Source organism: Bufo bufo, chromosome 8, assembly GCF_905171765.1.
Source record: "Bufo bufo chromosome 8, aBufBuf1.1, whole genome shotgun sequence".
In the NCBI taxonomy this organism is placed as follows: Eukaryota; Metazoa; Chordata; class Amphibia; order Anura; family Bufonidae; genus Bufo; species Bufo bufo.
Genome location: NC_053396.1, coordinates 25,887,211 through 26,031,389, shown reverse-complemented (window position 1 = coordinate 26,031,389; position 144,179 = coordinate 25,887,211). Strand labels below are relative to the sequence as shown.

The following is a 144,179-nucleotide window of genomic DNA, read 5'->3' as shown; positions in this document are numbered from 1 at the left end:
GGGTCTGAAAGCTAGAAAACAATAAATTTAAATACAAGTGTTGTTTTTTTTCTTTTTTCCTAACTTTTCCCTTCTATCCCTGCCTAACGGTGCCTCTCCCTCACTGACCCTAACCTACCTGGAGGGTGATGGGTGCCGATGGGGGGATCGCAGGAGCCTGGTGAGGACGGTGCTGGACAGTGCAGGTGCTGAACAGGAAGAGGAGGGGAGAGAGGAGCGCTGGAAGTTTGAATCTCGCGCCTCTCTCCCCGCACTAATCAGCACCCTGGACAGCGGCATTCAGCACCACCTCTCCCAAATGGTCGGACTGTGATTGGTGGTGTGTAATCACACCACTGATCACAGTCCTTTTCCGGTTCATCGGGTCACCGGAGACCCGAATGGACCGGAAACGCAGCAAACCGCAGGTCTGAATTGACCTGCGGTTTGCTGCGATCACCGATGCGGGGGGTCACATGATGATCCCCCCCCGGCGTTGTGACAGGATGCCCGCTGAATGATTTCCGGTACGTCCTGAGTCCTTAAGGACTCGGGAAATAGGGCGTACCGGTACGTCCTAAGTCCTTAAGGGGTTAAAAATCACTAATGCGCACTGTTTGACAAAGGCTCCATTGAGATGAGCTGAAACGTTGCATTGGGTGTATTAAAGATTCACGTTTTTTCGCTAAGACCGGACTGTGCCTTTCTTAAATTTTTATTTTACATTGTGGGTACCTATCCAGAACCTCTGAAGGACTTTGCACCTGGCAACTTTGAGTGCTGCTATTTTTTATCATATATATACAATCACCTAAAGAATTATTAGGAATACCTGTTCTATTTCTCATTAATGCAATTATCTAGTCAACCAATCACATGGCAGTTGTTTTAATGCATTTAGGGGTGTGATCCTGGTCAAGACAATCTCCTGAACTCCAAACTGAATGTCAGAATGGTAAAGAAAGGTGATTTAAGCAGTTTTGAGCGTGGCATGGTTGTTGGTGCCAGACGGGCCGGTCTGAGTATTTCACAATCTGCTAAGTTAGGCCTTATGCACACGACCGTATTTTTTCACGGTCCGCAAAACGGGGTTCCGTTGGTCCGTGACCGTTTTTTCGTCCGTGGGTCTTCCTTGATTTTTGGAGGATCCACGGACATGAAAAAAAAGTCATTTTGGTGTCCGCCTGGCCGTGCGGAGCCAAACGGATCCGTCCTGAATTACAATGCAAGTCAATGGGGACGGATCCGTTTGACGTTGACACAATATGGTCCAATTTCAAACTGATCCGTCCCCCATTGACTTTCAATGTAAAGTCAGGAGTTAATATACCATTGGATCGGAGTTTTCTCCAATCCGATGGTATATTTTAACTTGAAGTGTCCCCATCACCATGGGAACGCCTCTATGTTAGAATATACCGTCGGATTTGAGTTGCATCGTGGAACTCAGATCCGACAGAATATTCTAACACAGAGGCTTTCCCATGGTGATGGGGACGCTTCTAGTTAGAATATACTACAAACTGTGTACATGACTGCCCCCTGCTGCCAGGCAGCACCCGATCTTTTACAGGGGGCTGTGATCAGCACAATTAACCCTTCAGGTGCCGCACCTGAAGGGGTTAATTGTGCGTATCATAGCCCCCTGTAAGAGATCAGGGGCTGCCAGGCAGCAAGGGGCAGACCCCCCTCCCTCCCCAGTTTGAATATCATTGGTGGCCAGTGCGCCCCCCCCCCTCTTTTGTAATATCATTGGTGGCCAGTGTGCGGCCTCCGTCGGCCCCCCCTCCCTCTCTTTATTGTAATATCATTGGTGGCCAGTGTGCGGCCTCCGTCGGCCCCCCTCCCTCCCTTTATTGTAATATCATTGGTGCCAGTGTGCGGCCTCCGTCGCCCCCCCCTCCCTTTATTGTAATATCATTGGTGCCAGTGTGCGGCCTCCGTCGGCCCCCCTCTATTGTAATATCATTGGTGGCCAGTGTGCGGCCTCCCCTCTCCCCCGCCCGATCATTGGTGGCAGCGGAGCGTTCCGATCGGAGTCCCAGTTTATTCGCTCGGACTCCGATCGGTAACCATGGCAACCAGGACGTTACTGCAGGCCTGGTTGCCATGGTTACTTAGCAATATTACAATATTAGAAGCATCATACTTACCTGCTGCGCTATCTGTGTCCGGCCGGGAGCTCCTCCTACTGGTAAGTGACAGGTCGCATTGCTTAATGATCTGTCACTTACCAGTAGGAGGAGCTCCCGGCCGGTCACAGACAGCACAGCAGGTAAGTATGATGCTTCTAATATTGTAATATTCTAACACAGAGACAGTATATTCTAACACAGAGGCGTTCCCATAGTGATGGGGACGCTTCTAGTTAGAATATACTACAAACTGTGTACATGACTGCCGCCTGCTGCCTGGCAGCACCCGATCTCTTATAGGGGGCTATAATATGCACAATTAACCCCTCAGGTGCAGCACCTGAGGGGTTAATTGTGCGGATCACAGCCCCCTGTAAGAGATCGGGTGCTGCCAGGCAGCAGGCGGCAGTCATGTACACAGTTTGTAGTATATTCTAACTAGAAGCGTCCCCATCACTATGGGAACGCCTCTGTGTTAGAATATACTGTCGGATATGAGTTTTCACGAAGTGAAAACTCATCCCTGAAAAAGCTTTTATGCAGACGGATCTTCGGATCCGTCTGTATGAAAGTAACCTACGGCCACAGATCACGGATGCCAATCTTGTGTGCATCCGTGTTCTTTTACGGACCCATTGACTTGAATGGGTCCGTGAACCGTTGTCCGTCAAAAAAATAGGACAGGTCATATTTTTTTGACGGACAGGAAACACGGATCACGGATGCGGCTGCAAAACGGTGCATTTTCCGATTTTTCCACGGACCCATTGAAAGTCAATGGGTCCGCGAAAAAAAACAGTCGCGTGCATGAGGACTTACTGGGATTTTCACGCACAACCATTTCTAGGGTTTACAAAGAATGGTGTGAAAAGGGAAAAACATCCAGTATGCGGCAGTCCTGTGGGCAAAAATGCCTTGTGGATGCTAGAGGTCAGAGGAGAATGGGCCGACTGATTCAAGCTGATAGAAGAGCAACGTTGACTGAAATAACCACTCGTTACAACCGAGGTCTGCAGCAAAGCATTTATGAAGCCACAACACGCACAACCTTGAGGCGGATGGGCTACAACAGCAGAAGACCCCACTGGGTACCACTCATCTCCACTACAAAAAGGAAAAAGAGGCTACAATTTGCACGAGCTCACCAAAATTGGACTGTTGAAGACTGGAAAAATGTTGCCTGGTCTGATGAGTCTCGATTTCTGTTGAGACATTCAAATGGTAGAGTCCGAATTTGGCGTAAACAGAATGAGAACATGTATCCATCCTCTGATGGCTATTTCCAGCAGGATAATGCACCATGTCACAAAGCTCGAATCATTTCAAATTGGTTTCTTGAACATGACAATGAGTTCACTGTACTAAAATGGCCCCACAGTCACCAGATCTCAACCCAATAAAGCATCTTTGGGATGTGGTGGAACGGGAGCTTCGTGCCCTGGATGTGCATCCCTCAAATCTCCATCAACTGCAAGATGCTATCCTATCAATATGGGCCAACATTTCTAAAGAATGCTATCAGCACCTTGTGGAATCAATGCCACATAGAATTAAGGCAGTTCTGAAGGCAAAAGGGGGTCCAACACCGTATTAGTATGGTGTTCGTAATAATTCTTTAGGTGAGTGTATATATAAGATTAGTGGGCAGTCCTTAAAGGGATTGTCCTGAGTGTTAAGGATAGTTCATCAGTATCTGATCAGTGGGGGGCAGACTCCCAGCAGCCCTGCCGATCAGCTGTTTGAAGAGACCCCTCTTCCTAGGCCATGTGACATCACGTTCACTCAACTGAATGGGGCTGAGCTGCAATACAAATCGCAGCCACTATACAATGGATGGCGCTGCACCTGGTAAGCTGCTAGAAGGCCATGGTGTTCACCAGAGCTGACTGACAGGTGCGCCGGTCACATACTGATGAAAAATCCAGTTGTCCAGTATTAAACAATCAGACAACTCCTTTGACTAAAAAAGAACTGCAGGATCTGCACACAGCAGAGGCATGATAGCATTGAAACATGAGAGCACAGAATAGAAACTATCAGGCAGGTTAAGAATATGTACTGATTTTAAGCTAATGTGAGACTCTGAAACTAAATCATTATCGAATTCATACAATAGAAGGCAATTAGGCAGGTCTATCAAGGGCTAAAATATTTTCTGTATGTGATGTGAAAAATGGCCTCTGGCATGTGGAACTAGTTGAAGAATCGAGTTTATTTTATTCTCTATTTGGACGCTATAAATGAATGCCCATGGGATTAAAGGGAACCTGTCACCGGGATTTTGGGTATAGAGCTGAGGACATGGGTTGCTAGATGGCCGCTAGCACATCCGCAATACCCAGTCCCCATAGCTCTGTGTGCTTTTATTGTGTAAAAAAAAAAAAAATGATTTGATAGATATGCAAATTAACCTGAGATGAGTCAGAGCTTGAAAATATGACTCTTCTCTGGTCACACAAGTAAGATATGACTCTTTTATGTTAATTTGCATATGTATCAAATCGTTTTTTTTTTACACAATAAAAGCACACAGAGCTATGGGGACTGGGTATTGCGGATGTGCTAGTGGCCATCTAGCAACCCATGTCCTCATCTCTATACCCCAAATCCCGGTGACAGGTTCCCTTTAAGCCCTGCTCCGGAGGTGATCCAGCAGATGCAAATCTTTGGAAGACTCTGTGTTAAAACAATAGCAGATGACAGTCTTTTGGGGAAGGTAAAGAAGATCTGGAATCTGCAACACTGGATCACGATCGGAAGATGATGTCGTTCATGGGCAATTAAACTGAACTGTTGAAAAATGTAAGCGGAAAATGACAGGTTTCATATATTGGACATCTTCTAACCTCAGAAGGTGTGAAAGTGGGTCCTGTAAAAGTGAGGGCAATACAAGACATGCCTGTCCTACTGATGTATATGGAATACATCCTGGCCATGGGAAATTATCTTTCCAAATGTTTCAAGCATCTATCAGATGTGTCACCTACTGAAACTCTCAAAGATGTAGCCTAAGGGATGGCCAAAAACATCGGGGACTTCTTTCCAGTTAGTGAAGAATCAGCAATCTGAAAATTTACTGATGCAGATCAACCAGTAGTAGCACAATGCTATGCCTCAGAAACACACTAAGGCCCCTTTCACACGAGCGAGTTTTCCCCGAGGGTGCAATACGTGACGTGAACGCATCGCACCCGCACTGAATCCTGACCCATTCATTTCAATGGGTCTGTGTACATTTTTTTCACGCATCAGTTCTGCGTTGTGTGAAAAACACAGCATGTTCTATATTCTTTTTTCACGCAGCCCTGGCCTCCTAGAAGTGAAGGGGCTTCAGTGAAAAACACATTGTATCCGGAAGCAAGTGCGGGTGCGATGCGTTTTTCACTGATGGTTGCTAAGAGATGTTGTTTGTAAACCTTCAGTATTTATCACGCATGTGAAAAACACATCAAAACGCATTGTACCCGCGCGGAAAAAACTGAACGCAATCGCAGACAAAACTGACTGAACTTGCTTCCAAAATGGTGCGAGTTTCACCGAACGCACCCTGAACACATCCGGAGCCAATCCGCCACGCTCGTGTGAAAGAGACCTAAGGCTACTTTCACACCAGTGTTTTTGCTGGATCCGTCAAGGATCAGCAAAAACGCTTCCATCATGATAATACAACTGTCTGCATCCGCTACGAACTGATAACGGATCTGGTTGTATTATCTCTAAAATAGCCAAGACGGATCAGTCTCTAAAACCATTGTAAGTCAATGGGGGACGGATCAATTTTCTTTTGTGTCTCCATTTCGTTCAGTTCAGTTTTGTCCCCATTGACAATGAATGGGGACAAAACGTAAGTGTTTTCCTCCGCTATTGAGATCTTATGATGGATCTCAATAGCGGAAAGAAAAAGCTCAGATGTGAAAGTAGGTTAATTCAGGATGCACGTCTTCTAGCATAGTTCTAAGGGTATGTCCAGGAGGGAACTAAAATACAGGTTAAATCCAAGTTACATCAGGATTTTGTTGAAAGATTTAATCTTTAGCATTGCAAACTGAGAAATCTGCAGTGGAAATCCATAGCATAAACTTACATGCTTGACCTCCGCACTGAAGGTCAATTTACACAACATATTTTCTTTTTTCACAGCGTGTCAATGAGATTTCTTAAAATGTCATCCACATTGCTGGTTCTGCAAATCCACAATTTTTCAGAACCATGCGGACCTACCCTCACATTAACTTGTCAGGGATAAAAACAAATGAAGAAGGAACTACCGTATCACCCTATAAGACGCACCGGCCCATAAGACGCACCTAGGTTTTTGAGAAGGAAAATAAGAAAAAAAATAATTTTAACCAAAAGGTGTGCTTTTGGTGGGTTTTGAACTAATGGTGGTCTGTGGATGACACTATTATGGGGGATCTGTGGATGGCACTGTTATGAGGGCATCTGTGGATGGCACTGTTATGGGGCATCTGTGGATGGCACTGTTATGGGGGCATATGTGGATGGCACTGTTATGGGGGATCATTGTGGGGGCATCTGTGGATTGCACTGTTATGGATGACACATATATAGCATCTTATCTTATGTGTCATCCACAGATCCCCCATAACAGTGTCCCTGTGTAGTAAATGGGGGCCGGCGTCTGGTTTTGTAATGGCAGCGGGGCCCTGTGCAGTCACTGTATTCTACTACACCGGGCCCCGCTCACTGTAGTAATAATCATATCTAACTTGTGGGTATTGTTAAACTATTCAAATCATCTGAAATCTAGCGCTTGTACTACTTACTACTAACTTTGTAGTAGACAGGAGGCCGGGTGGGCGCTGGCAGCGTGACTCACTACATCATGCACCTGCGCCGCCTGCTTCATTCATAAAGTGGGCGGAGCAGGAGCGTGACGTAGTTAGCTACGCTGCGAGCGCCCACCCGGCCTCCTGACTGCCAAGTCTGACTAAGTTTACCTTAGTTCCCTAGTTAATACTTTTGTATAGGTATTGAATCACCTAGTAATTGCAGCATGTTCTTTCCTCCCCCAGGCATTTCAGTGGTGCAGCTAAAACAGAGTTGCTAGCTGTCCTCCATCTCCTATCTTCTATATACGGAGGACGTGGTAGTGGGCAGTCCTGAACGCTGCGTGTGCGCTCCCCATCGGACCGGGATAGTGCAGATATTCGCAATAAAATTCGCAATCAACAAATCAGGAGGAAGAGGGCATGTTTAAGTCTAGAGAAAGCCGATTGGTTGGGGTAAGGCTGCGCGTTCCCGAGATGAGCCAAATGAATTCTGAGTAGTTAGGGAGGGGAGGTCTTAGCCTCAGGATAAGGGCATCAGCGGCCATCTTGAGAAGATAGTCAGAAAGAAGTCTTATGAGGAGCGGTCGCTATGGACAGAATCTTATTAAACAAGTGGTATTTGAACACAATAATTAGTGATTATGGATTTTCACCACAGCAGCAACAACATACACTGCCTGTCCAAAAAAAAGTCGCCACCAAAAATATTTTCCGCCTTTAGCTTTGATTACGGCCTGCATTCGCTGTGGCATTGTTTCGAGAAGCTTCTGCAATGTCACAAGATTCATTTCCATCCAGTGTTGCATAAATTTTTCACTAAGATCTTGCATTGATGATGGTAGAGTCTGACCGCTGCGCAAAGCCTTCTCCAGCACATGCCAAAGATTCTCAATGGGGTTAAGGTCTGGACTCTGTGGTGGCCAATCCATGTGTGACAATGATGTCTCATGCTCCCTGAACCACTCTTTCACAATTTGAGCCTGATGAATCCTGGCATTGTCATCTTGGAATATGCCCGTGCCATCAGAGAAGAAAAAATCCATTGATGGAATAACCTGTTCATTCAGTTTGTTCAGGTAGTCGCTGACCTCATTCTTGGAGCACATACTGTTGCTGAACCTAGACCTGACCAACTGCAGCAACCCCAGATCATAGCACTGCCCCCGGAGGTTTGTACAGTAGGTACTAGGCATGATGGGTGCATCACTTCATCTGCCTCTCTTCTTACCCTGATGCGCCCATCACTCTGGAACAGGGTAAATCTGGACTCATCAGAACACATGACCTTCTTCCATTGCTCCAGAGTCCAATCTTTATGCTCCCTAGCAAATTGAAGCCTTTTTTTCTGGTTCCCCTCACTGATTAGTGGTTTTCTTACGGCTACACAGCTGTTCAGTCCCAATCCCTTGAGTTCCCTTCGCATTGTGCGTGTGGAAATGCTCTTACTTTCACTATTAAACATAGCCCTGAGTTCTACTGTTGTTTTATTTCGATTTGATTTCACCAAACGTTTAAGTAATCGCCGATCACGATCATTCAGGATTTTTTTCCCCACCACATTTCTTCCTCGAATACGATGGGTCCCCACTATCCTTCCAGTTTTTAATAATGCGTTGGACAGTTCTTAACCCAATTTTAGTAGTCTCTGCAATCTCCTTATATGTTTTCTCTGCTTGATGCATGCCAATGATTTGACCCTTCTCAAACAGACTAACATCTTTTCCACGACCACGAGATGTGTCTTTCGACATGGTTGTTTAAGAAATGAGAAGCAACTTATTGTACCAGTTGGGGTTAAATAACTTGTTGCCAGCTGAAAGATAATCGCCCGGCAGTAATTATCCGATAGGAGGCTCATAACTTTTTACTTAGTTAAATCCAGGTGGCTTTTTTTTTTTTTTTGGGCAGGCAGTGTATATGAAAATTGAATTTTGAGTGAAAATATGACAGTTATCCTTTAAAATCTATCCATGGTTTACCTGCTCACCGTCCCAACTGCAGCGGCAAGCAGTGTAATTACAATTATGGCGTTCCCATTCACTTCTATGGGACGGATCCATCCTATTCACTTAAACAGAGATCGAAATACCCATTTAAATTGCCATTTTTGAAAGACCAGGCCCATATCTCTATCTCACATAGAGCCCAAGATAATAAGGCTTAAATCAGCCCTCCTATTCAGCAGGATGTGATCAGACAGCCTAGAGGAGTAGGGGTAGTAGGGAAGCGGACAGCATGAAGCATAGGAGAGAAGAAACATCCTCTCACATGATGAGGATTATCACTAAAGAGGAATCTAATATATTAGCCCTCACAGTTATGTCATCATAAAAAATACAAATGTTTTGGGTCTTGGAATGCAGTGACACAAAACCTGATTATTTTGTAAAAACAAATGTTTTGTTACGAAAGTGAATAGATTGAGTGGACAGTGGCTCAACCCACCTGGATATTAATGGTTCGGTGCACCATAGCGGTATGCAATTCTTGGCGTCCTCAATAAATTAAATTTTTTTGCACACTTACTCAGTTTCCTTGATTATAGGCTGTCCATGTGGCACTGAATAGGTGAGTGCCCCCCAATTGTCCCCCCTTTTCATTACGAAAGTATTAGCATAAGCCTTCGCGGGCAGGGTCCTCTCTCTTTCTGTACCAGTTTGCTTATTACAATTGTCTGTATTATGTATGTGCCTCCCTTATCATATGTACATCGCCATGGAATGAATGGAGCTTTAATAATAAACAATAATAACAAAAACTATATAAATTTGGCATCATCATAATTGTACTGATCCACAGAATAAAGTTATCATGTTATATATTCCACACAGTGAATGCCATAAAAATAAATTTCACCCAAAAAATGTAATGTTATTTAATACACTAAAATAGTTTTAAAAAAACTACGACAAGTCCTGCAAATTTCAAGGAACACATTGGGGGAAAAAAATGTTACTGGTCCTTAAAGGGGTTCTCTAGGGATTAATAAAATAAATGAAAATACCTAAATATTACTTTATTATAAATATATTCCCAAATAACTTGTATTTATAATAGTTTATTTTCTTCTAGGGAGCAACCATCAGGGGAAATAAAATGGCCACTGTCCTATTAGCACACACAAAACCTGTCCTAATAATACAGCTGGATGGGTTACTTCAAAGCAATTACCTAAAGAATGTCGTAGCTCTCCTCACTACTCTTGCTGTCCTGAATTACGATCTTACATACAGCTGATAAGACAGCAGCATTGCCTGGGCTGTAAGACCCCCCCCCCCCCCCCCCCCCCCAGCTGTTTAAGGCGCTCTCCATAAGCAGATATTGTATTTCCCAAAAATCTGCTGTGTGTAGTAACGAAGCGAAATGAAAGAACAGAGAGAGAGAGACCAGTGGGGGGGATGTAGCTAATGAGAAGCAGTGCTAGTATGCTACTCTTCATTACCACAGCCACACAGCAGTCTGTCTTGTCTGTCCTCTCTGTACTTTCACTTCGCTCCCTTACTACACACAGCTGATATGCAAGTACAGAGAGCACAGACTACTGTGAGGAAGACCCCTAATGGTGAACAATAAAGTTTTTTTCCCTGGGTTTAATATTGATTGCCTACCCTCGCGATAGGTCATCAACATCAGAATGGTGAGGGCTGTGGCCTCTTTCTTAGGTCAGTGAAGTCATGTTCATCAGTCACACGGCCTGCAATACCAAGCACAGTTACTATACAATCAATGGCATTGTGCTCGGTATGTTTTGAATAGGCTAGAGCAGGTGTCGGAACCCCACTAATCAGATATTGATGACCTATCCTGAGGACAGATCATCAATATTGTCCTTCTAGAAAACTCTCTTCTTTCAGGGCTAGATAAATACAAGCCTCTTCACTGTTCGAATCCTATAAATGTACAATCATTTTAGGTCATGAATAAATGATATATCGAATTTTTCAGACTATAAGACGAAACTAGGATTTGGAGAAGGAAAAAAAGAAAATATATTTTTCATCAGACCTCAGATCAGCCCCCCAATCCTCATCAGACTGCCATTCTTTATCAGACCTCAGTTCAGACCCTCAAGCTCCAGCAGCCTCAGATCAGGCCCCAATCAGCCTCAAATCAATGCCCCATCAGCCTCAGAACAGAACCCCATCAGGCTCAGATCAGACATTAAAAAAATAATAATAATTGACCCTGCTTGCTCTGGATGGCACTGCCACTCACCGCTCCCTAGTCTTCTTCTGGCCTGCGCTGCACTGTGACCTGATGTCGCACAGTGTCATGTCCTGACGCTGTACGTTGTCAGGACAGTACAGAGTTGGGCCCGGAAAAAGACCAGGGAGGGTGAGAACAACTGCGCAGCGCATACTGATGACCACTTCCATAGTGGAAGCGGTCATTAGCATTCAGACTATAAGACACACTGTCACTTTTTTCTCACTGTCGTCTTATAGTCCGATAAATACGGTACCTATTATGCATCTACCTATGTCAATAAAACTGTTAGGATCTCTCAAAGACAAATGAATTGTATGAAATACTGCTACATGTAATCATAGCTTCAGCGGAACTGCCTGCTCCCGGAGACCGCATTTCATTTCAGACCGGCTCACGCACAGGCACAGGTAAGGACTTACCTGTTGCCTCACCGGACTTGTCAGTTAAGATGGCAGATCACATGTGTTCGCTGGCACTTACTATTTTTTTCTGGGCGCCGCTTCGTTCGCCTGCTGTGGCCCCCGTTGTATTCTCCCGCCTGGTATGCTAATTTTAGCATTGGAGCAATGAGGAGGAGACTGAGTCTTTCTCCGTTGGCGCTTCCTTCTCCCTGGCTGTAGCGCTGTCCAATCGCAGCAGAGAGTGTCACAGCCAGGGAGAGCTGTGGTTTGCCCTCCGGTATGGGAACGCAACCAAATGGAACGGACTGCATTTTGGAGCATTCGGTTCTGTTCAGTTACTTTTTGTCCCCATTGACAATGAATGGGAACAAAATGGAAGCGTTTTTTTCCGGTATTGAGACCCTATGACAGATCTCAATACCGGAAAATAGAAACACTAGTGTGAAAGTAGCCTAAAGCAATGCTTGTAGCTATTTTTCAGCTGAAACCGGATTCTATGTAAAATGCACAAATTTAAAGGGAACCTGTCACCGGGATTTGATGTATAGAGCTGAGGACATGGGTTGCTGGATGGCCGCTAGCACATCCGCAATACCCAGTCCCCATAGCTCTGTGTGCTTTTATTGTGTAAAAAAAACGATTTGATCCATATGGAAATTACCCTGAGATGTGTCCTTTTCCTGAGATGAGTCCAGCGTGAAGGAGCCCAGCACCGCCCCGCATCCTCAGAATCTCCTCATTGCTCCCCGACGTCAGAAAGCCAGAGCGCCATAATCTCGCGATGCGTGAGCTAGCGCATGCGTAGTGTCGTCATAGTGTTCCTTCCCTGTGCTGGCATCGGCCTCAAACTAAGATTGCGGCGCTCTGGCTTTCTGACGTCGGGGAGCAAGGAGGAGATTCTGAGGATGCGGGGCGGTGCTGGGCTCCTTCACGCTGGACTCATCTAACGTACAGGACACATCTCAGGGTAATTTCCATATGGATCAAATAGTTTTTTTTACACAATAAAAGCACACAGAGCTATGGAGACTGGGTATTGCGGATGTGCTAGCGACCATCCAGCAACCCATGTCCTCAGCTCTATACATCAAATCTCGGTGACAGGTTCCCTTTAAAAGGATCAGCATATGTAAAGGAGACTTATTTCCTATAAAACCACAATATGATTCCATAACAAAGGCAGTGCATTGCTGTATATATCAGCTGAACTTTTTTACATGTTTTTTTTAGCACACAGTACAGAAAAGCTTTGTTTATCCCATGTGTGTATATACACATCTCTAACTATATAATACAATTAATAAAGTTGAGGTGCGACCTCCAAATTTATACTTGCTTGATCTGAAGATCCATGTAAAGAACACTGCGTGTCATGCACCACCTGGGAATCTGTACAGGAAGCAGCAGGGTAGAAAATGGGTAAGTATTGGTTGTTTTAGCAAATTTACAGGGACTGTCCAAGTTTTTATTTCACTCTGATAACCGCTTTAACACTGTCAGGGATGGATTGGCCATAGACCTTACAGGGAAATTTCCCGGCGGGCCGATGCCCAGGGGGGCCGCTTGAGCCCTACTCACAGCTGGCCAGTGGAAGTTTTTGGGGATGTATTTTGTGCTGCTGGGGCAGTAATTTGTGATGGACTGTGGAGTTTGGCTCTGTTGGGGTGCTATAATGTGCCACAATATGGTCTTGTTGTCCCCGCCTACTTGTGTTGGCCATGCCTTCCATCAATTTGGACCAGACTACAAAACGGGGGCACTTTAAGTTCCCAGTCCACCCCTGAACACTGTGCATGCAGGCTTTCCACGTGGAACATGGGAACCACTGCATGGGATATGAGTGGAGTAACAAGTTGAAGACATGACCTGCTAGAAAGCCCCAGATCTCTGGATGAAATAAATATGACCTTAGACGTGGGTGACTCCTTTTCAGCTTTCAGGGAAGGCTGGCACTCTTAGGGGGGGGAATGAAGGCAGATTTATAAAGCCTCATTGAGTAAGGCCTCATGCACACGACCGTTGTTGTGTTCCGTTCCGCAAAATGTTCCGTGATCCGTTTTTGTGTCCGTGAGTCTTCCTTTATTTTTGGAGGACCACCAGACTTAAAGGAATGTAAAAAAAAGTCTAAGACAGGTTTGCCATGCAAATGATAGGAAAAAAACAGACGCGGACGACAATCTTGTGTGCCTCCGCGTTTTTTCACGGTCCCATTGACTTGAATGGGTCCGCGAACCGTTTTCTGCGAAAATAATAAGGCAGGTTATATTTTTTTGACGGACTGGAACCACGGATCACGGACGCGGATGGCAAACGGTGCATTAGCCGAGTTATCAATGGGTCTGCAGAAAATCATAAAAAACGGCGCAACGGACACGGAAAAAAAAACGGTCGTGTGCATAAGGCCTAAAGGTGTATTTAGATCTAGCAGTTGGGATCTGATTATATATATATATTTATACACATACTCACCTAAAGAATTATTAGGAACACCTGTTCTATTTCTCATTAATGCAATTATCTAGTCAACCAATCACATGGCAGTTGCTTCAATGCATTTAGGGGGGTGGTCCTGGTCAAGACAATCTCCTGAACTCCAAACTGAATGTCAGAATGGGAAAGAAAGGTGATTTAAGCAATTTTGAGCGTGGCATGGTTGTTGGTGCCAGACGGGCCGGTCTGAGTATTTCACAATCTGCTCAGTTACTGGGATTTTCACGCACAACCATTTCTAGGGTTTACAAAGAATGGTGTGAAAAGGGAAAAACATCCAGTATGCGGCAGTCCTGTGGGCAAAATTGCCTTGTGGATGCTAGAGGTCAGAGGGGAATGGGCCGACTGATTCAAGCTGATAGAAGAGCAACGTTGACTGAAATAACCACTCGTTACAACCGAGGTATGCAGCAAAGCATTTGTGAAGCCACAACACGCACAACCTTGAGGCGGATGGGCTACAACAGCAGAAGACCCCACCGGGTACCACTCATCTCCACTACAAATAGGAAAAAGAGGCTACAGTTTGCACAAGCTCACCAAAATTGGACTGTTGAAGACTGGAAAAATGTTGCCTGGTCTGATGAGTCTCGATTTCTGTTGAGACATTCAAATGGTAGAGTCCGAATTTGGCGTAAACAGAATGAGAACATGTATCCATCCTCTGATGGCTACTTCCAGCAGGATAATGCACCATGTCACAAAGCTCGAATCATTTCAAATTGGTTTCTTGAACATGACAATGAGTTCACTGTACTAAAATGGCCCCCACAGTCACCAGATCTCAACCCAATAGAGCATCTTTGGGATGTGGTGGAACGGGAGCTTCGTGCCCTGGATGTGCATCCCTCAAATCTCCATCAACTGCAAGATGCTATCCCATCAATATGGGCCAACATTTCTAAAGAATGCTATCAGCACCTTGTGGAATCAATGCCACGTAGAATTAAGGCAGTTCTGAACGCAAAAGGGGGTCCAACACCATATTAGTATGGTGTTCCTAATAATTCTTTATGTGCATGAGGCCTTAGACTACAGGCAAGAGTATATATACACTCACCTAACCATATACGTATTTTGGGCTGCATACCACGGATCCAAAAAATATGAGTACCTTCCTTGTCAATAGAAATAACAATTCTCATGGGCACTGTGAACCAGAATAGGCTACGTTCTATAATTTGTAGGCATACAGATGCGGAAAACACACGGATAAAATGAGCTTTTTTCTTTTTTTGTGGCCGCACAGAAATGAATAGATCTGTGTGCTATGTGCGAAAAATGCAGACAGCACATGGATGGAAATTAGGTAGTGTGCATGCGGCCTAAGGCTATGTTCACACAGGGGATTTTGACACCTGCTCATGGTTTAGACACTAAACCACAAGCAGACTCTTACCACAGTTTCCTGTGGTGAATGTGTGGAACTCAATGGATAAATAATAAATAGAGTAAGCGAGCATGTGTGGAACTCACATCAAAAATGGACATGTCCATTCCAGGTCCTGTCTGGAAAACCACATGTAAGTAATCGAGGACTGCATGAACAGACTCCCATAGGAAACAACGAGCTTTAAAAATGGATGGCGCACGCTTTTCGTTGCAGTAAGGCTACATTCACACGTCAGTATTTTTCTATAATCCGATTTTCTGTCCGTTTTTTGCTGATCCGTTGTTCCTGAAAATGTTTCCGTATGTCATCCGTATGTCATCCGTTTTTTGCGGATCCGCAAAAAAAGGAAACATGTATAAATTTCAAAAAGCAAATAAAGTTGTTTGGATTTCTTTCAAAAAAAAAAAAAGAAAAAAAAAATTAAAATGTAATTTCCAGGAACGGATTCCGTATAAAACGGATGACATACGTAATGACATCCGAATGTCTTCCGTTTTTTGCGGATCCATTGACTTTGTATTGTACCAGGATCCGATTTTTCAGGAAAAGAATAGGACATGTTTTATATTTAAACGGACATGCGGAACGGAACAACGGAAACGGACAGCACACATTGTGCTGTCCGTTTTTTTCCAGGACCCATTGAAAATGAATGGGTCCAGATCTGGTCCAGATCTGTTCCAGAAAAAACGGAACAGATCAGGAAAGAAAAAACGGACGTGTGAATGGACCCTAACAGTGCTGATATCCGTGGTAAAGATCTGCTGTGTAAACATAGCGTAAGGGTAATGAGATGCAGTAGTCACGTCAAAAATGGTTCTTACCATGACTACTGCAAAATCCCACTGTAAAATTGGGCTACATTAGCATAGTTTTGAAGTAGCCAAAAAAGTTTAAAAAAAATAAATAAAATAAGGGACATAAACATTATGTCTGAATATGTCCTCAGGAAGGAAGCATAAAATTGAATAGAACTACTAAAATTATAACGATCCTAAATTAACATTAATCCTAAAGATCTACTTAGAGGTGTATTGGTGGACTATATAAGAGACTTACGGAAATGTGTAGCTGCTTAAAAGCTTGCAAATTAAAGCTGGCCGTATAAGGCCATGTGCACACGCAGCAGTATGACCTGAAACTTTCAGCTTCATCATTGATCTCCATGATAAAATTGCAGCGACCGGGTTTGAGGTGGCCCCAACACTACGCTGAATCACCCCCCCCCCCCCCCCCCCCCTCGACACCATCGAGAGGGGACGGAAAGCACTGTTCCCCATCTGCAGACAACTAGGGGCTCTGACTGATCTACTTTTATAGGGCAGTTTTTAGCTGATCCAGAACCTTCTAGTAGAATGGGTGAAGCTGAAGAAGCACAGCCTAACAGAAACAATGCTGCAGTTCACGGCTGCCATAGACTTTTATAGGCTGTCAATGGGAATGACTAAGCAGTTTCCAGATGTAAACAGGGGCGGACTGGGAATTTAAAGTGGCCTGATTTTGTAGGCAGGTCCAAATTAACACAAGGCGGGGCAACACAAGTAGGCAGGGTCAACATTACCGTAGTGTAATATACCATCCCAGCAGAACCAAATAACACAGTGTAGCACAATATACTGTCCCAAAAGCTCTGTGGTGGCCATCAATAACCATCATCTTTTGTTCTCCTCCTCCACTTGTCTATGGAGCAGGAGGCTTAGGAGGTGAGATGTGGGCCACAGCAGTTGAATTCAAAAGGGCACGTGCAGCCGCTGGCTGGGTACATGAGTACCTGATTCTCACAGTGTTAATTACTAAGAGCTCATTATGCACCCGGTCAGAGGCAAAGAGGAGGGCTTGGGTGGCTCCCTGGGAAATTTCCCTGTAGGGTCTATGGCCAATCCACCCCTGGAACAACCATCTGACATAGCTTAGGCTACTTTCACACTAGCGTTCGGGGCTCCGCTTGTGAGTTCCGTTTGAAGGGGCTCACAAGCGGCCCCGAACGGATCCGTACTGCCCTAATGCATTCTGAATGGATGCGGATCCGCTCAGAATGCATCAGTCTGGCTCCGTTTGTCCTCCGCTCCGCTCAGCAGGCGGACACCTGAACGCAGCTTGCAGCGTTCAGGTGTCCGCCTGGCCGTGCGGAGGCAAACGGATCCGTCCAGACTTACAATGTAAGTCAATGGGGACGGATCCGTTTGAAGTTGACACAGTATGGCTCAATTTTCAAACGGATCCGTCTCCCATTGACTTTCAATGTAAAGTCAAAACGGATCCGTTTGCATTATCATGAACAAAAAAAAAAATATATATATATATATATATATATATATTTTTGTTCATGGTAATGCAAACGGATCCGTTCTGAACGGATCTAAGCGTTTGCATTATAGGTGCGGATCCGTCTGGGCACATACCAGACGGATCCGACCTAAACGCAGGTGTGAAAGTAGCCTAAACCAGACGGTCAAAGGTTTACAGTCTAAGATGTATAAAAGTATATATATAGGAGTTATTTTTCTGGTGGTTTATGTCACATTATTTTTTTGCTATGATTTCTTATCAAGGTGTTGTCCAGGAGTTTTCTATCCTCAGGACACCCCCACCTATCAGCAGTTTGAAGACACCTATCTGCAGCTCAGTTTCATGCAAAAAAATGGACCAGGGTTGCAACATCAAGCACAGCCACTATTTCCATTCTACAGCTTTTCTAAGTCCACCTCAGTAAATAGGTTGGGGTGGACACACATACTGTCTTGCCTTTACGGCGGGTTCAGACCTGAACGTACGCTCAGTACGCGCGATTGTACGGGCGTTTACAATCGCGCGTCGGACAGAAGCGAACGCCCATTGTCGCACGTTCCCGGAAGTCTATGTACGGGAACGCGCGACACTACGCCCCAAAGAAGCTCCTGAACTTCTTGGGGCGTCGGGCGTTTTACATCGCGATCGTACGCGCTGTAAAACGCCCAGGTGAGAACCATGCCGATAGGGAGGCATTGGTTTCTCCTTGTTGAGCGTTTTACAGCGCGTAGGAACGCGCTGTAAAACGCTCAGGTCTTAACCGGCTGTCAGAAGTGCACAGGAATGGCTGCTTCTGATGCTGTAGGGCCTCTTCGCTTCTTGGAGTTGATAGTGAGCAGTTGATACGAGTGTCAGACATCGACACTGTTATGGCGCCCGCTCAGTATGTCCTCCGAGAAGCAGAGAAGAAGATGGTGCAGCCAGAGAGGCTAGACTGAGCATGTGCGTCCACCTCAGCACATTTACAGTTGTGAACACAGAAAGGCTATACTACAATACAAACAGCAGGGGAGGTGCTATACTAAATTATTCTTAGAATATTTCAGGATAGGCATTTTTTAAATGCACGATAGGTCACCAATTTCAGATCGGTGTAGGTCTTACTCTCGACAACACTGTCAATCAGCAGTGAACGGGAGAGGAAGCTATAATTACACTGTAGATGAGACGGCGTGCGGGTAAACATTGAAAAGAACAAAACTCTTAGGCCCCTTTCACACATGCGAGTATTCCGCGCGGGTGCAATGCGTGATGCGAACGCAATGCGACCGGCGCGGAATCTGGACCCATTTATTTCAATGGGGCTGTGTACATGTGCATTGGTTTTCACGCATCACTTGTGCGTTGAGTGAAAATCGCAGCATGTTCTATATTCTGCGATTTTCACGCAACGCTGGCCCCAAAGAAGTGAATGGAGCTGGGTGAAAATCGCATCGCATCCGCAAGCAAGTGCGGATGCGTTGTGTTTTTCATGGATGGTTGCTAAGAGATGTTGTTTGTATACATTCCGTTTTTTAATCACACGCAATAAATCGCATTGCGCCCGCGCGATAAAAACTGAAGGTATGTTTTTTTTTGTTTTTAATTCATTTACGCTATGTCCGGCCTAAGGAAATTATTTTCCACTCTCGGACATCCCCCTTAACGATGAACAATGGGGTCATTTACGAACATTATTATGCCAGTTTGTGGCGTAAAAATGTTGCATGACGACTTTTTTTGAATGACTGACACAATATTTAGTCGCATGGGCGTTTTACAGCTCGTGTTCTACATACAGGAGTATAGGGGGAGTGCCGGGACATCAGCCCTGCCAATTTTAACATTTAAACCTGAAAACAGGCAAAAACGTTAGCGAAAAACGACTCATGGGGCTGGCCTATTTTTTCCACCAGCTGCACTGACTGCTGAAGGTGCGCCAAAGCCAGCGCAAAAGGCCGCTTAGCGTAAACGACCCCCAATATTAATTATGGGACATCCCCTTTAAGATTTCCTCACGCGTTATTCGCTGTCATTTTGCAGTTTCTTTTAAGTTACAGCATAAGGGTCCATTCACATGACCGTATTTTTCTTTCCACAACCGTTACGCATTTTTACGGATCAGATGCAGACCCATTCCTTTCTATGGGCCCGCAAAATCCACGGACAGCACACTGTTTGATATCCGCATACAAGATAGAACATATCCTATACTTGTTCGCAAAAAAAATGCGGTCTGTGGCCCCATTCAAGTTTATGGTTCCGCAAAATGTATTCCGTGCAATCCAAATTTTGCGGATCTGTGTCTACAAACTTTAATGCCCCGTCATCTTTATTAAAAATTATACTTTCCGTTTTTTTGCGGACAGGCTGAATGGATGTGGAAGTATCACAGAATAGACTTTCGAGATTTTTGCGGAACAACGGATCCACATTTTGTGGACTGCAAACAACATATGGGCCCTAATTCTGCAGTTTTGCTAAAAATTGTGGTGAAAAAGCGCAATACGACTGCAACGCTATTCGAGGACATTAACATGCCACCAATTTCAGAATAATAAAAATAAAATTAGCATCAATCTTCTTTATCTACTTTCTCCATGATGTAATTGTGTCTCTTCCCTGTCATGTATGTACAGCCGCTGTGTACGCCTCAATACTAGTCCATACCTTGCCTAATTTGACAGAAAATGGGCTGACTGACAGAAACCTGCCCTATAAGGCTGATAGTCCAAAGCTGTAGGGAAATAAAACTGCACCACAACTTGTGTACATATCCTCAATAGGAAACCTGAGCCTAATCTCCATTTCCAGCACTTCTAATAATCCTAGCTGCAGAGACTTCACATAGAAATTCGCGTTTTATGCTAATGAAGCCGCCATGTTTCCCGCCTCGCCAAGAACAGAAGGGGGAGGTGAGGGAGACGTAGCAAAATGGCGGCGTCCTCTACCTCGTGCCAGTTAAGCCTTGACGACCGTTGCTAGGCACCGCGTCTAAGATGGCGGCCGCGCCTGCCGAGAAGGCGCCATGACAGTTACTGGGATAAAGGACGGCGCGCAAACACTGGGAAGTCACCCCGCCGTCCTAACAAGCCGGCTGGTGGCTTCATACACTCGGCGGATACGGGGAGGAAATATCTGCATTCTGCACTGTTTTGTACAATAAAAATGCCTTTTTGACGTCGCTGCCCTTTTTGTATTTTTACCAACATCCGGGCGGACAGGAAGAAGCCGCCGCCGCCGCCATTAGAGTGTCTGCCTCTTCCTCCCTCATCGACAGGGAGGAGTGGTTAACAAGATGGCGTCTGCTGCAGACGTGAACGTCAGATAATATAAAGACGAGAATGACTGTGAATGTGGCATGGTCCCGCGGGGATAGATTAATGAGCGGCGGTGCCGCCATGGCTCTGGTACAGCTCCGGCTGAGGGGCTGAACGTGTCACGTCTGAGGTAAACCACGGCCCGTCGCGCACGGGCTATGGAGTCGTCCCACGGCTTGTGTTTGTGTTCCAGACGTGGAGGGTGCGGCTACGTCCAAAGATGGCGGCTCCCTGAGAGGCATGAAAGCTTCCTGAGCGTCTCCCTGCCAACGTCCTGTCAGAAAGCCTCCGCTCCCGGCGCCGATGGCTGCGCAGACTCGTCTTTTTTTATATCGCAGATTATGATGTGCTTGATAATAAAAGCTTTACACACGGAGCTCGTCTGCTGTGCTTCAGTTTTCAAAATGGTGTTCGTTTTTTTAACATAAACATTTTCAAGGGGCTTTCCATAAAAATACATGACATAAAAGCATTCTTGATTGACATGACTGAAGTGACATTGAGTACAGCAGCCATTGGATGATGTGACACAAACGCGTCAGCGCCAAATGACATATTCGGGAAGGCTGTGCGTTTTCTTAAAAAAACAAAACAACTTGTGGCACTTTAGGATGGCAATATCGCATGCCGAGGATGTAACCCTATTCCTTAACATCGGTGAAGGCCTCACGCGCACGACCGTATCTGTTTTGCGCTCCGCGAAAACATGGATACTGGCCGCATGGCCCCCGTTGTAGAAGCGCCTATTCTTGTCCGCAAAACGGACAATAATAAGACGCACCCATCGTTCGCAGCACGGACGCAGAAGGGACATGTCCGCATTTTTTGCTTCCCCATAGAAAAGAATAGGTCTGCATATGATCCACGGGAAAAAAAAGCGTATCGGACGCAGACCAAAAATATGGTCACACGCTCGAGGCCTTAATGGAAATGCTATGCCGTAAGTCGGTATTTTGATTGTTTTCTAGAGATGAGCGAACTTCTGTTTTAAGTTCGGCGTCTAAAGTTCGGCTTCCGGTTAGCGGAGGATCCCGAATTCCGTTGTGGTCCGTGGTAGCGGAATCAATAATGGCCATTATTGATTCCGCTACCACGGACCACAACGGAATTCGGAATCCATATCGGGATCCTCCGCTAACCGGAAGCCGAACTTTAGACGCCGAACTTAAAACAGAAGTTCGCTCATCTCTATTGTTTTCATCACTTGGTTGAAATTTCCTAAAATCCTATTCTTAAAGGGAACCTGTCACTGAGGGCAGCATAAATTAGTGAGAGAAATGCTGATTTCAGCTGTATGTCACTCATGAGCCAAAATTTAGGCTAGTTTCCCACTAGCGGCAGGCGAGTCCGGCGGGTGAACAGCCTGTCAGATCCGTCCTGCTACTAGTGACCGTGTGCCCCCGGACTGCCGCTCCGTCCCCATTGACTATAATGGGGGCGGAGTTCCAGCAGCGCACGGCGAGAGGCAGCCGGACTAAAAGTACTGCATGTGGTACTTTATTGTCCATGCTGCCACCGGAACTCTGCCCCCGCTATAGTCAATGGGGACGGAGCGGCAGTCCGGGGGCACACGTGAACTAGTGGCAGGATGTTCACCCGCCGGAACAGCCTGCCGCTAATGTGAAAGTACCCTAAGTGGTTGCCGGGAACCAACATCATAATTATTGCAGCCCGGGCCTTGAAAAGAGTCAAATCTACCTGAGAAGAGTCCGGCTTATTATTATCTCCTGCTCTCTCCCCGTCCATCTGCTAATGGTCGGCAGTTCTCTCCTAGAGAGAAAGCGAGAAAACTGGGTAGAAGACTGTCAGTCATCAGCAGGAGATTAGGAATAACCAGGACTCTTCTCAGGTGGCCGGGACTCTTTTCCAGGCCCAGTTTGCAATAATTATGATTTTGGTTCTCGGCAGCCACTTACTTTTAACTTAAAAATGACAGAGCGCTGAAATCATCTCACCGGTCTCTACTTTATTCTGCCGTTAGTATAGGCAGCATAAACCTGATGACACGTTCCCTTTAAAGGGGGTATTCCGGTTGAGCAGTAGGACCTCCACCAATAAAGAGAACGGGGACCTTGTTGCCTGCTGCTCCATTCATTCACCGAAAATATCTCCTGAACCCCCCCCCCCCAGATAAATTTATGCTGCAGTGCACATTGAGAGGGGGCTCCGAGGGTTACAGGATCATCGTTCTCGTGATTGGTGGGTGTCCCAGCAGTAGGACCCCCACTGATCTAATAGCTATTCCTCTATCCTTTGGATAGGGGATAACTTGTGGCAACCAAAATACCCCTTTAAATCAGCGATGGCACATCAGCATCGTTTTAGTTGCCTCCAGCCGTACCCTCAGAGTCTCTTCGGGTTCAATCTGTCATTTTTACCCTGCGGCCGGTGCACCCCCTTCTCTTCTGTGTGTTACATGGCGGCTTGTACCGTTCACCGGTATTGAAAAATTGTGCCATTTTGCGTAGCATTTCTCCTCACAGCCATAGGTTATATTCACAACCTATCAGTCGACTGCCACAACAACAACAAAAAAAATCCCATACTTTTTTTGGGGCTAAATTAAGGTTTCACGAGGTAGAAAAACGCACCCCCTCCATGAACTTTACTCATTTTGGTTGCAAAACACGCTATATATATATATGGAGCGGATTTTGCCTCACGGAAAAACGCTGCATCGTCTGAATACACCCTGATGGCGAACGGGAGCGTGGAACTGGCACACCCATGCTGCGCGCCATGTTTTGGAACGTCCATCACCGAAAACAGCGTACATACAGCGTTAGGCGCCAAATCCAAAATTTGGACAAAGTTGTTATTCGCGAAAAAACGTCCTAAGAGCGTAAAAGTGTCGGAAATGGATACATTTTGTCAGAAAATTAGGAAGCCGTTTTTTATTATATAGGAGGATAATAAGTTACCACAGACTATGGCGGCTTGACTGTAATGACCGGTCACTGAGGGGTTAATGGCGCAGACATGGCGCCCGCAGAGCCTGTGCCTCCAGTTGCTATATTCCCCCTATCAATTCTAAGGTGATCGCACATAGGCCGCACCAAGCGTCCCTCACCACCACCACCCCAGCATCGCACAATCCCCGCCTCCATCTTATTGTCTCCGGAGGAGGAGGAAGAAGGGAGGCGGGCGCTGACAAGATGGCGGCTCCCAGGGAGGCGTGAAAAGAGGCTCCGGTGCCCTGTAACGTGTTTGCACACCGATAATCACGGTTGCCGACGTTTTTTAAGCTCCTTTCGTTCGGGCAGTTCATTGCTCCCGTCAGTTTGGCTCCGTTTCTCCTCACATCTCCCGAGTTGCACTAGATAAGCGGTGGCGGCGGGGGTGGAGCCTTCACTTTCAGCCTCCATTTACACACCGCCGTATTGTCAGGGCTGATTTCCTTCCCCCCCAGTCTCCGTGTCCTGACGTTACTTTCATTTTTAAAACCGGAGGAAGAAAGAAGACAGCGGCGGCTGCGGGTTTTTTCCCCCCAGTGTGTGTGTTGTCGCCCCGCTCGCGGCCATCTTTGGTTTTCCCCTACCAGCTCTTTATTGGTTTGTTTGGACGGCACAAGATGGCGGCTCCCATGGACTCCCTCAGCTTCGCCGCTCCCGGGCGACTTTAAAGAAAACAGCGAGGCCAGGGAAGGGGGGCGACCGGCGGAGGACGCGCTGCCAGTCCACGGCCTACGGACGAGAGCAGAATTCGGACAAGCTGGTGGAAGAGGCGGCGAGAGGCGCGGGAATCAGTTTGTTTTCTCTCCGGCCGCCGTCATAAAATGGCGGCTCCCATGGACTCCACAGCGCCATAGTGAGAACCGGCTCGGAGAAGGCCTCAACCCCGGCTTTTCTTATTTTACCTGTCAAGCTTTTTATACCCGGCCGCCAGGGCCTGACAGGAGTGGCGAGCCGCCTCCTTCCGTCATATTTTATCTCCCGTTTTTTGCTTTCTATACTCGTTTAACCGGCGACCGTGACAGGAAAGCAGCCCCCGCTGTGTCAGTGTGAGCCGCCACCGCCATGGCTTCCACACCGGCGGTGACCGGTTCATCCTCCGCCCTGCAGCCCCGTTGGAAACGAGTGGTCGGTTGGTCGGGCCCAGTCCCTAGGCCCCGGCACGGACACAGGGCCGTGGCCATCAAGGAGTTAATCGTGGTTTTCGGCGGAGGAAACGAAGGGATCGTGGACGAGTTACACGTCTATAATACGGGTGAGTGAGGTCCGTAATACGGACGGGCTGATTTTATTTGGTTCTCAGGGCTGATGGAACGGACGCTGGGGACATTAGAGCCGGGTAATAACAGATGTCAGCTGTGTGTGTATACTGTGGCAAGGCCTTGGAGCGCAGGGGGTGGCACTGGCAGCATTGGCATCCCCCCCACTCTTCCTGCTGCTGCCCCCCGGCCTGCCTGCCCGCCCCGTAGGTTGTCTGCGCTTTTTTAAAATCCACAAAGAAAAATGGCGGGTTCCCCCAGCAGGAGGATCGGCGACAGACAGGAGGCGGGGCCAGGGGCGGGGCTTCCCGGGCAGCGGCTGCTTCAGGCTGTGCTCGGTATTGTCTTCCTGTAGAGGACTCGCTCGTAGGGATGTCATCGGGGTGTTCTCCCTTATGGTGCATGTGCCCATAGACAGAAGATACATGTTGGCTGGTCATCAAGATATTCTGCTTGTTTCTGATGTCTGACAGCTGCCTGCCTGAAATGTGGTGTCAGGGGGGGCTTTTTAGTCGTTTTTGATAATGGTAGAAGTTTTATAGAGTAATCAGCTGGTGGTGTTACTGAGGGGCTTCCCTGACTACACTAAGGATCAACCATCAATGTGACAAAGCTAGCCGACCAACAGGACAGACTAAAGTAGTCTACTGATTTGACAATCAATGTGCTAAACTAGCCTGCAGATTTGACTGTCAGATTAACCTGACCGACTGATCTGGCAGTCCAGCGTGCCAGACTAAGCTAGCCGACGGACTGATCTGGCAGTCCAGCGTGCCAGACTAAGCTAGCCGACGGACTGATCTGGCAGTCCAGCGTGCCAGACTAAGCCAGCCGACGGACTGATCTGGCAGTCCAGCGTGCCAGACTAAGCTAGCCGACGGACTGATCTGGCAGTCTAGCGTGCCAGACTAAGCTAGCCGACGGACTGATCTGGCAGTCTAGCGTGCCAGACTAAGCTAGCCGACGGACTGATCTGGCAGTCCAGCGTGCCAGACTAAGCTAGCCGACGGACTGATCTGGCAGTCCAGCGTGCCAGACTAAGCTAGCCGACGGACTGATCTGGCAGTCCAGCGTGCCAGACTAAGCTAGCCGACGGACTGATCTGGCAGTCCAGCGTGCCAGACTAAGCTAGCCGACGGACTGATCTGGCAGTCCAGCGTGCCAGACTAAGCTAGCCGATGTGTCTGACAGCTGATTGACTGGCTGCTTCCTGACTTACCAGGTTTGTCCCATCTGTACATGTATGGTATATGCACAAGATACCCTAATAGCGTCCATTTAGGTGCAGGTCCCACTTTCGGGACCCTCTCCTGTCTCTAGAGAATGGGGCCCCATCGCCACTTGGAATGAAGTGGCCGCACATGGGTGGCCCCATCCAGTCTCTGAGACTGGGTCCCAGAAGTGGGAACCTGTACCTGTTGGACGTTTTATTATCCTGTATGTTCAGATGGGGCAGCACCTTTTAGAATCTATGAAGTAGTACACATGGGGTTTATGGCTTATTGATAGGTTGTGCTATTAAGATTTGATCAGTAGGGGGCAGCATTGTGCTAATCTATAAAATAAAGGGGGAGGGGGGTCACCTTTTAGTCATCAGTCCTAGAGTTAAACAGTTTCCCTGATTTCTGTATTGACAAACTTTCCTCAGGATAGGCCATTAGGATCTGATTGGCAGATGTCAGGGACAGCTCCACAGCGCCATTCATTGTGTAGTGGCCAGGGCTGGTAACTGCACTTCTCCTGCCATTGACCATCAGACATAAGTTATCTACTGGTAACCTGATCACAAATGAGACTTGCACTTGCTTTTTTTTTTAAGGAGGCATCAACATGTTGGTGCATTCCTTAAAGGCTCTATTAGACCGCACAAATGATTGGGAACAAGTTTTCGTAGGAATGCTCGTTCCCAATAACTAGCTTGTATCGTCAGGCCAGTGCAAATGAACACCAAAGGATTTTTTTTTTCCATATATATCGGGCAGTGTAATACCACCTTTTAGGCCTCATGCACACAACCGTATTTTGGGTCCGTGTCCAATCCACGATCCCATTCATTTCTGTGGGTTCACAAAAAAACGCAGACCGCACACACCTCATCAGCTGCTTTGCACATTATAGAACCTGCCTGATTCTTGTCAGTTTTGCGGACAAGAATAGACCTTTTTAAAGATGGGAGTGAGAAAATTGCAAAATTCACGCGGCCGGTATCCATATTTTGTGCGTTCCCGCTTTGTACGCCGTAAAATGGAAACGGTCGTGTGTATGAGGCCTTAGTCTCCACAGTCTATCCCATTAGAAGTAGGAAAACCATCACGTTGGGCAGGTTTCTGATGGGATCTGCTGTTGGCAGGTGATGGACATGAGCAGTGGTGTCACCGTAGTCCTCATCAGGATAAGAACGTCCTGTTAGATGGACTCGGATGATCTGTCATTATCCCCGGCCTCGGTCCTGTGGGGAGTCTGATGCATTCTTACCTGTAGATCAAGCGCATTCCTATGTCACGCTTTAGCAGCAGTCTCTCCAGCTGTCACTCTCTAGTACGCAGGGCCGGCTCCACCCTGTAGCATATAGCTCGGCCTGATGAATATTTTATGACTGTTCTCAGCTGACTCTTTTGCCGCCAAGTTCAGCTTTGAACAATCCGCCTGTGCCGTGTCCATGTGCGCTCTGCTGTCCAGCATATAGGGATGTGGGTGCTGAGGGCGGATGGGTGCTACAGATAACAGGGCGCCTTCTGTCTTCTCAACTTCAATGGTTTTGCATTTCAATGGTGATATTACTATGTAACGTCACAGCTCGTGTAGAGGAGCGTTCACACACTGGTAGATAGGGCTGAAATGATTACTCGAATTAAACGATTAACTCAACAAAAAAAATCATCGAATCGATGATTAGTTTGTGCCATGTGATAAGAGTGTGAGTGAAGAGCTTGCTATTACTCGCGCTCCGTGGTCATCCGCCTGCTCGCACATCGCTGCACTGGATCCTGACGTACACACATCGTCAGGACATTTTAGTTCACTGGCGCTGCGGCTGGGCACTGATAGCAAGGAGGGGGAGTAGGAGAACTGGTGGCAATGAGGGAGGAGCTGAAGGCACTGGGGTGGCGGAGCGGAGCTGAAGGCACTGGGGTGGGGGGAGCGGAGCGGAAGGCACTGGGGTGGGGGGAGCGGAGCTGAAGGCACTGGGGTGGGGGGAGCGTAGCGGAAGGCACTGGGGTGGGGGGAGCGTAGCGGAAGGCACTGGGGTGGGGGGAGCGTAGCGGAAGGCACTGGGGTAAGGGGAGCGTAGAGGAAGGCACTGGGGTGGGGGGAGCGTAGCGGAAGGCACTGGGGTGGGGGGAGCGTAGCGGAAGGCACTTTGGCTGATCGCACAGTGGGGAACGAAGGGTGTTGGGGACTGATGGTAGGGGGTCTGAGTTTTTATAAAGGAAAAAAGTCTTAATTTTTTTCTTATTAGAGTACTCGATTAATTGTAAAAATAATCGGTAGAATGCTCAATTACTAAAATAATAGTTTACTGCAGCCCTACTGGTAGACATGCTAAATAACTCCACCTGGCTTCAGTGTGCATGTTGGATCCAGACGCCGGGGAGGCGTTTATTAAGTATTGTTCGCATTCCGCTCCGCAATAATTTCCTCTCTTCATACGATGAAGTTTCAGGGAAGTTGCTAAATGTCGTACGGAGCTGTGATGAAATCTGTGATAAGATGGTCAATGGTTCATCCATGTTTGAGCCGCGTGTCAGTTTTTTGCTCTCTGTATGTCACCCATGTTCCACAGATGGGGCACAGCTGAAAATTACATTTTCAGAGCATATCCTAGAAATGGTCTGTGAAACACTGACGTCCGTGTTTTTCACAGGTGTATAGACTATAATGCAGGCATCCTCAAACTGCGGCCCTCCAGCTGTTGTAAACCTACAACTCCCATCATGCCCTGCTGTAGGCTGTTCGGGCATGCTGGGAGTTGTAGTTTTGCAACAGCTGGAGGGCTGCAGTTTGAGGATGCCTGCTATAATGGGTGTCATGGATCTGTAAACACGGGCCGCGCTAAAACACGGATTTCTGAATACAGACATTAAAATGAATGGGTACGTGTGCAGTCTGTCTGCCAGGGTGGGTAGCCTTGCCAAACATCTGCACAAATTTCCATGCAGATTTCTGCACCAAATCCACGTGTTAATTGCGACTTTCCTCATGGAAGAAAAAAAGCAAAGTTTGAGATTTGACTAATCTCATACTCTTTGCTGGTACTGTATTGCGCTGCGGTTTTCCCGCATGTAATGCGCATCGTGTGCAGGTAGCCTAAAAGCTTTTCAGTTTCTCTAGTAAGGTGCCAGCTCTGTCTTTTTTTTTTTTTTCCTCTGGCTGCAGCTGTGATGTCCCGTATACTGCTGCAGCCAGTAGTGTATGGAGGGAGACCACTGGAGCTAGTTAATGGGACATTACAGCTGCTGAAAAAGCAATCCGTCATGGCTGCGGGGGGAGGATGGAGCTGAGGTGCTGGATCAGAGGGGGCTCCAGAAGGAACCTTTTTTTTTATTTTTCAGATCGGCACTTTGCTAGAATAAAAAAAAACGTAATAACCCCTTTTGATACGGCACCTGTAGATCAAACATCTGTATGTACCTCTATATGCCCCAAATTTTATACAGCAGTATACATAGGGGTGTATTCATATGACAGGCTTCATAAATTAGTTGCAGCTTACACCAATGAACCTTTACTAAGAGACTAGTGCCTCCTAATAAATTTGGCGCACCTGTGGCCTATGCATGCATACACTGATAAATCCCAAGCCCTTCCACTAATCTCAGCCCATTTCTTGAAAAGTAGCGTGTCTGGCGTAAAATATCAAAGTTGGAAATGTTAAAGGGGTTTTCCAAGGACATCCGTATCTGATCGGTGGGGTCCGACACTTGGGACCCCTGCAGAACAGTTGTGCATGCCACGGCCGCCTTGCAGCTTACCAAGCACAGCGCCGTACATTTTATAATGGCTGTGCTTGGTATTGCACCCCAGCTGATTGTGGGTGGATCCCGGGATGTCGGACCCCCACCGATCAGATACTGATGACCTATCCAGAGGGTTGTCTGAGGTTTTGATATAGATGACCCATCCTCAGAATAAGTCATCAATATCAGATCAGTGGGGGTCTGACTCCCTGCACCTTCAGGTGAATGTAATATGAAGCATAACCACTATATAATGCTGTACTCGGTAAGCTGTGAGGTTGTCGCAGTGCCCACCGGAGCATCGCAGCCTTCTCAAATGATCTGCAGGAGTCGGACCCCCGCCTATCAGAGATTGATGATCTATCCTGAGGAAAACACCTTTAATGAAAAGGAGATGTGCACCTAAATTTGTCCCTTGCAGGATAACAGACCGAACTGGATGCACGGATGTCTTTTTACAAACTGGTTCACGTGACATGATAAATAATTCCATTGCTTCGAGGGGAGAATAAGGGCCCATTCACATGACCATAAGTGTCCTCTGCCCGTATTGCAGACCGCAATACCCATTGACTTGCCTGGGTCCTCGATCCGCAAGATAAGGAAACTGATAGGATATGTCCTATGTTTTGTGGAGTACCACAAATCGCTTCTGTGGGCTTTCGGGTCTGTGTCTCCGCACCGCAAAAGATAGGACTTGCCAAATCTTATGGATCACGGACCCATTCAAGTCAACAAGTCTGCACCACAGAGTGCACACGACTGGTACCCCTGCATTGCGGACTATTTACGGTACGGAGCCCTTACGTTCATCTGAATGAGCACTATCCCTGTGATAGGCAACCATTGGGAATCCATATGTCCATTGGAATCTCGCTGAGACCACCACCCACTCCCAGAGGACCTTGGGTGTGAGAACTGGTTGCCATCAACTGCTCCCAAATGCATCTGCGCTAGTTTTACTAAACCTCACCCACTTTCAGTCTTCATCTCCAGTTGCTGCGGATCTTCATCAGTTGTCTGTTATTCCATGTAGTGTAACTTCAAGCTATAATAGTGGTAGAGTTAAGCTACATGCACACGAACGGTATTATTTAAAAAAAATAATAATAATTTTTGCGGATAGGATGCGGACCCATTCATTTCAATGGGTCTGCAAAAAAATTTGTGTTGTCCACATCAGTATGTCCATTCCCAGTGTTCGCCGACGAGCGCATGTGATCTGCCATCTTTATTCCCAAGTCCGGCGATGCAGAGTCAAGTCCTTATCTGTGCCTGCGCCGCGAGCCGCTCTGAAACACATGCGGTCACCGGGAGCAGGCAGTTCCGAGAACAGCCCGATGAAGGCTGTTCTCGGAACTGCCTGCTCCCGGTGACCGCATGCGTTTCAGAGCGGCGCTGGCACAGGTAAGGACTTGCCTCTGCATCGCCGGACTTGGGAATAAAGATGGTAGATCCCATGTGTTCGTCGGCGAACACTGCGAACTGGCAATCACTGCTTCTCACAGGTTACCAAGCAGAGCGCCGTCCATTGGATAGTGGCTGAGATTGGTATCGTGCTCAGCCCCTATTCACTTGAATGGGACTGAGCTGCGCCTATACAATGGGACCAATGTACGTGATGGCCCAGGAAGAGGCCTAATCAGTCACGGAGCACCTTGGTCTCTTCGTACAGCTGGTCTGCAGGGGTCCCGGGATTTGGAAGATGCTGAGGATAGGCCATCAATATGTATGTGCGATTTTATCGGGTGTTTACATACGCGGGGGGGGGGGGGGGGGGAACAAGCAAACGCCCATTGTCGCGCGTTCCCGGAAGTCTATGTGCGGGAATGCGCGACCATACGCCCCAAAGAAGCTCCTGTACTTCTTGGGGCGTAGGGCGTTTTACAGCGCGTTCGTACGTGCTGTAAAACACTCAGGTGAGAACCATGCCCATAGGGGATCATTGTTTTTTGCCTGTTGAGCGTTTTACAGCGCGTAGGAACGCTCAGGTGTGAACCCAGCCTTAGAGAGCATTTCGTGGCGACAGGTTTTCGGGAAGGAGGAGCGGAGCAGGTTAATGTATAGTTTTGTTGGAAAAGTCAGTCAGTGCTGATCAGCGGAGTATTGGATCCCTGCCCACCATCCTAGGGATAGGTCATCAATTCTTAAAGGGAACCTGTCACCGGGATTTTGTGTATAGAGCTGAGGACATGGGCTGCTAGATGGCCGCTAGCAGATCCGCAATATCCAGTCCCCATAGCTCTGTGTGCTTTTATTGTGTAAAAAATACTATTTGATACATATGCAAATTAACATAAAAGAGTCATATCTTACTTGTGTGACCAGAGAAGTCATATTTTCAAGCTCTGACTCATCTCGGGTTAATTTGCATATCTATCAAATCTGTTTTTATACACAATAAAAGCACACAGAGCTATGGGGACTGGATGTGCTAGCGGTGATCTAGCAACCCATGTCCTCAGCTCTATACCCAAAATCCTGGTGACAGGTTCCCTTGAAATCCTGGAGAACCCTTTTAATCACCATAGTCCTGAGAAAATGGTCTTTAAATAGAGGTGGACCCTCAGGTGCAGTGCTTCAGGCTTCAGACCCCGCTGATTTTAAATTGATGGCTTATACCAGTGATGGCGAACCTTTTACAGACAGAGTGCCCAAACTGCAACATAAACCCACTTATTTATCGCAAAGTGCCAACACAGCAATTTACCTTGAATACTACAGTCCAATACAGTATATCTTCCATGTACTTTATAATTTATTTACAATATCCTGCCTACATTCAGTGCGCTGCCTGTGATGTTCATAGTGCGCCCTGCGCTGATGAATGGCAGGAAAAGTCTAAGACATATTGGTACACTGTAGACTTTTTCCAGGGTGTGGGTGCCAACAGAGAGGGCTCTGAGTGCCGCCTCTGGCACCCGTGCCATAGGTTCGCCATCACTGGCCTATACTATGAATTGGCCATTATTATTTGTATAACTTAAGTGAACCAGTCAAGTGGGAACATATCCGTGAATGGGTTTTCTGAGACTATATGTGATCTGGGGGGGGGGGTGTCTGGCACAGATCAGCTGTCTGAAGGAGCCTTGGCACAGCGCTCCTATATTTTGTAGCAGGTGTGCTGCAATGCTAGGCACTACCGCAAGTATGTAGCTGTGCTGTAATCGGTGAAGGGACCTTCAATCAGCTGTTCGGTGGTTATGCTGGTAGTCTGACCCACATCAATTTGACCCCCATCAGTATCAAGTCGGGGGGGGGGAGACCTTCTATGGACGGTGCACACAGCCATAATATGGCTCCTTGCAGAGCCAAATATTAAAGGGATTATCTGATAAATTTTATTGATATCCTCTGGATAGGCTGTTAATATCAGAATGCTGTGGGGTCTGACACCCAGGACACCTGCCAATCTGCCGGTGCTCAGCCTCTTCCTGGGCAATGTGACATCGCTGTACGTTGTCACATGGCCTAGTTGCAGCTCAGATACATTGAAGTGAAATGGGCTGATCTGCAATACCGAGCACAGCCACTATACTATGTATGGTTCTGTACTTGGAAAGCTGCTGCCAGGTGCTCACCGGTGCTCTGGTGAGTGTGGTGGCTTCCTATAACATCTGATCGGCGGGGGTACAGGGACTTGGACCCCCGCTGATGTGATAATGATGACCTATCCTGAAGACAGGTCATCATTATATTTACCTGGATAACCCCTTTAAAGGGGTTGTCTCATCATGGACAAATATGCCCCCATTGTCTTATAGGTGCGGGTCCCACAGCTGGGACCCGCACCTATATCGAGAACAGAGCCCCACAAGGTGGTGGCTGGACCAGAGTCGGCTCCCCATAGAAGTTAATGGGAGCGTATCGCGCATGCGCGGCCCCCACTCCCCATTCATTTCTATGGGGCTGACGGAAATGGCCAAGCCAGCGCTCTATTTTCGCCGGCCCCAAAGAAAATGAATGGAGGACGGCTGCGCACGAGCAGTGCACCCTCCTTTACTTGAGGGTCTCCGTTCTGAATATAGGTGCGTGTCCTAGCAGTGGGACCTGCATCTATAAAACAATGGGGGCGTATCCTAGCGATATGCCCCCGTTGTCTGCGATCAGACAACCCCTTTAAGAGGGGGGGGGGTGGGCACAGCGGGCGAACGGAGCGGCGCAGTTAGATCCCTGCACTATGCCCTACGTATTCTGATACTTAGTTTATAATGTTTGGACCCATGAAAGGTCCTCTTTGTTAGTGGTCTAGTGCAGGTTCAGTTTGTCTAGCTGAGCTTTGTGTGCTGTGTTGATAAAATTAGATTTTTGTTAAATGAATGTTCACACGTTAAAATGCATCCTGGGTACACAAGTTTTAAAGTGGTTAATAGTGGAGTGCAAATTAAAACCTCATTTGCCTTTTTTTTTTTTTCTCTTAGCAACCAACCAGTGGTTCATTCCTGCAGTGAGAGGCGATATTCCTCCGGGTTGTGCCGCCTATGGATTTGTCTGTGATGGCACTCGTCTTCTTGTCTTCGGAGGAATGGTGGAGTATGGAAAATACAGCAATGACTTGTATGAGCTGCAGGTAATTCTGTTTTAAAACTTTCCAGGACTTTCTTATTTTTAGGGAATGCTTGTTCAGTTCACTTGCAATACCATTTTCACCTCTGCGTTGCTGTGCAAGGGGAATAAAAGAGGGCCCCCAGCATTAAAGCAGCGCCGTAGCCCTTCAGTCTCAGAAGTTGGAACCTTTCCAATTAGAGAGTGCTCTCCCATCTTGGCGATGCCCATCACTTTCTGCAATGGGAATTGCTTTTTACCTGAACATCTGATATTGTGTATTATGGAGAAATTAGATGTCTTGTAAATGCCATGAACTTCTTACTAAAAAGCTTTTTTTTATATTTTTTTTAATTATTTTTATTATACACCTTTACAGGCAAGCAGATGGGAATGGAAGAGATTAAAAGCAAAAACACCAAAAAATGGCCCCCCTCCATGTCCTCGCCTTGGACACAGCTTTTCATTGGTGGGGAGTAAATGTTATCTGTTTGGTGGATTGGCAAATGATAGTGAAGACCCAAAGAACAACATTCCCAGGTATCTACATCTAGTTTTACTTTTCTCCCCTCTGTAGACTTTTTTTCTATGTAGATATCCTATGCACCTTCATGTAACTTATCGTGCTTGATTTTATCTAAAGGGGTTTTTCTGTCTGTCGAGACCGATCTTCAGAATGGGTCCATATCCGATTGGTGGGGTCCAACACCTGGCACCACAATTGATCAGCTGATTCCAGCCAGCACAAAAAGGTGGACGATACTGGAAGTAAAAAGTTTCATCCACTATTTTAGTGGCTGGCACACTGTATTTATGCTCCCATTCAAGTAAATGGGAGCTGAGCTGTAGTAAGTCAGCACGGTCACTACACGTTGCATGGAGCCTCCTCTTTCTGACGGCTCCTGCAATTAACTGATCGGCAAGGGTGTCAGACCTCCACCAGGACCTGTATCCTGAGAATAGGTCATCAATACAGAGAATCTGAAAAACCCCTTTGACTTGTACATAATTATTTTAAAATAAAATTATTTTTTCCTCTCTCTAAAGGTACCTGAATGATCTCTATATATTGGAGCTCCGTCCTGGCTCTGGGGTTGTAGCTTGGGACATTCCCATCACATATGGCATTCTCCCACCTCCTCGAGAATCACATACTGCAGTTGTATATACAGAAAAAGACAGCAAAAAATCCCGCCTGGTGATCTATGGTGGTATGAGTGGATGCCGGCTTGGCGATCTCTGGATATTGGACATAGGTTTGTTTATGTATTTACTTCATTTTGTACAGTAAGGTTATGTGTTTCATATTATATAGTCCCTCACTGTAATGTATGTTTATGTTCTTAGACACGCTGACGTGGAATAAACCCAATCTAAATGGCGTTGCTCCTCTTCCTCGAAGTCTTCATTCTGCCACAACTATAAGCAACAAGTAAGCTAAAACTGTTGGGTGCCCCCTTTTCTGTTACTGATGCATTCGTCTGCAGTTTACTTTTTATTAAAATGAAAAAACTCAAAAGTTTGCCTTTTTTAATTTCAGGATGTATGTTTTTGGGGGCTGGGTGCCTTTAGTAATGGATGATGTCAAAGTAGCCACTCATGAGAAGGAATGGAAATGTACGAACACCCTCGCCTGTCTCAACCTTGGTATGTATTCTTGGGGTGTTTTCAAGGGAATGATCTGTGTACCCAAGAAAGACTTTGACGCGTTATTTAATCGTAGACTCCATGGCATGGGAACACATTGTCATGGACACCTTGGAGGACAACATTCCACGGGCTCGCGCCGGCCATTGTGCCGTGGCAATTAATACGCGTTTGTATATATGGAGTGGTCGGGATGGATACCGAAAGGCCTGGAATAACCAAGTGTGTTGTAAAGACCTCTGGTACCTTGAAACAGGTAATAAATAATTCTATATACTTGCAGAAGAAGTTTACCATAATTGGGAAATAATTGATTTCTTATTCAAACTTTAACTTTTTTTTGTGTATTATCATAAATTAATACAGGGGGGAAAAAAACTAAATGGTAGAAGTCTTTTAAATGATGGTTTTAAGGCTTCTATGTTCACAGTTTTATCAATCGCATGGAATAATCAAATGCAGAATCCCCTGGATAATATCTGCTGCAGATGTATTTACATGATTCACTGGGTAGACTCCTTGCGGTAACCTTGCTGAATTTTCCATGTGGAAGAATCTGTTTCTGAATGAACGACGACACAGATTCCCATTAACACTTGGCCATAATTTATGAAACTGAATATTCATTGAATTTGTGTGGCAATTTTTTTTTTTTTTTTTTTTTACCATTTCTGTTTAGTATTAAAAAGAAGCTACTATCTTAGGTACTGTAGGTTACTGCCTGTGCATCCAAGAGTTTGCTTTGTGGTCATCATTGTGCTGAAAACTAAAATGTCACCACATCTTTCTCCTACAGAAAAACCCCCAGCACCTGCTCGTGTTCAGTTAGTTAGAGCAAATACTAACTCTCTAGAGGTAAGCTGGGGCGCTGTATCAACAGCAGACAGTTATTTGCTGCAACTTCAGAAGTACGACATACCAGCTGCTGCAGCAGCAATGTCGCCGGCCAATCCAGTTCCGTCTGTGCCAGTGAATCCGCCCAAGAGTCCAGCTCCTGCTGCCGCTGCGCCAACAGTGCAACCTGTAGCACACACTGGCATTACCCTGGTACCTCAGCCTGCCTCTATGCCTCCTACGACAGCCACCATACAGGTCTTGCCTGCAATTCCTGGGAACCCAATTGCCGTTTCTGCTGCTCCCCGTCCTCAAGGTAAACTCCTTAATATCATTGGTTGTAAGTAGTCAAACACCACAACAATGAACAGAGCTTTAAATAATGATAATCTCCTCTTGTAGCTGTTCTGAAGGTTGGCGGACCTCAGTCCACAGTGGGCACCCCGCTCGTTACTGTTCGGCCAGCTACTCAAGTTGGGAAAGCGCCTCTGACAGTCACATCTCTTCCTCCTGGTGTGCGAATGGTGGTACCTGCCCAGAGTGCACAAGGGACTGTAAGTATTTTTCTTTACCTTTTGCAAAATATTGCAGTTTTAGGCATCCCAGCCATTTGGTACAATTACTTTAAACCTGTTTTGGGAATGTTTTGTCTTTATCACGTAGACTATTGGTGGCAGTCAGCCCATGAGTGGCATGGCAGCTCTTGCTGCAGCAGCTGCTGCTACACAGAAGATCCCTCCCTCCTCTGCGCCAACAATGTTGAGTATGCCTGCTGGAACTGCCATGGTAAAATCTGTCGCCATGTCATCTGCTACCACAACACTCCCAACATCTGTGAAAATGGCATCATCTCCAATTATGGCAAGTAGTTGTGGAAGTAGATTTCATGTCTTATACTGCTTGCTTTCATCCTGTGTGGAAAGCAGCGTTACCTGATTGTAATATATGATGGATGTAGGGGTTGTGACAAATCTCTCCTCCATCGGCAGGAAAGGGGGATAACTATTAGATCACTGGGGGTGCTACCGCTGGGACACCCACCTGTCACGAGAATAGGGGCCCCCTGAAATGAATAGAGCAGCAGGTTCCATTCATCTTTTCACGAGTTCCAGAGGCAGCAGTCCCAGCTATCTCTAGGACTCCCATAGAACTGAATGGAGCAGCAGTGTGCATGCCTGACCTGCTGTTCTGTCTTTCGAGGTGCACCAAGGGGTATGGGGGTCACATCAGTAGGACCGCTATTGAACTAATAATTATCCCTATCCTGTGGATATGGGATAACTTATCACAACTGGAATACCCTTTTAAAGCTCATATTGACATTCAATAAGCCCATAATGGCCCTTTCTTTGTTAGAATTTTTGCATAGGTGACTATTTTGAGATGATCAACCACCAAGTCTAGGTTACAGTTTATATGTGGATAAGAAAAAAAAAACATCACTTTTCTCATTTGACAGGTTGACTATTAGATGTAGGTGATGATTTCAGTGGCTTAAACTTTTCCTCACAGGTCAGTAATCCAGCCACACGAATGCTGAAAACTGCCGCAGCTCAAGTGGGCACTTCGGTTTCTTCTGCAGCCAATACACAGACTCGTCCAATCATTACAGTGCATAAGTCAGGAACTGTCACAGTTGCACAGCAAGCCCAAGTTGTAACTACAGTAGTCGGTGGTGTCACAAAGACTATCACTCTTGTTAAAAGTCCAATTTCTGTGCCTGGTGGCAGCACCCTGGTAAGTTTTGCTGATCCCCTTCTTTTTTTTTTTTTTTTTTTTAAATAGGTTTAAAGGGGTTCTCTGGGAATTACTTTAAATGGCCACCAGCAACCTGTCCTAGATTGTGAGCAGGACTCAAGTTGTCTAGGGGGGTAAGTGGGTTGGGGACTCATTACACATTATACTTCTGCATTTGCATATATTGCGCATTGGGAAGTGTTCCTGTCAGACTACTCAGCCATGATGGCATACTGTAGGCAGGATTGTATCATTACCATATATTGTAGAGCAATGTAGTGAGACCTTGTCCCTTCACCCCTCCTTCCCCGGCAGCTCTTCAAGTGGTGGCAACCAGTCCTCAGATTCTAGGAGGATAGCTTCCTGGCAGCCATTTTAAAAACGTTCCCGGAGAACCCCTTTAAAGAAGGACTGAAACGTATTGAAAATGTGTCATCACCTAATCTCTGCATTTCTCCTTTAGATTTCAAATCTTGGTAAAATGATGTCTGTAGTTCAGACCAAACCAGTCCAAACCTCTGCTATAACAGGACAGGCGTCTTCTGGGCCCTTAACCCAGATTATTCAGGTAATTTTTATTTTTTGAAGTGATTTGATTAATAATAAACAAATATCTCATTGCCTGAGTGGGGAGGGATGAAACTTCTCACTGGGCAGGACTGTTGCCCACACGTTTGTTGGGCACCTGATGGGCATTGTGCACAGATTCCATTAATTTAGAATCTGACCTGTACCCTATACTTGTGTGTCAGGCACTTATGTCCGCAACTGTTATGTCATTTGTGCAATTGTATCTCCATGCATGATGGTTAGTTGGATAAGCCCTTCAATTTTTTGCAGAATTAACCCTCCGCAACAAACTGACTTTCCTGTCCCTTTTTATAGATTTGCTTATGTATTTATTTATTTTTATTTTATTTTTTCTCTTCAGACAAAGGGACCTCTCCCTGCAGGAACCATTCTGAAGTTGGTGACATCAGCAGATGGCAAACCAACAACAATTATCACGACCACACAGGCTGGAGGAACAGGCACCAAACCCACCATCCTAGGCATCAGCAGCGTATCACCCAACACATCAAAGCCTGGTACCACAACTATCATTAAGACTATCCCTATGTCTGCTATTATCACGCAAGCAGGAGCAACAGGTGGGTAAAATGAATTCCTGATTAGTTTGGTTAGCTTGTATCCACAACTTGAGAAGAGGATTACAGAGGCTCTACTGACAACAAATCACGGGTTGGTGCTCTCTCCAATATGGCAGTACCTATTGCCAAGGTATTGGGTATATTATAGAGATTCACAAAGTGGAGGGCACTCAGATGGCTGGATATATATATATATAATTAATTATAATAGTGTCGGATTGCAAATATGGTATATAACCAGTTGTTTATTAATTGCATATAGAATTTTCCATATAAAATTACACCACTCAATCTATCGATCGTAGTGATGTCTTAGCCAGTCTTAGTGAGTAGATAGAGATATATATATATATATATATATATATATATATATATATAGTTATATATAGTATACCTATCTGGTGATATCCTGCATATATACCTCTATATATAGGATTAAGGATGAAAGATAAGGGATAAAAGATATTGACCTACCTATGCAGGTGATCAGTCTGCATATAGGTCCTGTTTAAAATGAGTGGGTGTGCACAATATGTATAAAAAGACCAAATGAAGTGGTCTGCATAAAATGAAATTAAACTTGCGCTGATGTTGGTCCGCTTGTATCCTGGAAAAACAGTCACCTAACAAAAGAGAACAGTCTTGCCCCATAGATCTGGATCCCAGGGAGCTGTTGTAGAGGAGTGTCTGTGTTAGCGATAGTCCGGTCCTGAATGGCGTTGGTGCGCACATGGTCCTCAGCGTCCTCCTCTGCTGCGGCTTCCTGAGTCTTTGCTGTGTTCCCCGTAATGCAGGAAATGACGTTTTTATATGTTCCGGTCACATAGAAACGTCATTTCCTGCATTACGGGGAACACAGCAAAGACTCAGGAAGCCGCAGCAGAGGAGGACGCCGAGGACCACGTGCGCACCAACGCCATTCAGGGACCGGACTATCGCTAACACAGACACTCCTCTACAACAGCTCCCTGGGATCCAGATCTATGGGGTAAGACTGTTCTCTTTTGTTAGGTGACTGTTTTTCCAGGATACAAGCGGACCAACATCAGCGCAAGTTTAATTTCATTTTATGCAGACCACTACATTTGGTCTTTTTATACATATTGTGCACACCCACTAATTTTAAAAAGGACCTATATGCAGACTGATCACCTGCATAAGTAGGTCAATATCTTTTATCCTTAATCCTATATATAGAGGTATATATGCAGGATATCACCAGCTATATAGGGATATATACACTCACCTAAAGAATTATTAGGAACACCATACTATTACGGTGTTGGACCCCCTTTTGCCTTCAGAACTGCCTTAATTCTACGTGGCATTGATTCCACAAGGTGCTGATAGCATTCTTTAGAAATGTTGGCCCATATTGATAGGATAGCATCTTGCAGTTGATGGAGATTTGAGGGATGCACATCCAGGGCACGAAGCTCCCGTTCCACAACATCCCAAAGATGCTCTATTGGGTTGAGATCTGGTGACTGTGGGGGCCATTTTAGTACAGTGAACTCATTGTCATGTTCAAGAAACCAATTTGAAATGATTTGAGCTTTGTGACATGGTGCATTATCCTGCTGGAAGTAGCCATCAGAGGATGGATACATGTTCTCATTCTGTTTATGCCAAATTCGGACTCTACCATTTGAATGTCTCAACAGAATTCGATACTCATCAGACCAGGCAACATTTTTCCAGTCTTCAACAGTCCAATTTTGGTGAGCTCGTGCAAATTGTAGCCTTTTTTTCCTATTTGTAGTGGAGATGAGTGGTACCCGGTGGTGTCTTCTGCTGTTGTAGCCCATCCGCCTCAAGGTTGTGCGTGTTGTGGCTTCACAAATGCTTTGCTGCATACCTCGGTTGTAACGAGTGGTTATTTCAGTCAACGTTGCTCTTCTATCAGCTTGAATCAGTCGGCCCATTCTCCTCTGACCTCTAGCATCCACAAGGCATTTCTGCCCACAGGACTGCCGCATACTGGATGTTTTTCCCTTTTCACACCATTCTTTGTAAACCCTAGAAATGGTTGTGCGTGAAAATCCCAGTAACTGAGCAGATTGTGAAATACTCAGACCGGCCCGTCTGGCACCAACAACCATGCCACGCTCAAAATTGCTTAAATCACCTTTCTTTCCCATTCTGACATTCAGTTTGGAGTTCAGGAGAATGTCTTGACCAGGACCACCCCCCTAAATGCATTGAAGCAACTGCCATGTGATTGGTTGACTAGATAATTGCATTAATGAGAAATAGAACAGGTGTTCCTAATAATTCTTTAGGTGAGTGTATATTGTATACCTATCTACTCACCTTGTGGCTAAGACATCACTACGATCGATAGATTGAGTGGTGTAATTTTATATGGAAAATTCTTTATGCAATTAATAAACAACTGGTTATATACCATATTTGCAACATACCCAGCCATCTGAGTGCCCTCCACTTTGTGAATCTCTATAATGTATCCACAACTTGTTTGCCATTTTCCTTAGTTGTAATAAGTAGAACTTTTGAGTGCCAATCTCAAAAACGTCTGGATTTCGCAGCTCCTGCAGTCCTCCTTGGTGGAGAGTTGCTGACTTTCAAGGCTTTACATTAATTTATGTTCATCATTTTCAAAAGAAAAAATATTAGGGGTCAAAGATGATTATTTTAAATATCAACCCAATTCATTTTAATGCTAGCACCAGAGCAGTCATATTTTATTACTACCTTGTAACTGCATGCTTTTTATAACAGGTGTTACAAACACTGCTGGGATGAAGTCACCAATCACCATCCTGACAACTAAGATGGTAACATCAGGCACTGGAACTCCTGCTAAAATAATTACCGCTGTTCCCAAGCTTACAAGTCATGGTCAGCAGGGATTAACCCAGGTCTGTGTACAAACATGAGCGGGTTCATTTTCATTCTAAAATACTATTCCACATTCTAAATACGTTTTTTCGTTTACATTAACAGGTTGTTTTAAAGGGGGCACATGGCCAGCCTGGCACTATCCTCCGAACCGTTCCAATGGGTGGCGTCAGACTAGTCACACCTGTAACTGTATCGGCTGTCAAACCTACCGTAACAACCCTAGTTGTTAAGGGTACCACAGGTAATATTCTTAAAATGTTTGCACACATTGTAGAGGTGAAATCTGCTGTAGAGGTGAAACTTGTTGACACCCACACACCCTATCAAATCCAGTTGAACTTGCACTGGACACTCAAACACATGTGAACAAGGCTTTAGACTCTGTTCACATCTCCATTAAGAGATCCAACAGGCACAGAGCAGCCTTATAGATCTCGCAGGATCTGGCGCTGCCGGATCCACTACTTCACCACCGAAGCCTTATTGACTGTGATGAGGGCTGCTGCTGATCCGGCCGCGTTCCTGCATAAATGCTGGGTTTCAGACGGATAAAAACAGTTGCATGCAATGGTTCTTTTGGCCGGCTGGCATTTGCACTGGTTCTCCTTAAGGCCCCTTGCGCGATTTCGCAAACAGTCATTCAGTTTTGTCTGCGATTGCTTTCAGTTGTTCAGTTTTTATAGTGCGGGCACAATACGATTTAATAAGTTTTTCACGCGTGTGATAAAAAAGTACATCTCTTAGCAAACCATCCGTGAAAAAAAACGCATCGCATCCACGCTTGCGGATGCGATTTTCACGCATCCCCATTCAGTTTTATGGGGCCAGCGTTGCATGAAAATCGCTGAATATAGAACATGCTGTGATTTTTCACGCAACGCACAAGTGATTCGTTAAAACCAACGCACATGTACACAGCCCCATTGAAATGAATGAGTCCGGATTCTGTGCGGGTGCAATGCGTTCGTATCACGCATTGCACCGGCGCGGAATACTTGCTCGTGTGAAAGGGGCCTAACAGAGTTGTGAACATGGCCTAAGAGTACTGTGTAAGGATTGGAAAGGAAAATGTGATCCGGCCCATGACAAAAATGGCTCTGCTACAGTATGTGAGACCGTGTTATGTATGGTGCTAAACCCTTGTAGCTGTAACTTTTTCTGTGGGCCTTTTTGGGGGATAAGTATTTTTAATGGCACAATTTAATTTACCATATTTGTGTGTTGAAAAAGGTAACCGACATGTTGCGTTTATTCTACTGTTCAATGCACCAACAGCGATATTACATTTAGTTTTTCTCTTTGTAACCAGGGATGACCAGTTTAGGCACTGTCACAGGGACAGTTTCTTCAAGCCTGGCAGGAGCTGGGGTGCATAACACTGCTTCCCTTGCAACTCCAATAAATACTTTGGGAACCATTGCAACCCTTTCTAGTCAAGTGATTAATCCTGGAGCCATTACAATGTCTGCAGCACAAACTTCTCTGACTGCGGCCTCTGGTCTGAGCACACCAACCATCACTATGCAGGTATGTAGCACGACATTTTATTACATTTCATTTGAAACTGTACCCACACTTATGTCATATAGACAGATCAAAAGGTTTGTACAATTTTTGTTCTGAGTTCAGAGACCCCCCCCCCCCCCCCCCCCCCGTGTTTACTAGAATGAGGAGAGGGAATCGCACATAGCATGTGCTACGAGAGACAAAGTGTTATTGACTCATTAGAAAACCTATGGGGTCATCTCACTGGTGGGGTCTCTGCACTCTAACTCCCACTGATGAAAACTTGACATATCCAAAAATTATTTTTTTTTCAAAGTGCTGTCACACTTTGATTTATATAAGCTGGAGAAGTCATGCACAAATGTACAATTCTATTACAATATGCTGACACTACATTTTGCTTTCTGTTGAATGTTCTCCCTCTGAACAGCTATGCAGTTGGTAGAGAGTAATACTTTAAGGGCAAAGTTACAGCCAGTGCTAATGCTTCCTCATACCCCTTACATATGCGCTGCACCAGTCCTTTTATAGTTTTCGCAATCTATCCCACCTATCCCTTGGTTGAACTTGATGGACTTGTCTTTTTTCAACTGTAGTAACTATGTAATTTTTACTATTATTTTTTATTTTATTTTTTTTCCTTCAGCCAATATCACAACCAACCCAAGTAACGTTAATCACCACTCCTAGTGGGGTTGAAGCACAACCCGTGCATGACCTTCCTGTCTCCATCTTGGCTTCACCAACCAGTGATCAACCCACTGCAACTGTAACTATAGCAGATTCAGGTCAAGGAGACCAGCCGCCGGGCACTGTTACACTTGTGTGTTCCAATCCTCCCTGTGAGACCCATGAAACAGGAACTACAAATACTGCAACCACCACCCTTGTCAACCTCAACAGCCTTGTTCAACAACCAGGTGGCACCTTGCAGTTTGTTTGTGAAGGCCAGGAACCAGGAACATTTGTAGCAACAGCTCTAGGTCAGGCAAATGGCAACATTGTCAGGGTCTGTTCCAATCCTCCTTGTGAAACTCACGAAACCGGAACCACACAAACGTCATCCACAGCAATGGCAAATATCACCAGTGGACAACCAGGGACTGTAGTAAGAATATGTTCTAATCCCCCTTGTGAGACCCACGATACTGGAACCACCCAGACATCAACTACAGCAACGGCAAACATTGGCAGCGGACAGCCAGAAACGGCAGGTAATGTGTGTTCTAATCCACCATGTGAAATTCATGATACCGGCACAACTCCAACTCCCACAACTGCAAGGTCAAATATTGGCACTGAACAGAACGAGCTCTTGCAGAGACAGGCGCATACTCAACCATGTGAGACTTTCCAGACTGTATCTACCTGTACTGTCATGACTGCGCATGCCAATGTTCAGTCGGAAAAGGTACCGCAAGTTTGCTCCAACCCACCTTGTGAAACCCATGAGACGAATGCAACCGACACTGATACTACGGCTTCGTCTAACTTGGAATCAGAGCAGCCAAGTGATGTTGCTAGGGTGTGTATAAATCGACCATCTGAAAATCATGAAACGGGCACTACTCACACGCCAACCACAGCAAGATCAAATATAGGCACAGGACTTTCAGAGAACCAAAATAGAACCCTAAACAACCCACCATGTGAGACTCATCAAACCATTTCCACAAAAACGACCATGTCGGTGCAGGCAAAGTACAGTTCTGGGTCATCTAACCTTATAGAGGTGGAAAATGGTGGTGCGGCATCTACCAAAGATGGTGAAAAGTCAAATCCTGCCAAAACCCAGTCACTCTCCTCGAAACATCCTTGTGAGACTCTGATGACTGGCACTACTCCAACGGCAACCACGGCCAAATCCTGCATGAACTCTGGAACACCTGAAAGTAACCAGCCGCGTTCTGACAGTGATCCTTGTGAGACCCATCAAGCAAATTCCACAAGTACAACTATGAGTTTGTCTGCCGACAAAGCAAGTGATGATGATCAGAGTGCAAAACCAGTATGTTCTAACCCACCTTGTGAGACTCATGAAACTGGTACTACAAACACCCCAAGTACAGCAAGGTCTGGTAATGGCACAGAACAAAACACTGGTGAGACTCATCAGACCACTTCTACAGGGACTGTTATGATGGCGTCTGAATCGCAGCCCAACACTTTAGAACAACGGGTATGCTCCAACCCGCCATGTGAGACCCACGAAACAAACACCACCAACACTGCAACTACATCTTCGTCCAGCATGGGAAGCAATCCACCCCCTGCAGCTCCTACGCAACAGGTCTGCTCAAACCCACCTTGTGAAACGCATGAGACAGGAACAACCCATACTGCCACAACAGTCACCTCCAACATGGGGACGAATCAAGGTAAATTTAAAGCACAGGCACTCAAAGCTATACACTTTTCATAGCTTTAGGCTTTGTGCCTAATTCCTGTTTGGACAGTTATTTAATAGTGTTTTTATTGGGCATGTGCATTGTGCAGATCAGTCCTGAGGATATTATACGTTGTCTTGCTGCATTTGCACAGTGCGTATATCATCAGAACCATGTGCGTGCGCCTGATTCTGCTGGGGAAGAATCCCAGACTCCTCTCTGGTAAGATGTAAGTTGTCTGACTACACAATGCCAGGACCGTCGGTATTAATATAGGCAGTTTGAGCCCAAGCCTATAGACACACTCTCCTGTACAAAAATCTAAAATTCTGTCCAGGAAAGGTGCTCCTGACAGTTGCAGGGTGTGTTAGGCTTGTTTCACACTTACATATGCCATCCGGCCCTAATAATCATGATGGGGTCTGGCAGTGAAACGTCCGGACAAATCTTGCTGCATGCAGCGTTTTTTGTCTGGTTTGTTCCTGTTATTCTATGCTGGACCAACCTACTGGCAGTGTGAAATAGGCCTTAAAAGAAGGCTCTGATGCACAAGAATAATCTCTTCCCCCCATATCAGAGCTTCTTTCTAATGTCCATGTGTGAAGAGCACACGACCAGGACGCATTTTGGATGCAAATATAAAATGCTTCTGCTTGCAAACAAATAGATCTTGAAAATAATATGAGTAATGGAAACAGTGTATTAGAAAGTTGCATGAGACCAGGTTCCGGGTGTTTGTATGTTTTCTGTATCTGAAACATGTATGCTACCACATCTACATTCTCTCCAGTGAAGAAAGCACAGTTCGAAGGATTCATATTTGGATGTTTCATCTGCTACTGTAGTAGTCTAAAAGTTGAAAATGAATGGCAAGCAGGTCAAACGTCCAAAGACGAAGTCTTTTAACTCAGTTTGCTTCACAACACACGTGAACTCGGGCAGGTGCAGATGATATTTAGGGTGTATTCACACGAGCGGATTTGTGGAAATTTGTGCAACTGTCCCATTCCTCTGAATGGGGCTTTTAGAAATTCATGTGCTTCCAAACAAACCTGTTCAAGTGAATGAAACCGACCTTCCGACTTGAAAATTTCTGCCACAATCTGCAGCATGTCAATATACCCAAATTCTGTATGTTTTATAGAACATTTTGGTTTAAAAAAAAAAAAAAAAAAAACTTGCCCTGTTTTATGTTACTGCCTGAGATCGCCTATTTGGAAGTCTCAGTCTACATACAACTGGATTGTGTTGTGTGCAGATAAAAGGGATTGGTCAATTTATGGGAATATTACCTACATGGCAAAACTGTGCATGCTGTTAAGAAGGCCCCGAGCCTTAGCTGTCTAAGGCTGGACTGGTTCAGGTACTGTTCAGCACCGAGCAGAAGAGGATGGCTAAGACAGTGGTCACGTAAGTACCCTTGGATGGCGGCCGCTGTGTTCTAAAGAAGTTTTATGTTCTGACAAAATAGTGAGGTTAAAATGGTTATCAGAGTAGTAATCCTAGATTAAAGGGGCTCTGCAGTTTTTTTAAACTGATCTATCCTCTGGATAGATCATCAGCATCTGATCAGCGGGGTTCCGACCCCCCAGGACCCCCGCCGATCAGCTGTTTGAGAAGGCATTGGCCCTGGCAGTAGTGACGTGGCCTTCTCGCTGTTTACCGCAGGACCAGTGACGTCACGACTAGTATCACTGGCCTGGGCACGACTAAGCTCCATTCAAGTGAACAGAGCTTAGCCGCGCCCAGGCCAGTGATACTAGTCGTGACGTCACTGGGCCTGCGGTAAACAGCGAGAAGGCACTACTGCCAGTGCCGCCGCCTTCTCAAGCAGAGGATAGATCATCAGTTTAAAAAAAACTGCAGAACCCCTTTTAAGTACGGTACTGTATGGTTTTTAAAGCCTGCCCAGTTTGCGGAAGAGACCTGCCCCTCATATTTAAAGTGAACCTGTCAGGTGTTTTCTGCTACCCTGTCTTGAGAGCACAGGGTATGATGGCGGGAGAGAAGCTGAGCTCGGTGATCTATATAGGATTATTTTGTGCAGGATTTGAGTAAAAAGCACAGGACTCCTAGAAGAGACGGTGAGGGTCCTGATTACCCCAGCATCACACAGGGATAGCCTACTGTTGTAAAAACACTCATATCGGGGATGTCTGTCAGGATTTTCTGATGGGATTTAGGTCTTTTGTTTTCTTGAAACTGTCCAGTTTCACACGAGTGTATTTAGTGTGAGAAATGTGCTCCATGTGTTAGAAGTATCTCCCGTCCTGAATGCTGCTCCTGTGATACGGACTTGCGCCATTATAATGATTTATAGTGCTGTGTGTTCCTGCTGACCCTAAACTCTTAATTATTTGTACTGACTGCATACTGAGAGTGTTAATTCATTACGCTAAATGCACACGATCAGGATTGCGTGCGGTCACGTACATTGTATTCTATGAGAATTTGAAATTCTCAATGCACACGATGCGGATTTTGATCTGCGGTGTGGATTTTAAAATCTGCATCATGTTCAAAATCTGCATCAATTTATTTTTCCTGACCGGATTTTCTTCATTCACTTAGTAAAATCCGCACCTAATCTGCACCAATTGATGTGGATTGACCGCACAGATTTGCCTGCGAACACCTGCAGATTTTAGTGCGGATTCTCCGCACAATGGCGTGCGTCCAGATCATAGGAGCAGCATTCAGGACGAGAAATACCTTTGACGCACTGAATGTACTTGTGTGAAATCAACCTTTTTGTATGAATTTTTGTATTCCATGGATCAATGAAAAACAGACCACTCATGGATGGCATGGGTTTTCACTTACCCAATGGCTCACAGACATCTGAAAAAACATGCAGAATTCAATGAACCGCTGTGCTGTCCATTGGGAACATGGACGTGAATCACGCTCATTTTGCTGCCAGATAGGACACGCGATAGGGTCACTTAAAGAGGACATTTAATCTAAACTAAGTATACACACATGGGATCTCCCTGCACTTACTATTATCCCTGGGCGCCACTCCGTTCTCCCAGTATAGGCTCCGGTATCTTCCGATTTTCCGCTCAATCGGGAAGAGCCTGCTCTTGTTCTCCTGGGCGTCTCCTTCTCCGAGGCTGCAGCGCTCAGCTCATAGCCTGAGAGGTGTTTTTTCTCGCAGAAAATTCCAGAGAACCCCTTCAAATTACTGCAGAATGTACATGCACCTGTACTTGTGATCAAAATATTCTTAAAGGTACTATTACACCAGCAGATGTTATACAGATCACAATAAACGATTGAAGATGTAGCAGCTCATTAGCAATGAAAATTTTGCTTATGCACATAATCGTTCATACTTGCGGTCATTACTAGTTTGCTTTTAAATCGTTTATTACATGTAAAGATGGTGGACGAGCGTGGCCTGTCGCGGCATGTGTGAGACACACATGTAAAGCGTTCCTGCCAGTATCCTGACAAACCTGTACACGGTACCTGTAATTCGCATCCTGGAGCGACAAGAGAGTGGGGAGACCTGCAAGACAATAGTAAGGAGTCCTTTGGAGCAAAGAATAATGCCCAGGAAGGCCAAATCGGCACCCAGAACAAAGTGGGAGATACAGCCACAACATGGCGTCGGTGAGGAAGAAGGGGAGTCGTGATATAGCTGTGCGGCTCAGCAGTTATGCCCGCGCTTCTGATGAGGGAAAGGAGAGGCACAGAGACTAGGTGGTGGCGGATTTCTCGTCAGATGAAGGGGAGAGATCTTCAGCAGAAGAAAGCAGAGATGATGGGGCCCGGGCATGTACAACGCCTGGTAAGCAAACACGGGCAGCCATCGAAGGATATGTTTCTTCTGAAAAGGACCCGACTCTGAAAGATGTTATGTCGGCAGTGGCACATTGTAACACCACTCTAAGTGGGGGGGCTTAAGAGAGGACTTATCACTCATAAGGAATGATTTACATAAAATTGCAGAGAGAACCACTGAAGTGGAAACACGGGCGTCTGGCCTGGAAGATGAAACCGGCCCTCTCAAAATGGCGGCCAAGACGACCGCTCGTGATATTGCTGCTCTGTTCGCCAAAACAGACGACCTGGAGAATAGGTCTCGGCGCAACAACATCAGAATTGTGGGTGTCGCAAAAGTTCATATCGTCTCTTTATGCTGTGAAATGGGCACACGGGGTGCCCACGAGACCGTCTCCCCAGGGAGACCACCATGTCCGATTCTAGCGAAAATACTTTATTTCAAAGACAGGGACACTATATTGAGACAAGCACGAGATCATCCAGATTTAGTTATTGGTGGAGTACAGATTTCATTCTTTCAAGACTATTCCACTGAAGTCCAGAAAAAAAGGGTGCGTTTCCTGGATATCATGTGGCTTCTTCAAATTCCATACTCCATGATGTTCCCGGCGGAATTGAGGGTGGCGGCCATGGGTACCACGCAATTCTTTGATCCGGAGGAGGCGCTGAAATGGCTAGATCTACACGAGAACCAAGTGAAGACGAAGGACGCTGGCACATGAAGATAAGGAGATCCTGTGGAGGAGTCGCTTTACTATCTTCAGCTTTTTTTATTTTTTCCTTGTTGGGGGTGTCCACCTCTGTTTATATGGTTTGTCTCCTTCCCTTTTCCCTTTATCCGATACAGTGGGAAAAGGAGATGACTGTTCCAGAGGTGCAGACCTGAATGGGACTTGTACTTGAAAGGTACCAACAGGAGCGAGAGTGTCATGTGTGACTTTATCAAGAGACTAGTCCGTGTGACTCTAGGCACAGGGCTGGGCTATGCTGCACATTATGTTGGGCATGTTCGGGAGAGTTTGCTCAGGTTGGGGGAGGTTATATGGTCCATTACAAGCCACTTGGCCTGATGTTTTCTAATTGGGGGGTTAAAAGGGCCGGGAGGGAGGGTTTACCACACTTCAGCATGGATTGGTTACCAGGGGTAGGGCACGGATTGATGTGCCAGTGGATTTATGCTATGAGACATAACTACTGGAAAATATTAAGAAATAACTCGCACGACTAAGATAATTAGCTGGAATGTGAGGGGAATGGCCGATGCAACGAAACACCAGAGTATATTTACTTGATGCGGTTTCGTCCAGCTATATACTGTCTAAAAGAGACCCACTTGACCAAGCAGTCGTTACATACTGTAAAGAAGGCATGGGTGGGCTTCTCATCGCATGCGATGTTCTCCTCGTATTCTAGGGGGGTAAGCATCTTAATTCATAAGTGTTCGTTTTGAATGTTTGCGGGAACATGTCGACTCTGAAGGGAAGCTCATATGTTTATTTTGCACTGTGGATGCAGTGCGAATGATTTTGGTGGTATATATTCCCCCTACATTCTCGGTGGTTCCCTTGAGACTTTTATATTGGATATCTTAGCTCAATATGCAGGGATTCCTTGGTTGATCGTCTATTTTAATAATGTGCCGGACAAGGGGGTGGATAGATGTAGAGCGCTTAGTATTGGTAGACTTCCAGGACCATCTCCTATTTACAATATTATGACAGAGATAGGTTTGTTAGATATTTGGAGACTACAGCACCCTGCGGAACGCAGTTATTCATGTAATTTGTCTACTTATGCCTCTCTATCGACAATTGATTTGGCTCTAGTTAACAATGCCATGTTTCCATTAATACACTCCACGGAATACCTCCCTAGATTCCTTTCGGATCACTCCCCTTTATAGGTGAAATTATCCTTGTCTATTGGTACTAGGTCAGGACCCAAGATGTGGAGGTGTATTGCTTTCTGGCAGCAAGTTCTGGGCGATATGAAGGACGTTGAGGGTGCATTGAGGGAATACTTTTCCTTTTTAATGCAGATACAGCATCAATACACACTATATGGGAATGCTATGAAAGGCTTTTTAAGAGGGATATTGATCCAATCTATCTGCAGGCATAAATCTCATTCTAGGAAAGTAGATGTCCGCATGCATGAAAGGGTAAAGGAATCTGAATCGACATTTGTTTCAGCTCCCTCATTGACCTCTAGTATACACTTAACCCCTTAGGGACCCATGACGTATCGGTACGGCATGGTTCCCGAGTCCTTAAGGGCCCATGACCTACCGGTACGTCATGTGGTGGTCCGATCACCGCCGCCCGGCAGGTGGTGATCGGAACAAGGTGCCTGCTCAAATCTGCAAATCAATGCAGGAAGCACTCATTGTGGTGATACCTAAGCCGGGGAAGGATCCCAAACTACTGGACTCATATAGGCATATTTCGTTGCTTGCAGCGGACGTTAAGATACTGGCCAAGACTCGCGTTGAGACTATCCAAAGTGATATTGTCCATAATCCACTGATATCAGACTGGATTTATGCCCCAAAAATCTACTGCTATCAACATACGTAGAGTCTTCACCAGTCCACAGTTTCGGGCGGAGATGGGGCAATCCTATCACTTGACGCCGCTAAGGCATTCGATAGTGTGGAATGGGGATATTTGTGTTGTATGCTTCGCGCAATGGGCTTTGGTCAGATGCAAGAGCACGCATTAGATCAAATGGGGGGGGGGGGGGGGAGTGAGAGAATCTTCATTCTTTAAGCTAGCTAGAAGGACCAGTCAGGGGTGTCCACTGTCCCCTTTATTGTTTACAGTAGGGATTGAACCACTTGCAGCAGCAGTATTTGGCTCCCCAGTGATAAAGGGCTTCCAATATGGATCAGTCCACAACAAAATGGATATGTATGCAGATGACACTCCGCTGTTTTTGGGGGATACGTCCACATCTGTCAGAGACAATGTCGCTGATTGGCCGATTCGGGGAGCTGTCTGGTTTGACTATAAACTGTCATAAGTCGGCACTTTTGTTTCTGGATGGTCAGATCTCCTCGACAGCTGATCTAGAGAGCAATATTCCCTGTTAAAACGATTAAATATTTGGGGATAAACATTTCACCTCGTCTGGAGGACTTTGAGGAGCTGAATCTAACACCAATGGTTGCAAAGTTTAGACTCGAGTCCCAGACATGGTGTAAATTGTTCCTGTCAGTGGTGGGGAGAGTTAACCTTCTAAAAATGATGCCCCGGTCTGGATATCACTAGATGGAGTTCATTTTCTGGAACCTATTTTCAGGGAGTTGGTATGGAGAAGAGGTCACCCTAGAATTAAATTGGAAACCTTACAGCATGCGAAAGCAGCGGGTGGTCTGGCGTTGCCCAATCCCTGGATATATTACTTGGCAGCACAATGTCAGCACTTGGACATATCTGGGTAACATGGACATGACGGGCCAAATACTTTGTCACAAAATGGGTGGAAGGGAGCTCCTGTTGGGTGTTAGAAGGGTCGGGAATACCGCTAGTGGATAAACGTACTCTGCTTGTTCGGCTGATGAGGAAAGCATGGGAGAAATCCAAACAATTGAGGGGAGTTACAGAATTTACTCCCTTATGGAACAACCACATGCTTCCTGAATTCCTCCCTTTTAAAGTGTTTTCGACATTGGCAGATCAAAGGAGTGATTGGGCGACCTGCTAGACAAGGGGGTGCTTAGAACATTCACCAACCTACAGGAGACCTATAATCTACCAAGGAACAGCTTCTATCAATACTTGCAAATATGGCACGCATTTAACGAAATGTTTAAAAACCATAGTGATATGATGCATAGGGATACCTCCTTACAGTTTATGGTAGGGAGGGGCGATAAAAGGGGACTAATATCCATAATTTATCAAATGCTCTTGGATAAATTCCTGGAGGCACATCCACTATCCAGAATGAGAGGGTGGGCGAGATACCCAAAGAACAATGGGATGACATCCTAGAGGCCATTCCAAAAGTGTCATTGAGTGAAAGTGGGAAATTGTCGCAACTATTTATCATACATAGGGTTTACAAAACTCCAGAGTTTTTACATCGTATTTGCATCCGTTCTGATGCCAAGATGTTAGATGGAACCAGCAGATTTATTACACATGCTATGGCAGTGCTCGAGACTGGATAGTTTCAAGACGGGTGTACTAGAGTTAATAAGAAAAAAAAAAACTTCAGGAGTTCCTCAGGAGCCTAAAATATATGTATTCTGGGATATATGACGAAGATTGGAGTGGATGAGACAGATAGGATAGCGCTGGGACGGCTATTATATGTAGCCAGGATCCAAGCATGTTTCCCCGGGATTGGAAGAGTTCAGAAATAAAAGTAAACACGATGCTGACGTATGAGAAAATGGTTTTCTTGAAGCGGGGTTGTCCTCAAAAACTTGAAAAGCTCTGGAATCGATGGCTGAGCAATATTGGTTAACCCTTAAATGGTCGGTCAATGCTGAAGGGTGGGGGAGGGCGTTTGGGGTATGTTGGGAGTTGTGCTTAAGGGCACTGTTTATAATAGAAAATGTTTCCAATATCTGAAGGAAATTATTCTCTGTAATCATATGAACACAATATGTAGCTACATTTTGTACTTGATTGTATAAAGGGGCTTTAATGGTAAATTTCAAAAAGCTATTTACAAAAATGATCTGATAAAAAAAAAAAAAAGATTGTGGACAGATGCCTTGTCAAGAGGGTGCTATGAGATCTTTAGCGAGAAACGCAGAGAAAAGGAGCTCATAGTACCAAAAGAATAATACATTTTATTAAAGCATGATTAAAAATGACATAAATAGAGAAAGCAAATAAGTGATGCCGTTAAACATGGTAACACAAAAGCGCCACCCCGGGAGGGAAGCACACGGATCAAAAAATAGATGCAATATGTCTATAAAGCATGAGAATCAATGCTGGGTACAGTACCCAACCCATGCGAGAATAATAAGACCAATGAGTGCCAGGTGAGACAGTGGTCGACACAAACACTCCCAATGGCAGTGAAAGGTGTGCAGATGCTAATAACGATGGAAATATGCTGCAGACAAAGCATGAAAGACCTGGTGTAAATAAACAACAAGGTCAAGTGGCCTAAGGAGAGTAGCGGAGGACCAGAGCTCACCTGAAGTAGACCGTGTGCAACGAGACCCAGGGTGGCGCTACCCCATCTTTAGCGAGTAGATGACTCCATACGAACGGATCTATTAATGGAGCGATAATACATTTTTTTTTTTTTTTTTAGCTGTAAGATCAGTGGACAAGAAATGAGCGATTTTTGTCACTCGTCTTTGAATTGTTCATACTTAAATCACATGATTCTCGTTAATTTTCGCTTGCATGCACAAGAACTATATTCTCACTCCGTGTAATAGGACCTTTAGTTATTTACAGTGTTATAAAATTGACACCTTTTTTAAATTGGTTTATGACCCTTTTTATCTTTTTAGACCAGACCCCAGCTGCAAATGGGCAAGGAGAGGAGGAGACTGTACCCACTGAGGAATCTGCTTCAAGTAGCACCCCCAGTGACTCCGCTGCAACGTCCTCTGTGACTATTGTAGCAGTGGAAGCCTCTTCTTCTCCAGTACATTCAGCAGTTCCAGTTGTCTCCAGGGCAGTGACAACTGTAACACAGTCAACACCAATACCTGGTCCTTCTGTACCAGTAAGTTTATGGGAGTGTATACTTCATGTCTTTTAAAGCCTTTTTACTTTTCTTAATTTTTAGTCTGAGATTAATCATTCACCTTTTCCTCTCCTCCTAGAATATTGGATCTTTGACTGACCCACCCACGGAAGACAGCGTGCAGGGTTCAGAATCGGTCCCTTGCGCTGAACAGAGTGAAGCTCCCATCTCTGCTGACATCCTCCAGCCTCCTGAAGATGTTCAGGCAGAGCCAGAGGCACAGCCTATGGACACTGCGGTGCCGGAGCATACCGAAGCAGAGCTACAAGCTGCAATGGAAGCAGAACATGCTCAGGAGGCTGCTGCAGCCGCCGAGCAGCAGGCTGTAGAACAGTTGTCCCTCCCTCAGGAACTTATGGCAGAGGGGCAGACAACCACGCTCATGGTCACAGGGTTAACACCAGAAGAACTGGCAGTTACAGCTGCAGCTGAAGCTGCTGCCCAAGCTGCTGCCACAGAAGAGGCTCAAGCCCTGGCTATTCAGGCCGTGCTGCAGGCTGCACAGCAAGCAGTGATGGGTAAGTCCTATAGCGTGTGTTATTGATGAAATCAGAACCATCTAGTTTGCAGTGTGTAGCTAATATTGGACAAACCCATAAATCGTATTGTAATATCAATAGAGGCGCTTAATGGTAATTATAAATGCATAAGGAAGAAAACTTGACAAGTGTATATATTGAGCTGTGGTAGAATATCTGAATAGATTTTTGTCTCGGTCTTCTGCAACTCGTATCTGTTTTTGTCCCTATGGGTTTCCAAGCAGCAGCTGGAGAGCCAATGGACACCTCTGACGTGGCTCATGCGGAGCTGCGTCATCTGACGTCTGAAGGACCCACCACCACGATACCCATAGTTCTAACGCAGCAAGAACTTGCAGCATTGGTTCATCAGCAGCAACAGCTACAAGAAGCCCAACATCAGCAACAGTTACAGCAGCAGCTTCAACAGCAACAGTTGCAGCAGCAGCAACAGTTGCAGCAACAATTGCAGCAGCAACAACAGTTGCAGCAACAGCAGCAGATACAGCAACAGCAGTTACAGCAGCAGCAGCTACAGCAGCAGCAATTACAGCAGCAGCAGCTACAGCAACAGCAGTTACAGCAGCAGCTACAGCAACAACAGTTACAGCAGCAGCAGCTACAGCAACAGCAGTTACAGCAACTTCAGATCCAGCAATTGCACCATGTTCCTACGGAGGCCTTGGCACCAGCAGACAGCCTCAATGACCCTGCCAGTGAAAGCAATGGACTTAATGAGCTTACTAGTGCAGTGACCAGTGCTGTGTCGCTTCTGCCATCTACTGCTACAGACAGTAAGTCTTATTATAATCTCTAATAAAGTAGCAGAGCACACTTAATTTTATAGGCTAGTAAATTGTAGGTAAATGACTTGTGTTTAACAGATTCTGACCCTAACATTTCCTTTAAAGGTTTGGCTCCTACGAACACATTCACTGCACCTCAACCTGTGGTGATCGCTAGTCCTGCCAAAATGCAGGCGGCAGCAGCACTTACCGAAGTGGCAAACGGCATTGAGTCAGTAAGTAAAACTAGTATTGGAATGCTCATTGTGCCAAAAGGTGCTTCAGAGAAGATATATTTTGTTTTATATTTCTTTTAATAGAAGCAAGACTCTCAACCACAGCAGCCGAAAGCTCCGTTAAAAAAAGAGAACCAGTGGTTTGACGTAGGCGTTATCAAAGCTACTAATATGATGGTCACACATTACTACTTACCTGCTGATGATTCTACTAATGATGTGAGTAGCAGAGTATTTTCTTATGTAATGCTAACTTAATAGGATGAGTATTGTGGATGACTGACAATGATTTCAGTGTTGAGGTATGATCACACAGCAGGTTTTTCACGTGCGTTCTGTTCCTGATATTTGCATGGAATCTGCTTAAAATCCATCCTCCTACTCCCACCCATTGTTAATGGATTTTCTCGTGCATGGCATTGGGGGACACAGCACCATGGTATATGCCCAGCTGCCACTAGGAGGCTGACACTAGAAACAAAAAAGTGTTGGCTCCGCCCAGGTGGGCTATACCCCTCTGCAAGAGCCGAGATACACCAGTCTAGTTCTAGTGTCCGTAGGAGGCACACATGACCTGTTTTTCGCAGGTCATCCTGCTAATTTTTATTTTTTATTTTACTCTTTTTTTCTCTTTTTATCTGCAGGTTTCTTCCTGATGCAGGGGTGGCTCCATCGTGTTCCACTTTAGTTGCCCCCATGCGGGCGCGTACTCAGGTACCCTGCAGCCACCCAGTCCCCACCTTATCTGCTTCCGCAGTGGAATTCCGGCGGACCCACGGCTCCCGTGTTGAGTCCGCCGAGGGGGTGGTCATTGCTGCGCCCGAAAACGTCGGAAGGTGAGTATGGCAGTATCCCCTACTTCCTCCCGGATCCCCCCCTCCCCCCGTCTCCTTGTGGCCTGACCCCTAGCTAGGGAGCACTGCATGCTCTTTTTCCTCCCCTGGCGTCATTTTTGCGCGGGGACTTCTCTTGGGGGCACCTTTTTGTTTCTAGGGCCTGGCCCTTTAAGACGGCCGTTTAGTCTCCTTCCCGCTCTGTCGGGTTTCGGACGCGCTTCTGTGGGACTCCTGCTCTTACCTGGCCTTCCTGAGTGGCTAACGGCCCCCCCCCCCCCCATCGGCGCTGTGTCCCCGTTTCTGCTGCTGCCTCCGGACGTCACCGCGGACGTCCGTTTCTGGCAGTTTTTTTCTACTACAGGCCCCGGCTTTACTGCCACCTAGGCCGCAGGTCACGTGGGGCGGAGCTCCGCCTTCTGCCTTCCCGGGCTTTTCTCCTTCTCCCTCCCCTCTCTGGGTGGTGCCCTGGGAGGCGCTTTTTTCTTGCCAATCCAGCACCAGTGCGGGCTGCTGGGTGGGCGTGTCTTACTACATCTACCGGCTCCTGTCCTGCCTGCAGCTGTCGCCATCTTGCAGCTTCTCCTGAGATTCGGCTTTCTGGACGCGCTTCTGTGGGACACAGCACCTTGGGTCTGGTAGGCAGCCTCTGGCTGACTCCTTTTTTGCTTTGCAGGCTCCACCACCCGCCCTCATGTCTTCTTCTGGTCGGGCCCCCACTCCCCCTGCCCGCATTTCCACTCATTACGCTTGTTCCATGTGTAATAGAAAGTTCCCATGCGGCCAGTCTACCTCTCTCTGCGTGCAGTGCCTCCCCCCCCAGGCCCACCCAGTCCGCCCCTGCGGCCCCCTCTTTGACTGTCCTTCCGGAATGGGCTGCTACTCTATCCCAGGCCATAGGTAATCTTGCCAGCCTCTCCCAATCCCTAGCGCAGTCCTTGGACCGCTTGCCCGCTCAGATTGCGGCCGCCTCGGGCAGGGACCCTCCCGCTGGGGATGTCCGTTCTCACTCTGGTACGCGGTCCCGCAAGCGACCTCGTACAGTCTCGGCCGGGTCCCACTCTTCCTCAGCTACCCCAGATCACTCCCCGGTTAGGTCTGAGTCGGGCGAAATTTCTTCTTCAGCCGCTTCCGATCTTCCGCCGGGACGGTTCTTCCTGACGTCGCCCCCCAGGTCCCCCCCTGGGGCAGAAGATTTTTTTCAAGCCATTCGTTCCCTTCGCTCTCTAGGGGTCATCGTTCCGGTTCCAGAGTCAGAACGCTTTCGGGGGTTCTATTCGAATCTGTTCACGGTTCCCAAGAAGGACGGGTCCGTCACTTTCGTATGGAATCCCTCCGGTCGGTGATCGCCTCCTTGGAGTCGGACGAGTTCCTGTCGTCCATTGACATTCAGGACGCCTTTCTCCACGTCCCCATTGCCCTCTCCCACCAAAGGTTCCTTCGCTTCGTGGTAGGTTCTCTTCATTTCCAATTCGTAGCCCTGGCCTCCGCTCCGAGGGTCTTCACAAGGTGTTGGCGCCTCTCATGGCCCTTCTACGTGCCAGGGGGGTCGCCTTGGTACCTTACCTGGACGACCCTCTGATTCGGGCCCCGTCGTTGGAGGACAACCTGTCCAGCCTGCACATCACCCTCTCTGCTCTTGCCCAGTTCGGGTGGCTCGTCAACCACTCCAAGTACTCCCTCGTCCCATGCCAGAGGATGCCCTTCCTGGGCATGATCTTCGACACTCGCCTCGGGCGGGTGTTTCTCCCCCCAGAGAAGATTGCCTCCCTTCAGGCGGGGGTGACGCTTCTCCGCGGCCCGTCCACCCTGACTATCAGGACGTGTATGCGCGTCCTGGGGAGGATGGTGGCTTCCTTCGAAGCCATTCCCAATTCCACTCCCGGGACCTTCAGTTGTTCATCCTATCCAGGTGGGACAAGTCCCAGGCAGGTCTCGATCGCCTGGTTCGTCTCCCTCTCTAGCTTCGCCAGGACCTTTCCTGGTGGCTGCTTCCTCGCACGGTGTCCCTGGGCCGTTCCTTCCTTCCCCCCAGTTGGCGGGTGATCACGACGGACGCCAGCCTCTCGGGTTGGGGAGCGGTCCTCGACTCTCTCACAGTCCAGGGTCTTTGGTCTGCTCAGGAGTCCTCCCTGCAGATAAATGTGCTCGAGCTCAGGGCGATTTTCCTGGCACTGTCTCACTGGACCCCACGTCTTCCCGGTCCGGGTTCAAACGGACAATTCCACCGCCGTGGCTTATCTGAACCACCAAGGGGGCACCAGGAGCGTGATGGCCTTGCAGGAAGCCTCCCATATCCTGCGCTGGGCGGAGATCCGCGTTCCCGTCCTCTCCGCGGTACACATTCCCGGGGTCGACAATTGGGCGGCAAACTTCCTCAGTCGTCAGCTAGTCGACCCGGGCGAATGGTCTCTACACCCAGAGGTGTTCCTCCAACTTTGTCACCGATGGGGAACTCCGGCCGTGGATCTTTTCGCGTCACGTCTCAACCACAGGATCCCGCGCTATGTCGCGCGGTCCAGAGACCCTCAGGCTTTCGCGGTAGACGCCCTAGTTCTGCCTTGGTCTCAGTTCAACCTTCTGTACCTGTTCCCCCCCCCATTCCTCTCCTGCCCCGAGTGCTCAAGCGTCTCAAGGCAGCCCGGGTTCCGGCAATCCTGGTGGCCCCGAATTGGCCCCGCAGGGCGTGGTACGCAGATCTAGTGTTTCTGCTCGCCGACGTCCCGTGGCGACTTCCTCTGCGCCACGATCTCCTTTCACAGGGCCCTCTGTCCCACCCGAATTTACCTCAGCTTCGTTTGACGGCGTGGCTGTTGAGACCGCGGTCTTGAAGTCCCGTGGCCTCTCGGATTCTGTCATTCAGACGATGCTTCACGCTCGCAAACCCCAGTTAGCCCGTATTTACTACCGGACCTGGAGAGCGTATTTTGCCTGGTGCGAGTCTGGGCGTTTCCGCCCTCTCCGTTTCTCCGTCCCTAACGTTCTGGCCTTCCTTCAGGCCGGTTTTGAGAAGGGTCTTCGCCTGGCTTCCCTCAGAGGACAGATTTCGGCCCTCTCAGTCCTTTTCCAGCGTCCCGTGGCCTCGCGGGCTCAGGTTAGGACTTTTCTACAGGGTGTCGCTCGCCGAGCCCCTCCCTTTTGTTTTCCAGTGGAGCCGTGGGACCTGAATCTCGTCCTTGACGCCCTTCAGTCTTCTCCCTTCGAGCCTTTGACAGAGATATCTCTGTCGTTTGTCTCGCTCAAGGTGGCCTTCTTAGTGGCAGTCACCTCCATCCGCCGGGTTTCCGAACTGGCGGCGCTTTCTTGCCGTTCGCCTTTCCTGGTTTTCCATTAGGACAAGGTGGTGTTGCGTCCCGTTCCCTCTTTTCTTCCAAAGGTGGTTTCCTCGTTTCATATCAATGAAGAGATCGTCCTTCCCTCTTTCTGCCCTAATCCTTCTCACCCTAGGGAGAAATCCCTCCATTGCCTTGATGTTGTTCGGGCCCTTCGCCTCACGGAACCCTTCCGTCGTTCAGATTCCCTTTTCGTGGTCCCGGCGGGTCCTCGTAAGGGTTTGCCTGCCTCCAAGGCCACCATCTCTCGCTGGGTTCGGTCGGCTGTCAAGGAGGCCTATATCGCAAAGGGCCGTGCTCCCCATTCCAGGTTGACCGCTCATTCGACTAGGGCAGTTGGGGCTTCCTGGGTGGTGCGTCATCAGGCATCTGCTTCCCAGGTCTGCCGGGCCGCCACCTGGGCGTCAGTTCACACTTTCTCTAAGTTTTACCATATTCATTCCCTGGCTTCCGCTGACGCTAGCCTGGGGCGCAAGGTTCTGCAAGCAGCTGTGCTTTAGATTGGCGACATGGCGTTCTTCTTCCCTCCCTCAGGGACTGCTTTGGGACGTCCCATGGTGCTGTGTCCCCCAATGCCATGCACGAGAAAAATGGATTTTTTGTACTCACCGTAAAATCCTTTTCTCGTAGTAGGCATTGGGGGACACAGATCCCGCCCATTTTCTTTTTGAGTTTCTTCTTGTTTGTGGTCGTTGGGTTTCCCCAGTTGAAGACTTGTTGGCGTTCAGTTTCTGTTTGTTCAGGTGTGGCGTTCCTACTGCTTTTGTACCGACTGGTGTATCTCGGCTCTTGCAGAGGGGTATAGCCCACCTGGGCGGAGCCAACACTTTTTTGTTTCTAGTGTCAGCCTCCTAGTGGCAGCTGGGCATATACCATGGTGCTGTGTCCCCCAATGCCTACTACGAGAAAAGGATTTTACGGTGAGTACAAAAAATCAATTTTCTCTGCTTGGTGAGAAATTCGCATGACACTTCAGGGTGCAGATAGATACCGGGGCATCTGGCATCATGTAAATTGGCCCCATTGAATGCATATGGACCTGCAGCATGTACAACTGCAGTTATACAGCAGAAAACAAAGGGTCAAGGATTTTTCCCACGGATGGATATAACTTTAAAGCAAACCTCTGCATCATGCAAAAACAATTCACATTGGGGAGCAAACAGAACACTTACATCGTGCCCATCTTTTTAGCTGCAGATCAATCCGTTTCCGGGCTCCTGTTTGGCCATCCAAGATGGCCACGCCACTTCTCAGATTTTCTGATGCTTTCTGTGTGTTCGGTACCCCAAGACACTTCCTGCTGCCAGCACTGCTCACATAAGCAGTTTAGGCCAATCCAACAACAGGGTTGGGCATGTAGGAAATGTCTTGAGCTGCCAATGCACAGTGTAAATTAAATGGTCTAAGAAGTGGTGCCGCCATCTTGGATGGACATGAGCCTGAGAATTAGCGGATCTGCAGCTGGAAGGGAGGTCACCTGGTAAGTGTTCTGTTCGTTCTCCAGTTAAAGGGGTTGTCCTGTCGTATATATTGATGACCTATCGTTGGGATAGGTCATCAATATCTGATTGGTGGGGATCTGACACCCGGCACCACTGCTGATCAGCTGTTTGAAGAAGAGACGGTGCTCCATGCAAGTGCTGCTGCTTGTTAATTACACTGCCCATCATCTCGGAAGTACTCTCTCCGTTCACTTGAATGGAGTTAGTACTCGCAATTGCACTACGCCACCACTCCAGAGGAGACAACACGTAATGACAAGGAGACAGCGCTCGCATGGAGTGCAGCCTCCTCTTCAAACAGCTGACCCTGGCCGACCAGATATTGCTGACCTGTTCTGACAATAGGTCATCCTTTTATATGGGCGGACAAAACCCCTTTAATGTAAATTTAAATAAAAATAAAGGCCCCACTTCAGAAAATGGCCACACTTGCACACTATAGGAAAAAGTGCCAGCCTTTCTAGTGCCCGGGAGCGCGTTGAGACAATTGCGTTTTTCCTATAGTCTGCAAACACGGTCTCCACTGCTGGATTGCAGGGTGGTCGTAACTCCTCGATATGAACAGTGTATGATGTAATGGAAAAAGAAGCAATATGGACGCTCACAATATATTAGTAAGCCCCTTTGTAATAACTTCCTCTAAATGATAAATGCCATTTGCTGAAGTGAGACAACCCCTTTAAAGGGGTTTTCCTGGATTTTAATAATAATGACCTATCCGGCACCCCCACCAATCAGCTGTTTGAAGGGATGGCTGCACTCGTTCCAGCGCAGCCTTCCCATCATCGTTTGCCTGCTTGCTGTCGACATCGCAGCCGCGAGCAGGTGTAATTACAATAAGCCTCCTTATTCACTTCCAAAGGACAGCTCCCTTCTATTCAAGTGTATACTACAGAGCCGTCCCCTAGAAGTGAATAGGACGGTGAGCAGTTAAACCGTAAAAGGAAGGCAGCGCTGGCACGAGCGCAGCCCCTTCTTCAAACAGCTGATTGGCGGGGGGTGCCGTAGAGGTCATCAATATTAAAACCCCTTTAAGCTATTGTTGGACGAACCTGCTGTTTTTACTGGGACTAGCTGGCATTCTAATGTTGAGAAACAGAAGGATCAGGTGCGTTGAATTTCAATGACAGTTTCATTCTCTTGGAAGAAAAATCGCTGCTATAAGTGTCTGCATATATGTTCGAGCGTATATTCGAGAGTTTGTGAGGAGGAAGAGCATTTGAATGACAGATATTTAAAGCGTGTGGGCACCTTTAGGGTACTGACAGATCCAAATACAGTAACCTGCTTGTAGGTCTGTATTAAAGAGGATCTTTTAGCATTAGTAAATACTTTTCTTAGGACTCTACCTTGTGAAGTTCCTCTGCTATTCTTCTTGGTAATGTGTGAATAAATCTGTGTACGATCTTTTAACTTTTCAGTTAGAGTATATTCCATGTCATACTGAATGTACTGCATGAACAATGACTCCTCGCGATGCGCACTTAGGGTCCATTTACACGTCCGCAACGTGTTTTGCGGATCCGCAAAACACGGACAGCAGCAATGTGCGTTCCTCATTTTGCGGACCGCACGTTGCCGGCACTAATAGAATATGCCTATTCTTGTACGCAATTGTGACAAGAATAGGACATGTTCTATTTTTTTTCGGGAACGGAATTGCGGCCACGAAGTGCAGGTCCGCAATTCCGTGTCCGGGCAGCACATCGTGCTGCCCCATAGAAATGAATGGGTCCGCAATTCCGTTCCGCAAAATGCGGAACTAAATTATGGACGTGTGAATGGACCCTTAATGTGCAAATTCCATTTGCAGTATTTTTATAGTTGCATATAAGCTTATGCTCTTTCTTGAATATTTCAGGATGACTCCGGTGCTCTCCCAGATTACACTCAGTTAAAGAAGCAGGAACTTCAGCCAGGCACTGCCTACAAGTTCCGTGTTGCTGGCATAAATGCCTGTGGTCGCGGACCGTTCAGTGAAATCTCGGCCTTTAAGACCTGCCTGCCTGGTTTCCCAGGTGCTCCTTGTGCCATAAAGATCAGCAAGGTAAATGCTTGGTTGGATAGTTGCCATATAGGCAGCTTAACCATTGTAAAAATGAAGTAAAATGTTAGCTATAGTAATCTTTTAAATTTTTTACTTTCACTCAGTTCAGCAGTGTGATGAACTTATTTTCTTTTTCCTTCTATGTTACTGGTGGCCATTATATGGACCAAAAAAAAAATCAAAAGTAAAAACTAAAGTTTAACATGTAGTAATGAATTCATTTTCTCACTTGCAGAGCCCAGATGGTGCTCACCTGACGTGGGAACCTCCTTCTGTCACTTCTGGGAAGATCATAGAGTACTCTGTCTATCTTGCAATTCAGAGCAGTCAGAGCAGTGGAGAACAGAAAACAACACCAGCTCAGTTGGCATTCATGCGAGTATACTGTGGCCCTAATCCCTCCTGCCTGGTGCAGTCCTCGAGCCTTTCAAATGCTCATATAGACTATACCACAAAACCTGCCATCATCTTCCGTATTGCAGCACGCAATGAGAAGGGGTATGGACCTGCCACCCAAGTTAGGTGGTTGCAAGGTATGTTGGACTTGAAGTCTGTGTTTTTTAAATATATAAATCAGATCATTTTTATTCTTTTAACACAGTACACAAGTACAAAACATACAGCAATAAACCCCTCCCTCCCTATGGAGGATGTTCTTTAATCTGCTTTTAAACTTTGCCTCTAGAATCCAGCAAGGATGGTGCAGCCGGAAAACCAGGAAATAAGCGTCCAGTGTCTTCTCCAGACATGTATGTATACCATTAATAATTAATTTCTAGCTTTGTATGTGATGTATGATGCAGTGTTCCATTTTACTGCCTTATTAATATCCCTCTAAATTGCTCTTACTCTAATATTTAATAGGGTAGGAATGCTTACTGCTTCATTTTGTGCAATGCAGTCCAAACCACTTTACAACTTTTACTATAGGCCTGCGGTGCACAACCTGCGACAGGTGCCATTCTTTTCGGCTTCCAATCATTAGTCTAAGACTAGGTTCACACAGTTTTTTGTTTTTTTTTGTTTGTTTTTAGGAGCTTTTCAGGCAGATTTTTTTCCTTTCATCCTCCATGACGGAATACCATGAGAGATAACCCGCCTCCAACCAGGTAGGGACAGGAAGTATAAATTTGACCCTCCTCAGTGTCTTCCTGTCCCTCCAGGCGGAGACGGATTATCCTCATGGCACTTTCTATGAGGCAGCTTCTGTGTAAGGCAGGCAGAGGTGGGATAAGAAGATGGATTGCCTTTCCACATGAGGGAAGCAGGCAGCACCCGTGTCCTAGTTTGGTATTTGAGGTGCTGGTAAGCGTTGGGATCCCTGCTCCTTATCTCCCGCACTGCGCGTCGGTTGTGGAGGTCCATGTGCGGACCGGACACTCGGAGTCCCTCCGGTCCTGTTCAAGCTCCTCATCGCAGCCCGATACCTTTCGGCGCTTGTGATGACGTCACCGGAAGTCGGGTGCGTTCCAGGAGGTACTTCCGGTCTGTGGAACGCGTGCTAAGGGGGAGCTAAAATTTGCACGCAGGATCAAGGCAGATGTCTGCTGATCTGAGGTCTGCAGGTAAGAGTATTTAAAGGCATCAGAGGTCGAAATGGCCAAACATGTCTGAGCCTGGTACAGTCCAAATGGAGACCTCCCAGGGGCTGACTATTGTAAGTTACTGAAAGTCTCTTGGGGAAATGCTGTATATTTTTACTTCTGCTAAACCCCTTGTACCGCTGTCTTTCTCTCTTCCTGTATGCATGTAGAGTGATGAGGATGGGGCTCAGAGAGCTAAGCCTAGTCCAAAAACTAAGAAATGTGTTATGTTCAGTAAAGTTACCAGATTCATATACTAAAAAAAAACTCTGCAAAAAATGTTACTACTAATCTGGCAAAGGATCTTGTTCCTTCTATTAGAGATGAATTAAGGGACGTAATCAGGGAAGAGATGCGAGCAGCCCTTTCTGAAAATCCTGTGCCTACCCCTAGTACATCTGCGTCAAAACATGGGGAACCTAAATTAGGTTACTCCAGTTCATCATCCTCCGAGTCAGACAGGACTCGGATACAGAATTTAAAAGTTTTCTCTTCTCCTCTGAGAATACAAAGGAGTTAATCAAAGCTGTCAGGACGACCATGGATCTCTCAGATGGAAAGGTCCAGAGGCCCGTCCAAGATCAGATGTTTCGTGGACTAGAACAAAGGAAAAAGTTTTCCCAGTCCACAAAAATATGCAGGAATTAATGAAAAGGGATTGGAAGACTCCGGATAGGAAGTTATTTATTCCAAAAACGATGATGTCGCCTTCCATTTAGTGATAAAGATGAGGCATTGTTTACGTCCTGTGCTAAAGTAGATGTATCCCTATCAAAATTAGTCATGGGGGCAAATGCCTTTCCATTTGAGGACATTGGGTCCCTAAAAGACCCCATGGATAAGAAGCAGATTCAAGTCTGAAGACCTGGGAGGCCGCCGCTGCTTTACTCAAACCAAATCTAGCCGCTACATCAGTTTCTCGATCCCTAAAAAGATTATCATGTCGGAATCATGGCAGCAAGAACCTCGGTACTAGTGGTAGTGGCCAGAAGGACGCTTTTAGTTAAAATATTGGACGGGTGACATCAGTTCCAAGATGAAACCTATGTAGTTTGCCCTTTAATGGGAATTTCATGTTTGGCCAGCATTGGGAAAGCTTCGCACTCTAAAAAATAATTTGAGGGATACAAATAAAAGAAAATTTCCCTTTCGGAAGGTCAAAAACCTCCCATGGATGTTTTTAGGTAGTTCCTTCCAGGCCAAAAGATCCAATAAGGCAGCCAGTGGTCCAGAGGAAAAAATCAAGACTGGAAACAGAGGCTTCTTTATTTCCAAAAATGCAGAATCTTCCAAGCAATAACGCCAAGCTTCAGGAGGAGGGAGATTAAAGTTATTCACACAAAAATGGAAGAGATTAACGTAAATCCTTGGGTTCTAAATATTGTATCAAAGGGTTATGATATTTCCTTTAGTCTTCCTCCTCCCATGGATGTTTTTTAGAGTAACCCCAATTCAAAGATTGGCGGTTTTACAAGAAAAATTGGTAGAAGGGATTCAGAATCTGTTGGCTGAAAAGACTATTGTCTCGGTTCCTCTCTTACAAAAAAAAGGTTATTACTCAACAGTTTTTTTTTTTTAGTAACCATCTGATAATAAACTTGAAGAACCATAATTCATAAAATATGACAAATTCAAAATGGAAACCATAAGATCCACCATAAATATATTAAAAGGAGATTTCTTGACACCAATAGATTTAAAAGATGCGTATTACCATATTCCGGTATGTGAAAAAGCTCAAATTCCTCCGCCTAGCCGTCTTTCTAAGAAAAAAACTGCTTTATTTCCAGTTTCAAGTACTGCTCCGAAACTCAAAATCAAACCCCTGTCCATCTCAGAGTTTAACATTTTTAGGGGTCCGGCTAGACTCAACTCTTCAGAAGACCTTTTCTTCCATCCCAGAAAGTGATGGGGATAAGCGAAAGTCTAAAAAAGTCAGTCAGTATGCACAGTCAGAGAGGCTATGAAGCTATTAGGCTGTAACCTCATGCATCCCAGCAGTAAGATGGGCCCACTTCCACACTCAATTCTCCAGCACTGATTACTAGGGTGTTGAAATAGAAGTCAGGACATCGTTAAAGGAGACGATTCAAATTCCCTTATGAGTAAATCAGTCCTTAGGCTGCGTTCACACGGGCGAGATTTCCGCGCGGGTGCAATGCGGTAGGTGAACGCATTGCACCCGCACTGAATCTGGACCCATTCATTTCAATGGGGCTGTTCAGATGAGCGATGATTTTCACGCATCACTTATGCGTTGCGTGAAAATCGCAGCATGCTCTATATTCTGCGTTTTTCACGCAACGCAGGCCCCATAGAAGTGAATGGGGTTGCGTGAAAATCGCATGCATCCGCAAGCAAGTGCGGATGCGGTGCGATTTTCACGCACGGTTGCTAGGTGACTGTCTATACACTGTATTATTTTCCCTTATAACATGGTTATAAGGGAAAATAATAGCATTCTGATTACAGAATGCATAGTAGGTGATCAGTTGAGGGTTAAAAAAAATAAAAAAATTAACTCACCTTCTCCGTTTGTTCGCGTAAGTCCCGGTCTCTTCTTTACTTCTCAAAAGATGAACTATGGGCTAAAGGACCTTTGATGACGTAAGATCACATGCTCCAATCACATGGTCCATCACCGTGGTGATGGACCCTGTGATTGGAGCATGTGATCTGACGTCACCAAAGGTCCTTTAGCCCATAGTTCATCTTTTTAAAGAACTGAAGACCGGGAGAACTACGCGAACAAGAGGAGAAGGTGAGTTAATTTTTTTTATTTTTTAACCCTCAATTGATCACCTACTATGCATTCTGTAATCAGAATGCTATTATTTTCCCTTATAACCATGTTATAAGGGAAAATAATAACATCTACACAACACCGAACCCAAACCTGAACTTCTGTGAAGAAGTTCGGGTCTGGGTACCACAGTCGGTTTTTTATCACGCGCGTGCAAAACACATTGCACACGCGCGATAAAAACTGAACATCGGAACGCAATCGCAGTCAAAACTGACTGCAATTGCATTCCTACTCGCGCGGGTTTGCCGCAACACACCGGGACGCATCCGGAACTAATCCGGACACGCTCGTGTGAACCCAGCCTTACAGTGGTAGCAAAATTCCATACCATCTGATGAGGGGGGGGGGTTTACTTGGAATCCCGAACATCTGCAGGGTATTGCCACAGACTCGAGCCCTTGGGCATGGGGAGCGCATTGCTCTCATCTCTTTCCAATGATCAGAGGTCTTTCTTCAAATCAGAGGGAATTGTCCGCAGTCTGGGAAGCTATAAAGGCTTTGTCCCATTACATCGAAGGGAAAGACATTGACGGACGGACAACACGACCGTATCTAAACCATCAAGGGGGAACAAGAAGTATAGGTCTATGTCTGTTAACAGAAAAAATATTTTTCCGGGTAGAAGTTCACTCAAGATCACTACCGCCGGTACACAAAAAAGGATCCCTAAATACAAAGGCGGACTTCTTAAGCAGAAATTCACTGAGAATGGAGCCTATAAAAGGAAGTTTTTCTCCAGATTACAGAATTATGGGGTACTCACATAGTGGATTTGTTTGCCTCAGCAGAAAACACAAAAAGCTAAAGATTCTTTTCCCTAAACCCCTTTGACGGGAACATAGGAGTAGATGCGGTATGAAAAAAGTGGGACTTTAGCTGGCGTACGCATTTCCTCCTCTTCTTCAGTTCCCAGGGTGCAAAAAAATTTGACTTTAATAGCCCCTCTGTGGCCGAAAAAGCCGTGGTTCCCTCTTCTGAAGCTTCTGTCAATTCGGAGGCCATGGATTCTTCCCTGGAGACAAGATCTGTTGTCGCAGGGTCCAGTCTATCACCTCAAAGTGGAAAGGTTACATCTGGCAGCTTGGAACCAGATCTGGAGAAGGTTCTGTAGTTGGTGTACTCAATTGGGGAACTCTTCTCAGAGATTTTCAATCCAGGCAATTTTGGGATTCTTACAAACAGGTTTTGAGAGAGTTGGGTCCAAATACCTTAAATGGGTCCAGATGGATTAAGACCTACAGCTCCTCCCTGGGATCTTGATTTCGTTCTATCAGGTCTGACAAATCTCCCTTTTGAACCCCTTTCTCCACCTAAGTCTTTCATAGCTCACTCCTACCACATCCGTCGCAACATCCTGGGCTGAAAAAGCAAGTGCTTCATTAGAGCAGATCTGTAGGGCAGCGACGTGGTCAAGCCCTCACACGTTTACTAAACATTACAGGGTAGATACTAGGGCTAGTCAAGAGCTTTCCTTGGTAGGAAGGTATTGCAGGCCATAGTCCCTCCCTAAATAAAAATTAATCTGTTATCTCATGGTATGCCGTCATGGAGGATGAAAGGGAAAAACCATATTACTTACCAGTAATTTCCTTTTCATGAATCCTCCATGAATGCATGGGTGTCATGGAGGATTCATGAAAAGGAAATTACCGATAAGTAATATGGTTTTCCTGCAAGTTTCTCAGCCACAGCCAGAAGTAAATTTGAAATATAAGGACTTGTACGTCTCCTTCCTGCTGGATCCACTTCTAGCTCTGGCTGAAAAGCCTGTAGGAACATCTGCATGAAAGCCTCCTCCAAAAAACCCCCCATGTGAACCTACATGCAGTTTGGGCTGTATTGGTTGGATTTGGTCTGCAGCTTAAAAGCACCATCAGGCAAAACTGTTACTGTGTCATGCCTAGTGTGGGCTATGACTGGTGTCCTTTTGAATCCCTGTGTCTTATTGCAACCTCAGACTCTGTGCTAGACATAAGACAGTGCTTAGGTTTTTCCAAATTGGCCTTTTCAGGGGGTTTTGCCATAGAAACATTTATGGCCTATCTAGAAGATGTGATTGTGACTCACAGTTGTAATTAATTGGATGCTAGGGAGGCTCGTCCCTGTTATTGGCTGCCAGACACCGGATGTTTTCCTCCGGGCACGGGGAGAAGCAGCAGCGGTGGTGGGGGGCCCGGCATATGGGGAGGGGGGTTATTTATTTATTTGATAACCCCTTTAAGTGACACAATCTTTAAAAAAAAAAAATGTTTTTGTTCCCATTGTTCTATTTGGATTCTGTTACATATATGTATTTAATAAAGCTATACATTGTAGTTCATCTTGTATTCTGCCATTGTATTTCTATTGTAATTGTTTTCTTTTCTTTTGCATTTCATTACACAGGAAATCAACTCCAAAGAAAGCAAAGCCTGATCACCCGTGATCCTTTTTGAAGCACCGAACCCAACCTAAAATTGATGCTTAAACATCTTGACTCCATGCAGTTCCTCAGTGTACATCCTTTTAACTGTTTCGCCTTCCTCCTTGTTGCTAAGAATCAGTAGAAAGGATTGATACTCTGCTTCCTCCGCCTCCTCATTTCCGTGTTAATGAGAACATTGGGAAAAGCACATTTTTACTTTTTTTTTTTTTTTTTTTTTTTTCCCCCTCCATTTAGTTTCCCCTTGCAAAGATTGGATTTTTTTTTCTTCTGTATTTGTATGGAGAGGAATTGCAGGAGCCACGGGACTTAGAACTGTGCAAACCTTCAGATTTTGCCAGCTTTGCACAAGCAGACAGGCCTAGTAATGCAGCTTCTTACTGAAACGCTCAAGAAGAATTATTATTCAGGTCTTTTTGCTTGTTTGGCTTTTGATTTTTCTTTTGTGAAATGTCAGAGGGGATTTGGGGGAAAATACACAACTTTGTCAACAGAAGCACTTGGACTTTTCACCTCAATGTAGCTGATATAGTTTTTTTTTTTTTTAAAGACATGTGCAAAGGGGTGCCCTGTAAAAACTGCCTGATAGGCCCATCTGAATGCTATTTTTTAAGTATCTCGCCTGGACGGCAATGCTGCGTGAAGCAAAGAAAAGTTGGCATTCCGGACATCTTGACGTGATTCCTGGAACTTAATTGCCAGAGAACCCCCCCCCCCCCCCCTACCCTTAGCTTGGTTGAATGGTGCAGCCATGTACACACTGTTACAAAAGCAAACCCGACTTGCCAGCTAGTAACACAATGGAGTTTCACTTTAGAGCGCATTGTCTGCCTGGTTTCATCTGAGCTCTGCTGGGGTGAATTCATTCATGAGCTCTTGGAAATGGCGAACTGGTTGTAAGGAAGTTACGAAGAAAGTTGAAACGCACCGTCAGAATTTCAATAAATTTTATATATATATTGCAATTTTGTTTTGAAATGAAGGTGTTTTTTGTTTGTTTTTTTTGTTTTGTTTTTTCCCAATTTGTATTACCTTTTCCCCCTCATTTTGTGCAGTCTTTATTTTCTTATTCTTTGTCCCGCTGTTTCGAGATAAATTTCAAGTGGGATTGACTACCTACGAACATTTCCTGTTGCAAAAACACCACAGCCAGCGTCCTCATGCTAAACGAGAGTAATTTTTATTTGGTTTGATATGACTACCTTACTAATTGATCGGATTTGCATTAGCCCCCTTGTTTTTGGGAGGCCTAGGCATATTGCATGACAGACCTGGCACTGAAATTGTAATTGCTTTTGTAACCTAGATAACATTTAAACCACCTGTTCCTTTTTTTTTTTTATCTTTTTTTTTTTTTTTTTTCCCAAGTCTATTTTCTGATTACGCTTTCCTTTTAGTTCTTGCATAAAGTAATATTTGTGATTCAGTTATGCATGGTCTGGCCCTTCTTACTCTTACAAAGCAATATAAAAAATATATATATATATATATATATATATATATATATATATATATATATATATATATATTTACACACTTCAGTGGCTTTCGGCCCTTTCTTTGCAGTTTTCTTTGGTCCTAAATGGCTGCGGGCCTGCAGTCGAGTTTCAAAGGTTTGCCTCATCCTGGTTGTGAATGACCTTGCGCCAGTCACTCCGGCCACTGAATCCTGTACAATTGAGCACCACATTGCTTTCATTTCCCTGCCAGCAGTAACCAGCACCCAGACCGCTGGTGCCGCCGGAAGGCCAAGCAAATCCCCGCGTTGGCAGTTTCTTTTCATATACATAATTATAAATATATATAAATATATACAAACAGTTGTAGCTGTTTCAAAACAGATTTCAAACTGGTTTTTTTTTTTTTGTAAAAAAAATTTATAAGAAAAAAGGAAAAAGCAAAAAAATAACTAAAATAAAAAAAATCTGAAGTAGCTTAAAAGCATGAGGATTTTTGTACAAAAGCAAAACCAGTAAAAACTTGTCTAAATGGCTTAGGATTTACATTATCTTCGTAATTTTAATGCAACCCATCCTCGTGTTGAGTTGTCGGGGTATATATATATATATATATATATATATATATATATACTTTTTTTTTTTTCCTTTGCTCTATTTTTAATCTCTCTAGCTGGTCCCAAATGCTTAATTCTTCTTCTGGTTCTTCACTCATGGCACAAGATTGGCTTCTTGAACAGAGGTGCACAAGGGGGAGACGGCCCCACCCCCTTGATTTGTAACAGAATCATAAATGATATTTTTCTTTTGCCTATTGTGACTTTTATTACTTGTTAAATAGCTGGAGGCTAATAAAAAATAAATAAATTCCTATCTTGAGAAAGTGGGTTGCCTGAACGTAATAGGGGAGCTGCATGGTTGGGGGCTTTAATGGAGGTAAGTGTGCAGTTATGAAAGGTTTCTGACAATTCTATGAATTGTCAGCTTAAATGTTCCCAGACTTTTTTTTTCTTCCCCCTCTTCAGTAAATGTGTCCTGCATCTTTCAGTGTAGGCAACGAGGCAGCAACAAAATCTGATGTGAGATCTATTTTTATGATGGGAGAAAAGATATTCAGTATGTGGTATAGTTTTTCTTACTAATGCCCCCCGCCCCTTTTAAACATTACTATCTTATCTTAGTTTTTCAACCTCCTTAAGCAATTTAAGCTTCGTTTAAAGAAAAATTAAAAAGTAAAAAAACAAAAAAAAAACTTTCTGCCAGCTTGACGGAAGCGATGGCGGCAAGAGTGGAGACTAAATCCACAGCTCCCAAGTAAAATGACCACCGCTGTCCCTTCTCGTTTTTGTATTATAGTGTTAGTGTGTTGCCACCTAGAATCTCTTGCTTTAAAAAAAAAAAAAACCCTCACCTGCCTTTTTCTTTGAGAAGAAAAACTATTACTTCCATTGTAGAGGAGTTCTCAAAGTTGATCCAATATTACTATAGTGCTATCTGTCGTTTTTGTGCTATTTTGAACAATTAAATACCTTTTTTGAAGAGTTGTGTCTGTTTATTTTGTTCAGTTTTTATTCAGAAAGAAAATTCTTGCCTTTTTTAAACTGGACAACTACCCATCAGCACTGTCGGTTTCAAATTTAACAATTTGCACAAAACACATAAATCAGCACTATTTATCATGGTTTCTCATCTGTATCATTGGGGGACACAGGCTTGCCCATAGGTATAGCTGCTGCCACTAGGAGGCGACACTAAGCACAAAAGGGTGCTCTTCCTTGTCTTCTGGAGAGCAAGAATGAGCAGCAGGCTTGGGGACCCCCCTGGACTCCCCTGCTGCCTGTAACCCAAGAAAAAGGAAAAAATCTAAAAAGATCAGCAGACCTGCAAAGCAAGGAGGTCAGGTCTGCCTCCTACGGACACAAAGCTAAAACTGTTTTAGCTTTGTCCCTATAGGAAGGGGTATAAGTGAAGGGAGGAGCTCACACTTTTGTGCCTCCTAGTGGCAGCAGCTATAACCATGGTCAAGCCTGTGTTCCCCTAATGATACGGATGAGAAACAGATTTTACGGTAAGTAGAAAATCAAATATTTTTTTTGTGTGTGGATTTGATAGTTTTGTTACAGGTCTCACCCTTCCATTAAAAAGAGTGGAATCTGCTCTTTGTTGGTACTGTATTATGCTGTGGTTTTTCTGCATGAAATCTGTGGAAAAAAACGCACATAATCTGCACCATGTGCTGGCACCCTTAAAGGATCAAATGCAATTTCTTGCCCATTTTCATTGGGGGCCAAAGGAACCTTGGGTATCGCTATGTCCTCTAGGAGGCGTTGACACTAGTAAAAGCTGTTAGCTCCTCCCCTGGCAGCTATACCTCCTCCAGCCTGGAGAGAGAGCGCTTCAGTTTTTCCTAGTGTCAATAGTTGGCAAGACCTCCCTGAAGATTTTTTATTTTAGTTTTTTTATTTTCCTTTTCAGGTGTCGCCTAGCCTCCCTGTTCTCCCGGGGAGCACGCCAGCGTTGGTCCGCCAGGCTGCCTCCTCCCCCCACAAGAAGACAAGGTGGACCAGGGCAGCCTCACTCCCCTGCATCCCACCAGCAGAAGGGTCACCTAGGTCCGCCAAAGAAAGATCCTCCTGCCATACCAGACTCCTGCCACTCCGGTGCCAGCTGCTGAGGAGGTGACCTTGCGGGTCCACTTATGGAGGGTGAAGAGGAGGGGAGTACACGGGATTAGGTAAGTATGGAACCCTCTTCCCCCTCCCTTTTTGGCATATCAAGGGTTAACAGTCACGACTGCGCAGGGACTTTATTAATCCTAGAAACAAGACCCCTAAGGCAGAAAGGGTTAATTCCGCCACCAACGATATCGCTCCCTCTCTAGGCCGACTGCTATTCCGGCTCAGGGGGTTAATGAAAAGAGAGGAGAGCCTCTGGGGAATCGCTGTTCTCTCAGCGAAAAAGAGGAGCGCAGGCGACTCCCACTCCCTGCTATTCACCACCATATTCTGCCCCTTTTTGGGAGCCAGTGCCTAGCGCTCCGCTCCGAAAGGGTTAATGCCGCCACCAACGATATCGCGGACGCCTCGTGTGCCGCGGTGCATTTTTAATAACATGGTGGTGGCTACCTCTGCTGGGCTCCAGAGGCAGTGTGTTTTTTGCTCCGGGGGGCAGGCACCTCTGGCCGGTGGGGTCAATTTGCGCTCCGCTACCAGGTCTCTTTCCCCCCCAGTTGGCCGTGTATGAAGCTCAGGCCCCGGCTCTGCAGCATACTAGGCCGCAACTTCATCCCAGGAGGGGGGCAGTGAGCTAGCGCAAATTCTTCCCGCCTAGGTGTTCCCCTCCCCCAGAAGCCAGCTGAGCACCGCCCCTGGTCTTCTAGGCACTTAACCCTTCCTGGCCAGCCACTTCTTTTAGGCCGGTGCCGAGTTAGAAGGCAGTGCAGTTGTTGATATTCAAAAATCACTGATTCAGACCCTGACTTTTTATTCAGAAGCAATCTTCCAAGATTACGTCCACGGTGGCCAGCAGTACTTGTCGTATGCATTGCCCCTTCCATAGGTGGAGTAATTGCAATACAGTACTTACCTTATACATTGTCCCCTGCCATAGGTAGACTAAGTACAATAACACTGTTTTCAGTGCCGGGCGTATACATTCCCTATTCCGTAGGTGGTGGAATTGCATCTCCACTGGGTTCAGTACCTGCCGTACGCATTAGCCCCTTCCATAGGTGGCGGGATGACTTTATCACTGATTACAATGTGTGCTGTATGCATTACCCCCTTAATTAGGTGCAATAATTGCACTCCCACGGGGTACAGGACTCGCCATATGCACTAGTTCCCGCCGTGGGCATTAACCCCCCTTTATAGGGGAGTATTTCCCTACCACTGGCTTAAATACTTGCCGTAAGCATTCCACCTTCCATAGGTAGGGTAATTGCACATGGTCCCAACTGTTGTGCTATCCCTCTCCATAGGCGGACTGTTGCACTTCATCGTGCTTCCAGCTACTTTACCCCCTTCCACAAGTGATCCACTAGCGGGGAATACCTAAACACCTCGTGATGCTGCAATTCAACTACGCCACGGCTCTACGTGCCTTTGCTTATTTCACAAGAGGGCATGGCAACAGTTGGTACCCGCGGGTGCCTGGTACTTTTACTCTAGTGGTATATGGGTGCCGCCAGTGGGTACGGTGGCTATTCCTTTTCCTTTAGTGCTGGTTTTGGACATGCTTATAACATCCTCTGTCTTCTCAAGGGGTTGCCTAGCATTACTTGTGTCCTAGAGACCCCCCCCCATCTCCATGGGCCTCCACCGTTCCAGTCGGTCATGATATTGTCTGCATCAATGCGGAGTGCGCACACCATTGCACATATATGGTGAGTACGTTCCAGCGAGTCGAGTGTTCACTGACTATTCTCTATCCACCACTCCTCCTTCTCTGAGGAAGTGGTTATGCTGGCACTCTGGTTTAGCTACTACAGCATGTTCCCCCACACAGGTGCAGCTTTTTCGCTAATGCTCGAGTTCCTAGTCGCTGCAGTGGGACATCCCCCTCAGCTAGGGGTCCTACCCTGGCGCTAGCTTTGGCAGTTGCTCCTGTTCAGCGCCCTTCCAGGTAGAGTTTTTACGATAGCTCTACTTCACTGGAGCAGTATAGTACGTGGCTTATACACAGTCTCAGGCCACCCCCTCACTTTGCGCTGATGGGGCAAGCGCTGGCTACTACTGTGGGAGTGGTATTTGTGTTACCAGTACATACTTCGGTTTTTACTGCACAGCTCATTCGTCAGGTGGTGGACTCTTCTAGCACTGAATTCAGTGGCCTCTGCGGGTGGCCCCCTCCTCTGCTGCGGTATGGGGCTAGCAATACAGTGTGACTCCTCTTGCCTGGCTTCCTCCTCAGGCAGAGTTTTTTTGCGCAGCCACTTAAACCTTGGCTACTTCTGTATAGCGCCGGTCTCAGATGGGGAATGGGCTTCAGTCCTAGCCTATTCCTCTCCTGTCTTTTTTTCCTCCTCTGGCTCATGGTTAATAGCCACCATCTGCTTTTGCACGGGGTATTCGTTTTGTGGCACTCTGGTCCCGACTGGTGGGCTGTGGCGCCCACCACATCCCTCCTTCTCCAGGGAATCCTTCCATTGGTCCTGGGTGTGCTAACGGTATTTACATGACAGATTCCCACCTTTCTCTCCCGAGCAAGAGATCCAGAAGCATGCAGCGTAGACGCCCTGATGTCTCCTTGACAGGAGTTCTCCCTCCTTACGTGTTTTCCCCTTCCCCCTCCTACCCAGAGTTCTACGGAAGATCAGGATGGAGGGCATTCCAACAATCCTATTCGATCCGGATTGGCCCTGTCACGCATGGTACGCTGACCTTGTTCTCCTTCTAGGAGATGTCCCTTGGTCATTGACACTCAGACGACCTTCTTTCTCAGGGACCGATCTTCCATCAGCATTTAAGGTCTCTTCGTTTGAAAGCGTGGCCATTGAAACCACCATTCTAATGTGCAGAGGGTTTTCGGCGGATGTCATCCGCACTATGATTCAGGCCAGAAAGCCTGCATTGTCCAGGATCTATTACAGGACCTGGAGGTCCTTCCTGGGTTCTGTAAAATCCAAAATATTCCACCATTTCGTTTTTCTCTCCCCACGGTCCTGTCCTCCAATCAGGGTTGGACCTTGGTCTGGCCCTTAGTTCTTTGAAGGGTCTGGTGTCGGCACATCTATTCTTTTCCAGCTCCCTTGGGGCCTGTAAGGATTTTTTTTTTCAGGGAGTGGCACATATGGTTCCTCTGTACCGTCCTCCTTTTACTGCATTGGGATTTGAATTTAGTCTTCTCAGCGCTCCAGGCTCCCCCCCCGCCCTGGAGCCCATGTGGGAGATTTCTCTCCGACTCCTGTCCTGGAAGGTAGTTTTTCTGGTCTCTATCGCTTCCATCAGACTGGTGTCAGAGTTGGCGGCGCTCTCTTGCAGAGAACCCTTTCTGGTTATTCATCGTGACAAGGTGGTTCGGCCGGCCTGTCCCTTCTTTTCTTCCGAAGGTGGTCTCTGACTTCCATATTCACGAGGAAATTGTCCTTCCCTCACTGTGCCCATCTCCTTCATGCCCTAAGGAAAAGGAGTTACACCATTTGGACGTTGTCAGAGCTCTGAAAATCTATTTAGCAGCCTCCGGTCCCTTCCGCCGTACGGATCCCCTTTTTGTCATTCCGGAGGTTGTCATTCCGGAGGGTCCTCTGAAAGGGGTTGGCGGCTTCCAAGGTGGCAATGGCACGCTAAATTCGGTCTACAATTGCTGAAGCATACCGCGCACGAGGCAGCGTTCTGCCCTTAAGTGTCAAGGCTCACTCCACCAGAGCGGTGGGCGCATCTTCGGCTCGGAGGTATCGCGCTTCAGTTGCACAGTTGTGTAAAGCGGCTACTTGGCCCTCCTTACACACATTCACAAAATTTTACCAGGTGCATACTTGCATCGGCGGCTGCTTCCTTAGGCTGCATGGTCTTGCAGGTGGCAGTTTCTTAGATGCCTGCAGGGACGATTGCTTCCATGGGTCTGTGTTTTTACCCTCCGTGTGGACTGCTTTTGGACATCCCACGGTCCCTGTGTCCCCCAATGAATATGGGCGAGAAAAGGAGATTTTTGTATAACTTACCAGTAAAATCTCTTTCTCTGTCTTCATTGGGGGACACGGCACCCACCCAGTATTGTTGTTCGACCACAGTTGTGGCAGTTGCTGGTTTGAACCCCGTTGGGTCCTTTTGGCATGGTTGGTGTTCCATGTTTTTTCTGTGGTTGGCTTGTTTCTCCTACTGCTTGTGCACAAACTGAAGCTCTCTCTCGAGGCTGGAGGGGGTATAGCTTCCAGGGGAGGAGCTAACAGCTTTATCTAGTGTCAGCGCCTCCTAGAGGTCATACAGTTGCAAGAAAAAGTATGTGAACCCTTTGGAATAATATGGATTTCTGCACAAATTGGTCATAAAATGTGATCTGATCTTCATCTAAGTCACAACAATAGACAATCACAGTCTGCTTAAACTAATAACACACACACAGAATTAAATGTTACCGTGTTTTTATTGAACACACCATGTAAACATTCACAGTGCAGGTGGAAAAAGTATGTGAACCCCTAGACCAGGCATGGCCAACCTGTGGCTCTCCAGCTGTTGTAAAACTACAACTCCCACCATGCCCTGCTGTAGGCTGATAGCTGTAGACCAGGGGTGGGGAACCTTTTTTCTGCCAAGGGCCATTTGGATTTTTGTAACATCATTCGGGGGCCATACAAAATGATCAACTTAAAAATTAGCCTGTTATTATTTGGTCAAACATTTTTTTTGTATAATCTTTATTTATATACTCAATTTTTACAAATAAAGAACAGCACCCTGCATCACTGGACCCCTTTACATTACACAGTACCCTGCATCACTGGACCCCTTTATATTACACAGCACCCTGCATCACTGGACCCCTTTACATTACACAGCACCCTGTACCTCTGGACCCCTTTACATTACACAGCGCCCTGCATCACTGGACCCTTTACAATACACAGCACCCTGCATCACTGGACCCCTTTACATTACACAGCACCCTGCACTGTGCAGGACATTAATACATGAGTTACCATGACCATTGACCGGTGCAGGACATTTACCTAGGGTTGCCACCTGTACGGGATTGACCCGGACTGTACAGGGTTTGAATCATGTGTCCGGGTCTCCTTCCGCCTTCAACCCGGACACATGATTCAAACTGTACTGTGGCTTAGCTGGTGGAGGAACACTAGTAGTTAAAGTTGGTAGGGGAAAGTTCTTATCCTTATACAGCAGTTCGGACAATTTAATCTGAGCCCCAATGTCCTCTTCTATACAAATACACTGAGTAATGTAATTGCCGGGATCAGCAGCACAAGGATTACTCTGCAGGGACTATTTGATGGTTTTCGGGCTCAGGCGGAGTAATCCTTGTGCAGAGGTTCTCAGTAATTACATTACTCAGCCAGGGTATCTGTATAGAAGAGGACGTGGGGAGATTAGATTGTCGGGACTCAGAACTGCTGAATAAAGATAAGAACTTTCCCCTAATGACATTGTGATTTTTTTTTAATATGCAGCATGGGGGGAGGGGGTAAATGTCCTGCACTGGTCATGGTAACTTATGTATTAATGTCCTGTGCACTGTGCAGGACATTTACCCCCCTCCCCCCGCCGCTATGCTGCATATTAAAAAAATTTGCTGTATTTCATGATGCTGTCTGGCTGCCTTACTCTCTGCTGGAAATGGTTCCTCGTCGGTGGCGCTGGCTCGTCCTTTCTATGCTCCTCCCATCAGTGTCATCCCAGCCAGCATGAATGGTGATCCCCGCCCGGCGGCGTGACGTCACTCACGGCGGGCGGGGCTGTAAACCTAGGGAAGCATCTTAGCTGCAGTGCAATAGCTGGAGGCTGGCGCCGGCTAACAGGGGGGGGCCGCAGGAGCAGAGTAAATGCTATTGGCTGGCGCCGGCTAACAGGGGCGGGCCGCAGGAGCGGAGTAAATGTATTGCTAAACACACGGACAATGAATGAATGATCGCCATGATCATCCATTCATTGTCAGTGTGTTTAGCAATACATTTACTCCGCTCCATAGTGACAATCGGCGGCGGTGTTTTACAATCGCATGGGGGGCCGGATTGAATGATCTCGCGGGCCGCAAGTTCCCCACCCCTGCTGTAGACTGTCCGGGCATGATGGGAGTTGTAGTTTAGTAACAGCTGGAGAGCCTCTGGTTGGCCATCCCTGCCCTAGACTAATTACATCTCCAAGAGCGAATTGGAGAGAGGTGTCAGCCAACTGGAGTCCATTCAATGATATGAGATTAGAGGTGTTGGTTACTGCTGCCCTGCCCTATAAAAAACACACCAGTTCTGGGTTTGCTTTTCACAAGAAGCAGTGCCTGATGTGAATGATGCCTCGCACAAAAGAGCTCTCTCCCTACAATTAAGAACTGTTGTCTTGCATAAAGCTGGAAAGGGTTATAAAAGTATCTCCAAAAGCCTTGCTGTTCATCAGTCCACGGTAAGACAAATTGTCTATAAATGGATAAAGCTCAGCACTGCTGCTACTCTCCCTAGGAATGGCCGTCCTGTAAAGATGACTGCAAGAGCACAGCGCAGACTGCTCAACGAGGTGAAGAAGAATCCTAGAGTGTCAGCTAAAGACTTACAAAAGTCTCTGGCATATGCTAACATCCCTGTTAGCGAATCTACGATATATAAAACACTAAACAAGAATGGATTTCATGGGAGGATACCACAGAGGAAGCCACTGCTGTCCAAAAAAAACATTGCTGCACGCTTACAGTTTGCACAAGAGCACCTGGACGTTCCACAGCAGTACTGGCAAAATATTCTGTGGACAGATGAAACCAATATTGAGTTGTTTGGAGGAAACACACAACACTATGTGTGGAGAAAAAGAGGCACAGCACACCAACATCAAAACCTCATCCCAACTGTGAAGTATGGTGGTGGGGGCATCATGGTTTGGGGCTGCTTTGCTGCGTCAGGGCCTGGATGGATTGCTATCATCGAAGAAAAAATTTATTCCCAAGTTTATTAAGACATTTTGCAGGAGAACTTAAGGCCATCTGTCCACCAGCTGAAGCTCAACAGAAGATGGGTGTTGCAACAGGACAACGAACCAAAGCATAGAAGTAAATCAACAATAGAATGGCTTAAACAGAAGAAAATACGACTTCTGGAGTGGCCCAGTCAGAGTCCTGACCTCAACCTGATTGATATGCTGTGGCATGACCTCAAGAAAGCGATTCAAACCAGACATCCCAAGAATATTGCTGAACTGAAACAATTCTGTAAAGAGGAATGGTCAAGAATTACTCCTGACCATTGTGCACGTCTGATCTGCAACTACAGGAAACGTTTGGTTGAAGTTATTGCTGCCAAAGGAGGTTCAACCAGTTATTAAATCCAAGGGTTCACATACTTTTTCCACCTGCACTGTGAATGTTTACATGGTGTGTTCAATAAAAACATGGTAACATTTAATTCTTTGTGTATTATTAGTTTAAGCAGACTGTGATTGTCTATTGTTGTGACTTAGATGAAGATCAGATCACCTTTTATGACAAATTTGTGCAGAAATCCATATCATTCCAAAGGATTCACATACTTTTTCTTGCAACTGTAGCTATACCCACGGTTCCTGTGTCCCCCAATGAAGAGCGAGAAAGATTTTACTGGTAAGTTATACAAAAATCTGCTTTTCTGGGAAAACACGATGTAGAGAAAAAGAGTTGAGATCAGGCACAACCCCTATGATGGTGGTCCAGAATCAATGCCACTACTAGTGTTCAGCAAAGTGAGCTTCGCATGCTTCATCCGAAGTCTCTTCGTTCAAAACTTCGGGAATAATACTGTACATAGATTTTTTTTCTCCGTACAGTATTAGAATGTATTGGCTCCAATGAGCTGAAGTAAGTTAGGCTATTTTCACACACGCATTTTGGAGAGATATGTCATGGAACTGTAAAAACAGATTTGTTACAATATTACAACCGCATGCATCCATCATGGACTGATCAGTTTGTGTTATTTGTAACATAGCTAAGACGGATCCATTATGAACTCCATTAAAAGTCAATGGGAGATGGATCTGTTTTCTATTGTGTCAGAGAAAATGGATCCGGCTCAGTTTTGGTGTCCGCCTCCTGAGCGGAATGGTGACTGACCGGAGGCAAACTGATGCATTCTGAGCGCATCCTTTTCCATTCAGGCAAAACTGATCTGTTTTGGACCGCTTGTGAGAGCCCAATGATGGATCTCACAAACGGAAAGCCAAAACGGGAGTGTGAAAGTAGCCTTATTTGCGAAGTCATGCACATAGTTGATTTTAAAACTTGAAACCAAACTCTGCTTCGGTTCTAACTGGTACCTCGGAACTGAAGTTGAGTTCGGTTTCAAGTTGATAGCGAAGAAAGCTGCTGCCAGACACTTCTGGCGGTAGCTTATCTTCCAGGAAAACAAAAAGATTGGGTGAAAATATTCATTTTACCTAATTCCTTTCTGCCTGGACATCGCTTGGGGGGCTTCCCACACACATTAGTGTTGGCCGAACCTCCCACTAATGTATGTATGGGGGGCCTTTTAGGTTGGTTTTACACATGAAATCTGGTGGCTGACTGCTCTCTCTGCAGATCCCACAAGCAGTTTCCCTGCAAACATCTGAATGGGAGAGTGGAGAAAGCCACTGCCAGACCCCTGAGAACAATAGTACTGAGCCCCTGATACTTCTGCAGTCAATGGCTACCATATCTAATGTGTATGGCCAGCTTTATATGTGGAATGTGCCCGATCTACACTCCTTTTCTATTCATCTACTGTAATATCTTACTACATCTGCATAGCAGTTGGAGGTTTATTTTTAAACTCCTGAACAGAAACCGGACCCCATCATAGTCGTCAGTGGGGGTATATCTGGCTCTGGTTCATGTTCTGAATTCTGCACCAAGGAGCAGAACAACAAAATTAATGGAAGAGCTGAACAATGGACATAACTCTGGTGTGAACATGCCCTAAAAGAGTGTGCGGTGTTCCTGTGATTATTTTCACCCTTCTCCTCCAAATATAAAACAATCTACAAATATAAGGTTTCTATATCTAGGAAATTGATTATATGCAATTTCCTTTTGTTGCTGTAATTGCTCACAACTTGATGGTAGAGCGTAAGGCAATAAATAAGATTCCCTGTTGTCGTCCTAGAAGATCGTAAGTAGTTTGCTTCGCAACCTCCACCACCTCTGAGGTCAGTGAGTAACAGACAGCTATACGTGCATATGTGATGTTTTTGTGGCAATTTTGTTTTTAAGGAGTTGTCCGGGTTCAGAGATGAACCCGGACATGCCCATATTTTCAACCAGGCAGCCCCCTGACAAGAGCATTTCATGCTCTGATACACTCCCTTGCCCTGTACAGGGTGTTTTATTTTTTTATTATTTACAATAACACACTGCCGGGCTGAGGCTTCCATCCGGCTGTGTGTTCGGTGACGTCACCGGTACTTATGGGCGGGCTTTGGCGCTGCCCTAGCTGTTACAGGCTAGGGCAGCACTAAAGCCCGCCCATCAGTGCCGGTGACATCACCGGGCTCACTGCTGGGCAGAAGCCTCCGCCTGGCAGCCCTAAGGAGAGCCCAGTATGTCACCAGATCTTCTGAAAATGCCTTTGCCTTGCGCGATTCAGCACAGGGCAAAGGAGAGCAAAATGCTCCGATGCTCTTGTCGGGGCTGCCTGGGTGAAAATATGGGTATGTCCGGGTTCAGCTCTAAGCCCGGACAACCCCTTTAAGCAAAGCCAGAAGTGAATTTTAAGGGGTTTTCTGAGAACTTTTATACCAATGACCTATTTTTGGGGGTAGGCGATCAGTATCTGATAGGTGGAGGTCTGACACCTGGGACCGCTGCCATTCAGCTGTTTGAGAAGAAGACACCAGTGCTCACAGTAGCACCACTGCTTTCTCTTGGCTCAGTACAGTGGCTGTGCTTGGTATGGCAGCTCAGCCCATTCACTTCAATGGGCTGAGCTGTGTCTAGGCCATGTGACTGATGAATTGCGAATGTCGGTGTCTTCTCAAAAAGTAGATTGGTGGGGGATTCCGGGTGTTGCAACCCACCGATCAGATCAAGATGACCCATTCAGAGGATACGTCATTTAGTATAAGTCTCAAACGCCTTTAAACAGGACTAAGAAATCTCCACTTTTGTCTTTGGCTGAAAAAACTGCACTGTAAAATCTGCCCCCTAAAAGGAATTATGAGCGTCCTCTATACAAAGCAGCTTTAAGATATGCTCAAAAAGGGAAAATCTGGTGCAAAGGAAAAGTAGAGCAGTGGTATAGCACAGTGATTTTGCTATGGATTGCACCTTTACAATAGGGTTGCATTCACACAACCATATGTATTTTGTGGTCTGCAAAACATAGATCTGCAAAAAAAAAAAAAAACACCAATGTCTGTTTTTTTTTTCTTCTTTTTTTTAAAGAAACATTGTAACAGAGTTGAGCAAAGCAACTGTCAGATGCTAGATCCTAAGTCGCTTCGTTCAAAACTTCAGAATAATACTGTATGGGCTCTAATAAGCTGAAGTTACAGTCAGGTCCATAAAAATTGGGACATGGACACAATTCTAACATTTTTGGCTCTATACACCACCACAATGGATTTGAAATGAAACGAACAAGATGTGCTTTACCTGCAGACTGTCAGCTTTAATTTGAGGGTATTTATATCCAAATCAGGTGAACGGTGTAGGAATTACAACAGTTTGTATATGTGCCTCCCACTTGTTAAGGGATCAAAAGTAATGGGACAGAATAATAATCATAAATCAAACTTTCACTTTTTAATACTTTGTTGCAAATCCTTTGCAGTCAATTACAGCCTGAAGTCTAGAACGCATAGACATCACCAGACGCTGGGTTTCATCCCTGGTGATGCTCTGCCAGGCCTCTACTGCAATTGTCTTTAGGCTACTTTCACACTTGCGTTTGGGGTTCCGCTTGTGAGATCCGTTTGAAGGCTCTCACAAGCGGCCCCGAACTGATCCGTTCATCCGCAATGCATTCTGAATGGATAAGGATCCGTTCAGAATGCATCAGTTTGGGTCCGTTCCGCCTCCATTCCGCTCTGGAGGCGGACACCAAAACGCAGCTTGCAGCGTTTTGGTGTCCACCTGGCCGTGCGGAGCCAAACGGATGGTGCAATTGCAATTGCAAACGGATCCGTCCCCCATTGACTTTCAATGTAAAGTCAGGAGTCCCTATTAATATACCATCGGATCAGAGTTTTCTCCAATCCGATGGTATATTTTAACTTGAAGCGTCCCCATCACCATGGGAACGCCTCTATGTTAGAATGTACCATCGGATTTGAGTTAGATCGTGAAAACTCAGATCCGACAGTATATTCTAACACAGAGGCGTTCCCATAGTGATGGGGACGCTTCAAGTTAGAATATACTAAGAATATACTAAGAACTGTGGACATAACGGCCCCCTGCTGCCTGGCAGCACCTGATCTCTTACAGGGGGCTGTGATCCGCACAATTAACCCCTCAGACCCCCTCCCTCAGACCCCAGTTTTAAATTCATTGGTGGCCAGTGCGGCCCCCCCTTCCTCCCCAGTATTAAATTCATTGGTGGCCAGTGCGGACCCCCCCCCTTTCTCCCCAGTATTAAATTCATTAGTGGCCAGTGCGGCCCCTCCTCCCTCCCCCCCCAGTATTAAATTCATTGGTGGCCAGTGCGGCCTCCCCTCTCCCCCCCCCCTAATTAAAATCCCCCCCCCCATCATTGGTGGCAGCAGAGAGTTCCGATTGGAGTCCCAATCACTGGGGTTCCGATCGGTTACCATTGCAGCCAAGACGCTACTGCAGTCCTAGCTGCCATGGTTACTTAGCAATTTTAGAAGCATTATACTTACCTGCGCTGTCTGTGGCCGGCCGGTCGCTCCTCCTACTGGTAAGTGAAAGGTCTGTGCAGCGCATTGCTTATAGCACAGACCTGTCACTTACCAGTAGGAGGAGCGCCCGGGCGGCCACAGACAGCGCAGGTAAGTATAATGCTTCTAAAATTGCTAAGTAACCATGGCAGCCAGGACTGCAGTAGCATCTTGGCTGCCATGGTAACCGATCGGAGACCCAGCGATTAAACTGGGACTCCGATCGGAACTCTCCGCTGCCACCAATGATGGGGGGGATTTTAATTAGGGGGAGAGGGGAGGCCACACTGGCCACCAATAAATTTAATACTGGGGAGGGAGGGGGGGCCCGCAGTGGCCACCAATGAATTTAATACTGGGGAGGGAGGGGGGGCCGCATTGGCCACCAATGAATTTAATACTGGGAGGGAGGGAGGGGCCGCACTGGCCACCAATGAATTTAAAACTGGGGAAGGAGGGGGGGCAGCACCTTATCTCTTACAGGGGGCTATGATACGCACAATTAACCCCTCAGGTGCGGCACCTGAGGGGTTAATTGTGCGGATCACAGCCCCCTGTAAGAGATCGGGTGCTTCCAGGCAGCAGGGGGCAGTTATGTACACAGTTCTTAGTATATTCTAACTTGAAGCGTCCCCATAACCATGGGAACGCCTCTGTGTTAGAATATACTGTCGGATCTGAGTTTTCACAATGTGAAAACTCAGATCTGAAAAAGCTATTTATGCAGACGGATCCGTTCTGAACGGATGCAAGCATTTGCATTATAGGCGCGGATCCATCTGTGCAGATACCAGACGGATCCGCACCGAATGCAAGTGTGAAAGTAGCCTTAGTTCCTGCTTGTTCTTGGGGCATTTTCCCTTCAGTTTTGTCTTCAGCAAGTGAAATGCATGCTTAATCGGATTCAGGTCAGGTGATTGACTAGGCTTTTGCATAACATTCCACTTCTTTCCCTTAAAAAACTCTTTGGTTGCTTTTGCAGTATGCTTTGGGTCATTGTCCATCTGCACTGTGGAGCACCGTCCAATGAGTTGAGCAGATAATATTGCCCGAAACACTTCAGAATTCATCCTGCTGCTTTTGTCAGCAGTCACATCATCAATAAATACAAGAGAACCAGTTCCATTGGCAGCCATACATGCCCACTCCATGACACTACCACAACCATGCTTCACTGATGAGGTGGTATGCTTAGGATCATGAGCAGTTCCTTTCCTTCTCCATACTCTTCTCTTCACTCTGGTACAAGTTGATCTTGGTCTCATCTGTCCATAGGATGTTGTTCTAGAACTGTGAAGGCTTTTTTAGATGTTGTTGGGCAAACTCTAATCTGGCCTTACTGTTTTTGAGGCTCACCAATGGTTTACATCTTGTGGTGAACCCTCTATATTCACACTGGTGAAGTCTTCTCTTGATTGTTTACTTTGACCACACAGACACCTACCTCCTGGAGAGTGTTCTTGATCTGGCCAACTGTTGTGAAGGGTGTTTTCTTCACCAGGGAAAGAATTCTTCGGTCATCCACTACAGTTGTTTTCTGTGGTCTTCTGGGTCTTCTGGGGTTGCTGAGCTCATTTGGCCATGCCTAATGTTTTTGCTATCTCTCTGATGGGTTTGTTTTGTTTGTTTTCAGCCTAATGATGGCTTGCTTCCCTGATAGTGACAGCTCTTTGGATTTCATCTTGAGAGTTGACACCAACAGATTCCAAATGCAAATAGCACACTTGAAATTAACTCTGGACCTTTTATCTGCTCATTGTAATTGGGATAATGATGGAATAACACACACCTGGCGATGGAACAGCTGAGAAGCCAATTGTCCCATTACTTTTGGTCCCTTAACACAAGGGAGGCACATATGCAAACTGTTGTAATTCCTACACCGTTCACCTGATATGGATGTAAATACCCTCAAATTAAAGCTGACAGTCTGCAGGTAAAGCACATCCTGTTTGTTTCATTTCAAATCCATTGTGGTGGTGTATAGAGCCAAAAATGTTAGAATTGTATCTATGTCCCAATATTTATGGACCTGACTGTAGTTATTTACAAAGTGGCTCCGTGACTTTGTTGACTTACTTCGGTGGTTGATTTTTTAAAGTGGAAAAGCACTTTAAAACTTAAAGCCAAACTCTGCTTCGGTTCCAAGGTACTAGTCGGAACCAAAGCAGAGTCCGGTTTCAAAGTGGTTTTCCACTTTAAAAACTAACTTTGGCTCATTGGAACCCATACATTCTAATTCTGTTTTAAACGAAGCTACTTCAGATGTAGCATCCAAAGCTCGGTTTGCTCAACTCTAATTGTAACAATGTCTATTGTTCTCAAAACTACCAAGAATAGGACATGTTCTATCTTTTTTATGGGATTGCAGAATGGACATATAGATGCAGGGACCACACAGTGTGCTGTCTGCATTTTTTGCACCCCTATTGAAATTAAAGGGTATACACGTGTGAATGGGGTCTAAAATGGCTAAAAGAAATACAAATTCTCAGCATGTGAACAAGTTTTTGTAAAATTTTTATTCACTTCCATTTTAGTGTTTTCCCCCCTGAAGGGTCATCAGAGAGCAATATGAAATTTTGTTCCCAATGGTGGTGGGAATGTTTAATAAAACAATTTGTAAAATATTAAATTAATATGATGTGTGAATAAAGACATTAAGAAATAAGTCTTTGTCCAATAGACGGCAGAGCATTCTGTACCTCATCACTTGCAAATGAGCCTACATCGAAAGGTTTTTCTATTGTGTCATCAAGAGTTGTCGTCTGTCCACTTGTTGTGTGCTCTGGGATGCCCAAGCACTTCATGCAGAAGACCAAATCCAGTCCTGGCATCCAGCAGGGTACATAGGAAATTAACAGTCACACTTCTTTTTGTGTTTGGCCTTTTTTTCTAATAGATTCACTGATTCGTTTGCTGCAGTCTGTCCTGATAATTTAGGCTGTGGAGAAAGGTGTAAGAATATCCCATTACGGCCTGTATAGTGAATCGGCATGAACGTAAAGTAGCTGGCAGTATACACAGGGTACAGCCACATGCTGTGGATTCTCTGCATTAGAGCATCATGTGGAAAATTGCTAAATTCACATTAAAAGCAAAGTAGGTGTAACATAAAGTGAAATCGAAAAGATTTGAGAATGAATAAGCATACGCAGGCTGTGTGAATAAATATATTTACTAAGTGATTAAATATACAATAACACAAATAAATCGCATACAGAATAATAAAAAGTAAATATCACTAGCCTAAATGGGGTGGAGACTCAGTCGATCATGCTATAACCCATGGCTGTCTACCCCGTTATAACACATGACCGACACCCCAGGGTGTACAAGATAGATAGGGCAATCATACTCACATCCTACCTAGATGGAGGGCCTGGTGGAGTCTGCCGAGAAAATGTGGGTCATAATGTTTTATCCTGTTAGCCCCTCCTTCAATGTGCAGCAGGCATGTCTGGGAGATCACTCAGGAATGTGGTCTTATCAGCACAATGGGGGATGGATACTATTTCTAACCCACATAATTACAAGGGAAACTTATAAACTATTACACAAAGTATTAAAGGGGAGAATCAATCAGTCACTTAAAAATACCCTTACTATACAGTAGGTGACAATTTAAACACTAGAAAGAACCTGCAGCGTAAAGTCTCTTGCACAGTGGAATTTTGGTCCGCAGCATGTCAGTAGTTGCAGGTTTTACCCGCAGCTTTCAATCTTTGCAACGACTGAAAGGAGCAGAGGACCCACTGAAATGCAGCAGCAGCAGTTTTTGGACATATCCAATATGGAAAATCCACAATGGAGTCGCTACATGTGTCTATAGCTGACCTCTCAGGTCTTTTATGCTACTCTGAGGTCAGTATTTTACATATGTGCAAAATGTTTAGGTTACTTCCAAACTTGCGTTTTCCGGTATTGAGATCTGGCAGAGGATCTCAATACCGAAAAAAAAAAAAAAACATTTCTGTTTAGTCCTTATGCATTCTGAATGGAAAGAGATCCGTTCAGGATGTCTTTTATTCCGTTTTGTGACCGGACTGCAAAACACATATGGTCATGTGCATGTAGCCTAATACACTACCTTAGGGCTCATGCACACAACCTTGTGTATTTTGCGGTCCTCAAAAAATACGGATGCTGTCCGTGTGCATTCCATATTTTGCGGAACGGAACAGCTGGCCCCTAATAGAACAGTCCTATCCTTGTCCGTAATTCGGACAATAATAGGACATGTTTTATTTTTTTGCAGAATGGACATACGGAAAGGGAATGCACACGGAGTAACTTCCTTTTTTTTTTTTGGCGGACCCATTGAAAGGATTGTTTCCGCTTACGGAAAAAAAAACGGAATGGACTCGGAAAGAAAATACGTTTGTGTGCATGAGCCCTTAGCAAGTGTGCAGCAAGAATATTCAGTAAACCTGTACCTTCCATAAAATAAACCCCTGATAAGGGCTCATGCACACAAATGTATTTTCTTTCCGTGTCCGTTCTGGGTTTTTTGGCGGACCGTATGCGGAACCATTAATTTCAATTGGACCACACAAAAAAAAAGGAAGTTACTCAGTGTGCATTTAGTTTCCGTATGTCCATTCTGCAAAAAAATTTAACATGTCCTATTATTGTCCGCATTGCGGACAAGGATAGGACTGTTCTATTAGGGGCCAGCTGTTCCGTTCCGCAAAATACAGAATGCGCACGGACGCCATCTGTATTTTTTGCGGACCGCAAAATACATACAGTTTTGTGCATGAGCCCTAAGGTATTGTATTATGGTGAGATCCAGGTACCTGAATCAGGCAGAAACTATTAATGAAAAGTTACTAAAGTGACCGGTGCATATAAAGTTCAAGTGACTCCTAAAAATGCAACATTTATAATGTCAAATGTTGTAAACCAAACAAGGTAGAAGGAACAAAGCAGAAAAATAAAGGAATATTCTCCAGCATCCGTCAGTATTGGTCGTCTTTATTGTAGATCGGCATAACAGTACATGCTTCAATCTTCACCACCCTCCACCACAGGTTAACATGTTTCAAACTTGGAAGTTCTTAATCATAACCTAGTGGCGTGGACCCAACACCTGAGGTTAAGTAGGTACATCAGCAGGGGGAGGAGTGGTGGGAAGGGGTGGGGGAAGGAAAACTGCTGAAGACACAGCCACTTAACCCCTGGGTTGCCACATATCAAATCCAACACCTTTAAACATGACAAAACATATACTACAAAAACCATAAAAAGACAGACCACCGCTGTCTAGTGTAGCATTGAGAATGCCACGTGATACATGGGACATAAAAAATGGATACATAAAACCATGTCAGAGCACAACTCAGAAGGAACAAAGCCCCGTGCATATCGCCACTGCCTGCAGCTTCATAAGGGGTGACCCCTGATGAAGCCACAGACAGCGGTTTTACACGCTTGCACTTTATATGCACTGGTCACTTCAGTATTTTTCATTCATTAAGGCCTCTTTCCCACGGGCGTGTGTGCCCCGTGGTTGTGCTGCGGCCCGCAAAATACGGGCCGCAATGCACGATCACAGTCCTCGGCCGCAGCGAATCGCGGACCCATTCACTTAAATGGGTCCGCAAACCGGCCGTTCCGCAAAAATATAGGACATGTTCTATCTTTTTGCGGAACGGAAGTACTTGAAGAAACCCCACGGAAGCACTATAGTGCTTCCGTAGGGTTCCGTTCCGTGCTTCCGTTCCGCACCATTCCGCATCTCCGGATTTGCAAACCCATTGAAGTGAATGGGTCTGCATCCGTGATGTGGAATGCCCACAGAACGGCACCCGTGTATTGCGGATCCGCAAATGCCATTGGGAAAAGAGGCCTTAGGCCTCTTTCACATGGGCGTTGCGGGAAAATGTGCGGGTGCGTTGCGGGAACACCCGCGATTTTTCCGCACGAGTGCAAAACATTGTAATGCGTTTTGCACTCGCGTGAGAAAAATCGCGCGTGTTTGGTACCCAAACCCGAACTTCTTCACAGAAGTTCGGGCTTGGGATCGGTGTTCTGTAAATAGTATTATTTTCCCTTATAACATGGTTATAAGGAAAAATAATAGCATTCTGAATACAGAATGCATAGTAAAACAGCACTGGAGGGGTTAAAAAAAAAATAAAAAATCATTTAACTCACCTTAATCCACTTGCTCGCGTAGCCGGCATCTCCGTCTGTCTTTTTTTTACTGTATAGGACCTGTGGTGAGCATTAACTATAGTTCAAGGACCTGGGATGACGTCACTCCGGTCATCACATGGTACGTCACATGATCTTTTACCATGGTGATTCACCATGGTAAAAGATCATGTGACGTACCATGTGATGACCGGAGTGACGTCATCCCAGGTCCTTGAACTATAGTTAATGCTCACCACAGGTCCTATACAGTAAAAAAAAGACAGACGGAGATGCCGGCTACACGAGCAAGTGGATTAAGGTGAGTTAAATGATTTTTTTATTTTTTTTTAACCCCTCCAGCCCTATTTTACTATGCATTCTGCATTCAGAATGCTATTATTTTCCCTTATAACCATGTTATAAGGGAAAATAATAATGATCGGGTCTCCATCCCGATCGTCTCCTAGCAACCGTGCGTGAAAATCGCACCGCATCCGCACTTGCTTGCGGATGCTTGCGATTTTCACGCAACCCCATTCATTTCTATGGGGCCTGCGTTACGTGAAAAACGCACAAAGAGGAGCATGCTGCGATTTTCACGCAACGCAAAAGTGATGCGTGAAAATCACCGCTCGTGTGCACAGCCCCATAGAAATGAATGGGTCGGTATTCAGTGCGGGTGCAATGCGTTCACCTCCCGCATCGCATCCGCGCGGAATACTCGCTCGTGTGAAAGGGGCCTTATAGTTTCTGTCTGATTCAAGTACCTGGGTCTCACCATAATACATTACCTTATCAGGGGTTGAACATGTGGAAGATGCGGGATTACTGATTATTCTTTTATCGTACACTTCCTGTGTAATAGTTTTTAACTTTGTGATCATGTTTTGGATATCAATCAACTTGGGGATGTAATCATGTGACTTTGAGGTGTGGCCATTTTTTTTATGTGCCCTTTACTATTAGAATTGGTTATTACTAATGTTGAGCGAACTTGTGATTTGCAAGTTCGACGTTTGGGTTATCTAAGAATTTCATAATGAATTACGTTACCACGGACCATAATGGAATTCTATGACGGCATGCATCACGGAAGCCTAAAAGAGGCATTCCGTATTGCTTTCCGTCATAATAGAAATCTATGCTGGCCATAGACTTCTATTATGACGCAATGCCTCTTATAGGCTTTCGTGATGCATGCCGTCATAGAATTCCGTTATGGTCCGTGGTAACGTAAATCATTATGAAATTCTTAGATAACCCGATCTCCAAACTTGCAAATCACAAGTTCGTTCAACACTAGTTATTACAGCTCTGCTATTCACATAATGCGGTGACTGCAGTACAGTAGACAGGCAGTGAGATGGCAAATCACAGCATCTTAAATCATTATGGTGCTGCAAGCAGTGGCGTACATGTAGAAACGAGGGCCCCATAGCAAGGATCAAACCAGGCCCCCCACACAGGACAAAAGGGTTTCTGTCTAAACCTCTTTCAATGACCCTTGGGCTATTTTTTTCCACTGCCTCATTTGCTAAAAGTTGTTCCTTTAGAGCAGGGGTACTCAACTGGCAGACCGCGGTCCGAATCCGGGGGCGCAATGGGCATTTCTACTATGGAGGGGGCACAATGAGCATTCTTATTCTGGAGGGGGCACAATGGAAATTCCTACTTTGAAGGGGGCACAGAGGGCATTATTACTGTGAAGGGGGCACAATGGCCATTATTACTGTGAAGAGGGCAAAATGGGCATTGTTACTATTAAGGGGGCACAATGGGCATTGTTACTATTAAGGGGGTACAATGGGTATTACTAATATTAAGGGGCATTATTACTGTGAAGGAGGCACAATGGGGATTATTACTATGAAGGGGGCACAGTGGGGATTATTACTATGAAGGGGGCACAATGGGAATTATTACTGTGAAGGGGGCACAAAGTGGACATTACTACTGTGAAAGGGGCACAGAGGGGGCATTACTATTGTGAGGGGGCACTTAGGGTATTCATACTCTGTGGGGAGGAACTAAGGAGGCATCGCAATGTGTCAGGGGCACTAAGGAGCATCGTAATGTGTGGGGGCACTAAGGGATCACCCTGCTGTGAGGGTGCACTTAGGGGTATCATACCCCGTGGAGTACTAAAGGGATATCATACTGTCTGAGGGGCATTAAAGGGGACTGAATGTACATTCTTGTTGTGATCAGCAGAAAAGAGATTAGGTGGGCTTGGAGGTGTGGATTATTGTAATCAAAAATTAATAATAATAATGCAGCGCTACATGCCAATGGTGTTGTCCCTCCTTATATATTTTTTTTTGTTTTGCATCTCGTTCCTTCATCCTACAGCAGACCTTTACAAAAAGTACTTGAGTACCCCTGCTTTAGAGGGTAGAGTCCTGACCAAGTTTTCACGCCCAGTAGAAGAGGGGATGATCCCAACAGGGCCCCCTCTTGCCCTGGGCCCCATAGCGGTCGCATGGTCTGCCGCTATGGTAGTTACACCCCTGGCTGCAAGTTCACTATAGTGGTGAGGTGTTCACTCGGGAAATAAAGCTCCCACATAGAGCATATTTCCCAGACTGAATACGCTCATGTGAAACCAGCCTAAGGGGGCAGTTATGCTGTTACTTGCTTCTACCAGGTGGGCACGTGTAGATAGGTATTTAGCACAGTGTTTTACATTATTTTGTTACGTACATGTTTTAAGGCAAGTCTGATTGCTCCTAGGAACGCCTCATTTACATTCATTGCTTCTTTGGCACTCGTTTCATAGTACTCTGCTGTACATGCTTTACACCATTCCTGTGCCTGGCGTGGGGTGACCTATAACAAAATAAGTATTGTAAGTATAATATTAAGCCCTAATGCACACAACCGTATTTTTCATCTGTGTGCCATCCACGTTTTTTTGTGGATCGCACAATGACTCATTCATTTCTATGGGATCATACACACATCTGTATTTTTTGTGCAATTCTGCGAATTATAGAACGTGGCCTATTCTGGTCCATATAGCAGACAAGAATGGTCCTTTCTATTGAATGGAAGGTATCTGTATTGCTTTACAGTGTGTTGTGGATGTGAAGTCACCGCTGCAGCCAGGTAAACAGATCCTGACCGGCAGCATGGGATCTATCTATCAATCTATTCTTTGTTGCAGGTGGTTTGGCAGCAGTAATTCCCAGACTGAACGCAGCTTCTGTGACATGAACTCACGGCATTATAATGATGTGTTCCTGCCAGACCTCCTGAATAGTACTTACATAATGCAGTCAGTACAATTCAGTACAGCTGGGGTCGGGCTTGAACACACAGCATTATATTGCTGTGTGTTCATGTCACAGGAGCAGCGTCCAGTCTGGGCAATACTGCTGTCACACGGAGTGTATTTCACAGACTGAGTACGCTTGTGTGAAACTGGCATTAAAGGGGTATTCCGGTTATAATAAAGGGGTTATCCCATCTTAGACAATGGGACCCACACTTACAAGGAGAACGGAGCGGAGAAAGTGGAGGAGGGCGCATGCGCAGCCGCCCTCCATTCATTTCTATGGAGCCGCCGAAAAAAGCCGAGCGCTGGCTCGGTTTTTTCCGTCGGTCCTATAGAAATGAATGGGAGCGGTGCGCTCCCATTCACTTCAATGGGAGAGGTGGGGAGCTGCGCCTGGTGCTGGACGGACCCCGGGAAACCCGGAGTCCTCCAGCCACAACTCTCCCCGGCTCCGTTCTCCTTGTAGGTGCGGGTCCCAGAGGTGGGACCCGCACCTATCAGACAATGGGGGCATATCCTAGCGATATGCCCCCATTGTCTAAGATGGGATAACCCCTTTAAGTTATCCTCTATCTGTAGGCTAGGTGATAACTATTAGATCGTGGGGGTCCTACTGCTGGAACCCCCACCGTTCACAAAAACGGGGGCCCAATACCCCTGCAATGAACGCAATTGCGGACAAGAATAGGACGTGCTCTATGCTTTTTGCAGGGCCGCGGAACGGAACTATGGATGCAGATAGCACACAGTGTGCTGTACGCATCTTTTGCGGCCCCATTGAAATTAATGGTTCCACACCCTTTCCGCAAAATTGAGGAACGGATGCGGACCCATTCATACAGTCATGTGAATGAGCCCTTATTCTGATATTTCTTCTTTTTTTTTTTTTGCCTGATTAGAATGAATGAGGAAACAAATCATTAAAACCAATGATGGAAATGTATGAAAACTGATAAAAAAAAAAAATAGCGAGTAGTTGCCCCTTCTGCTTACATTTAGCAAAAAGGCTTCCTAAGGGAAAGCAGACTCTTGATTGTCACGGACAACTACTCTTGCTTTCCAATAGTTTCGATACAGTTCTGCTGGGTATAAAGGAGCAGCCTAGCTGTCTCATGACACCCAGTGCACTAGTATGCATGGCCTTGTGTTCAGTACCCAATAGCAACAGATCCACCTGTTAGACACGTGTAGGCCTCCCAGCATTTGCGTAAGCAGAAGTTCATGCACCCAGTGTGTATGTGCCACGTAACTATTTTGGAGCTTTCATGCAAACAGTGACTACTGGTATGGAAAGCTGCCAGTGGAGCGCGACTAGGATACAGGTGCACAAGACAGGTTTAGACAAACACTTGCAGTTCTTCACCATTGGAAAAGTGAAATGAAAGAAACTGTGTGACTTGCTTAGCTATAAGCCAGACCTTAAAGGGGTTCTCCCATGAATAAAATCAAAATCAGACTTCATATAGTACATGATAATCTTTAACAAAGCCAGAACCAGCCCTGTACCTCACATGGATCCAGAGATCTCCACATTCATTGCTCTGCTAGATTTATATCAAGTTGACAGCTCAAGGGGAGCGTCCTTTCTGCTGCAGCTCAGGGGGCGTGCTTATGTAAAATTGTTTATTAAATGCAATTACAAAAGTATTACGATCCAGTTGCTGGTTTGAAAACTGTAGAATATTGTTCGTGGGACAACCCCTTTAACCCCTTCCCGCATTTTCACGTACATGGGGGAATGTTGTGCCTTACCGCATCTTCATGTGCATGTACGTGTTGTGATCGGGCTCCATCGGCCCCCCGCACTGTGCTGACGGGAGGCCGATGGTTGCCATGGCAGCCCCGATGCCTTACACGGGCATCGGGGTCTGCCAGCTACGGAAGCCCAGGAGATCCAGCCTGAGGGCTGGGTCTCCTAGGCAACTGTCAGCATCTTACTGTGTAAGACGCTGACAGTTCAATTCAGTACAATACAGAATGTATTGTACTGAATTGAAACGGGGATTAAACCCTGAAAAGGTGAAGTCCTACAGTGGGACAAATATAAAAAGTAAAAAAAGTGAAGAAAAAAAAAAGTAAAAAAAAAAAAAAGGCCACTCACCATAAAATAGTGTTTAAAAATAAATAAATAAAAAAGACATTAGGTATTGCCGCGTCTGTAATGACATGTTCTATAAAAATTTCACATAATCTACCACCTCAGGTGAACGACTTAAAAAAATAACTATGAAAACTGAGCAAAAAATGCTATTTTTTTGTCACCTTACATCACAAAAAGTGTAATACCAAGCGATCAAAAAGTCATATGCACCCCAAAATCATACCAATCAAACCGTCATCTCTTCCCGCAAAAAATAAGACTCTACCTAAGACAATCGTCCAAAAGATTTAAAAAAAATATGGAGACACTAAAACATGTTTTTTTTTTGTTTTAAAAATGATATTGTGTAAAACTTAAATACATAAAAAAAAGTATACATATTAGGTATTGCCACGACCATAAGAACCTGCTGTATAAAAATAATCACATGAACTAACCCCTCAGGTGAACAGCGTAAAAAAAATAAAAACAGTGTCAAAAAAGCCATTTTTTGTCACCTTACATCACAAAAAGTGTAATACCAAGCGATCAAAAAGTCATACGCACCCTAAAATAGTACCAATCAAACCGTAATCTCATACTGAAAAAAATGAGCCAATATAACAAAATAATAGCAAAGACAGGTGCACTCTGCGGTCTTACTAAACCCTCAAACTGATTTTAAAATGGAGAGATTAGCCAACATGTCCTACGGTGTAGGACATGTCTGAGCCCGGGCACCACGCCAAGGTTTCTCAAGTAGCCCGGGACCTAACACTCTCCTACCTGAGCCGTATGGGCAATACCAGGAGCCAGTGGGCAAATTACAGGAGCATGAGGCCGACTCACAAACAACTCACCAGTGACCTCCAGCATGAAACCATGCTAGCAATGGGAGGAGGGAGGAGTCTGCGAGTCCCACTCAAGACTGGCTGATAAGGCCCAGGCCTCACAGGTGCACCTGAATGTAGCCTGTAGATAGAAAACAGGCACATTTAAATTGGAGTTTATACACCTCCAGGCATCTCTATATATACAAACTGAAAAGTATGGTGTGGTATTAAACAAGCAGGAAGTGCTCAAACCCACATGCAGTTGTGCATATATATACAGGGGAGCAAATCCTGCACTTGTGGCCCGTTGCGAATGACGATCCCTAGCAAAAATGCATACAGTGGAGGATGTCTGTGAGTCGGCCTTCATGCTCCTGTAATTTGCCCACTGGCTCCTGGTATTGCCCACATAGGCACAGGTAGGTGAGTGTTAGGTCCCGAGCTACTTGAGAAACCTTGGCGCGATGCTCGAGCTCAGACATGTCCTACACCGTAGGACATGTTGGCTAATCTCTCAATTTTAAAATCAGTTTGAGGGTTTAGTAAGACCGCAGAGTGCACCTGTCTTTGCTATTATTTTGTTATATTGATTATCACATCCACATAATTTCTATCTTATGTAGGATGTCTATTGTGGTACTTGTGGTTCGCTGCGGTCATCCTCCACTGTATGCATTTTTGCTGGGGATCGTCATTAGCAACGGGTCACAAGTGCAGGATTTGCTCCCCTGTATATATATGCACAACTGCATGTGGGTTTGAGCACTTCCTGCTTGTTTAATATCACGCTATTCTTTTCAGTTTGTATATATACTGAAAAAAAATGAGCCCCTACATAACACAATCGCCCAAAAAAATAAAATAAAATTATGGCTTTCAGAATATAGAGACACTAAAAAATAATTTTTTTCAAAAATGCTTTATTATGTAAAACTGAAACAAACAACCATATTTTGTATTGTCGCATTCGTAACAACCTGCTCTATAAAAATACCACATGATCTAACCTGTCAGATGAACATTGTAAATAAAAAATAAAACGGTGCCAAAACAGCAATTTATTGTTACCTTGCCTCACAAAAAGTGTAATATAGAGCAACCAAAAATCATATGTACCCTAAAATAGTACCAACAAAACTGCCACCTTTGCCCGTAGTTTCCAAAATTGGGTCTTTTTTGGAGTTTCTACTCTAGGGGTGCATCAGGGGGTCTTCCAATGTGACATGGCAACTTAAAATTATCCCAGTGAAATCTGCCCTCCAAAAACCATATGGCGTTCCTTTCCTTCTGCGCCCTGCCGTGTGCCCGTACAGCAGTTTATGACCACATATGGGGTGTTTCTGTAAACTACAGAATCAGGGCAATAAATATAGAGTTTTGTTTGGCTGTTAACCCTTGCTTTGTTACTGGAAAAAATTGATTTAAATGGAAAATCTGCCAAAAAAGTGAAATTCTGAAATTTCATCTACATTTTCCTTTAATTCTTGTGGAACACCTAAAGGGTTAAGAAAGTTAGTAAAATCAGTTTTGAATACCTTGAGGGGTGTAGTTTCTAAAATGCGGTAATTTTTGGGTGGTTTCTATTATGTAAGCCTCACAAAGTGACTTCAGACCTGAACTGGTCCTTAAAAAGTGGGTTTTGGAAAATTTCTGAAGATTTTTAAGATCCAAATAATGAAGTAGACATATGGGAAATGTAAAGTAATAACTATTTTAGGAGGTATAACTATCTGTTTTAAAAGCAGAGAAATTACAATTTTGAAAATTGCAAATTTTTCAGAATTTTTGGTAAATTTGGTATTTTTTATAAATAAAAATGAAATATTTTGACTCAATTTTACCACTGTCATGAAATACAATATGTGACGAGAAAACAATCTCAGAATGGCCTGGATAAGTAAAAGCGTTTTAAAGTTATTACCACATAAAGTGACATGTCAGATTTGCTAAAAATGGCCTGGTCCTTAAGGTGAAAAATGACTTGGTTCTGAAGGGCAAGGCCGGCGTCAGCACCTGGCATACCCGAGCAAGTGCCGGGGCCCACAGCTCCTGCAGGGGCCCACAGCACAGCTGCCAGAAGCAATGAGTGCTTCCATCAATACGGTCTTGTCACTCACCGCTCAGCTCCCAGCGCTCCTCCCCTCCTTCAGGCTGGCGGCATTCTGAATGGTGAAGCAGGAAGACTTCTCCCTGCTCCACCATTCAGCCTGCAGGCACTGATCGCGCTGCCGGCCTGTGTTGGCGAAGCCTGCAGCCCAGTAATCTGCATAGGCTCCGCCCACACAGTGCTGCAGAGCAATCTGTGCCTGCAGGGAAGGGAGGTATGTGAGCTTCAGGAACGGGACAAGGTGAGTAGTTACTGTGTTTATTTGTTTTTAATACAGAGGGGGCACAGAGGTCTTTATTACTATAGAGGGGGCACAGAGGTATTTAGTACTATTAAGGGGGCACTGAGGGCATTACTACTCTGGAGGGGGCACAGAGGGCATTACTAATGTGAAGGGGAAACAATGGGCATTTCCACTATGGAGGGGGCACAGAGCCAGAGGGCATTACTACAATAAAGGGGGCACAGTGGGCATTATAACTGTGAAGGGGGCACAGTGTGCATTATTACTGTGAAGGGGGCACAATGGGGATTTCTACTATGAAGGGGGCACAATGGGGATTATTACTGTGAAGGTGCACAATGGGGATTATTACTGTGAAGGTGCACAATGGGGATCATTACTGTGAAGGGGGCACAGATAGGGCATTACAAGTGTGAAAGGGGCACATAGAGGGCATAACTACTGTGAGAGGGCACAATGTGGGCATAACTACTGTGAGGGGGCACACTTCTGTACAAAACTACTGTGATGGTTGTACAATTAGGGCAATACTACTGTGAGGGGGTACAATTTTTGTTAGAGTATTTGGAGGGGAGAAAGGACCCGCCTCGGGTGACAAACACCTTAGGCACGCCACTGAAGCAGGGAACTATTTGCTCCCAACTCCACCATTGAGCTGCCAGCGCTCCACAGCAGCAGTACGATGTCCTCACACATCGTCCTGCTGATCTGTGTAGGAGGGAAAGGCTGGGAATCAGCCTCTGCTCCTCCTACACAGCAGCGCCAGGTGTCACAGTATACTGCTGCTGCTGATGGGGAGCGCAGATCACGGGAGGAGCCAGGTGATCGAGGCGAGGAGTATTTATTTTTGTTTTTTTCACTTATTGTGAAGGGGGCATATCTGGGCACATATCTTGGCATATCCACCGTAAGAGGGCACATATTTTGGCATATCAACTGTGAGGGGGCACATATTTTGGGATATCTACTGTGAAGGAGGCACACATCTTGGGATATGTTCTGTGAGCGGGCACATATCTTGGCATATCTACTGTGAGGGGGGCACATATCTTGGCATATATACTGTGAGGGGGGCACATATCTTGGCATGTCTACTGTGAAGGGGCACATACCTTGGCATGTCTACTGTGAAGGGGGCACATATCTTGGCATATTTACTGTGATGGGGCACATATTTTGGGATATCTACTGTGATGGAGGCACATATCTTGGCATATGTTCTGTGAGGGGGCACATATCTTGGCATGTCTACTGTGAAGGGGGCACATATCTTGGCATATTTACTGTGAGGCGGCACATATGTTGCTATATCTGCTATAAGGGGCCACATATCTGTGAGTAGACCTGAGGGACTGAAACACTGGGTAGAAAATAAAAGTAGGCACATAAGGACTGATTCACATATATCCGCTCTGTAGCCCGCTCTGTGTAAAGTATTTAATCTATAATACATGCAGTTTCATTGCTGTAAGCGCCATGCAAAATGCCACAAGGGGGCTTAGTGAGACTTTATCGCCCAAGGGTCCAGATGAACCTGGAGCCAGCCCTGCTGAAGGGGTTAAGGCTAATTGCACATGGAAAAAACGCAGCGTAATACAGTACAAGCAAAATGAATGAGATTTGCAACATTTCATGTACATTTTGCCATTTTTCCCCCATGCGGATTGGACCTGCCATGCAGATTTAAAAATTTGCGGCATGTCGGTTTTTTTGTGCTACGAGAGCTGAGCCTCTAGGAGTAACGGTAACGCCCCCTTTGCTCTGAGAGGTTAATTTATATATATTAAAACATCATTTTTCTCAGCAATGCGGGCACATATGAACATGGGACCAACACAGATTCCTTCAGCTGCCAAGTGCACATGTAACAGGTCAGCCAGTGTCATAGGTACAAAACTGCTGACAGATGCCCTTTAAGACTGGAGCTACATGGCCAAGAACAAAAATGTTATGCTGCATGTTCCAGCACAACCACTGCGACCCCAGAATAACAAAAAAAATAAAACATTCTGCAATTCTGATGTCACGGCTACTTGCGAGTCACACTGCAACCCCATTCAGTTCCATTATGTTTTCATGCTGCCATACTACACAGTGATCTTTGGTCACAGCAAAAGTCACCATATAGCCCCAACCTAAATCTCATTTACTTTCTTCCTATTATAAAATGCTACGCATTTTCTGTTTGCAATTCTGCAGCAGAAAATCTGCAGCATATCCGTCCTGTGTGGACCTGTTCTAAGGCCTCGTTCACATTTCCGTGTCAGTGTCTTGTCCGTGAAAAAAGCGTACGTGTTTCATCTGTGAAGCTGTCCGTAAAGGATCCGTGGTTGGTCCGTGTGTCCGTTTTCATCCATAATTCACTGACGTTGCTCAGCTAAAAATTAATTTCCAAAGAATCTCCTATTAGGGCTTGTTCACACGAACGTATGTGTTCCATTGCCGTATTGCGGACCGCATAGGCAGATCCGCAATAAACGGAGACAGTTCCGTGTGCATTCCGCATCACGGATGCGGACCCATTCACCCAGATGTGGAACGGAAAACCACAGAAGCACTACGGAGTGCTTCTGTGGGTTTCCGTTCCGTACTTCCGTTCCGCACAAAGATAGAACATGTCCTATTTTTTTGCTGAACGGAGGGATGCGGACCCATTCAAGTTGAATGGGTCTGGATCTGTCCCAGAGGCCTCAAGAACGTTCTCCGTGCATTGCGGACAGCAAATTGCGGCCCCAATGCACGGAACAGTACCCATACGTTTGCGTGAACAAGCCCTTAGTTTTAAGCGAAAAACGAACGCAACACAGACACCACACGGATGTATGTCAATGATTTTTACAGACCTATAGAATTCAATGGGCTTGCTTGGTCCGCATCACGGATCAAATTAGTGCATGGCTCCTTGATTTTCTTACTGACCCACGGTCAGTAAGAAAATACTGAAATGTGAACAGATGCATTTAAATCAATGGGTACCTGTGCTGTTCGTGGAAAATGCGGACAGCACACGTCAGTGAAAAACGGAAATTTGGACGAGGCCTAAAAGGAGCTTTCTTTTACCTACAGAATAAAACGGGCGGCTCATTCCCAGCTGTTGGCAAAATCACAAAGTGGCTGCAGTTGTGTAGAACTTGTACTGACCTGACGTTCCTCTAGGTCTGCCTTGTTTGCAATGACCACAAAAGGGAATTTTTCTGGAGACTCAGGGTCAGCTTGTACCAGGAATTCCTTATGCCAGGTATCAAGGGCATTGAAAGAGTTTGGAGATGTAACATCAAAAACCAGCAGGCAGCAGTCTGTACCCCGGTAAAGTGCAGCACCCAAAGACTGGAAGCGCTCTGTGCCTGCTGTATCCCAGATCTACAAAAATGAGAAAGTTTATTATTCCCTTACTAACATTTGATATGTTTGACTTGTTACCCATTTTGCATAACCCCTTTCCACATGTCCTACTTGGGTTGACAGGGACGGACTAAGAACTTAAAAGGGTTTTCCAAGGTGTTAATACTGATGAGCTATCCTCTGCATCGGTGGGACGCCCGGGACCCCCCGCCGATCAGCAATATGAGGCACCAGAGGATAGGTTATCTGTATTAAAGTCTCAGAAAACTTTTTTAAAGTGATCCTAATTTTTTTTTTAAAGTGGCCCCTGTGTTGTAGGTGAGTGCAAATTGACAGAAGGCAGGGCCAACACAAGTCAGCAATACCACAGTGCAGCAGAAAATACTTTCCCAGCAGCACCAAATACTACAGTGCAACACAAAATACTGTCCTAGCAGCACCAAATACCACAGTGCAACAGAAAATACTTCCCCAGAATCTGTCCCTTTGTGGTGTTCTGTCCTCCTTTGGAGGTTGGATGCAGGCCACAGCACCAAGCCAGTTCTCTCTTAAGCATGCTGCCTGGACTTCCCTAAGTAATGACTCCTCTAGTTGCCAAGGAAAGAAGGAAAAAAAGTTCAGTTCCAGGTTGCCGCCTCTGGTGCAGGTCACGGGCCCTTTCCAGCCTGCGGCCTGAGATGCTTTTTTACCTGTGCCGTTTGTACAGTGCTTCATATAGTGTCTGGTGGCCTCTGAGGGTGAACAGCATGGCGGGGAGCTGTGGGCTCCTGTGCCCCATCATAGTATTCATCATCCTGAGGACAGTGATACAACTGATAATCAGGAGGGCATCTGTTGCTCCATGCCAAGTACATGAACACCAGATACTCCCAATGTAAATTAACGCTGAGTGCATCATATTATATATGAGGACTTGGAAGAATTTCCAAGAATTTCTGTACCCCTAAGAGCAGATATCAGAAAGGGAACGCTCCACTTGCTGTACCCTCCATTACTAAGGCCTCATACACATGACCGTATGTATTTTGTTATCCACAAACTGCAGAATACAGATGTCCGCATTTTTTATGGACCCCTAAAAATAAATGGGTCCGTGTGTGATCCTCAAAAAATGTGGATTGGACCCGGACCCAAACAACGGTCATGTGTATTAGAGACCAGACTAAAGCAGCTCTGGCCCTGGCACAAAGCTACTGACTTCAGTGGGCATTCTGTAGCATTGCTGGGACTTATTCCGTTTTGCAGATGCAAATAGTTGGACGGTGTTGCGGCTGAGCTCCGCATCCGCAAAGGTTCAAGTTCATTCCATGGCTTCATGGTTTTTCACCATGAAGAACTTTTCGAAATTTTTTCTATAGAATGAATCAGTGAAAAACAGAGTTCTGACCCATAGACCAAAGTAGGGCATGCTTTCATTGTAAAAAGAAGACTGTGTGAATAAACACACTAAAATCAATGGATATGTATGCTGTCCATGGAGAGCATGGACAGTATATGTCAGTCATTCACTGGAGTGTGAATAAGCTCTTAGACAAAGTAAGCAGCTGCATTCCATAGCTATTCGGGTCCCCATACACACAAATGTGAAACGCCATTTGTGCTCGGATCGGCTCATGCTGAGAGGGTACCCTACCCAAGCCTATACTCCACCCCCCCAACCTAGAAGCAGCAGAGTTATGCCGGAACTGCTTATCGAAGGGTAGCCTAAAGGGGGCTACCCCAATGATGAGACCTGAAAGAAGGGAGGGCTCCTGGGTGGGTTGAAATCGTTCGAACCGACAAGTGGGGGGAGGAGGGCCAGGTTTAAATAGTGAACGCCCCGCCTCCCCTCACACAAATGCGGCACTCTTAATTGCCTACCACTTGTGCTCGGATCGGCTCATGCTGAGAGGGTACCCTACCCAAGCCTATACTCCACCCCCCCAACCTAGAAGCAGCAGAGTTATGCCGGAACTGCTTATCGAAGGGTAGCCTAAAGGGGGCTACCCCAATGATGAGACCTGAAAGAAGGGAGGGCTCCTGGGTGGGTTGAAATCGTTCGAACCGACAAGTGGGGGGAGGAGGGCCAGGTTTAAATAGTGAACGCCCCGCCTCCCCTCACACAAATGCGGCACTCTTAATTGCCTACCACTTGTGCTCGGATCGGCTCATGCTGAGAGGGTACCCTACCCAAGCCTATACTCCACCCCCCCAACCTAGAAGCAGCAGAGTTATGCCGGAACTGCTTATCGAAGGGTAGCCTAAAGGGGCCAAAAGAACCATGCATAGGAGTTAGAAAACTTGATAACAGAAACTACAGACCAAAACTCGAAAGCCAATGATATTTCGTATAAGGATCCGGGATATTACGCATGGAACACGCGGAACTGCGACGACCCAACCGTTTGATGACATGTACTGGCACCTAATGCATGGACGCCGCCGCTGCCGCGCCCATGCGGAAGGAATGTCCTGTGATCCAGCGAGGACCGACCCCTGAACCTGTCAACTAACCTGAATGTACGTAAGAAAGGCCGCGGAGGTTAGCCGGGCATTGCCTAGTTCGAGTACGGGAGAACATGCCGCTTGGACTAAATACTACGCAGCCAAGCCTCCAAGGCCTGCACCGGACACCATCTGCTGTCCGTGGGAAAGTATCTGACCGCCACTGGTTGCCCCGGCCGTGACGTCTTGGACGAGGCCAAGGTGAGGACATAGATGGACCCGCGCCGGATGAGCTGACCTTTCCGCAGGCACCCAGCCAGCGTATTGGTGCCCATGAGCTCGCCTGACCTGAGGAATCCATGGAAGGCCAGGTACAAGGCTGTTTCTACCAGAGCGCTAACCTGTGGCCCGAACGGTTTGCCCCTGCAGTTTGCCTGTCACGGCCTGAACAAGCTACCGGTAAATGGCTGACGCCCATGTCGTTTCACAACAGACATCTTGCGCAAACCCTTCAACGCCGCTTTGATCAGGTGGGCGGAGAAGAGTGACGGTAGGTCCGGATGTAGGATGTACCAATGGTGCTGAATACCTGCCAGGTATAGTTAACAATGCTATAGGACAGGTTTAATTGAGAGTGGCAAAAACCCAGACAAAGCCCAATAGGTGAGTGATAGGCCCCCCTTTTTTTTTTTTTTTTTTTTTTTTTTTTTTTAATCTCCATGCGTGAGAGACTCTAATGGCGGAGTCCTGTGTGTAAACCTAAAGCGGAGAAGCCATGCGTGAGAGACTAATGGCGGAGTCATATGTGTAAAACTAAAACGGAGAAGCTCTGCGTGAGGGACTCTAATGGCGGTGTCATATGTGTAACCTAAAACGGAGAAGCCATGCATGAGAGACTCTAATGGCGGAGTCATTTGTGTAACCTAAAACGGGGAAGCCATGCGTGAGAGATTCTAATGACGGAGTCATATGTGCCAACCTAAAACGGGGAAGCCATGCGTGAGAGACTTTAATGGCGGAGTCATATGTGTAACCTAAAACGGGGAAGCCATGCGTGAGACTCTAATGGCGGAGTCATATGTGTAACCTAAAACGGAGAAGCCATGCGTGAGAGATTCTAATGACGGAGTCATATGTGCCAACCTAAAACGGGGAAGCCATGCGTGAGAGACTTTAATGGCGGAGTCATATGTGTAACCTAAAACGGAGAAGCCATGCGTGAGAGACTCTAATGGCGGAGTCATATGTGTAACCTAAAACGGGGAAGCCATGCGTGAGAGACTCTAATGGCGGAGTCATATGTGTAAACCTAAAACGGAGAAGCCATGCGTGAGACTCAGATGGCGGAGTCATATGTGTAACCTAAAACGGGGAAGCCATGCGTGAGACTCTAATGGCGGAGACATATGTGTAAACCTAAAACGGAGCAGCCATGCGTGAGAGATTCTAATGGCGGAGTCATATGTGTAAACCTAAAACGGAGCAGCCATGCGTGAGAGATTCTAATGACGGAGTCACATGTGTAACCTAAAACGGAGAAGCCATGCGTGAGAGACTCTAATGGCGGAGTCATAAGTGTAAACCTAAAACGGAGAAGCCATGCGTGAGAGACTCTAATGGCAGATCCGTATGTGTAAAACTAACACGGAGAAGCCATGCGTGAGAGACTCAGATGGCGGAGTCATATGTGTAAACCTAAAACGGAGAAGCTTTTTTTTTTTTTTTTTCACTATCAACCACTTAAGCAGCTCCCGTCTGGGCACAGCTCTGAGTACGAGCATGAATAGCATGGTATAACGCAGATCACCTGCACGGACTAACTAACATCCTGTGCCTAAATAACCCCCTTGGAACCTAATGTACGGCCGGCAGCAGGAAGCCACCGCCTATGATCTGCTCCCTCTGACCGAGCCAAGTACTCCTTCCCCTGATCCCTGCCTACCTAACGGCACGGCGGCCCGTGCCAGACTTTATTGAAGATGAGGAGCCTTTACCCCCAGCCGCGTGGGGAGCTCACGCTGCTCCCTGGCAGAATGCACCAGTGCGGGGGAGCCCCCCTCCTCAGCTAGGGCCGACCCACCGCCGGCTGGACACTCGTACCGCGTGGGGAGCAGCGCCACTCCCTGGCAATGTGCACCGGATCAGAGGGAGCCCTTCCTTTACCGTGGGCCCCGGCCCCCGCTGGTTTGAACCGTGTGCCGCGTGAGGAGCCGCACAGCTCCCTGGCATTGTGCGCCGGTGCGGGAGTGCCCCCCCTCACCTAGGGGCTGGTTATTGTGACTGGAACCCGCTGGGAGACTGAAGCCTAACTGGACCTACCTGTGACCGTGAAGGCTGACCTCCCAGGCCGTGGCTGACCCACGTGCGTAGTCGTGACGCAACTACCCGTAGATGCCCACCCAGTGCCTGTAGTTAACGGGAGTGCGACCGAGTCTGTGGATGTGACCGACTAGCCCCTGTAGTCGTGAGGGGACCCTACATCGAGAGTAGCGGTAACGGACCATCGCCTGTAGACGTGGTAGTATTACCTCATGAGTCTGTTGACATGAGACTAATGCCTGCAGTCGTGGCCGGTCTTAATAATGAGTCTGTAGTCGTGGCAGGGCTTTAGAGCGGGTCTGTAGTCGTGACAGACTGATGCCTGCAGTCGTGGCAGGACTTTATAACGAGTCTGTAGTCGTGACAGACTGATGCCTGCAGTCGTGGCAGGGCTTTATAACGGGTCTGTAGTCGTGACAGACTGATGCCTGCAGTCGTGGCAGGGCTTTATAACGGGTCTGTAGTCGTGACAGACTGTTGCCTGCAGTCGTGGCAGGGCTTTAGAGCGGGTCTGTAGTCGTGACAGACTGATGCCTGCAGTCGTGGCAGGGCTTTATAAGGAGTCTGTAGTCGTGACAGACCTGGCAAAGCAACATTCCTATCTATACCATTATTATTATTATTATTATTTTATTTTTATTTTTTTCTTTTCCCCCCCACCAAAGGCCACGACTGTAGGCGCCACCCTGTAAGAGATGCGCCAGAGGCCTGGACATAATAGTCCACCATCCCCCGTCCCCCAAGCCTATGCAGGAGAAAAGAGGGGGTTGGCCCCCGCATGCACCACCCCTGACTCACCTGGCGGCCATGACAGCCACGAACCCCACAGTATTGTAAGTTAGCCCACCACCTGTGGACCTGAACAACCAAGAACAGACGTGTGAGTGAGCGCACGCCAGCTGGGCGACACTTCACTCATGCCACCGCTCCCTAGCTAACCACCGGATTATTGTGACTGCGCCCGAACCAACCCCCTGACTGACCGTATGGGCTTACGGGCGGCCCGGCTGCGTGCGCAAAGTGACGTGGCCAGCCCCCCCCCCTTGAAGCCCTCTTTATATTTGATCCTTGAACATATTCCAAATTTTATTTAAATATTTTTTTTTATTTTTTATACTCCTGCCTTAGTACCTAGCCACTGTGCCTGAACAGAGGAGCCCTGCACCTGGACTGCAGTACCAGTATGGGCCTGTAGGTGTCGACCATCCCCCGCCCTCTCTCAAGCCAGGACCTGCTGGAGCGCAGCAAGCCAGTGATTCCCTTCTAGGTTAGAATTAACCATTGAAATTCTAACTTGTTATACAGTGCACATGTCTGAGTATCTGCTTATATTGTCTTGCCTGAGTTTGGCGCAGTAAAGAAGATGAGTTTATTCTGCAGCGGATTCCTAGACATGACTGAAAGTCACATAAGCATGTCCACCTTAACAGCCTCGCTAATTGTAATTACCAGGAGAACGTGCATCAGGATCGGCTGTGAGGGATTTGCGCTCCGCCATGTGGAACATTGCATCCCGTGCCCACCGCTATCGACTATTTGTACAGGGAAAGCCGCGGCGTATTAATCGCCTATAGGTTTCGGCTTCCGTCCCCTGATCCTGCAGCTGGACCTCCGCTTACTGATTGCAGCTAATGAATAGATCCCTGTGTGAGCGGATGGCGTTTTCCTCTACGGCGGAACGTTCTGATACGGGAGTGAGTGATATATAACGCTGCGTCGTGGAGCCGACGGCCGGCGTGACCGATGCTCAGGGTATGCGAGCGGACGTCGTGACCCGTTTCTGCTGAGCCACAGGTGAGGGGTGCCTGCCTGGGGGACGCTGCATGTGGGAGCGGGGGTGCTTAGCGCAGGGCCTGGAGCGGATCGGGGTGCCTGTCTCGGGGTGCCGGAAGCAATCGGGAGTGCGGGCAGTCTCCAGCGCAGCTGGGGACCGGCGGCACGCTCGGCAGCCCCACATGTTATACATAGCGAGACGGGTGTGCAAGCCACCCTGCCTACCTAATCACCGTAGCGACGAGCTCGACGCAGCCGATCCCCCGATCCTCCAGTGACGCATGCCCTTCTCTGGCACCAACCCACAAGCCGATTCGAAATCGTTCGAACCGACAAGTGGGGGGAGGAGGGCCAGGTTTAAATAGTGAACGCCCCGCCTCCCCTCACACAAATGCGGCACTCTTAATTGCCTACCACTTATAGCATGCCATTTGTAAATCTGGGCCAATGCCCATCTTACCACTAGCTGCTTCTTCATAGTGTTTGTTCCCTATAGAGAAGGTGATGCTATACGAGCTGGAAAAAATAAAAACGCCAAGAGCTTCAGCATGCAACATTTTTTAAAAGAAGCCAAAAAGAGAAAAAACGCCACCAAATCAAGTAAAATGCCAGTAGCAAAAAAATGGTGTATGTGTGTCCTGCAATTTATACTTCTCATAAACCTTCAAGTAACATCTGGAGCTGGCATTTGTACTGCAAAAATACATCAAAAGTTGCAAAAAAAAACTACAAGTAAAAGCACCCTAAGGCTACCTGGACACATGTTGCGGATGGTTTTTCAGCTCGGAATCTCTTGAGATAAAAAAAGAAGAAGCAGGAATGCAGTGCCAGCAAAGCGTATGAGAGTAAACAAATCTCATGTACACTTTGCTTTTTTTTTTCTTAGTTGCAGAAATTGACTTGCTGTGCGGATGTTGAAATGTCCATTGTTGCGTTTTTGTGTGTGCAGATTTCACCCTTCTAAACGGAAGGCTGAGATCTGCAGAAAATCTGCAGCAAAAAACAAGTACCACATGCAGTTTATGATACAGAAACGCACAGAAAAGTCAGTGTAAAAAGTCTGCAATGGAAATTGACCTGCAGTGTGGATGTCAATTAAGGCTACGTCTACAGTCGTGGCCAAAAGTTTTGAGAATGACACAAATATTAGTTTTCACAAAGTTTGCTGCTAAACTCCTTTTAGATCTTTGTTTCAGTTGTTTCTGTGATGTAGTGAAATATAATTACACGCACTTCATACGTTTCAAAGGCTTTTATCGAAAATTACATGACCTTTAGGGCTCATGCACACGACAGTATTTTGCGTTCAGTATACTGGCCGTTTTTGTAGTTCAGTATGCGGAACATATACTGAACCATTCATTTCAATGGTTCAGCAAAAAATACTGAAGTGTCTCCGTATGCATTCCGTTTCAGTATTTCAGTATTTCCGTACCGTGAAAAGATAGAACATGTCCTATTCTTGTCCGCAAATCACGGTGCTTGGCTCCATTCAAGTCAATAGGTCCACAAAAAAAACGGAACACATACGGAAATGCATCCGTATGTCTTCCGTTTCCGTTCCGTTTTTTGCTGAACCATCTATTGAAAATGTTATGCCCAGCCCAATTTCATCTATGTAATTACTGTATACTGTATATGCCATACGGAAAAACGGAACGGAAAAACGGAACAGAAACGGAAACACAACGGAAACAAAAAACGGAACAACGGATCCGTGAAAAACGGACCGCAAAACACTGAAAAAGCCATACGGTCGTGTGCATGAGGCCTTATGCAAAGAGTCAGTATTTGCAGTGTTGGCCCTTCTTTTTCAGGACCTCTGCAATTCGACTGGGCATGCTCTCAATCAACTTCTGGACCAATTCCTGACTGATAGCAACCCATTCTTTCATAATCACTTCTTGGAGTTTGTCAGAATTAGTGGGTTTTTGTTTGTCCACCCGCCTCTTGAGGATTGACCACAAGTTCTCAATGGGATTAAGATCTGGGGAGTTTCCAGGCCATGGACCCAAAATGTCAACGTTTTGGTCCCCGAGCCACTTAGTTATCACTTTTGCCTTATGGCACGGTGCTCCATCGTGCTGGAAAATGCATTGTTCTTCACCAAACTGTTGTTGGATTGTTGGAAGAAGTTGCTGTTGGAGGGTGTTTTGGTACCATTCTTTATTCATGGCTGTGTTTTTGGGCAAAATTGTGAGTGAGCCCACTCCCTTGGATGAGAAGCAACCCCACACATGAATGGTCTCAGGATGCTTTACTGTTGGCATGACACAGGACTGATGGTAGCGCTCACCTTTTCTTCTCCGGACAAGCCTTTTTCCAGATGCCCCAAACAATCGGAAAGAGGCTTCATCGGAGAATATGACTTTGCCCCAGTCCTCAGCAGTCTATTCACCATACTTTCTGCAGAAGATCAATCTGTCCCTGATGTTTTTTTTGGAGAGAAGTGGCTTCTTTGCTGCCCTTCTTGACACCAGGCCATCTTCCAAAAGTCTTCGCCTCACTGTGCGTGCAGATGCGCTCACACCTGCCTGCTGCCATTCCTGAGAAAGCTCTGCACTGGTGGCACTCCGATCCCGCAGCTAAATCCTCTTTAGGAGACGATCCTGGCGCTTGCTGGACTTTCTTGGACGCCCTGAAGCCTTCTTAACAAGAATTGAACCTCTTTCCTTGAAGTTCTTGATGATCCTATAAATTGTTGATTGAGGTGCAATCTTAGTAGCCACAATATCCTTGCCTGTGAAGCCATTTTTATGCAACGCAATGATGGCTGCACGCGTTTCTTTGCAGGTCACAATGGTTAACAATGGAAGAACAATGATTTCAAGCATCTCCTTTTAACATGTCAAGTCTGCCATTTTAACCCAATCAGCCTGACATAATGATCTCCAGCCTTGTGCTCGTCAACATTCTCACCTGAGTTAACAAGACGATTACTGAAATGATCTCAGCAGGTCCTTTAATGACAGCAATAAAATGCAGTGGAAAGGTTTTTTGGGGATTAAGTTAATATTCATGACAAAGAAGGACTATGCAATTCATCTGATCACTCTTCATAACATTCTGGAGTATATGCAAATTGCTATTATAAAAACTTAAGCAGCAACTTTTCCAATTTCCAATATTTATGTAATTCTCAAAACTTTTGGCCACGACTGTACACAACAACATTTACAGATAGGGCACAACTACACTGCAACATTTGTAGCGCAACATTTTGTTGCACTAATTTCGCACGACAATTTTTATAATGGCAGTCTATGGTGTCGCACTGCAACATGCAACATGCTGCGACTGCGACGCAACAGTCGCAGAAAAATCCATCTCGAATGGATTTTCTGCGATTGTTGCGTCGCAGTCGCAGCATGTTGCATGTTGCAGTGCGACACCATAGACTGCCATTATAAAAATTGTCGCGCGACATTAGTGCAACAAAATGTCGCTCGACAAATGTCGTCATGTAGACGTAGCCTTATGCTGCAAACTTCAGCCACAGATTACAGTCTTTGCAATGTATAGGGTGAAATCTGCAACAAATATTCCTCTGTGGAAAATACACACGGTGGGGCTGCAGGCCGCATCATAAATTAGGCACATCCTCTGCTGGTCCATGCGCTTGGCATGAAATCTACTCCAGTACATGACATTTGCTCCTGGAAACCAGAAAAATGCCTCGTCCACACTTCTGTGTCAGTGTTACGTCCGTGAGAAAAAAAGCGCCTGTGTATCACCCGTGAAAGATCCGTGTGTCCGTTTTTCTCTCCGTTTGTCATCCGTAATTCACGGACGTTGCTCAGCTGGAAATTAATTTCAAGGGCATTTTCTATCTGTCTTCCGTGAAAAATGGACACCCCATGGATGCCATCTGTGTTGTGTCTTTTACCATGGTGATGGATCATGTGATGGACCATGTGATGAGCGCAGTGACGTCATCAAAGGTCCTATTCCTGTGCACAGCAAAGATGAATACAGAAGAGAAGCCGGGCTGCGCGGACAAGTGGATTAAGGCGAGTTAAATGATTTTTTATTTTGTTTGCCGTGCAGTGCAGTGCAGACAGACTAAACAGTACGGTCCTCATTACTATGATTAGGGTCCGCTGCGGCCTGTACAGCTGCTTTGCAACCGAAACATGACCGCTCCGTGTGCTTGAGCCCTAAAGCAGATTTTCGCATGGGTGCAAATCCAAATCAAATTTTTGGGAAAAATGTTATGGATATTTTGGGACAGAGAGTAGGTAGATTTCAGTTGAACGGGAAATCAGCACCTGAATCATCTTGTGCAGATGTCCTACACCTTTATGTACTGTACCTGTACTATGACCTGCTGCTCATCTACTCGCAGTTCTTTAGTGAAGAAGTCGGCTCCTATCGTTGCTCTGTAGTAGTTTGTGAAGCGATTATTGACATACTGGTTCATTAATGCCGATTTCCCCACACTGCAGACACAGAATTAATATCAATACAGTCATATGCACAATTCTATTTCCCCCCCATTTATTGTAAGGACATATCACTAGTATAACGTAAAGTGAATTTGGAAGATTTGAGAATGAATAAGCTTACGCAGGCTACGTGAATAAATATAAACGATAACACAAAGAAATCACATACAGAATAAGAAAAAGTAAATAAACATCACTAGCCTAAATGGGGTGGAGACTCCGTCGATCATGCTATAACCCATGGCTGTCCACCCTGTTATAACACATGACCGACACCCCAGGGTGTCCAAGAGAAATAGGGTAAGGGCTCATGCACACAAAACATATTTTCTTTCCGTGTCCGTTCCGTTTTTTTATTTTTTGCGGACCGTATGCTGAGCCATTCACTTCAATGGGTCCGCAAAAAAACTGAAGTTACTCCGTGTGCATTCCATTTCCGAATGTCTGTAATTCCGTTCCGCAAAAAAATAGAACATGTCCTATTATTGTCCGCATTATGGACAGGGATAGTACTTTTCTATGAAGGGCCAGCTGTTACATTCTGCAAAATACAGAATGCACACGGATGTCATCCATATTTTTTTGGGATCCGTTTTTTGCGGACCGCAAAAAATACATACGGTCGTGTGCATGAGCCCTAAGTCATACTCACATCCTACCTAGAACGGAGGGCCTGGTGGAGTCTCGTGAGTGAAGGTGGCTAGCAGAGTTTTAACCTGTTAGCCCCTCCTCCAGTGCGCATCACGCATGTCTCTGAGATCACTTGTGGTCTTATCAGCACAATGGGGGATGGGTACTATCTCTAACCCACTTCTAAACTATTGCACAGAGTATTAAACAGAATTAAAGGGGAGAACCAATCAGTCACTTAAAAATACTCTTACAATACAACTAGGATTGTTGAGTATCTGAGAAATGGAACCCCTGTTAGGCTAGGTCTACACGACGACATTTGTCGCGCGATAGCTCACAACTACACTGCAACATTTGTCGCGCAACATTTTGTTGCACCAATGTCGTGCAACAATTTTTATAATGGCAGTCTATGGTGTCGCACTGCAACATGCGACATCTCGAATGGATTTTCTGCGACTGTCACAGTCTCAGCATGTCGCATGTTGCAGTGAGACACCATAGACTGCCATTATAAAAATTGCCGTGCGACATTTTGTTACACCAATGTCGCGCGGCAAATGTCGTCGTGTAGACCTAGCCTTAATCTAGAAAGTCAAGGGAGAGCAATGACTTACTACTTTATCAGTGGTATTTGGTCACCTACCCTCTATCCCCCTTTAGTTTATGAGACTGTACAACATCCCATTGCTCCAGCCTCTGGGATTCTTTGCATTTCACTTGACAATCTCTAATCATTTGTAGTTACTGGAGCGTGGCCGGGTTCTACATGTTTGCCAATAGTAAATAATTAAAATGCCATAAAATCACTGCAATGGCATTTTAAATCGTAGCATGCTCTGGGTATGTTTTTTTTTTTCAGACATTTTCCCATTTATTTATCCATAGGGAACAAAAAAGGAAGTGTGACAAAAAAAGTTTGTAAAAAATACATGAATATCATGGCAAGCTAAAAATGTTTCGCAGAAAAACTAAGACCCTGATTTATCAAGACCAGCATATTCTTTGTTGGTCTTAATGGCCCTGTGCTTCCATAGCATCCATTTAACTTCTGATGAGGCTTGTACCTCGTCATATATTAAATGCCTCCTCTGGCACTGCATGCGCCCGGTGGAAATCCAAGCCAGCTCGTAGATAGGTAGCTAGAGATAAATTTGGCGATGGCCCCACTCTTGCTGCGCCCCCATTTCAGAAACTGGAGAGTGCATTGTAAAAATATCAGTTACGACTAAATGTAGTCGCAATGACATTTAAAGGGACACAAAACCTGTTTTTGCGACTTTTTAACGCCATATCTATGGCATAGGTAAATGAAAGATTTCCACCCTATGTGTGGCAGCAGTCTAAGTTTGAACATAGACCAGGCAGTCACAAGATATGCCAAATTTATAAAAGTGGGATAGATATGCCAAATTTTGCATTAAAGGGGTTGTCTCATCATGGACAATGGGGGCATATCGCTAGGATATGCCCCCATTTTCTTATAGGTGCGGGTCCCACCACTGGGACCCGCACCTATATCGAGAACGGAGCCCCACAAGGTGGTGGCTGGATGAATGGGAGCAGGGGCCGCACATGCGCGGTACGCTCCCATTCACTTCTATGGGGCCGACAGAAAAAGCCAAGCCAGTGCTCAGCTATTTTCGCCGGCCCCATAGAAAATGAATGCAGGGCTCCATTCTCGATATAGGTGCAGGTCCCAGAGGTGGGACCCACACCTATAAGACAATGGGGGCATATCCTAGCGATATGCCCCCATTGTCCATGATGAGACAACCCCGTTAGGCTACTTTCACACTTGCGTTGCTGTTTTCCGGTATGGAGACCCGGCAGAAGATCTCAGTACCGGGTAAAAATGTTTCCGTTTAGTCCTCATACATTTTGAATGGAAAGAGAATGTTCAGGAGGCATCAGGATGTCTTCCATTCTGGCAGCATTCTGTTTTGTGACCAGACCGGTCCGGTCATAAAAACATGAAAAAACGGATCCGGCACTGAAAACAATGTAAGTCAATGGTGACGCTTAGTTTTTTTAGGAACCTAAAAAAAACAGATCCGTCACCCATTGACTTTCATTGACTTTTCCATTTTGATTTCACACAACTGCATTCTAACAGAACGGATGCATCCTGATGTGCAAAATCAAAATGGATCTGTTTAATTCCGTTTAATTTAAATCCTCTGCCGAATCTCAATACCGGAATTAACAACGCGAGTGTAAGGCTGCGTTCACACGGGCGAGATTTCCGCGCGGGTGCAATGCGGTAGGTGAACGCATTGCACCCGCACTGAATCTGGACCCATTCATTTCAATGGGGCTGTTCAGATGAGCGATGATTTTCACGCATCACTTATGCGTTGCGTGAAAATCGCAGCATGCTCTATATTCTGCGTTTTTCACGCAACGCAGGCCCCATAGAAGTGAATAGGGTTGCGTGAAAATCGCATGCATCCGCAAGCAAGTGCGGATGCGGTGCGATTTTCACGCATGGTTGCTAGGTGACAGTCTATACACTGTATTATTTTCCCTTATAACATGGTTATAAGGGAAAATAATAGCATTCTGATTACAGAATGCATAGTAGGTGATCGATTGAGGGTTAAAAAATAAAAAAAATTAACTCACCTTCTCCGTTTGTTCGCGTAGTTCTCCCGGTCTTCAGTTCTTTAAAAAGATGAACTATGGGCTAAAGGACCTTTGATGACGTAAGATCACATGCTCCAATCACATGGTCCATCACCGTGGTGATGGACCCTGTGATTGGAGCATGTGATCTGACGTCACCAAAGGTCCTTTAGCCCATAGTTCATCTTTTTAAAGAACTGAAGACCGGGAGAACTACGCGAACAAACGGAGAAGGTGAGTTAATTTTTTTTATTTTTTAACCCTCAATCGATCACCTACTATGCATTCTGTAATCAGAATGCTATTATTTTCCCTTATAACCATGTTATAAGGGAAAATAATAACATCTACACAACACCGAACCCAAACCTGAACTTCTGTGAAGAAGTTCGGGTCTGGGTACCACAGTCGGTTTTTTATCACGCGCGTGCAAAACACATTGCACACGCGCGATAAAAACTGAACATCGGAACGCAATCGCAGTCAAAACTGACTGCAATTGCATTCCTACTCGCGCGGGTTTGCCGCAACACACCGGGACGCATCCGGAACTAATCCGGACACGCTCGTGTGAACCCAGCCTAATAGTAGCCTTAAGTTAGACATGTTCTGTTAATTATACCAGCTGAAGGCTGGTCTAAATTTTCAGAAGATGAGGGATGGTGATTCTGGTAATTCTAGTTGTGGGATATGGTACTTGGAGCAATAGAGGATGATATCATGGTGGTAGAAATCCTATCACAGTGGAAGGGAGCCTGGGCACAAGAGGATAGCGCTATCCATGTCCCCTTCCACTGAGAAAGGATTTTTACCAAGTGTTGGAACACTTAGGCCCCTTTCACACGGGCAAGTATTCCGCGCGGGTGCAATGCGTGAGTTTAATGCATTGCACCCGCACTGAATCCTGACCCATTCATTTCTATGGGGCTGTGCACACGAGCAGTGATTTTCACGCATCACTTGTGCGTTGCGTGAAAATCGCAGCATGCTCTATATTCTGCGTTTTTCACGCAACGCAGGCCCCATAGAAGTGAATAGGGCCGCGTGAAATCGCAAGCATCCGCAAGCAAGTGCGGATGCGGTGCGATTTTCACGCATGGTTGCTAGGTGACGACCGGGCTGGGGACCCGATCTGTATTATTTTCCCTTATAACATGGTTATAAGGGAACATAATAGCCTTCTGAATACAGAATGCAAAGTAAAATAGTGATGGAGGGGTTAAAAATAAAAATAATTAACTCACCGAGTCCACTTGATCGCGTAGTTGCGGATCTCTGTCTTCTTCTGTAATGTTGAGCTGCCGGCTAAGGACCTGTGGTGACGTCACATCACATGATCCAATCACATGGTCCCTCACCATGGTGATGAACCATGTGATTGGACCATGTGATGAGCACAGTGACGTCATCAAAGGTCCTATTCCTGTGCACAGCAAAGAAGAAGACAGAAGAGAAGCCGGGCTGTGCGATCAAGTGGATTAAGGTGAGTTTAATTTTTTTATTTTTTTTTAACCCCGCCAGCCTTATTGTACTATGCATTCTGTATTAAGAATGCTATTATTTTCCCTTATAACCATGTTATAAGGGAAAATAATACAATCTACAGAACATTTAACCCAAACCCGAACTTCTGTGAAGAAGTTCAGGTTTGGGTACCAAACAAGGCAATTTTTCTCACGTGCGTGCAAAACGCATTACAATGTTTTGCACTCGCGCGGAAAAATCGTGCATTTTCCCACAACGCACCCGCATATCCAGGCAAAAAACATGACGCCCGTGTAAAGGGGGCTTAGGATTACCAGAAGCGCCATCCCCCACCTTCTGTGCAGCATCCAGGTGTCAGATGAAGGCCTGTGGCCGAAAGCGTTGATGCGCCATTAGAACATTGTCGAATAAGCGCCATTAGAACATTGTCGAATAAATGACGTGTGACTTGCAAATCACTTCTCGGAGTGCAGAGTCTTTGGATTTGCTATTGCAACTGGTCTGGGACCCATTTCTATCACCCTTTTTCTACAAGGTGTGACACAGTAAATAGTATTGGGAAAACAAGTATTTTCCTCCCAATGTGTGCTGCTGGACTGATTGGCAGCCAGGTGGGGTCGAACACCGGACTGGATCTCAGGTGCCGGTCCGGGGTTTTGGCAACATCTAGCTGCCTTTAAAAGACAGCCGGGTTCAGCAGAGGGGGATCTCTGTGTTGGGATCTGAGGCTTGTGCCAAGTTGGAGGGCTGATACCCGGGTGTAGGGGAAACAGGCCTCCTAAAGCCTGCTTATGGACTTGCCGAGGCAGAACTGCCAGCAGGGAACTTTTCGTGTGTGTGAACAAACACCAAGACTGCAAAGTGACTTGCGTTTTGTGCTATACCTTATTTGTGAATAAACACAGAAGTTTTGCTTTACAAACAGTTTTTTGCCTCTGTACTGCGTCCGCTTACCCTGCCTAACAGAGCCGTTAAAAACACTTTCTATAGGGTCTAAATTTATACCATATTTTGTGCCCAAAAAAACTCACACACCATTAGTGGGATTTTCCAGGGTTTAACCTAAATTCCGTTATTGATTCCGTTTTTCATTCCGTCATAATAGAAGTCTATGTGCAGCATAACAGATCTGGTTGGTCTCTGTTATGCAGGACAGGACTCCTGCATAACAGAAACTGTCCGGATCCGTTATGCTGCCCATAGACTTCTATTATGATGGAATGCCTCTTAAAGGCTTCCATGGTACATTCCGTCATAGAATAACGTTAGGTTCCGTGGTAACGGAATCCATAACGGAATTCAGGCTAAACCCGAACGCCGAACCTGAACTTCAAAACATGAAGTTCGCTCATCACTAGTCATTAATATAAAATTGGTCGGGGTCCAACCAGCATCAGACTGAAGTCCCTTGGGCCCACCAGAGGAAATAATTCTGAGGGCCTACCTTCTGTGTATATAGAACCTTAATAACCCTCCGGAGGATCCTCTGATATTCTAGTGCGCCAGTACAATATAAGAATGGTGAGGGTCCAACCAGCGTCAGACTGAAGTCTCTTGGGCTCACCAGAGGAAATAATTCTGAGGACCCACATTCTTTGTATAAAGGACCTTAAGAGCCTACCACAGGATCCTCTGATACTCTAGTGGGCCAGTCCAATATAAGATTGGTGGGGGTCCGACCATCGTCAGACTGAAGTCTCTTGGGCCCACCAGAGGATATAATTTGGAGGGCCCACCTTCTGTTTATATAGGACCTTAAGAATCCTTTGGTACTCTAATGGGCCAATTCAACCCTTCGTCCAACACTAGACACCCCGCCAATCAGCTGCTTTACAGTAGCCGTCAGCACAAGCACCAAAACAATGGATGCAACTGGAAGAAGAAGCTGCTGCAATCTGTGCATTTCCATATGTGTTCAGTTTTTTTTGCAGACCCTTTGACTTGAATGGAGCCACGGAACATGATTTGCGGGCAATAATAAGACATGTTCCATCTTTCAACGGAACAGATGGAAATACGGAAACGGAATGCATATGGAGTACATTCAGGTTTTTTTGTGGAACTATTGAAATGAATGGTTCCGTATACGGACCATATACAGAACGCAAAAAACGGCCCGTAAAGGGGGAAAAAAAACGGTCGTGTGAAAGAGGCCTCAACACACTAGAAAACCTCTTTAATAAATAAAATCCACCTAGCCTTGCCCCCCTTTTTACATTTTTTGCAAAAGTATATAGTGAGGTGCAAAAAGGGTCTAAATCCCTTCTTAAATTAGGCACGTGGCAACTACAGTAATACGCTATATAACTTACCCTGCATTCCCGATTAACAGCAGCTTTACATGTTGCTTTGAAAACATCTTCTAAAGAGGCTGAAAGCAGGTTGTCTGGTTACACCTAGCGTTATGCAGAAAAAACATGAGCTCTTATTAAATAGACAAATAAAGTAAAATGTCCACATTTGCAACTATTTTGTAAAACTACTGTACCTCCATGGTAACAGACTACAAACATACCCTTAGGGCCCATGCACACGACCGTATGTATTTTGCGGGCCGCAAAACGAGCTACATCCGTATTGCATCCATTGCTACAATTTTTTGGTAGAATGGACATGCGGACATACAGACCGAGAATGCTCATTAAGTAATTTTTGTTTTTTTGAGGACCCATTGAAGTGAATGGTGCGGCATACAGATTTTAAAAAAAATGGAACAGAAAAAAAATACGTTTGTGTGCATGAGCCCTTACCGTCATTCAGTTGTGCTTCTAATTTTGTGCTACTTCTTCTGATTCAGTTTTGATTCCAAGTGATCTCAGGGTCTAAGGCCTCTGACTGTGTACACTGCCCACATGTCCCTGGAAGTGGGTGCATATGTAGTAAGATAGCTGTCGGCCAGACGCTTGTGCTTATCATACTTTGTCCCTGTCACCAGACGTTTCTTACACGGCTTTAAAAACCCTTTCTCAGCACTTAGCAAAAGTCTCCTGAATGCAGGTTTTCGGGCTATTGTCATGTTGATGCTTTGTAAACCGGGTCAAATGATGGGGTAGATACAAATAATATATATCACTGGCACGTGATTCCTTTCTTTAATTCGGATGACTGCACTGCATCATTTGTCTCTTAAAGGGCATCTGTCAGCAGTTTTGTACCTATGACACTGGCTGACCTGTTTCATGTGCGCTTGGCAGCTGAAGACATCTGTGTTGGTCCCATGTTTATATGTGTCCGCATTGCTGAGAAAAATGATGTTTTAATATATGCAAACAAGCCTCTAGGAGCAACGGGGGCGTTACCATTACACCTAGAAACTCTGCTCTGTGCAACTGCTGTGTCCTCTCCACTCTGATAGGGCCAGGCATGATGGTCCTGTCAATGAAAGTGAAGAGGGAGCAGCAGTTGCAGAGAGAGCAGAACCTCTAGGAGTAATGACAACGCCCCCGTTGCTCCTAGAGGCTCATTTGCTTATATTAAAACATCCTTCAGCTGCCAAGTGCACATGCAACAGATCCGCCGGGTTCATAAGTACAAAACTGTGGAATGGAACGGGCGGCCCGATGTAGAAATGCCTATTCTTGTCCGCAAAACAGACAAGAATAGGACATGCTATATTTTTTTTGCGGGGCCACGGAACCGAGCAAAGGATGCGGACAGCACACAGAGTGCTGTCCGCATCTTTTGCGGCCCCATTGAAGTGAATGGGTCTGCACCCGAGCCGCAAAAACTGCGGCTCGGATGTGGATCCGAAAAACGGTTGTGTGCATGAGGCCTAAAAGTTATCAAAACAATAAAAACAAACTCCAGCCTTGTCCCTGGCCAGCATTACTCATTTGTCGCAGTAGTGACTTCAGTGACGATACTAGCATGTACGTCATGTAAACACTGTGGCCATTGATTGGCAGAGCGGTCACATTCCCATGTTGAATGGAACCAGGTACAGACTGGAGGGACAACCCCTTTAATTTCTTTAGGGGAAGCTCTTGTTTCTGTCCACTTCCTAGCAGAAAATATCTAGCGATTGTAAATACAGTCATGTAAAGGAGCTTTTATAAATCATTTTCCAGCTATAGTATGTTGTAGCACATCTGTAGGATCTTCATTGGTGGAGGTTCGACTGCTGGGACCCCCTACGATTAAAATGAAGGGGAGGCAGCTAGGGCTTCTGCACCAATTTTTCCTGGGCACCACTGTGCAGGGAGCAGCAACGCAGCCCTATTCACGTGGTACTGTGTCTCAGTTTACTGCTTCGTGGGTGGCATGGCGCAGGAGGAAAGCCAAAGAGACGTCTGCCCCTTTGTTCTATGGGGTCTCAGAGGTTGTACCCCCACCGATGATAATGTGATGATGTGCCGTACCATCCCAAGATCCATCATTGCCTTACTATGTTAATTATATCTCTGTAAATGCCTGGTTCCTGGTTCCTTTGCCACTGTGAAGCTACAAAGCGTATAATAGGCATTGAAATACCGAAATTTAGACCTGCAGCAGCGTATGTCCCGACATGTTACCACCACCACCATCTCCATACTTTGTGGGTTCAGCCAACTCTTCGAATATGTATTATCATTTGGACAATTTTGGCATACATGTCCAATAGGTGTGGTCCCACCTCTTCTCATGCTGCACATAAACCCACTTATATAGCAGGTATAACACTATGAGTTGGGCCTAGTTCACACTTCAGTGATTTGATCAGTTAATCCCATCAGCGATTGTGAGCCAAAAACGGAAGTGGAACCTCCACAGAGATAAGGTACAATGGACAATGCAGCACCTGATTTTGGCTCATAATCATTGACGGAAATCACTGAAGTGTGAATTAGGCCTTAAAGGGGTATTTAATGGTTTGCTGTTTACAAATTCCTCATTTGTACTAATGATTGAATTGGGATACTTTCAGTTGCGGTTCGTTTTTGCAGCTACAGTATACTCAACGCCGGCGCTGCCCATTCATACAGTGTAGGCAAACACAAAGCAATTTTCAGCCAGATCTAATGAAGGCCTTGGCGTTATACACATGACAGGTCTATAAGGGTGCCATAGGTACAACATTTGGCGCCATATATTGTCTTATCTAGAAGCATTCACGACGTAACACTAAGGCCTCATGCACACGACCGTTGTTCTGGTCCGCATCCGAGCCGCAGTTTTTTTATTTTATTATTCTGTTTATTGAAAGCAGATCCGCAAAATGACAAGAACAAGGGTCATGTACATACAAATCATACAACAATGTATCCCCCATGTTCCCACAACGAGAACAAAGGAGTCGGTACGGCATTTAAAGGATCATGAGCCTTCACATGCGTATCTGACTGCATTTTTTAAATAAATAAAACAGTGATCCAGAACCGGGGAGGGGAAAAGGGGAGGGAGAGGGGGTCTTGTGGTCAAGCCGCAGTTTTTGCGGCTCGGGTGCGGTTCCCATTCACTTCAATGGGGCCGCAAAAGATGCGGACAGCACTCTGTGTGCCGTCCGCATCCATGGCCCCGCAAAAAAATATAACATGTCCTATCCTTGTCCGTTTTGCAGACAATAATAGGCATTTCTACAATGGGCCGCCTGTTCCGTTCTGCAAATTGTGGAAGGCATACTGTGGCTTCCGTGTTTTGCAGATACGCAATTTGCGGACCGCAAAAAACGGAATGGTCGTCTGCATGAGGCCTAAAGCTGAAAATTAATTTTTTGCTTTTTAGATGCAGACAGAAAAAGCCAATCAAAAGGCACAGTGAGGCCCATATACTGTTCCCGTGCAGACTCCCTCAGCTCCCCCTTGATTAGGACTCATGCACACATGCTGGCCAGGCCCGTGCTGCAGACCTCAAATTGCGGTCCGTAATGGACGGCCACCATCACTTGAATGGGGTCCGCACAGCAAAAAAAAGTAGTGCATGCACTACTTTTTTGCGGTGCAGAGGCACGGACAGAAAACCATCAAAAGCACCCCGTAGTGCTTCCGTGGGGTTCTGTGCCTCCGTTTCACACCTTCTGGATTGCAGACCTATTCAAGTGAATGAGTCCGCATCCATTATGTGGTGCACAACCGGCCGATGCCTGTATATTGTGGACCCGCTGTTTGCGGGCCACAATATGGGCACTGGCCGACAACTGTCGTGTGCATGAGCCCTTAGGCTTAGGACTCCTGAAACGATCTGTCCTCTCTGTCTCCTCTACTCATCCCTAAGGTCAGTGCTAGGGGAGTATAAGAAGCTGGACGATCAGTGTTGAGCCTTGTGTTACAGTCTGGACAACTCTGGAGACTGGAGATGTAAGCAACCTACAGGACCGCAGGTAGGTAATGTTAACCTCTTCACTGCCCTAAACCACTAGGGATCCAGGCATTTACCCCTTCACTGACCTAAAACCCCAGGCATGCAGACATTAACCTCTTCACTATACTAGATCACCAGGATCCTTGCCATTAACCCTTTTACTGCCCTAGAACACCAGGCAGTCTAAAATTTACTGCTTTACTGCCCTAGAACACCAGGCATCCTGACATTAATCCCTTCATTGCAATAGACCACCAGGGATTCTGACATTAGCCCGTTTACTGCCCTAGAACACCAGGCATCCTAACATTTACCACTTCACTGCCCTAGAACACCAAGCATCCTGAAATTAACCCCTTCATTGCACTAGACCACCAGGGATCCTGATATTTTCCCTTTACTTCCCTAGAACACCAGGCATTTTTTTTTACTGTCCTAGACCACAAGGGATCTTGGCAGACGATCCAATTTAAGAAAAAAAAGAATATATATATTTTTTTTTACAGAATGTCTTTGTATGGATTAGTGTAGTCTACTATGTTATTTCATACAGAATTTTTTTTTTATATGAACATATATCTCCCCAATGCGTGCCATAAAGACCCTCTTTTGGTATACGTTGGGTCATTGGGGCTCACTATCATTACATTCAGTGTATATGCACAAGTCCCTAACTCCGCTGCTCACTGACTGAGAGGGAACATTGGCCTTTCGGGCTTCTATAGGTCTTTTTTTTATGTCTGGCTAATTGTGTAGCAATAGAACTACTAGGAGGTCTGATTAGTAAGACAATATTTACTTCAGTATTGATTCCTATTTAACATGAGATTGTATATATTTCGTAATCTCAACAGCAAAAGTAAGTAGATGTGTGAATGAGGAAGATCTTTTAATGGTCGGTGAACATGCATTTTGGGGGGTTTACAAAAACTGTTGAGTAGCTGTGTCCTGACATCAAGGATCATGTGAGGTCTCTGCAGGCCGAGGTATGACACAGCACTAGAAAGGTTGGGAGCGTGCACCCGGCGTAATAAGCTTTGGATAACAGGCTGCACATTCCTCCGTCTCCCTCGTAAGGAATACAAGAATGTCTTTATGTACACTGTGTTCCAGACACAGAAACCACATAAAATATAATTCACCATTAAACAATATTAATATTTAAATCCACAAAGATTGTGTAATTGTGATGATCATTCTAAGGCCTCATGCATGTGGAATAAAGTATGAACAGCAGAGCCTAGAGTCGCTATGCCCCTATGGCAGGGCTGGCCAACCTGCAGCTCTCCAGTTGTTGTAAAACTACAATTCCCACCATGCACTGCTGTAGGCTGATAGCTGTAGGCTGTCTGGGCATGCTGGGAGTTGTAGTTTTGCAACAGCTGGAGAGCTGCAGGTTGGCCATCCCTTTCCTATGGCACTCTATTTGCTGCCCTGCCGTGCATATGGAAGAGAACACTTCCATAATGCAGCATCCGATAAAGCACAAATTTTGCAAATGAATTACACAAAAAATGAGTCTATCTCTCTACAGTATCTATTATCGATCTAATATCTATCTATTTAATATCTATCTTCGACACAGTATACATCTATGGTATATTATCTTTCTATAGAACGTGAAGCCTGTATGGTGCATTAATACTAGTGATGAGCGGCATAGGCAATATTCAAATTCAAGATATTTCACAAATTTTTGGCTGAATATTTAAGATTACACTCACCGGTAATCACTTTTCCATAAGCCCATGACAGCAGCCTTGAGAGACCGCCTCCATCCAGGACAGGAAACAGGAACTTTCGTGGAGAGCTCTTAAGGAGGAGCATGGCTCCTAGCCACCACTTAATCGCGAGAACTTGACCTAAAACACACATTTGCACAAAAAGCCTTTTTTTATTTTTATATATCTATAGGGTGGGAATAAACCCCGGGTGCTGTCATGGGCTTATGGAAAAGTGATTACCGGTGAGTGTAATCTTAAATTTCCTTTATGCCTATGACAGCACCCTTGAGAGACGACTAGAATAGAAATCATTTTAGGGGGGGACTAATGCCTAGAGTACTTTCCTACCAAAGGCCAGCTGATCTCTAGAGCCTAGGTCTAATTTGTAATGACGCAAAAAGGTACACGGTGACTGCCATGTGGCTGCTTTACAAATCTGTTCTAGGGAAGCATCAGCCCTCTCTGCCCATGAAGTAGCAACTGATCTGGTGGAATGAGCACCAAAACCTGCCGGAGGAGTTTTTCCGGCTGAAGAATAGGCCAAAGTAATGGCGTCTACAATCCATCTGGATAGTGATTTAGGAGAGGCTGAGAGACCCCTGTTTTTTCCTCTGAATTGAATAAAAAGCTTAGAGATTTTCCTCCATTGACTTGTAACTTTTAAGTAATGGTATAGACATCTTTTCACATCTACGCAATGGAGTTTCTTCTCTTTTTCATTGTTTGGATTTTGGCACAGAGAGGGAAGGACAATGTCCTGTGTTCTATGGAACATGGATACTACCTTCGGAAGAAAAGAAGGATCTGGTCTAATAAGTACTCTGTCATCCAAGATGTTAGTATAAGGCGGAGATGTTGAAAAAGCTGAAATTTCCCCCTGAGGCGATCGCCACCAAGAAGGTAGTTTTGAAGGAAAGGAGTTTTATAGATAAGTCTTGTAATGGTTTAAAGAGAGGCTCCATCAAGCTGGTGAGGACTAGGTTGAGATCCCAGGGGGGAACCGAGTGTCTGACTATCGGTCTAACTCTGCTGATCGCTTTAAAAAATCTTCTAACCCAGGTATGGTTTGCAATCGGAAAGTCAAAAGAGGCACTCAGGGCAGATACCTGTACCTTGTGAGTGCTAGGCCTTAGGTTCTTTTCATGACCGGTTTGTAAAAAGTCTAGGATCTTACACATAGGAGGAGGATTTAGGGGATTTACCGGATCCTTTGAAAAGTTTAGGAAGGTCTTCCAGATCCTAAGGTAAATGGAGAAGGTAACCTCCTTCCTGCAGGATAGCAAGGTAGATACCACTTTCTTGGAGAGGCATCTTTGCTCTAGGATTTCCCCCTCAAGAGCCATGCTGTTAGATGTAATTGTTTTACATTTGGGTGAAAAACAGGGCCTTGAAACTATAGATCTGGTATCTCCAGGAGCAGGGCCGCTGATAGGCCAGTACAGCTGGCCCAGTTGTACCGGGCCCGGCTGGCAGGGGGGCCCGGCAGTGGCGTAGCTACAGGGGTCGCAGCGGTCGCAATTGCCCCCCCACCGCCACCTATTCAAAATCCCGGCTAAGGGCCCGCCCTGGGGGCAGTGCGCACGGCGCAGCGCTGTCTGTCTATGTCGGGTCTGACTAAGTGAGGAGGAGCCGGACGGAGGCGTGGTTACCGCGCATCTCCGGCTCCCAGTCAGACAAGTCACACTCAGAAGCAGGCGGCAGTGGCAGTGCGGACGTGCGGCGAGGTGAGTTTTGAGACTGTCAGTGTCTCACTCTCTAGTACTGTAACTGTACAGTGTCACTCTCTGACTGAGTGGCAGCATGGCAGGCGGCGGCAGCGCAGTCTCTAGTACTGACTACAGTGTCAGTGTCACTCACTCTCTACTGTCTGTCTCTGACTGAAGCAGCATGGCAGGCGGCGGCAGCGCAGGGCCCAGGCCAGCTTGATGATGGGGAATGGGATTGATTGGCAATGGAATGGGATTGGGACGGTCTTGGGAAGTTGGGATCATGGAGTGAGTGGTGGGACTGGGACTCTGAATTCTGTGGCTGAAGTGGTTACTGGGCAGTGGGCACACTACTTACTGTGTGTGTGGAGTGTGTGCCAGGCCCAAGGGTCAGACTCAGGCCGCAGGCAGGCAGTGTGTGGGCCTGCACCAGGCAGGGGCAGTGCACTGCAAGCAAGTGTGGGTGCATGCCACTGTGCCAGCCTGCCAGGGGCAGGCTGCAGGCAGCGGCCCAGGCCCCCAACGTGATGCCCACTGTGACTGTCTGTTGCTGACTGGCGCTGGGCACTTAAATTAATGACAGTGTGTGTGTGCCAGGGGGCAGGCCACAGGCAAGCAGTGTGTGCGCCAGGCACGGGCACTGGCCCTGGGGTAGGCAGTGTCTGTGAGCCTTGTGTGCAATAATGCTGGACTGACCCATACATCGGCTATATACGATATTACCAGTCCGTCCGTATATAGCCGGTTGATGGGTCAGTCCAGCACACCATGTGCTGTCTGAAAAAAAATTTCACGACACTTATGGGGGGGATCTGTGGATGGCACCATTATGGAGGGGGATCTGTGGATGACACTGTTATGGGGGGATCTGTGGATGACTGTTATGGGGGGGATCTGTGGATGACTGTTATGGGGGGGATCTGTGGATGGCACTGTTATGGAGGGTATCTGTGAATGGCACTGTTATGGAGGGGTATCTGTGGATGACACATAGCATAAGATGCTATATACGGTATGTGTCATCCACAGATCCCCCTCTATAACAGTGCCATCCACAGATCCCCCCATAACAGTGCCATCCACAAATCCCCCCATAACAGTGCCATCCACAGATCCCCTCCATAACAGTGCCATACACAGATCCTCTCCATAACAGTGCCATCCACAGATCCCCTCCATAACAGTGCCATCCACAGATCCCCTCCATAACAGTGCCATCCACAGATCCCCTCCATAAAAGTGCCATTCACAGATCCCCTCCATAACAGTGCCATTCACAGATCCCCTCCATAACAGCGCCATTCACAGACGACCCCCCAGCGCCATAAATATCACTTGTAGACAAATCTGCATGTTGTTTCAAGGCGGCGTCTGGGGAGGGGCCAAGGGCGGGGCCAGGGGTGTGGCTGAAGGAGGGATCAGGGGGTGGAGCTGAAGGGGGCCCCGTCATGTATGCTGTACGGGGCCCCATGATTTCTATCAGCGGCCCTGTCCAGGAGAATCCAAGGGTCTGCTAGGGAGAGTTTCCTCAACCAGGTGAACCAGCTTCTTCTAGGCCAAAATGGAGCAATCAGGATCACTCTCGTCTGTTCTTGTCTAAGTTTTTGTAGAAACCTTGGGAGGAGTCTTAGGCTGGGTTCACACGAGCGTGTCCGGATTAGTTCCGGATGCGTCCCGGTGTGTTGCGGCAAACCCGCGCGAGTAGGAATGCAATTGCAGTCAGTTTTGACTGCGATTGCGTTCCGATGTTCAGTTTTTATCGTGCGTGTGCAATGTGTTTTGCACGCGCGTGATAAAAAACCGACTGTGGTACCCAGACCCGAACTTCTTCACAGAAGTTCAGGTTTGGGTTCGGTGTTGTGTAGATGTTATTATTTTCCCTTATAACATGGTTATAAGGGAAAATAATAGCATTCTGAAAACAGAATGCTTAGTAGGTGATCAGTTGAGGGTTAAAAAAAATAAAAAAAATTAACTCACCTTCTCCGTTTGTTCGCGTATGTCCCGGTCTCTTCTTTACTTCTCAAAAGATGAACTATGGGCTAAAGGACCTTTGATGACGTCAGATCACATGCTCCAATCACAGGGTCCATCACCGCTTTTTTCCATACCCCTTGCCGTAAGATTCCCTGACAATAGGCCACCCAGCCGAAAGGACTTGCATCTGTGGTGATGGCTACGGAATCCTGCAGATTCCAAGGGAGACCTTGGGACAGATTTAAAGGATTCAGCCACCAGTGTAAAGATTGAATTACCTGAGGGGTGAGCGGGAGTGGAGCATCCAGCAGGAAAAGGGCGCCCTGCCATTCTTTCAGGATTTGCCATTGGAGGGGTCTGGAGTGAAACTGGCTCCACTTGACTGCCGTTTTCTCGGAAGTCATTCGGCCCAACACCGCCATTGCCTGCCTGATAGTTTGTTTTTAGGGATTGAACTCCTTCTGTTAGTTTCTCTATCTTGTTCTGAGGAAGGATACAACATGATTTCTCCGAGTCCAGGATCATTCCGAGAAAGACACATTTTTGGGAAGTCATTAGATGCGATTTTCCCCAGTTTATTTGCCAACCCAGTTTTTCTAGGATCCGCACTACCTCTTTGAGATGTACATCCAGAAGGTTCTTTGACTCTGCTACTACTAAAAGATCGTCTAAGTACGGAATTACTAGAATGTCTCTCTCTCTTATGTGGGCCATGACTTCTGCCATTACTTTTGTGAAGAGTCTGGGAGCCTGTGAAATTCCAAACGGAAGAGCTGTATACTATAAGTGATGAATGTGATCCTCGATTGAAACCGCCACTCTGAGATATTTTTGACCGTCTGCGTAAATTAGGATGTGGTAATAAGCATCTCTTATATCTATGGTGGCCATGAAGCAGCCCTGGAATAGATGTTTTAAAACTGACTGAATTGACTCCATTCAGATTTTTTTGTAACAGAGAAACTGATTTAGATCTTTTAAGTTTATAATTGTTCTGAACGTCCCGTCTGGTTTGGGAACCAGAAAGAGGGATGAATAGTAACCTTTCCCTTTTTCTGAATCTGGGACTGGAACCAGGAATGTTTTCTCTAAAAGAGAAACAATCTCCTGTCGTAAAGCTAGGTTTTTTGCTGAATCTTTTTTGTGACTTTGAATCTTTCCGGTGGACGAGAGACAAACTCCAGACGAAAACCTTCCCTTATAATGCCCAATATCCAAAGGCTTGAGGAGATTTTTTCCCAAGCGTGAAGGAAACGAGAGAGTCTGCCGCCCACATGAGAGAAACCGTCATTGCTGAGTGGGTCTGGAACCTGAGGAATGAAGAGAAAACCTTTATCTTTTCTATTTTTATTTCCTCCTCTGAAATCTTTTCTTTGCCCCTTATAAAATTCCTTTTTATTCTTCCAAAAAAAGCGCTGCTTTTTGGGGGATCTGGGGACAGAGAATCTTTTTTTATTATCGGACGCCTTATCCAACAGGTCATCCAAAACAGACCCAAAAAGATAATCGCCCTGACAGGTATGACACAAAGTTTATTTTTAGATCCCGCGTCTCCAGACCATTCTTTAAGCCAGATAGCTCTTCTTGCTGAGTTAGAAAGTGCGGCTGACCTAGCATTCAATTTCAACGCATCTGCTGAGGCGTCTGATATGAAGTCAACCGCCTTAAGGATGGTGGGAAAGACAGCTAGCAATTGATCCCTCAGAGTCTTATTTTGGATGTGAGATTCCAATTCCTGCAGCCACAATTTTAAAGACCTAGCGGTGGAGGTGGCGGCAATATTTGGCTTGAACGCCTGAGCTGAGGTCTCCCAAACTTTTTTCAGTTAAACGTCAGCTCGTCTATCCATAGGGTCCTTAAGGGTGCCAAGGTCCTCAAATGGTAAGGCAGACTTTTTTGAGATTTTAGCAATGGGGGCATCCAATTTAGGAGGCCTATCCCAACTAGCAGAGTCAGCCTCGTCAAAAGGATATTTCCTTTTTACATTTTTTGGGACAAAGAATTTTTTATCGGGTTTCTTCCACTCCATTTGGATCAGAAACTTTATGTTTTCGTTTACCGGAAAAACCCTGGATTTTCTATGTCCTAGATCCGCAAACATAATATCTTGAACAGATTTCGGATCTCTGGATTCATCTACTTTCATAGTAGCACGGATTGCCTTTAGTAAAGCCTCCGTATCATCAGGAGAGAAGAGTGGCCTGCCTGTGGTTTCCTCATCTGCTGACGAGTCCGAACTATCTAAGATTTCTCCTAGCTCACTTTCTTCTGAGGAATCTGAATCTGACGCCTTGGTAGACATGGTTTGTTTGCCCGAGCTTGTGGAAGGGATGCTCTTTTTAAATATTTTCATGGAATCAGATACTTCAGATTTCACCATATCTCTAATGCTTTGAAGTAGGGATGGGGATTCCTCTTCCACCACTTTGTCGACACAATGCTGACATAACATTTTTGGCCAGGAGGGAGCAAGCTTCTTTTCACACATAGCACATTCTTTCCCTCTTGTCTTTGAGATAGCCTTTCTAGGCCCCTCTTTAATTGTCTAAAATAGAGACAAGAGAAAGAGAACCCCTTTAACATAATGGAGAAATAAAAAAGGCTGGGGAACAATCCCCCTTACCCCACCAGGAGTACCGGTCTGACTTCATGACCCTCCTGCAGTTCAGTGCGCTGACCACTCTCATCCTCCATAGTAGACATTCAGGATAGAGCGTTCTTCAAGAGGAGAAATCCGGACCCTCTGTAGGCTGGCTGGACTGCTTCTGACCACGCGCTCCAGGGAATAGTAAAATCCCTTGGTCGGGTCCCTGCTGGTGCTCCATGCGGCCTATTAGTAGGAGATTTACTTTCTACTTCCGGAACGCACGCTGCATGTGTTCCAAACACCAGAAGTCGTATAACGTACTTCTGGTTCTCGTCTTCTGCGGGATCTCGGCCCTCCCCGATGCCTGTAACCAGCCGGAAGGAGAGGAGAGGTAGGCCCCGGACCCTCTGAGCACTGCCAGGAAGCACCGGCGTGCCGGCCACACCTCCCAGTGTGACCGGGACTGCACCAGAACACCATCGCGAACACTTTTCCAGGACCCAGAAGGCAGCACTAGACTTTCTTCAGCGGCTCTTAGAGGAGACTTACGCCGAACCAGGTGACCCCCCTTTTACAGTAATTCGGGGACCTGCAGCCTAATAACTTTAGCTCTCCACAAAGCCGTCCTATCCATAGGACAGGAAACAGGAACTGGTGGCTAGAAGCCATGCTCCTCCTTAAGAGCTCTCCACGAAAGTTCCTGTTTCCTGTCCTGGATGGAGGCGGTCTCTCAAGGGTGCTGTCATGGGCATAAGGGAAATTCGCCATAAATTCGGGAATTCGTGATCTCCAATTATTTACTTGATTGCGAAAATCGGCAATGTAATATATTCGCGATAAAAAATTCGCGATTAGAATATTGGCGATCAACACTATTCGCGAATATATAGCACTATATTCTAAATATTCGCAAATTCTCGAAGTGGCGATATTCGCGATTCGAATATTCGCGCTCAACACTAATTAATACAGCCATTGGCATGAACCCCATGAACACATTCTAAATATGATGGAGATGCGCAAGTTCCCTGCAGCAGGAATTAAAAATGACGACACCTATCAAGGATTTCCATAGCATCCATTGATCTCAGTAATCTATAAGTTTCTAGTGCTCATGCAGGATGTGATACTCAGTTTTAGCTAAGGGCTAATGTGTGCTGGCTGTGCCCATATTGTAGCCTGAAAACAGCGGGTCTGCAATATACGGGTGCCGGCCGTGTGTGCTCCGTATAACGGATGTGGACCCATTGACTTGAATGGGTCCGCAATCCAGAAGATATGGAGCGGAAGGTCACGGAAGCACTGCGGAGCGCTTCTGTGGCATTTAGGTCTGTGCCTGCACACAGCAAAAAATAGAACATGCTCTATTTTTTGGCGGTCGGATCCCGGACCCATTCAACGATGCCCATGCATTGGGGACCGCAATTTATGGTCCCCAGTGCACAAGCGGCACACGTTTGTGTGCATGAGCCCTAACTGTGTATATTATGGCATGTTAGGCTCATACAGGGGTTACCATTTGGACTCCATCTATTACCTACAGTTGCATCAAAAGAGACTTTATAAGAACTGCTATTTCTGGAAAACCATTGATATCACTGATCACTTCGAATGCTCCATCTTCTTTAGGCCCATTCTTACGACCATATTTTTGCTCCGCATGCAATCCGCATTTTTTGTGGATCGGATGCAGACAAAAATAGGCATTGTTACAATGGATCTGCAAAAAAAACAAAAAAAAAAAACGATGCAACAGAGTCGTCAAACGGATATGGTCTGTATTTCTTGAGGGTCTACGTTTTGCAGACTGCAAAATACATAGGGCCATGTGAATGCACCCTTAGGGCTCATGCACACGACCGTATGTATTATGCAGTCCTCAAAACATGGATCTGCAAAAAACAAACCGTGTGACGTCCGTGTTGCATCAGTTTTTTTTGCCGATCCATTGTAACAATGCCTGTCCTTGTCCGCATAGGCCTCATTTCACATTTCCGTGTCCGTTTGAAGTCCATGAAAAAATGTGCCCGTTTTCATCCATGTAGGATCCGTGTTTGGTCCGTGTGTCAGCCGTATTCCACGGGCACTGGAATTAATTTCAAAAGCATTTCCTATCAATGGTCGGTAAAAAACGGACCTAACACAGATTAAACTTTGCATTTTGGAGCGCTTCATTCTGTTCAGTTCAATTTTGTCCCCATTGACAATGAATGGGGACAAAACTGAAGCGTTTTTTTCCGGTATTGAGCCGGTGTTCTGCCACTTTTCTATACCCGGAGAAAAGTCTATACCCGGAAGTGATGTAGCTGCACCGGAAGTCACGTGGACGCGTTGGAATCAGCTGGAGGAGGGGGTGTGCGCGCTGCGCAAGCGCATTCGGCTAAAGTATGTTAATCTGGCAGAACGCCCCTGCATTTTCCCAGCCCTCCATTTCTTTACTATCCATCTCTTTCTTTACCATCCATTTCTTTCTTTACTATCAATGGCGGCACAGAGTCAGTTTTAGCAAATGCCGAGCGCAGCGAGGCCGAGCCCGATGCGTGGCGAGCAAAGCGAGCCCGCGAGGGTACAAACTAATGTAGATTACGGGCTCGCCGCGTTCTGCCAGATTACTATACTTTAGCCGAATGCGCTTGCGCAGCGCGCACACCCCCTCCTCCAGCTGATTCCAGCGCGTCCACGTGACTTCCGATGCAGCTACATCACTTCCGGGTATAGACTTTTCTCCGGGTATAGAAAAGTGGCAGAACACCCCTATGACGGAACTCAATACCGGAAAACTGAAACGCTAGTGTGAAAGTAGCCTTACTCACGTCACGAGTATCTATCCATCCATCCTATCTTTTATAGAGTCTCATCCTATAAATGTGTATCTATGTTTGGACAAATACATCTTAGGTCCTTTCATCTGAGGTTAGTTTGTATCCATTGTATGAAATCAATCAAATAGCAAGACTGCATAAAGCTAAAAATGCAACACTGAAAGTATAACAAATTAGCACACATATAGTGCCAGGGCTTCGTACTTCTTAGTACATACCTTGCTCATGGATCCCTAGACTTTATGAGATCTGGAAAGTGACTGTAGAAGGAAGATTCAGGACTCGCAGCCACAGAGTTCCTGGGTCTTGAGAGTGTGAGAGGAGGAGGAGGAGGAGGAGAAGAACTAGACATGGGGAGGTGTCTGTAAGCTAAAGTGCATCAAACAAAAACTTTTTAACACATTTACTGCCAATGGCAAATGCAAACTGGCCGGCAGTAGAGAGATAGTGAAACCTGCTAGCCCAGATCTAAAGTAAGCACAGGGTGAAAGTTCAAACCAACCCCCGAAAACAAAAATCATGTAGACGAAGGTGGTATAAACTCCTAGCTGCAGACAGCAATAATGCTACACCAAGTGATCATAGAACAAAAGGCATTCCACACTGGGGAGAAATAAACATAGAAAAAGGAAACAAGAAGGAACAATGGAAGTTGTATGCAGCGGAATGCATATCCAAGAAGTACGCAGCTACGTATCTATGTAGTTGCATATTTCTGCTTTTGACTCCCATTAAAAACTGTCCCAATGATCCTCTTGACATCCCAGCTTATGGCACATCAAGTAAGTTTATACTCATATGGTTAAAAGAGTTTTCCGAGACTTTATCTCTGGATAGGTCATCAGTATCTGATCGTGGGGGGACAACACCTGGGCCTCCCACCGATCAGCTGTTTGAGAAGGCACTGGCAGTAGCACCGCGGTCTTCCCTCTGCTCACCAAGCACAGCGCCGTACACTGTATAGTGGCCATGCTTGGTATCGCACTCAGCCTCATTCACTTCAATGGGGCTGAGCTGCGCCTAGGCCAGTGATGGCTAACCTCCGGCACGCCAGCTGTGGTGCAACTACGACTCCCAGCATGCTACATTCATTTCTATGGGGTTCTGAGAACAGCCAAGCAAGGGGGCATCTTGGGAGTCGTAGTTGCACCACAGCTGGAGTGCCGGAGATTAGCCATCACAGGCCTAGGCCATGTGACCAATGAATGTGAGGTCATATGGCCTAGGGAAAGCCATGAGAAGGCCACTGCGCTACTGCGAGCACTGGTGCCATCTCAAACAGCTAATCGGCCAGAGGATGGGCATTACTAAAAATATATTGCACTTTTCTATACAGTAAAAAAAAAGAAAAGTAAGCCAATGCATAGCACTCCTAAAGAGGCCAAAATGACACTCCTTTGACAATCTGTTGAGTGAATGGTGGACAATGGATATGTTCATCATATGAGCTTTGCCAGCGCATACGCCAAATGTGTTATAGCGTGATAGCCTAATAGATCGTCATTTGTCCAGCACATCATTTATGTGAAAAATATGTAAATAGATATACGAAGAAAAACTCCCCTACCAGCTCCAACCCAGGATTAAATCATGTCAGTGGATGCGGCGTGTCACGGTGAGGGAAGACTCCCAAAATGGAAAAGAAGGATCCAGCACTGCCTTCCTCCAAACTGTAGACTTTATTGAAGCGTACACATGCAATTAAAAAATACTGAGTTTTCTTGACGCCTTTTACAAAGTCTACAGTTCAGAGAAAGGCAATGCTGGATCCTTGTTTTACATGTGAAAAATATGGGCTCAACTAATTTAATTTTTAATATACAGCTAAACCAAGGATTAACATAAAGACAGGCAATGGCTGTATCCTTACAGTGCTGGGTCAGCTCGTAGCTGACGTAGATTTCAGTCTTCATTTATGCAAGGAAGCTGGCGCAAATTATGATAAATGAACCGGCCTACCCCACCCTCGGCAAGCCCCCTTTTTCGAAAATTAGCTAGGATTGCATAAAAATGGCATTTGCAACTACATCTAGTCGCAACGGACACCACAAAACTGGCATACGGGGTTGATAAATCTCCCCTGTGTCTCCAGGTTTTAACACCATGTAATTTTCAGGTCTAACATTTTGTGCCGATTCATTTCTTCATGCATTTTTATAATGGTCGGACTTTTGTTTTTCTGATACAGAGCTCCAAATCCTAAAAGATAACATTTGGGCTACCTGCAGCCACCACTAGAGGGCGTTAACTGCATACTGTGTAATTACTGAGACAGCTGCACGGCTTTATTGCCACAGTCAGGTGTGCACCACCAATGAGGCCAGGTGAGGCGATCGCCTCAGTCAGTACCAGGTAGGGGCAAGAGGGGGGCAGCCGAAGGGCCACGGGCTGAAGGGAAGGGGTTAGGTTAAGAAATTGGCATTGGGAAGTGGGGGCGCTGTTTCAGTTTTTGCCTCAGGCAGCAGAAAGGCTAGGTGCACCCCTGGTCACAGTCTATTCCTAGTGTTCTTGTAAAATCACTATAATCAGTTTTGCAAATCGATAAGCAGAGAGGAGAGCTGCTTTTTCATGCAGCAATCATCCCCTCTGTATGGGAACGAGCCATGGCTACTGCTTTTACTCGTCCCCATGCAGATTCATTGTTTGCCAGCAGCAGATCCCTGTTTATACAGGACAGTCTGCTGACGGCATGCATTGGTTCAGCATTAAGGATGCGATCACCTGACGAATGAATGTTTGTTAGGAACGTTCCTTCCCAATAATTGCACCAACTCTCAACCCGTATAAAAGAGCCTTTAGTCGGATCTGCCAATGAGTGTTCTCCGGAAGTCTTGTCTGTGCTCCCTGGTGATAGCGGCTAGGTCATGTATCCCCGCGAGGTGGAAGCTCTCGGTGCCTCCGACTATCAGTTTTTGGATCCAAAAGGTGGAGGAGATCCGGAGAATGGAGGAACTTACCTCACAGCTGAGAGCCAAGCATAAAGCCTTTCTTGATTCATGGGCCCCCTGGTTTTCTTTTCAGGAGTCTCAGGAGTTTCAGGACCTTCTGGTCTAAGCTGCGGATTCTACTCTATACTTTTGATTTACCCCATATTCAGTACCCATCCCCCCCACCCCCCCTTAGTGTCTATTGTCTGTGTGTATTGTCATCCTCCTACTGTTGTTATTGTCTAAGGCGGCTCTTCCTAGTCTGTGTCCATTTATGCACTTTACTCATACTGGTAATGTTGTTTTAATGCTAGGATTATGTTCTTATTTGATTTTTCTTTTCTTAGCCTGATATGGTTATGGGCCAGTCGAAAAGGGTCCTCGGTTCGACGAGGTTCCTTTCATTATACCACAAGTGCCATAAGATATTATTATGGGAATTGATGTATGATGTGATATCATTGTTGTCCTATATGTCTGATACAAGGATTGTATTGTATGACTTTACTAATGCATAATTGGACTTTTGTATTTATTTAAATAAAGAATAAAAAAATTAAAAAAAAAGAGCCTTTAGAGGCTCATATTCAGGGGTGCACCACCAATGAGGCAAGGTAAGGCGATTGCCTCAGGCACCACCAGGTAGGGGGAAGAGGGAGGCAGAGGAAGGGGGGTTATCTGTTTCTGCAGTATAGTATTGGGAAGCACGATAGGCACTTATGTCAAGTATGTCTTGAACAGTAGGGCTGAAGAGAAGGGGTTAGGATAAGAAATTGGCATTGGGGGGAGGATGGGTTGGGGCGCCATTTCAGTTTTCGCCGCAGGCAGCAGAAAGGCTAGGTGCACCCCTGCTCATATAATCAAGCTATCAGTTACAATTTCAATGAGACATAAAACCACTGAAGCATAGATTGTATAATAGCAATAAATAAAAATATCACAGAATTGCTTTTTCTCTCTCCAGGGGTTACAGCTGCTGTAAGATGTTTGCTGCTCGGCATCATTGTGTCACCACCTACCGTGTTTGCCTTGTCAGTGTATGTATTTCCATTGTGACTTTTATGTGCAGAGCTTGGTTTACAGGAAACGTCATCCCTGCCTGTCTTGGACCCTGGGCAATCAAAAGTGGCCCTGAAAATCCCTTTAAAGGGGTGCCCTGAGGATACATGGACAAACAATAGCTCTTGTCTTGCACATGATAACAGTCTTCTGATTAGCACATGTGACGGGACTGCGGTTCAGTCTCAGTTTACAGATGACATTTTTTTTTTTCTGTATCAGAATCAAGAGCTGAATTGTTCCAGGGTAAATCTGGCACAATCTTTACACGACTTCCTCAAGAGTATGTAGTAACTCCATAGGTAAACATCAGAGGTCAGAGCACACATCTTCATCGCAGCGCCGGATAACACAATAGAAGTTAATGGAACTTGCATATTTCATATACAATCCGTGCAGAATTATTGGGCAAAAATTTCCAGATTCACGTCTTGTTGATCTAGTATACTGTATACTCACTGGGCAGAATAATTTTTTTTGGTTACATATTGATTCAGTACAGTGGGTGTGCTCATAATATGTTTACTACAGGTAACACAGTCCAAAAAAGAAGTGTAAGGTTGGCCATACACATGACCCTGTAGGCCAACAGCTATTCACCTGACCCTCTCATAGACATTGGTTTGGGCCGAGCATGCATGTGTTTCAAAATGGTAGAGGCTAGAAAGCTGTTGCCAAACATCTCTAGTGGCTTATCTTCCCAGGAGCAAAAGGATTTGACATGTTGAAATCCAACTGCCCGATCATTAACTCCTTGCTGGATGGAGGCCCCCCTACACATTAGACCAGGGATGCTCAACCTGCGGCCCTCCAGCTGTTGCAAAACTAAAACTCCCAGCATGCCCTAGTAGCTGTAAGCTGTCCAGGCATGCTGGGAGTTGTAGTTTTTCAACAGCTGGAGGGACACAGGTTGGGTATCCCTGCATTAGACGATTGGCGGGTTAGGTCATGTTTATGTCTAACGTGTAGGAACAGCTTAAAGGGGTTCTCCGGGAACT

The 144,179-nt window shown here is 46.0% G+C and overlaps 2 protein-coding genes across 6 annotated transcripts; one reads left to right on the top strand and one right to left on the bottom strand.

Moving 5' to 3' along the window:
• Positions 1–23,931: 23,931 nt before the first annotated feature.
• On the top strand, positions 23,932–72,952 carry HCFC1 (host cell factor C1). 3 transcript variants are annotated; one of them, XM_040405705.1, is made up of 26 exons: positions 23,932–25,194; positions 34,578–34,726; positions 35,081–35,241; positions 35,749–35,957; positions 36,049–36,133; positions 36,242–36,348; positions 36,425–36,604; positions 37,145–37,498; positions 37,585–37,736; positions 37,846–38,043; positions 38,695–38,919; positions 39,383–39,487; positions 39,851–40,070; positions 42,813–42,952; positions 43,038–43,176; positions 44,245–44,462; positions 45,088–46,819; positions 56,106–56,323; positions 56,424–56,862; positions 57,108–57,656; positions 57,774–57,883; positions 57,968–58,102; positions 65,415–65,600; positions 65,836–66,133; positions 66,286–66,349; positions 72,375–72,952. In XM_040405705.1, the coding sequence occupies exons 1-26, from the start codon at positions 25,005–25,007 to the stop codon at positions 72,412–72,414; spliced, it is 6,603 nt and encodes a 2,200-aa protein (XP_040261639.1). In that variant the 5' UTR covers positions 23,932–25,004; the 3' UTR covers positions 72,415–72,952. The 3 variants fall into 3 exon arrangements, with proteins under 3 accessions (XP_040261639.1, XP_040261638.1, XP_040261637.1); XM_040405704.1 differs by having other exon boundaries at positions 57,105–57,656; XM_040405703.1 differs by having other exon boundaries at positions 57,096–57,656.
• Positions 72,953–90,918: 17,966 nt separating this feature from the next.
• On the bottom strand, positions 90,919–139,569 carry LOC120977673 (ras-related protein rab7-like). 3 transcript variants are annotated; one of them, XM_040405709.1, is made up of 7 exons: positions 139,414–139,569; positions 130,104–130,241; positions 124,416–124,499; positions 117,228–117,354; positions 106,199–106,417; positions 97,220–97,345; positions 90,919–91,322 (listed from the first exon to the last, which is right to left on the bottom strand). In XM_040405709.1, exons 3-7 carry the CDS (start codon positions 124,460–124,462, stop codon positions 91,236–91,238), a joined length of 606 nt encoding a protein of 201 aa, XP_040261643.1. In that variant the 5' UTR covers positions 124,463–124,499; positions 130,104–130,241; positions 139,414–139,569; the 3' UTR covers positions 90,919–91,235. The 3 variants fall into 3 exon arrangements, with proteins under 3 accessions (XP_040261643.1, XP_040261642.1, XP_040261644.1); XM_040405708.1 differs by lacking the exon at positions 130,104–130,241; XM_040405710.1 differs by lacking the exon at positions 130,104–130,241 and having other exon boundaries at positions 117,228–117,294.
• Positions 139,570–144,179: the final 4,610 nt, after the last annotated feature.

Coding starts and splice junctions, on each gene's coding strand:
- HCFC1 (XM_040405703.1), top strand. CDS start 25,005: ATGGCTTCCACACCGGCGGTGACCGGTTCATCCTCCGCCCTGCAGCCC. Junction 37,737..37,845: donor CCCAGAGTGCACAAGGGACT/GTAAGTATTTTT, acceptor TTTATCACGTAG/ACTATTGGTGGCAGTCAGCC. Junction 66,134..66,285: donor CCAAGTTAGGTGGTTGCAAG/GTATGTTGGACT, acceptor CTTTGCCTCTAG/AATCCAGCAAGGATGGTGCA.
- LOC120977673 (XM_040405709.1), bottom strand. CDS start 124,462: ATGTTTTCAAAGCAACATGTAAAGCTGCTGTTAATCGGGAATGCAGG. Junction 106,418..117,227: donor AGCAGCAGGTCATAGTACAG/GTACAGTACATA, acceptor TCATTTTTGTAG/ATCTGGGATACAGCAGGCAC. Junction 91,323..97,219: donor TCAGACTTGCCTTAAAACAT/GTACGTAACAAA, acceptor CTTTCTCCACAG/CCTAAATTATCAGGACAGAC.